A 108212-nucleotide genomic window follows, 5' to 3' on the forward strand; every position below is an offset into this window, starting at 1 on the left:
GTTATTATTTCAGTACAAGACATAAGTATCTATTTTAAAAAATTCAGAGTTTGCAAAGCTAGTAAGGAGTGGCATGAACATATCTATTCTGACCTCTATATTAACACCAGCTGTAGAATTTCAGTCAGTAGTTTCTGCATCATGTATAGTAATTTATGGTTGAATTAGAGCACAGCACTTAGGAAAGAGTTGCAGGAAGAGGATGTATCCTGCCCTTTTATGTTCTCAATCCAAAACAGGCAGTGAGGCAGGTTGTTGCAAAGCTGCAGTCTCAGGAGCTCAAAATGTGCAAGAGAGAAGCATGGACACAGACTGGAGAGAGAACTGGCTCAGCCTTATTCTTAAGAAATCAAATCTTAATTTAAGAATGCCATAAAACAGTGAATTATTATCTAAATTATCCTTGTTAAAATTTACTCCAATAGTTTGAAGGGCTTTCTGTTTATGTAGAATATGTTAAATCACCGCCTCATCTTTTTTTAAAAACTAAACTAAGAACTACTTACATGTGTCCATTAGGATATATTCTTCATGTTATGTTTATTTTGGAAGTATATTATATATACATTATATGTATTATTATAATATTTATTATTATACATATATATTATATACACACACATACATACATATATATATATATATATATATACATACATACATATATAATTTTATATATATATATACACATTGCGTGTGCCATATCTACTGTTGCCCAGCTAAGCATCCACCAGCTGCTCACTCATTCACTTGTCCTGAAGTGGGACAGGGGAGAGAATTGGGAAAGCAAAATCTAGAGGACAACCATGGTTCAAAATAAAGAAGGTTTAATAAATGAAAGAAAAAAAATCACAAAACAAGTGATGCAAAGGCAATCACCTTCCATCAGCAGATCCATGCTCAGCCAGCTTCTGAGGAACCTTGAATTACTACTCAGTTTTACTGCTACACATGACACTTAATGTCATGCTTAGCAGTAAAAATACCCCTCTGGTCTATTGGGGTCAGCTGTTCCAGCTGTGCCTCTGATGCCTTAAATTTTAGTTTAGATATTTTCCAGATCAGTACTGCTTTAGTGTGTAATTCTAAAACTCCATAGCCTGTCAGCTACTGTCTTACGATTTTATTCAGACAAAACAACTTCTCTCTAGCCCTAACTTCAAGGGCACCCTGTTTTTCTAGGCCCCCAAAAATGTAAAACCCAAGGATAGCAGTGAGGAGAGAGGGGGATGAACAGGAGAATGGGGCTTTGCTACCTGAAGCTGCAATTGGACAATTGGCTTCTGATATGCAGATGGACCAAGCCTGTATCTGTCTGAAAAGCAAGTCTTACTCATCCATCTTGGGTGTAGTCTCTGCGAGACTCTTGCATTGCCCAAGGTGTACTCTGTGAACACCTTGCAATAAATACCTGCCTTACTCTTTTAACTCTATCTACCTTCTGCTCTAGGTAGCCTTCTTCAGGCATCACCTCTTCCCAACCTCTCACCCACTCCCAGCCAGCTCACTGGTGGAGGGGACAGTGAGAAACACCGAAAGCCTTTGAAGCCTAAGAGGCTCAGCAGCCTCTTAAAAATCAATGAGTTATTTACACTGTTTTGGTCACCAATCTAAACCACAGCACTACATGAGCTGCTATGAAGAAAATTAACTCTTTCTCTTATTGAAGAACAGGCCGCTGGGGTTTGATTTCTTTGGTTCACAGGGAACAGATATCCTGATCCATGTATCTGTGGAGTAAGGCTACAAGTTGAAGTACCTATAACAATAATGCAAATTAAATTGCAATGGATGATACTGAAGATGAAGAAGAACCTGCCTCTAAATTTTGACAATTATATTTCTTCTGCAACAGAGAATAAAAAATAATGAAATGTCACTAATATTGGAGGAAGAGTATAGATCAAGAAGGCATCTATTCCATTACACCTCAGTAAAGGGAAAAACATATTAATCACTTTCTGATTGCAACTACATTTTAAGATGGTTTTAAGAGAATTTCTGATCCTTTGTCTCCTTTTCTTTTTTTTTGGGATGCACACCATTTTTACCTACAAGTCCTGTCTCTATCTTCAAATTCCCTAAGTATATGGCCCATCAAGGTACTAGTCTGTGCTAGGTTATGTGATAAAAATCTCATCTGTACAGGCACAAAGGTGCACAAATGAGCAATAGTAAGCTGGGGTAACCAAACTAAAGCCCTGCATAGCAACCTCCAGCCCCATCACAGAAGAGATGTCAGCTCCAGGGATGAAGACCATCACAACCAGTCAAGGGAAGCAGATGTCCAGATCACCTTTTGGATTGAGGGAGATCACTTCCTAGGGACATGGCGTATGCTGTTGGGATGCAAAGGAAGAGTGGTTTGGGATTTCTCAGGACATGCTGTGGGATGGTCAGGGTAGGAACCAGCTTGTGAGTAGGCAGAGTGGCCCAGGAGCCAAGGGGTATCTAAGGATAAGACCATGGGAAAAGCTAGAAGCACCACAAGAGTCCTATCCAACTGCTGGACAGATCTTGTAGGCTGGCTGAGAGTGTGGGCATACATGAGAGACCTGGAGAAAAGAGGATCCAGGGGCAATTTACTGGCATGTCCAAGCCCAGCTACTGGAGATCCATGTTACATACATATCTGTAATTTTCCCACAAGCAAGCCTTCATCTGATCAGACAGAGAACAGGATGAAGTCACAAATGCCATTTGTATTTATGTGTGTCCACCTGCGTTGATCTGTGTGGTAGGACAGATATGTTTATTTATCCACATGTACTGTACACACATTTGGGCACCTGCCTACTGGGAATACATTCCAGCCTCATCACTGGTCAGAGCTGGGCTCCTGAAGTCGTGTCTCTTTGGGAACCTCAGATCTGGCAACCTTTATGAACCTCTACTGACATTTTCACATGTGTTTTACAAATATTGAAGACTTCTGGACTAACTTTGACTTAAAGATACTCCACACACAGAAGCATACCAGCAACTATTGTTTTGTTCATGTGGAAAGGCTCCTTTTCATTTATCCCTTTACTAATGCATGCCCTTCTGCCATAACTATGTATTTTACTTTGAAAAGGCATCTGCCAACTTACTCTCTAAGAACAGAAGAATTTGTTTCTTGATGTTGGTAAAGCTCATTCAAGTTCAGAGGTATCTTCTGCCAAACAGGTAAGAAATTCCGATGTCACTGCTGGTGTCTGTCTCTTTGCAGCACAGTGGTGGCACTGCATGTGGAAGGAAAGCTGTTGAAATCAGCTGTGTACTGCATGCACAGATCCCACCTATTTTATTATTCATATTAACTTCAGTTCATTTTAATTTTATGTGAGAGTTTTGATTCAGGTATAAAGCAATTTTTTTATTATATAGTATGTTTTATTGTTTTTCTTCTACCTTACACCCTGAAAGGTCCCAGAGGCCTCCATTTCTACCATTTGACTATTTGCAGTGTTTCAAAGTAACCATGGGGTGCCTGTCCTTTTTAGCATCTAATTACACTTTGTAAGGGCTTGATTACCAAAATGCATTAAACAATAATTAGATAAGGATAATTTACATCCAAACAATAAAGTTGAAAAGAACAATATAACTGGTAATTGGCCTTGACCAAGGTAAATAATGTCCTCTTTTTTTATTTACATTTGGTTTTCCCCATAAACTGCCTACTGGGTTATACAGAAGTAAGAGGCTAGCAAAAATCTGAATCCCCATCCATCAGTATTAATCTCACACTTTACTGAGGCCCCATCCATTTATCTTTCCGACACAAATTAGAAATTCAAGAGTTTTAACAAATGAGCCTGCAAATGTAAACTTATTAGGCCATATATTTTTACTACACACTGTGCAGTGCCCTCCACAAAGCTGTCCCTTCAGAGAGTGTTTTCCTATTTTGTGTTATTGATGGCAGCTAACTAATCACATTTTTAATGTTGTCTTTGGGGAGGGCTGTTTGAGTGAATGTGCAAACTAAACTACCCAGAATAAATCTACCTTATTAAATGCTTGAAATTATGTGTCTTTTACGATAAAGAAACTCTCGAGCATTGTTACATTTGCTAACCTTCTTTTTTGTAGAAATCAAAAGACTGGGATTAATTAAAATAATACATCAAAACAGGAGTTTGTACAGAATGTGTCTGCATGTGAGAAAGGCCAAGAAAAATTGGTTAATTGGTCTCTTCATCCCTTCTCTCTTTCTCTCCATTGAAATATATTTTAAAATTGCTTTTAAACTAACCTTTGTTAGCTAAATGTTGTCATTATTTATGCTTTTGGAGAATTTACTAGTGAACAAATCAAAATGCAAACCTTGAGACACAGTCTTTCTGCAGTTGTCACAAGAGTTTTTCAAAGCTCCTGCATAGCAAGGAGACTCCCTGAACAAAGCATTTCAGATGTTACTAAATCTGCTTATTTTACTAATATTTTACTGATTATTTTACTGAATTTCTGGAGGTTTCTGTTAAGTGATACATTTAGTAATCTATCTGGTTTTCTAAGGCATACTTGTTTGTGTGCCTTTAAATTTGTATAATTTTAGAGAAGACTGGGAGAGGAAGGGACTGATCTGAATGGCATAGATTTTTCTAGAAGATAATGTTTAAAATCCTCTAATACACACAGATAAATATCCTTGACCAATAGCATTCAAGCTGTTTTATCTCATCATTCTTAACATTTAACAAAAAGATATAATTACTTTGAGAGCCTTTACTACTTTGCTAAAAGACTGGTTAAATAATTTTAACCAATGATCAGTAGAAATGCTAATTGCTTTTTCATTACTCTCTTCCAGCAGCAAATACAAGTCTGCTTGATATCTGGATTCTCAACTTTAAAAATAAGGCCTATTGTCTGATTCAAAGATTTGAGCAATGAAGCTGGTTTGGTTTGTTGAGGACCTCTAGAACTGCTAAGTGTAGTACATTTCATTACTGACTCCTACAGAAAAGGCAGAGAACATTTTATAACTTTTCAGGTAGATAGGAAATGAAACTGAGAGCCAATAGTGATAGTTTTAGAAAGCAAGGCAGAGAATTTAATTCAGTTTGCTTTACATATACAACAGTCCAGTGCCTACTTCTGCCCTACTCACCATTTAAATTCAGATTTCATTTGTAACAGACATTTTATAGAAGGGGTTCCATAAAAATTAAAATTATGCACCACAGTTCTTGATATCAATCCAAAGAGAAAAGATCTTCAACACAAGACAAGAGAAGCCTCGTGAAAGCTATACAGATCTAGCCTTAGTTATCTCTATTTTTGTTAAAATACTCCTCTTGGTGCAATGGACCAGCTGGAAATTATTTTTCTTTTCTTAATGTTAGACCTCAGATTCTACAGTACTTGGCAATTAATAAATTATCTGGATTCCTTATATCAACTTTGTTTTTACATTAGTATTTGGTTTTGCAGTTCATGTTGTAAGAAATTTGCTTATTGGATGAGGTGATATTTTTAGCAAATTCCTTGAAATTTTGTATGATTTTTTTTGTGTTATTAATATGTACTAACAAAGAACCCTGTAGATAACACTACAGTAGGAAAATTATCCAGCAGAATTTCAGAGCAATGAATATTCTGCCATTTCAATACAATATATATCCTATAAATAGCACTCTAATGGATATGAAATTACAAATACTGTTATGTTGTCGAAACCCTATGGCTTGTGCTATAGAGGAGGTCAGGCAAGATGATCATAATGGTCCCATTTGGCCTTACGATCTATGAATTTCCAAGAGTTATAGGTCTAGTTTAAGTGCACCCTCAGCATGAGTTGCCTTATTATTTAGCAGAAAGGGGGAAAAAGTAACCTTGTTCATGCTTATTCTGTAATGCAGTAGGTCAACACACATTTTACCCATAGGGTAAATAAGTTTACTTTTTTATATAAAAATAACAGCCAATTTAATATATGTCTTTCCTTGTATGTGCCCCAGACCAGAGAGATGGGTAACCTGCTAATCATGTCTGTCTGTGCTTATTCTTTTGCATTTAGCTATGGTCAAGAGCTGAGCTCAGGGGAAGATCATCCTTGTATAATAAAATATCTAGGGAAAGATGGACCAGTTGTCTCTCTTACATGCTGATAAAGTTACCTGCAATCTAAAGCAAAACAAAAAGCAAGTTAATGGAAGTTTGTTTATTCTAACATCCAACCTAAGAGACTGAGGCAAGGAGAAACCTTTATTTACCCAAGCAGACCTGGGAAAATGAGAAAATCCCCATGAATTACACAAAGGTACTTAGAAAAGCAGGGAAGACTGTTTTTAATCAAGTATCAATAGATATCTAGCAGAAGGATAAATGAAAAGTGCACATTTTATTACAGCTGAGGGAATATGGCAAAACATCTTTCACTAGTACTTGTTCAAAATTTTAAACACATTTATTTCCCTCACTCTTTCACATTTCTCTCACTTGCCTAGCAAAGCATTTTATGGATAAGGATATTGATGGATATAGAACTTAAAGAAAATCTGTAAATTAGTTTCTGAAATGATAAATCGGACATCTATACCAAGAACCAAGTTCGAAGACCTGCATATTCTCATTTACTTAGGAGACAGATTAACGTAATGAAGGAAGTTCAGAACCTAATTTCCCTTTTCAGAAACTGCCTTTAAGCCCTACTGTCATAGGTATTTTGACTATAAAACTCACCCTTAGAGGTGATATTTTGTTTTCTGGCTGTTTCATTTGCTCCCTTCCATTCTCTGTTTCTCACACTACTTCAGAATAAATATAATAATACACATAACTAAGTTCAGAGAAAGGCGGAGAAGGTAAAACAAGGGATGAGGATTATTTTTTTTAATGAACAAAAAATTCCAGGATTTAGCAATAAAATTTCTATGCCTCAAGAAGTTCCATCAGAAACAAAGCAAGACATTATTTTGTGTTATTTTCTGGTTAAAAACTGAGAAAGGAATCTTATCCCTATGCATAGTTTTTTATTCTTAATTCAGTTCTACCAGGTTTAACATATCTATGGGATTTTCAGATCAAGTCATTGCATGGTAAGATGAGATAACAGTTTAGCAATAAACATTAGCCCCACTGCTGAGGAATAGGGGAACATAATTTTTAATTCTTCTCTTTATATGAAGAAAATTTACTTTAAAAACACAACCTATTCCCTTGAGTAGATAAATTTTCTTCTGCCTCTTTGGTCGCAAAGATATCTCAGGATATTTCAGCTATTGGGATATATTTTGTAAATGGGAGGAAGCTGGGAGGGAATATTAGGCTCACTCTGGAATATCTTATTGAAGGTTACTCAGAGTAAAAGATGCAACAACATTCTGGAAATTTGCCAGCAATATTTTTGTTCTGGACCACGAGCTGCTACTTCACTGATTTTCAGAATCAAACCTGTTGGCAGCATAGCTGTAATTTTTCGAGTACAGAATGAAATTTTTTGTTAATTAACTTACATTAATTTCTTGAATTTTTGCTTTTCTCAGTTAGATGCTGTGGGTTTGATATGCTAATGAATAGCCTCTTCCAAACATCTGTATTCCTCTTTTCCAAACATTTTATTTTGCAAATATGATTTATGTATTTAGTGTAACTCATTGGCAAACTTGAGAAAGAGGGCAGGAAAGGAGGTCAACTGTAAAAAGCTGTTAAGGAGGAAGGGGATAAAGTAGAATGATGTGGAAGAAGGATGAGAAAAGGAAACTGATAGTATTCTAGTGATCACAAGCCAAATGTAGGAGCACAGAGTACAGCTCAAGTAATTTCTGCTGGTACATTTTTAATTACAATAGAATTCAGTCTCAAAAATGAGGAGAAGGACAGTGTTCTCCAACATACTGATTTGTGAATGCTACAATCTGATATTGCTGCAGTTAAATATACTGAGCTTTGTCAAAGGTCTTTAAGAGTTCAGACCATTTAGCCTTGTGAAATGAAGGTTGCAACAATGTGACAGCTTTTGACAAACATATCAAGGAAGTAAACATCAGGAAGGGAGAAAAGCCATTTAAAACAAACGACACCTAACTACAGATAACCTGGATGAAAGTCAGTTTAGGTACAAACTTACCAGAGAAACAGTTGGGAATATCTTACAGTTTTAAGATATATCCTTGATCAGTTATAGATTACATTCTATCCTTTCACAGTCACAATAAAATGGTAAATTAAAAAGGATTTTAAGCAAAATAATTTCAATTTTATTTTCTTCCAACAGTATTTCAGCCATTGATGCTGATAAATACTTTTTTTCAATTGAAAACAATTATTTTGATATTTTAGAACTTCTAGAAAAATACAGATTTTTGTTATACATCTAAATACCAGTTTTTCTTACTAAGTTGTTTTTAGAGGCCTTCAATGGTCCTGATAGATTTATATTCTCTATGCCCATGTTATCATCTACGTTCCTAAATGATGACAGTTATGGGCATTCAGAGTATAACCAGCCAATGACAGTACCAAAGGGATGGATGATTTGGTTTTGTAGATGATTCTGGTTTTTTAATAGATAATTGTTTGGCTCTCCCCTAGCAAAAAAGCAACATGATATTCAACTGTTTAAATTGGTGATCTCTTGGTATAAATCATAAGAAGCGTTTACAGCTAAGTAAAGAGAAAGTATTCTGAATTAGAAATACAACAGCAGTTGTAAGTACATTTGGAAAGCAAAGTCAAACCCCAGAATTTTGAAAAATCACAATAATTTGAACAATACTTCATCCATGATCTTTCAATGGCAGTTCAAAAATGGGTCTTAATTTCAAATGAATACAGAACCTCTGTAATAAGCTGCCATAAAGAACCCAGAAATAAGATTGTGGGATTTTTTACTATTTCAATTTCAGGATAAAATATTGCTTTCATTTTGAAATAATATATCTCCCTCCTCTATACAATCAAAAGCAGAGACATTTTCCAGGTTTACAGAAGGACAAGATAAAAATGACAAAATGCAAAGGCATATACCAGTAATAGACTGCAAAATCAATTTAAGAAGTGCAACTGCAGTTGTCTTTCCCAGGTTTTTAATTATGTGTTTGTTTGCCATGGTGGCCTAATTTAGTCAAGTAGATGAGCCAACATTAAAAGCTGGTAGGAGAGGTAAGTAATCCCCAGGGTGGGCTGCTTGTGTAGAGAGTTTAAAAGCTACATGTACAGAAGCAGAAGCCAAGGCAAATTTGAGAAGGGGGTCCACATGATAAACAGTGAAAAGCCAGCAAATCAAATTTTTCACAATTAGTTGAACAACAACTGTGACAGGTTCAGCGCTTAGCATTTTCATTTGTGTGCTCAAATTTGGTTATCCGTCCTCTTTTATGCAAATGTGATGTGACAGGAGAAGCTGGGAGCACTCAAGCAGGCCGATCACTCACAACAGGAGCTGGGTCTGTACAGCTGAGAGGTCTGGATTAAATGGACTGAGCGCTGATGGATAAATGACATAACCCAGGCTGAAAGCCTCATGAAGTGATTTAGAACTTCCACAAGATGATGACCAGAATATAAATTGCATTTTATTCTCAAATGTAAAAATAAAGGAGATAAGAACATCAGCTTCTGCTAGTAAATAACCGTACTTATAATCTAGCTAAATCCAACATGTTTGTTGCCTATTACAATAAGGAACTTGGGAAAACTCTAATAGGTATCTCTAATAATTGCTTATACACCAACCTTGTAACTCTACAACTCACGGTGATGTTTTTGTGCTTGCATGGGAGACTTGGAAAGCTGATTAGGCAATTAAATAATTCAGTCTACTTTGACAGATGGGGGCATGGCTGATGAAATACGTGCTTAGACACAGAAAATATTTTTACAATGTACTTGCAAGTAATTTGGCAGCAGAAATTATCGGGTCAGTGAATTCCATCCTACTGCAGAAAGTATAATACTTAAGGTGATGTATTGTGCCAAGAGCATACTTACACATGAAGGGCTAAAGGAAGAATTATCTGTGTAGAGCTCCCCCTCTGCCAGTATATAGGAAACTGAAATTCTAGAGGAAAGCGTGCCAGAAAAGTATTGCAGCTTGGCCCTTTGACTACACCACTGCATTATTATTAGGTAAATTTTCAAGACTGTTGGTAATACTCAGAGATTGTTCAAGAGACCTTCAAACTTTACTAATGACAGGAAAGTTTGAATAAATCACCTACATGAATTTCAGCTTGAAGATTACTATTAATTTTCTTTAATAAGGTTTTTTCTAATTTTGTATCTCACAAGACCACCATTTTATACCTTTCATTAAATCCAGTAGTTATGGTCTACAAAATTTAAATTGTTAATTGCATTTGTCCATTAGCTAAAGTACTAGAATTTTTATTTTTTTAGTACCCATTCCCTGTTTCAGTTAGTGACATTTATCTCTGGAGAAGATGAATTCCTTGAAGAATATTGTGGACAATTGTCAATGCTTTTGAAAAGAACAGATTTTCCTTAAGGCTCCTTCATCTACCAGTGGAAACAAATCATATTACCTACTGTTAGACTAAGCTTGGCAACTCAATCACACATCTGAATCTTGAAACATTTAGTGAAACAAACAGGTCCAACATACATCATAGGCACCAGAACCCTGTTGTGGGTGCCACAGCTATGTTGCTAGGCCATAGCCTCTCAGAGGCCCAGATCAGCTATGCCAAGTCAGACCTTTTCTAGCCGAGAACATGGACATGGTTGTCCTATTTTGAAACCTAATAGTGTGTGTGAGACTTGTTCCATGCCAGTTGGCCTCAGTGTCAGAGAATGGTCCCAGCCATGTTTAATTTACTAGTATTTATGTAGACCAGGAGGCTGAGTACCAGCATTCCGACAGGGAACAAGACACTGAAATAACCTATGTCTCTAGTGAGTTCTACTAAAAGCAAAAGCCATGAAAACATACTGAAATGTGATAGTGATGGATATGCAGGAACTAAACCACAGCATTATTCCATGACATAAAATTATTTGGAAGCCCCCACAGTCTACCACCTTGCAAGATCTTTAGGCAAGCTACTATAGGCAGAAGTTGGTGTTGCAAGTATGTTCATGGGCTTTTCTCACCAATTATGTGGTTGTCGGGGTGGAAGAAAAATTCAGAAAGTCCCACATCAATCTAAAATACCATTTAAAATTCATGCAGAGGATTCCTAACACATTGTTCCCACAACCACTAACCAATACTAAATAGAGTGGTTAGAGAAGACCATTCTTTGTCCAGACATTTGGAGGAAAACAAAATGCTGAGTTCTTCAAAAGCCAATGTGTTACTTTTGCAAGTAACAGATATACAGTATTTGGGGATATTTTCGAGATTTGAATGTGGATCCATGGAGATAAAAGTAGATAATTACTTTTCACTGTGATTTTGGACTCCGATTATGACTGAAAATTACAGTCTACCTTTCCTTTCACATAAATATTTTAATTTTGAATGGTTTTGATTATCTGATTTTAGAAAGCAGACATCAAAGCACACACAACCTCTCTCAGCTAAGGCAGTACTAGGGATGGCTCCTAACAGTTTTAAGGTCCAGAACAGTTACAAAGCGGTTCAGAGAAAGATGGTCATGACAAGACCATTTGTTCTTTGTGCAACTGGAGAGATATCTGAAAGTAGTTAGGTACTGAAATTCTTTGCACTGCAAAAGTGTCCACTTCGAAGGCTGAATTGACAAGTTTCTGTTAAAGTAACCACAAGAGCTTAGACCAGTACTTTTCATCTTACTCTGCAGCCAGGATAATGAAAGAGGATTCCCTTGTTCCATGACAATAACTCAACATTGTACCATTTGTTCACTCAGCCAACAAGTTAAACAGCTTAACAAACAAGAAAGTTCCATTAACTGACTTGTTGAAGTTATCCTACCTAACTTGGATGAACAGGTTTGAACACACAAACACCCATTGACTGGATAAGCAGTCTTTCAAAAGAGTAACTGACTGTTGACACAACCTACTCCACAGAGAGTCATAACAAGGAACACTGAATTCTGCAAACACTCTGCCATGCAGAAATAATCACTAAAGGGAGGCTTCTCTTTACTTCTAGGTATCTTGGATGATAGTCTAAAGTGCCAAATGAAAGCTTCTTTGAAAGTACTAGTCAGAATCAGTATTTCCTGGCCCTATTGTCCAGATTTAGCAGTATTTCCCAAATCTTTTACAGCATGGCTTGTCTGCAACAAACTAGGCTACCCACAGGTGCGGCAGAGAGAGGGTAGATTGCAGGAAAGGAAACCTGAAGATAAAAAATTCTTTGGCCAAGAACTTGAAACCTCAGCTTCCATCTGCCTCACTGTAGGAATTTACAAAATTAGAGAGTTTTAAGAAAGCTGCAAAATACAGGCCCCAAAGACTGCAGAACTGTAATTAGAGCTAAGCAGCAGTCATGAGATAGGTCAGCAGAAAAATTATTTAAACTGTAGAAAAGCAAGGACAAATAGAACAATGATCTGTGTATTAACACTTGTCTAGAATAGCTCTCTAAGCTACAGAAAAGTTTATCTAGCAAGATATTAGGAAGGTTAAAGCTCACTAGTGGAGCTCTGTGCATTGTGTTTTAAGGCTTACAAGTAGGTATTGTATTCTAAATAAGCAAGCATTGTTTTAACCAAAGGTACGTGTGCTCATGGTGATTGGATAGAACTACTGTCAATATGCTTTTGCTTTGTGTGATTGGTTAAGAAGCTTATAAAATAAGTTGTAACTTGAAGTTCTTTGTCTGCTGCCTAGAATGTGAGCTGCTGGCATCTTCCCATTGTCATAATCATGTAATGACACTGATGCTGAAAAATAAAACAGCTCAAGGCACGTTCCACAGCAGTCTCGTCCTGTTTGTGGTCTGTAAATAGCCCCCCCGCCAGCGATAAGCACCTCCGTCTAGAATTTTAATATTGGTAGTTTATTTCATTAACACCCAACAAATTTAAACAAAGCCAGCCTTTCTACCATCTAACCTAATTTCAAGTCCTACAGTGCATGGTACAGGCCTACACTTAGTTTTCTTCTCACCTTCTGGGTTCCCTAAGGTACCTAAATACTGTCAGAATTGCTTTTGTTCCCTGCCAATGGTTTAGCTTTTCTACACAGATCCATTCAAGAAAATGATCTCCTCCTGCTCCAACCTAGCCTCAAGGCTGCTTCACCCAGCTGGCAAAGCTGAGTTCTAGGAAGTGCAAGTGCAAGCACATTGGTTCTGCTGCACCATGGTGAGTAGAGGAGGAAACCCTGCTGCTGCTGGATTAGCACTGCACTAACATAGGGCCACACAGCCTTTTACACAAAGCTACCATACTCACAATAACCTAAATGAAGGTCCTAAAAATCAGACAAAAATCAAGGTTTCTCACAATCTTTTGGAGGTGATCGTTGACTGATCGGAGACTGCCTTCCCCACATCAGAACCACTGAAGGATGTGCCAAAAGGAGTCAGCAAAATCCCAGTTTGTAAGGCTATGGAGAACACAAATGGGCCCAGAGAGTCAGCTCACATGCAGGGCTATGCAGCTTTCAATTCAGTGGATCACAGCTGATGCACAGCATGTTCTGTGCTTGTCCTGAGTCCTGTGCAAAGTTCAAGGCTTCTGTTCTCAACTGCTCTTCTGATCTTCTGTGGAAGCACTTCAGCTTCCACATTCTGCTCACTAAAGTTTTTATTAAATGTTTTGTTCTGGCTCCTGTAAATCAGGGGAAGAGAAGAGACAAACCAAGAGTTGAAGCCAAACACAGGTAACCAAGAAGAGCACAGTGGTGTGGGTTTTTTCAGTGAATGTAGCATGGCTTGAAACAGAATCATGGGATGAAGAGGTCTACTGATATCACCTCCTCACTCCTGTCGCAGCATCCCCCACCAGTAATATCTTTTCAGTCATCAGACAGACTAGGAAGGTAATTCATTTGTACTATCCCATTTTAAATTACTACATTATCACTTAAGTAACCTGCTGTGTCAAGCACAGAGCACGGGCAGGAGTGATCAGCCATGGTCCTCTCTGATCCTGGTGCAGAACAAGGCTATTTATGAGAACATTTTTCACAACTTAGTCCGGGCCATCAAAGAGTTAATACTGCTTTATATAGAAAATTAATTCTTGAAAAACAGAAATTATTTCACAGAAAGATTCAAATGCTAAAAACTAGCTCAGTATTTGTTAATTCAGGGTGACTCCAGAGAGTAATTCATAAGCTTCTAAATTAATATTTTTAAGGAGGTCATAAAATGTGAACTTTAGTAACTGCTACAGCCAATCAAGGTGCCATCAATCTTGCCTTAGACTACTAACACACTAGTAATTACCTACTCAAATTACTTTAAAAGTTTAACAAAAGCTTATCTACAGACAGTATTGTAGCATGATATACTGCCATTTTAAAAATGGTAGTGTACTGAATTCTCCTGGTTAATCTTTATAGTTCAGATTCAAATTTCTGTAACTTACTCTCTATTTATTCTGTGTTTTTCTGGTAAACTGACTTCAAAAAATTCAATATATGGTAGATTTCCAGAGAAAAGCCACTAAAGAGCAAAGACCTCAGTCTTTGCTCAAAGACTCAAAGACCCAAAGACCTCAGTCCTTTTTAGTAGAGAAAGGATTACAGAAAACAAGGATGGAAAAGAAATAGTACTTACTTTAAATTCACTTGAAAGGATGTTTGGACACAGCTCAACACAGAAACTGAAGAAATAAATATATTTTAAATTATTTTAATATTCTAGTTATTAGAACATAAATTTAGTGAAGACATGCAGACATGCAAATAATATTGTGAGAATTCACCAGTACAAAACTGCATGTACAAAGAGAACTAACCTATTGAAACTTAACAAGGTCTAATATGACTTACACTCCTTAATTTTCCATTATGTATTGACAGGAAAAAGTGCTCTATATAATTCTGTTGTACTGCCAACATCCTTACATTACTTCTAATAGAAAACTTATTTTGTAATTCGGGTCAGGCACCAAGTCTGCTGACCAGCACTTTGCTTATTCCACCATATAGGCTACAGCTATTGCTTTTTGCTCTTTAATCTCACATTTTCAGTAACAGAATACTCTCACAGATAAATCTGGCTACATCACATTAATACATCTAAATACACAATACACAGGGAATTGCTTCTGGGAACAAAGAATTCCAAATCCTAAACAATAAAAGTTTTCTAAAGTAAATTATTATCACAGAGAAAGCAGAGAGAAAAATATAATTAAAAACTGTATTAAAAATACTCTTTGATTTCCTATTTAATGGGTAGAAAGATCACACAGGGGATGTATGATTTTAAACATTACCCAATATCTCTCTCAGAGCAGCAGTGGATAAATGTTTATAATCTATGAGATCAGAAAGCAAAGAAATATTCATGATAAATAAAACCAAGTAATTTTTACAACCAGAATTCCTCTTCTCTCAATCACTTCTGGTAAGTAAGGTTTCCTTCTTTAGTTGAATTCAAAGACACTGACTCCTTGGAAGTCTTGCAGCATTTTGTGATGTTTATCCACAGGTGCTGATACAGCGGCCCCTTTCAAGAGAAAGGGAGAGAATATAATAATCTCCACATAGCTGATTTTGTGAGTTAGGAGTGTAACAAAATCTGTGGTGCCTCAGCACTTTTTGACATTGCACTAATGACTGAAAGAGAATAGAAAACAACACAGAATGAGTTACATACATGTCCTGCATGGTGTTGGCCTATATATGATTTGTGTGCATGGGCATTGCACTCTGAGCTCCAAGTGCTCCACTGCACACTCAGTGTTCCAATGCATGGGCTACCAGCAGCCTCCTGGTGCACCCAGGCAAGACTGCAGGAGACAGTGAATGGGTGCAGAATGATCAGCAAGTATTCCACATCACAGCTGAAAAATTGTTTTGGGTAATTACAGTGCACCAGTTGGAGGAGCTACAGTAGTAATTATTTGATGTATTTCAGATGAGTCTACCATAAAGCAAGTATAACTGGCTACAGTGGTGGAGTTTATTCAAACTATGTTAGGCTGGTGATTTCTTTTGTAGTTTGTATGAAAACTCAATGTTTGCCATTTCTGTCCACCTCCACTTTCCAGCAATAAGTTTTAGCTTTCCCTATGCCAGAGCACAAACACATGCTTAAAAGATTAATTCTTACAAAAATCTTTGACAAACAGGATGAAGCTACCCAAAGTTTTCTATAAGTTCAAATGCAGTCTATCAAACCTAATTCAACTCCCAGAGCAGAAAAGGCAACAGATACATGCCTTTTGCAACACAGAAACATTCTTCTGTTTTATTCAGATTTAAACACCCGGAGTCATGTTTTATCATTGGTACCTAAATCCAGAGAGATACTTTGTTTCAGTTCACACGCACAGGATTTCTGCTGACATAGATGAGATGTATACAGGTTTTTGCAAGAAATGCAAATATTAGCATGAGAACTGAAACAGGAAAAATATCACTGAAGTGTTAAAATGGGAGCAACTTCCCAGCTTTTGTTTCACTTGTGTAGCCATAGTGCCCTCTAGCAGCCGAAAGAGAAAATACAAGGCTTTACCTCGAGAAAAAAACCCAAAAAAACCAAAAACCACACACACGAAATCAAAAGTGAATTTGTTTTTTTGGGGTTTTTATATTTTTCTTTTTTTTTTTTTTTTTTTTTTTCAAGCAGAAAAAGGACAGTTTGCAAATGAGAGGAAGAACTTTGCTTCATGTAAAAACAAGGTACTTTAATGGAAAGGACACATCTTGGCTTCTATGTAGCAGAGCTCTGCAGAACGGGGAAGCTCTATAAAAATGAGGGGTTTTACCCTAAAGGCATTTCTGTGCCTCAGGAGATCTCAGCTACACTATACAAGCACTAGCAACATGCACCTGACTTTAGCAAAAGGATACAGATTCTTACCTGCATAGATCAACACACATTTCTGCGAAGTCCTTTTTTCTCTTTGGCTCAAATATCTTTATTACACAAAATTTTGTGCAAGACAAAGAACAAATTATGACCTTTAAAAGCTAAAAAACTTGTCATTTCCCTAGAGAGCAAATTATTGGGTCATAGAGCTGGGACATATCCTGTCTGGCTGCAGACTAACACAAAAACATTTTTGAGAAGCTAGTGTTTCTGTTCTTTTTAAACTAGGTTTAAGAAACAGAAGCCATTCTTCAGCAACTAGGAAAAGAACATCTGCACTGTTGAAGTTTTCAGGCCTGTAAACAACATTTCCGATTTCCAGTAATCTTCTGAGCTTGTCAGGAAATTACTTTCTCCTGGGAAAGAAAGTGCTTTTCTCCCTTTTCTTTGCAGATAAAGAGTGTACATTAGATGATATCAGAAGATCTTTTTAAAGAAAATTTTTACCCATCAAATTACTACCAAAAAATTTATGTACATCTGCAAGACAGAAAAAATAAAATAGTGTAAAAGAGTAAAAAGGCTATTCTACCCTCTCTGTTTGCAAGAGGTCAAAATGAAACAAATAGGTCTACTGCAGATGTTTTTCAGAAAAATGAATTTTGAAGAGTATATGTCTCAAACTTTTTTCTTTTATTTGCTGATAAGAAAATATTAAAATCCAGTTCATCAACTAGACCAGACAGATTTGCTAAATATGGTATTCCACTCTTTGGCAGAGAAAGGTGAGAAACTGAATTAATCTGTTCTGCTAACAAAGCAAGAAGAATATTGGAATTCAAGAATTAAAACTATAATATCAAAATTACTACACTATACCACAGGGTCAGATGAGATGATTTTCAAAGACATCAACTGGTCTCAGGATTACAAGCTTACTGCAAGAAGAAGAAAAAAACATTAATCTTCACTCAAGCCAAGAACAAAGAACAACCATTAAGTTTTAGCATTAACACATATAGAAGGATTTTAAAAATAATTATCTATTAGGAAAAATAGATTGTATGGGTAGTATAGGTGGTATGTTCTTGAAATCGTTCTCATTAGATTTCCCACTAGATCTCAACAGAATTCAAATAAAGATTGAAATCACCGAAGTCTATTTTTGTTGTATTTTTGATGTCCTCAGAGTAAAAACATGGTTCAGAATAAAACATGCAGAGGCATATTTAAATAAAAAAAACTTAAAAGACTGCAGTATTTAGAAACCTATGCAACAAGCACACTAGTGCATTTAAAAAGGTCTACATTGACCTCTTTACAGAGTCCACAAAAACTAAAGGTTCATCTGCCCCAAGGATAAGTTTACAGATATATTTGCTCATTATAGAAAGATGAAGCTTTCTTCTTTTATCTTGATCAAGAACGTTTACTTTGTCTGACTTAACAGGTTCATTTGAAAGTAATCAAGTGCTGTAACACCAATACAGTAAGATACAGCTCCAGTCAGACCACTGTGATGAATAATAAAATTTTTTTCAAATATCACTTGTTTTCCCAGAAACCCCTCAAATTTCTGTTATTTGTTCCAGTTGCTCTAAATTTTTTCATTGTAACTTACTGTCTTAGTTGTAATAAATATAAGTAATACAGGATTAAATCTGACTATATCTTCATTAGTTGCAACATAAAATAAAAAGCAAATTTGAATTAGTCAACGAGGTGTTTCATTGAAGGTCTCTACCCATTTATATTACTCCGTGTGTTTGTACAACTGTAGTGCATGACTGGTCTTAAGAGAAGGAAAAATATGAACAGTTCTGGCCATAAATATTATTTCAAAGATTTATTCTTGTTAATCTACTGTTCTGTAGAGATTGTAATATAGTCTGAATTACTGATTGTCTTTACTTCAAATGCTTTGTAGTTCAACCAAATCCAGTTTTAAACAATATTGCCATTGAACTGCACGTCAGCTCACATCTTACCTAAGTCCTTTAGCATCCAAGTGGAAAATCATATACTTCTTAAATGTTATCTTTTATTCCATGGAAATTTTGAAAAGCTGTATTGAGGAAAACCAAGCCAGCAGGATGTTTGGTTTGTTGACTGAAACAAGGATGCTGCTCCAGGTGACAAAAGATTTCACTATAAGCTATGTTAATAAGGATCTGACTGAACTGAAGTGACAAGCATTGGCTAAGGTAGCAGCAAAAAGATGGAGGGAAGAGCAGGGCTAGTCAAGGAAGACAGAGCAAGCCAACAAGAAATCAAATTAAGAAAATAATTTGACAGTGATAGAAAACTGTATAGAATTCAGACTGTAACTGGGACACTGTATTCTTATACTGAATGTCACACAGCCACAGATTGGTTTTGACTGGGGTTGGTTTTAAAATGAGAATAAGCCAAGCCATTCTGATCCAGGTGCTTTTCAACCACTCAGAATGTCACAAGGTAACAGCAGGGAACAAAATACACAGCAGTAGAAAGTTTCCAGAAGGAAGGCAATAAAAAGAATTTTAAAAGGTTTCCTCCTTTGCAGGGTGTAAAGTTTCAGTGAAATGAATCTTGGATGGATGCATTACCAGGCTGAATTCAAAACAAGCAGGCAAACTTGGAACCCAAGTTTTCAAATTATAAGATACAGCAACTTCAGGTGATTTGTAAGAAGCACCTGTGTAGTAAATACACTTATAGTTGGTGGTAGCTTGTGTTGAGTGACTGCAGTGAAAAGGCAGGTCTGAAAAACAAAGCATGCATCACAAACACTTTATGGAGCATGGACAGTGTTTCACTGTGCTGTACCTGTTCTGTAAGACAACACACAAAAAAATCTCCACATTGTGGATTGTCAATTTGGCCCCCTCCAAATGTACTAAATTAAATAAATAAGTAGGAAAGCTTGCACTTAATTCAGTGAATTAGAACAGCTCATTCAGAGCACTGGATAAAAACTTCCTTAAAATATTTTATTTTGCCCGAAATTCACTGTAAAAGGAAATCAATATTCCAAATACAATTCCTTACGGCAAAATTTAGAACTTAGTGTAACAAGCACGGCAGTCAATTGTGACATTTCAATGTGAAACTAGGACTGTACAAAAATTTAAGTGCATGTTTTTTGCAACAAGGTATGCATACACATCAGGACAGAGGGGAAAATCAAACAAAAAGCTCAAAAAAAAAAAAAAAAAAACCAACAAAAAACCACAGGATCCAGTTCTTGAAATCCCTTCAAATAACTGAAAAGCACAAACAAAAATTCTACAGCTGGAACTCTTGTCTCTAGAATGCTACTACATCTACTTTCCTCCATTCTACTTTGGAATTGAAAAAAAAAAAAAAAAAAGAAGGACATGACTAATACCCATTCTACCCCTCTTTCCAGCAAAAGACAAAAACATGGACTAAAGAAAACACCCTATTAACTGAAGTACTACCACAAAATCACAGAATATTCCAAGTTGGAAGGGACTCACAAGGATCATCGAGTCCAACACTGAAGTGAATGGTGGTACAGGCTCATATCCATCTATCTGATAAGTAAGACAGTGGTATTATGATGCACTCGTTAATGAATTAATGAGGGGAAAAGATTAAATCAAAACAACACCCCACCAACTCCCTTCAGAAAAAAAACAAAACCCAAGAATTTAATACTTAACATGGGTTTCCTTTTGAAACCAGTCCAGTAAAATGCCACTAAGTAGAAATAAGACCAAGTCTTCCTGAGAAGTCCTTTACTTGCAAAAGAGTAGGCAGTTCCCCTTCCTAAGAAGCAACTTCAGACCTCATATACCAGAAAGACCAGCTAGAAAGAGCCAATGAAGACTTTCTGTAGAGTACACTAACATTTCACCTATTTTTGAATGGTGAATATGTGCTATAGTGTGAACACAGGGTTTTCCATGTGCTTCATTTGAAATGAAAAAAAAGTAATCATAAAAACACAAGAATATAAAAAATGCGTAAGTTGTGTACCCAAATGTTTAGACTATTACCTACTAAGTATTAAGATTCTCCTCACATATTTTTCTAAATTGTATTTCAGTACTGCATGTAATTTTTGTGGCATCAAACTTTCTTCTAGAGTTGCCCAGTGCAAGATATATAAAAAAAATTCCTTATTGTTGAGGGTACTATTCTATTTAAGATTTGACTTGCATCACTTCAACTTCAGAACATCCAAAAGTTTTTATGAAGAGTACACCATGGGTTAATGTAGATAAAACACGATTGAGATTGGTTTCATATATTCACTATTATTTTAGTGTAAGTGATAGTGATTCAAGCTCCTTTTGTGAACATGGGGGTGGGGGTTGCCATCTGGAATGGTCTTTTCTCTTTTTTTTCTTTTTTTTTTTTTTTTCATCATGAAGGACCATTGCCTTAGCTTTTTTGGTTATTGCTTTTTTTTTTTCTTTTTCTTTTTTTTTTTTAAGACCATTCCATTTCTTTATTTTTTTAACATCTTAAAGTCATAAGGACTTATATGCAAAGCAGTCATACACTTTATCATTAAAACCCATAGGTAAAATACGTACACAAATCCAACAAAAGGCTAGTACATAGTAAAGCCTAAGCATACTACTATGCAATATTATGAATACATAACTTTAGAGACTTCAGTTTAGTACTGTTATCTATTCATTTCTGAAAACATTCACAAAGATTTTAAATGCAAATTTTCATTCCGTATCTGGAATAGAACAAAAATTATCTATGTTATAACAACTTCTGGTCATTTGTGTTTGACCAATTCAGTAAATTACAAAGAACCCAAAGAATTCTGTAACTTTCTGTAGAACTATGTAATAAAAACATTGCATATGTTCCTAGTATGATGTCTTTAGCAATCATTTACAGAAATGTAACTCAAACATCAATCTCTCAAAATGTATAACCGACCAGCTGCTTTTTAATCTATATCTGAATCCAACTTCATCACAAAACCCCTTTTAATACAAAGATGCAGAAGTACATTAGGTAATACTAATGCAACACAGGCGCAGCTCTAGCATTGTCGTTGATCAGTTGAATCATCTTCTCCATGAACGAGATTCATTCTCCTCTTCCTCTTCATCATCATCTTGAAGCAATGAGTCATCCACCAAAGATTCTTCCTGAAACTTCAAGAGAAAAATGTGATAACCATTATATCAAAAAATGTTAAAAATCAAAAGGCAAAATATGAACCTCTGGCACTTGCACTTTAATAGAGAAGAAAATTTGGTTGTGAATAGGTAAACATTAATGCTTTCAATAAAGTACACTGATATATATGTCTTATGTAGATATATTACTAAATGGCAAATGAAACCTTTTTCAATAGACTTCAAGATGACCATGACATCCGCACCTCATCCTTAAACAGCTCTTCTGATTCTTCAGCATATCATTCATGTCCAAGCTGCTATATGAAACTTAATATGCTATAGTGAAAACTAATGTTTTTTTGCATGTTCACAGTATCTACATCTATTTTCATCCAAGCGCTTAAATGCACATGTTCCACAATATCAAAAAGGCTGAATCTGGGATTTTTTGATTTTGACAGCTTAATCAAGATTGAAATCAATATAAAAATTTAAACTAGGCAGGGAGACAGGTATTTAGAGAAATTCAGACTCACTGTATTAGTATATTCTCAATTCTGTTCTGTAAGATAGTAACTTGACAGACTTCAAAGCCTTTGAATGTAAGTTGATTTAATTTCTATATACATATAGACATAGAGGTGTATATAAACTATCCTATCTTGGAAATTTTTTGACCATCACCCCTAACACAGCAAACTCTGCTATGCTAAAGAAAGGAATAAAACACAAGGATGTCTTTCCCTAGCAAATCTGCCCAGCTGTTAGACAGCTGCTGTGTTTTTATTTATTCTTTGTGTCTAAGGAATGGTAGTTTTTTTGCTACAGTATTTCCAAATTTAGCAAGAGGTGTGAAGGTTGATTTGAATAATTATGAAGTCTTCTGAGAGAGAAACTACTATCTTCATTAGTCTTGCATATGGAAAGAACAGTTTCAAAAGGAGCTCTGTTAACTCCTTACCTGTCTATCAATGTATGCCTGCATAGTCTGACCCTGACTAAAACACAGAAGCTTTCTGAGGACTTAGATTCTTTCCCGGTATTCCCCGATGTTCAGTGAGCTAAAATACAACACTGCAACAGTCAAAGAGGAGTAGTCCTGGGCAGTGCACAGCGCAGAACTCTACAGAGCACAAGAATGAGTGTAGTACAGATGATCAAAAAGCCAGGCTTCCACAGAGAGGAACAACTACAGGGAGATATAGTAACTGAGGGGAACTATGACAGTGTCCCTGCATGTTAAGTATCATGAAGTGAAGAGAGAACATGTAGGTGGCAGATCCAATAGAACAATATTTATTCAGGGCAGACATAGTTGAACACTAGCATTTCTTAATACAGGACATTACAGATGATACTCAGATTCTAAAGAAACCAGCTAAACTAATACAATAAACACATGTCAAGGCCTTTTAACTACAAGGACATCATATCTCTGACTCAAGAGGTCCCTCAACTGCAAACCCCTGACGATTAAAAGTTTATCTCTACTTACACATTTTATACTCTTCTTAGGAGTCAACTGTTGACTCAGCAGAGTCAACTTTTTTGTTAGGCACCCAGGTGTAGAACATAGGCATCTAGGAATACCAGATGCTTTTATAATTAGCTGCCTAATCACCAGGGATTTTCTAAAGTGCTCAAGTCCGAAAGACTGAAGAAAAACTTTCTCATGCGCTTACAACTGCTGCTATAAAACAAATTAAGTAAGTAGCAAGCAGACAAAACCCATGAAGAGCTAAGGCTTTTCATCCAAGTTCAACTCCTAGGTATTTTCCACAAGAATAATTAGCTAAGGGAGTTAAAAGACAAATCTCTCTGTAGTTCACCTACCAATGAATCTGTACATTCCTTCCTTTACTCTGCTGAAATGTTTGCCTATCCCTGCATGCCCTTCCTTCACTACAAAAAAAGTCTCAGTGAAGTGGCTACTAAAAGATACCTCTCAAAAATGCAGACTCCTTGCATCAACACACTGCTGTTGATCTTCCAAGGCAGTACTTCCCTGAAGGAGATGTGACAAAATACCTACAATGCTCTGAAGATTCCATAATATAGTCTCTTGTTCACTCACAGCTCATGACCATCTGACAACGCTTGAGGTTTGCGTACATGAGGAAAGTAGCACTCAGTAAACTGGAGCGCACAAATGCATCTATCTTCAACTGGCACACAAAAAACAAACTGGCATTTTTGGAGACAGGAAGCCAGCAGACAAAGTGAAAAAAACAGAAAATGAACACCACCAATGTAAGAAAACTAACCAAATTTGGTTGTATCAAAGCAAACCTGTGAAGCTGCTTCTAAGGTAGATCCACCAAAAGGCCACAGGAAAAAGATGCAGACAAAATATTGTCATCAAGTAAGTCAAAGTGCACTTCAACTTTTCTGTGCCAATTATGTGGATACAGTTAACTGACAGTAAATAAATTTGGAAAAAGATTGCTTGACTTTATACCCAGGTGACATTTATTTTTCTGAATTCACAAACATAGGTATTTTGAGTGTAATGAGTTAGACTGCATCAATACATATTGCCCCACTATTCCTACATTAATCAATTAGGATTATTTGGACAAGGCTTTAGTATCTCTTATGGACCATGATGAAAATTAACACTCAGCAAAGGTACTTCAGATCACTTCACTTTCAGTGAAGTCAAAAAATGCCCTGAATTACTCCTTCACCTGTATCCTCTGAGCCATATCCATAAAGTGAAATTAGAGTCTAAAATATGATCCTCTAAGAAATTAGTGCCAAAAGCAGATGGCACAAATCCATGTTTTGGACAAAATCATCAATCTCATGCAAGTTCAAACTTGCACCTTCCATTTTCTAGCTACATCCTCTAAAGTTTTTTGTTATGTAAGAAATTAAATATTTCTGCAAGCACAAGCAAAATATCTAGACTTCCAACACCCTAACCCCAAGAAATATATAGAAATCTATTTTCAGATATCAAAATGTGAGTTAGATTAAAAAATACAAGTATGAATCCACAGATAAATTTTAGTTTTGAAAAAGCTGTATTATTTCATCTTAAAAAAGAAAAATTAAAATAAAAAATAAAGAAAAAGCAAGCTTACTTCTTCTTCATCAGGTTCAGCTTCTTCTGTTTCAACAGCTGACATACTAGCAACAGGCTTGTTCCATGCCAACTTTAGCTCTTGTCCTTTGAAACGAGATCCATGAATTGCAGCCTAAAACAAGTTTAACTATCTTAGTTACACATGACTACAAAAGAAAGTCTAAGTTGGAATATGTTCATACTGAAGTACTGTTACTAGGTTAAATGAAACAACTTGATTCACTGCACATGCAATTCATACATCCTTTGAGGAAAATTATGAAAATACATTCAGAAGAAAATAAGCTTGGAAAACCATAAATCATTTCGTAATGCAGGTAACATACTGAACCAACACCTTCCTGGTTTTTAAGTATTATTTTGCTGGGTTCCTCACCTTTCAAAGAGAGACACAAAACTGTTAATGCATAACTTACTGGAAGAAGTAAGACATCCCTACAAATGATTTAACATATTTTTAAGAACCCAACAACCAAACAACTGAAAAAAGCCCCTCTGTGATTACAATTTAATCTACTGGAAAACGTTCCTGTAAAGCTGTTGTAATTGAAATGTAAAAATTTTTAACTTATGGGATATTCATGTCTTTCTAAGTACCAGCTGCATTAAGTGTCTGCTTTAGAAATAGTATGTTCAAATTAAAGTAACATGAATGAGCATAAATCAGTGTTAGCAACATTCCGAAATAACCGTCATGGTCACAAAAGATTTATAGTACAATCTGAAAGTACAGCATAATGTGAAATGTAGAAACAATTACATGTTCAATGACATCTGAACATGAATTGTGTAATATTAAAGTCCCCAGGTATAAATTTTAAATCTGTACATATAAATTTATGATAAATTTAAAAGATTCTATGCTTATTAAAATGCAGCTCAGGAGCTTTTTGTCCATGGTCTCATCACAATGTCACACAACTAGAATTTTTAAAAGTACTTATAAGTGACATTTAGGTCCAAAAACAACTTGTAATCTTTGGAAGAAATTACTACTACATAAAAATGCAACGTTTTACAACAGGGAATCTTCCTCTTCCTTCTAGGCTAGAACATACATGATCATAAAGTCTAGGTCTATTTTCATTTAAGAAGGTAAAATATTAGGTGCATTTACTTCACAATTTGCCTCAGCAGATGTTTTTAATGATTACCTTCTACAAATTCCCAAATTACCAGCCTTAATGCTTTAGTTGTAAACACAGATACTCCAATGGAAATACACTGAATATGTAAGAAAATCTTAAAGAAAATACAAATTTTCCTAGATTTAATTGAATCTAATCTTCATAAAATCTTCCTTTAAAAATGAAGGTGAAATTAGACACAAAGTCTAATCAAACATGAAGTTGACAGTTAAATGTTTTAATGCTCACTAAAACATGGACATCTCAAACACTGACCATGAATCCTGATCCTGATCCTTGTACTGAATCATACTTCATCTGGGACAAGTAAAGACTTTATTGGGATAGTCCACAAAAACAGATTATTGTTCTAGGTGACCTATTTTTATTTCCAGGGAAGCAGAACTTTCCCTCCACATTTAAGAGTATTTCTTATGTAAACTACAATATCAAAGAATATGAAACTGCAAAAGGAAGTACCCAATACCAGGAAGCACCAGAACTAAAATCCCAAGTTTAATTCAATTCATTTATGAATATACTAATTACAGTAGCTTTTATCTTTGAACAGAACTTTTGTTCACTGTTGAACTGTGTTCCTTCAATACAGCTGTACAATACTAGCTTTCCTCTATCAGTCAGTATCCACCATGTACCATTAATTGTACCTCCTTTTTTATATAAATACTATCTCCATACAGTTAGTGCTCATCATTCCTATAGCTAAGAGTTTCACAAACAAAACTAATTCTGTGTTTTTCTAAAACATCTTTGGCACATGGATATCAAAATATCTAACCATAAATGATACTCTGAGCGTTCAAAGCTATTGTCCCCAGTGGTTAATGTGCATTGTAAATAGCAGTTTTTTCTGTCAATCACCTCACTGGTGTCTCAAGATGAAAAGAGAATAGTCTGGCCAGGTATGAAAACTGTGTTCAGGTAAACTCCACAAGATAAAATTTGTACAAAATATAAACATAAACTGAAATCTTTTCATACAGCAACACTGCAAATATGAATTCACTCTTGCTGTAGTCCCTACTATTTTCAGGATTACTCCATCCCAACAATGACACAAGGATTTTGAAGGAAAAAAAGCTTTTGTAGAACAAATATGTTCATTAATTTGTTCAGGATCACGTAATATACCTATATTATATGCCTATACCATGGACCAAGTAATGCAGGAGTCCTGCTGAGCCAAATGTATAAAGTTCTAATGGTCCAAATGTAATGATAGCAAATTATAATCTAAGTCAACTCTAGATTTTAGTTTCTAAAAGTTACTTCTGCAAACCTATGCTTCTGTAATTCCATAAATTTCTAAAAATACGCTAAAAGGGGGGAAAAAATATCAGATCAAATCCCATTTACAGAACCAGAGGTTTTTAGACAAAGGTAAACCAAACTGATCCCCAAATAAATATATAGGTTGACTCTGCAGGATGTCAGTGAAAATTACAGGTAGACTATGAGGGTACCAAGTCTTCAGGTGAAAAAAACTGGCAATTAAATGAAGATAAACCAAGACATCTAAATATAAATTCCTAAGTGTTTCTCTTAATTTCCCTCTTACATCCTGCACCTTGCTTTCCTATAAACTTAATTTCTTAAGTATTTCAGTGCCATAAGTTCTGATATTTGTGTTTAATTTACACTTTTGTGTCAATAGTTTTAAAATAGTTAACAGCATTACATTTAATCAAATACAGAAGTGTAACATAAACAGAAAGTATCTGAATGCTGCAGTGTACTATCAAGAAAGACTATACTCACAGCTTCAGCTTCTGCTCTTGTTTTAAAAGTAATCACCGCATGGAGAGAAGAGTCATCTATCTGGCAATCTTCAATTTCACCATATTGCTTTTGATAAATAAACAACAACAAAAAAAAGTTTAGTAAAATAGTTCTCCCACCCCTAAAAATGCAGTCCTAAATAAAATGTCATTAAAAAAAACGTAGAAAACTAGAACAGTGTACACTTCAGTCTAAATGCCAGAGTACTAGTCCTAGACAAGAACAGAGTTACTTGTACTTGCACTTCTAAACCATCAAAGTGCTCTCGTCTCTGGATTTCCCAATTCCTATAGGTATGAGGTAAAAATATTATAGAAACAGGCTGCTCTGCTTCGGTATTTCTCTTCCGATTAGAAAGATGGGATCTTGAAATGATTACATTAGTCTATTATGAAATTATTCCACAGAAATATTTCTACAGGAGCTGCAGAAAAAGTTTGAAAACTTTACTGTATTTCAGCATCTTAATAAAATGACTTAGCTATTAATGGTCACAATGGTACTGCTAACTTTGATACTGCCATCACTGTAAGCTGCAAAGACCAACAAAAAAACACATCTGTGCAAGTGGACTGCACTCCTGATGTGCAGAGGACTGTGGTTTCACATCACAAAATCAGCAATACAGCTCAGAGCATTTCCAATGGAATTTTTAGCAAGTTTAAAACATCAAACTAGCAACCTGCAAAACTGAGTAATTAATTTTTTTTCTCAGTTATCCTACTAACACTGAATGGATTTGTCTTTGTTCATGTTACTAAGATTCTTTTTGATTAATATTTTTGCTTGTTAAAGACAGTAAGGTTCCTATACAAAGAGAAACAGGTCCTTGTTTGATTTTTTTTTCAAAGCCTCTTGCATGACTGCCTGACAAGAAATATTAAGTACACTGACTGGAGTAGAATTTAGGGACTAACTGGCTCCTAGACTTCTCCCTTCAGAAAGGACCACTGCAATTGAATGCTGGGGAAAAAACCCCAAACAAATAAAGAGGGTTGCACAGATGGAGATTCACATGATATTCTTAGCATTTATTCCACAAAATAAACAAATTTGCTTTTGTTGTACTCTTTTTTTCAATTGGAGGAGAAGTGGTTTTATAAATTTATGTTGAGTTTTCACTATTACATTTGCAAACAAAAATTTGCTAAAAAATTATGTATGCCAACTTATCATTTTTTAGACTGAAAATAGAAAAAAAGTAGGAAAATATCTGACTTCTTAAGCTCAAGTATATGATCAGACAGAAATGTTTCGATGCCTTTTCAAGATGTACACAATTTTTACTCTGACTCTTAAACTCAGAAATTTGGGCAAAGGTATGGAAAATGTTTGAAGAAAATTTCTGTTAAGCACCTGTTAAGGTACTTCCACAAAGACAGACTGACTTCAGGTACTGAAAGTGTGCCAACAAATCTTTGTTCTCACCACCCCTTCAATTATTTTATCTTTTTGTACCTAAAAAAGTGTAAAAAATTTACATTTGTAAATAAATGTAAATAAATATTATAAGCCATTTGTCTTTGTAAGAAAAAAAAAGCCTTGTAAATGCTATGTGATTAGAGCTATAACTAGTTGAAGCAATCGTGTATTTTTCCTGTTTTACCTTTTCCTACTGCTTCCTCTGCATATTATGCTAAAGATTCATTCCCAGACAATATTTCCAGATGAACTGAATCAGGTGAAAATAAGTGATTCAATGGAAAGACGTTATCCAAAGGAGAAAGAAAAGAGCGCAGTTGTGACATACCGCAAAATGCGGCAGAAGATCTTCCCTGTCGCTCTCGGTGAAGGCGGAGATCTCCAGCGCCCGGGGCCGATGATCCACCACGGCGTGCACAGGAACCCCCCTGCCCCTGCCGCGGCCCCGGATCCCTCTGCCTCTGCTGCGCGCCGCGCCCCGGCCTCTGGCGTGAACCCCTCTGCCGCGCACTGAGGAGAGAATGCCCCGCTTGGCAGCCTGCGGTGTGCACACGGAACATTGACGGGTTAAAATTCACAGTCTGCATGTTTAGACAGAATTAACAAACACATATATACTGACGTTTCCTAAAAACACATCCCTAAGAAAGCCCCAGAAAGAACAGTTTGCAGGTCTGAAAATAACAGAAGGTGAACATTTAAGTAACATTCAAAAGCTAATTATCTAAGGGTCAATTATTACCAGACCAATAATAGGATGGAAATAGGAAACAAGAACCAGGTATCAAAAGAGCCCTTATCTGTGAAGATTAATTCCTCATAGGAAAAAAACAACTGCTGCATAAAATTTCATTATCAAAATTTCTTGTTATGGTGTCTAGCTACTTAATTAGTCTCTTTATTTTATTAATTTGTCTCTGAAGTTTAAGCAAGACCTTTATTCTGACCAGAATTATTGCAGCTTAAGAGCTTTTGGCCACAGGACTGTGAGATGCAAAACAAAGGCTTCTAAAGGGGCATCTACAAGGACAAAGTATTCAATGAACACTTGGCTCTAGGTACTCAAAAATTTCCATTTCCACAGTACCTGTGTACCCCTTCTAAAGAATTAGCATATGCTCTTCAAGAACTATCAAAAGGCTAATGACAGGGACAGCCATTTAAAAAAATAAATTCAAAAAGTTACTTTAAGCTTTGAAAGACCGCTTTCAGGTATCTAATTTCAATGTTTACAGCAAGAAAACACACCTTTTTGAACCCAAATACATCTGCCATAGGAATCAAATGTTAAATGAAATCACCACACTTTTAATAAATCCTACAGTGTTTACAAACTCAAGCAGTGATGGCACTACTTTAATCCATGTCAGTGCTGCCACCCATGAAGAGATGATTTTCTTATGGCTTGATTCATTAAATTATTCAGATAATTTTACAATAGTATCTAGTTTGCTTTTTAGTTTTTTATAAACATAATCCTGAGGCGCTTGGGTTTTCTGAGTTTTGCTCTTTGTTTGGGGTTTTTTAAGCATTTTAAAATGTTTAAGTGAGTAATTCAGGGCATGCTGACTCAACAAACAAGCTGTAAACTACTTGGATTTTCTTTCAGTAAAGTCAGGGTCACCTGGAACAGAAAAACAGGTTATGAGTCAAAGAAACAACACATTAAATATTGTGGGAGTCAAAGCCACGAGCATAATGTGTAAATAAAAGTTTTTAGAAGAATTTTTAAGAATACTTAAAAATCAAACAAACATCAAGGGAAAAAAACCCCATATGCCTCTTGTAATCTGGGCAAGGGATATATTTCATGCTGTTCCCTGAAACATAAGTGTGCATTACTGATGAGCCTGTTTTTCTCCATCTACTTCTGTTGGTATTTGTTAAAGGCTTCAGAAAATTCATTTAAATATTACTGTCCTGAAAGAGCTCTTTTTTACCTAACTCAAACCACAAACAGACTTAGAGATAGAGTAAGATTAGTGCACTCAGCTATGATGTAACTTTATCTTAAACGTGCACCTACTTTTCCTAATTTACATGTCATTCAATTCACTTGTTTTGTGAGATGCAGAATTTATAAACAAGCTTTCAGTACACTTATACAGCATTACTCACATAAGCTTTTGTACCATCTCTATTCAATTGGCTTGACTTATTAGCAAAACTATTTTCACAATTACCAAAGCTGCATAACAACTTAGTTTTAAAGGATTTAATGCAACTTGGCCACACATATGTGCACTGTATTCATGTGCAGTAATACACAAACTTCATTAAGACAAGAGCGTTTTAAGTGACACAGCAGCCCTGCTTAACAGCAAAAAGAAATAAGATTATCAAGTGATTTCAAGTAGATATTGCAAGAAAGTGCAATGTAACTATAAATACCACTCACAGTATTTATAGTGTCTCAAAACTAGACACACATATAAAGAATTTTGTACAGCCATCTCAATTTTTTTTTCAAATTAAATACTTGAAGAAAAAATTGTGTGTTTACACAATGAATACTTCTTCAAACACTTCTGTTAACTTCTGTTAAGTTCTCCTCTTGAAACCAACACTGTAATAATATTATTTTTGGCATCTCGGGCTTTTTGATTAATCTCATTAAAAGGATGCTAACACTTAGGAACAAAAGATTAGGCAGTATTTCTTAACTTGCCTGGGTCAAACACAAAACGACCTTCAAGCAACAATTTAAAAACACTCCACATTCTCAAGAAAGCATTAATACCCACAAATCTATAAAATATCATGTCATCTAAATAGTTACAGAATTTAAACAGATTAGCAATTGCAATTAGAGACAATACTATTTCTCAATTCCACTGCAATAGAGAAAGTGTGTTTTTAAAACATTATTGCTAAATGTCTCCATCTACATTCAACTTAATAGTGCACTCTGGATAAAATAGTTCATGATACAATATGCAAGCTAATAAACATAAAGGAAAATATTTGATTAGAAATTAATTGCTACAAAAGAAACACAAACATACTTCCAGCTGCAGCTCTGTATATTTTCGCCTTAATTCAGTAACTTCCTCCCCAGCTTGCATCTTCTTGTATAAATCCAGTTCAGTATCTAGTAATTCCTTCTGCATCTAAGAAATTGTTATGGTAAATTATTAGTTCCACAGTTCACATTCTGTACTAAGGAAACAATTGTTAAGTCAAAAGCTGTAACTTTGCAGGTATACTGTTCATTACACTGGGTTTCCACCTCCAAAAACAAACAAAGCACAAGCTTAGGAGCCTTCATGGCAAGGTGAAACTTCATCTGAGCTTTGTGATGTCAAACCTTTTAGACTACCAAGCAAAGCCAAAGCTAATGGAATTTTTTCTAAAGACACATACAATAAAAATTCAAGATGTTATGGTGATGAGATGAACTAAAACAAGCCAAGGGAAAAGTACTTCTCACAGGTAAAATCTAAATATGGGCATCCAGATCAAAAGAAAATTGAGCAGTATAATCTTCAATCTTAAAAGATTACCATATTAACAAATTTGCGTGACACAAAGACTCACAGGAAATTACATACCAGTACAGTCTGTTTTGTGTATAAAGCCTGACCAGAAGATATTTGTGCTGCCTAACTATACTATGATCCTTTGATAAGAAGGCAAAATTAGTCTCACTTCAAAGAGAACTTAAAAACTAAACCAGTTTGGGTTTTAAAAACTGCTGATGGGACTATTTATTTTTATTCTTCTGAAACAAACATGTGAATTGATCTATTAAAAAGCTGACCAAAACTTGAGTACCTGAGTTTTAGTTTTCATGCTTTTCAAAGGAGGCCCTCCTCCTGGTGATACACCTTTTAATTCATCCTTTAACTTGGTAATGCTATTAGTCAAAATTTCCAGTGTTTTCATGATTTCTGCCTTGTCTTCTGACTTCATGGCTTTATTCTTCTCCAGCTTTGAAATCAGCATCTGTCCAGTTCAGAAAAAGAAAAGTCTTTTTACTCAGCAACTACTAATACAGACCTGTTTTCCAGTGGTCATTATAACTAATGGAAAAAACAAATACTGCATTTCTTTTGCTTTGACCTACAAATCAACCCATAGAACTTTTAACAGTTTGTATAAATGGAAATCTTTGTCTGAATCTCTGATTCATTTCCAAATGAACATCTGATATTTCCAATTCACTTGGACAGATTTGCTTAACTTAACACTTGAATTATTTCAAAATTTTATTCAACTTAAATGACACTCTGGCTTTTTTTCTCTTCCTAAGCCTAAGTGCAGTCATGCATCATTTTCTACGTCATTCTCTCCTGCTCCTGTCAAACAGAACTTAGGCCTTCCCTTCTCCCAAACATATACATGTCACTCCCAAATTAGGCAATATCAATTAAATTTGACATAAATTGAATGAGCTTGTAGGGTTTTATTTAAGTGAACTAATAGGACAAGTTAAATTAAAACTATAAACTTGAAATAGTTCTAAGAGAATGCTTATTTTATACTTTTTTTTTGTTCATTCTTACAAATTCTGAAATATTTTAAACTGAACTGAGATTTTGTAACTGAATTGGTGACTGTCTTTAATATCAGTATTTTACCTTCTGTGTTTCAATGTGCTTCTCCAAGATTTCTTGCTTCTTTTTCCTCACATCTTGTTGAAGTCGCAGTGCTTCCTAGAAGCATAAAAAGATTACAGAAAGTTTCTAGACTTTGAAGCATTAATGCCAGAATAACATACTATGCCTGACCACTACACAGTAGTAACTTACAATAACAGGGGAAAAAATAGTAACAGGAAATGCAAGGTACTGATATTTCCAACTATGTTTTAGAATATAACACATTACCAAATTAAAGAAAGATCTAATTATCTTTTTTAGTTAGATCTGTGCTGGGAAGACTTTTATTATTGCTCACATATAAAGTAACACCTTACACAACTCCACTGAAAGCTGAAAGGCAACATATTACACTACCTCAAGAGGTACAGCATGCAAGTTTTAAATGCGTGAGCACAATTATTTTGAAAGCAATTGTAAATCAAGCCCATCAATTAAAACACAGTCTCCAGAACTTTTACAAGTAAAAAAAACCCTATTTTCTTTCCCTAAACTTGAAGTGTCACCCAAAGAAAAGCACCTCTTGTGTATGAGCACTCTAACTGGGAATGAACAGTACAGCTACTCCATCTGCCAACCACAGAACCTTGAGCAGGCAATGGACAAATCAAAATGAACTGAAACTCATCAGTAAGTGACAACACTGCACTCCAAATGAGAAGCAGGATGAGATGCCACCCCTGCTGTGCTCAGAGACTACTAATGGTGCTTGTAAGAAAGCTGTTGCTTCTTGTTCTCAGATACAGAAGCCTTAGATGGTAGAAAACCCTTAAGAGCTCTGACATCAACATATTTCATGGAGTAGTAGAGGAGAGGCAGAAGATGATCAACTGGGATCAATTGCAAGTGGAATATCTTATACAAATATTGTAAATCCACAGCAGGCATAGAAAAAGAAATAGCAGTCAAATTTCTGTATGTCTTCCCAAATACTGACAAATTCTGCTGCATGAAATGTTAGTTTTTCAATACAGTGTGCAATCATTTTTCTGAAGGGAAAGGTAAGGTAAGATAATGGGATGAATGTGAAAAAAGCTAGGGAGACAGGAGGAAAAGAAGGGAGTCAGTCCCACAAAATAATGTTTTTCCACAAGTATTGCTATATTGTAATAGAAATCTCTGAAGGCAGGAAGGAGCACAAGATCACATGAAAAAGGAGCCAATCACTTAGGCACAACTTCATTGTCTTCTCTCAAAAAACCCTCTACAACTGTTATGATGAGTCAACAATTTTATTACAAGTTTTTTGCCATTTTACAGGCATTTAGCATCTTAACTTGAAAGGTAAAGGCCCTAATTCTAAAAACATGTGTTAGGGGACAAACATTAAATGAAATCTCAAAATCAGAACTGCTTTCTATAAATTCTGGACCAGTGGCAAAATTGTGCAGCTACAAACTGCTAGTTCAAATGACATTAGACATAAATTACAGAAATTTAGTGGTACTTGACCAAAATCTTTAACAATTATACTGATTTCAACACTTACATTTGGATGTAACCTTAGTACTGTAATGCGTAATTTGTGGTTAAAAAACAGTAAGGCAAACAATGTCCTGTATTCAGTTTCTCCAAATGATAAGAATAAACCTGAAGAAGGAGCTTTGCTGTGCTCTCCTGAAAATTATAAGCAAGCTAAACTATAACTAAGTGACTTATTAAGTCCAAATACATTTTTATTGCATTTCTCTTCTAACATATGCAAAAAAGAGAAAGCCTAGCACTATGTAAAAATAAAAGTGGGTGCAGAAGAACTATAGCTTAGAAACAACAAAATGCAGTCATAAATTCTCAGTTCTCTTGAAGAAACCATTTTGGTCACACGTACAAAATGCACTGAGAATAGAGGCCAGTTCCAGAATAGTTTAAGAGAGAAGAACAGTGACTAAACTATACTCCCTTTCACTCACAACAGACAATTCATACCTCAACGTGTAGATTCTGATTCCAGGAAAAAGTGTTTCACATTTTGAATTTCTACAGTTTTAAACCTGCTTACACTGCCTGAACATACACTGAAAAATAACAAAACAATGCTGAATTTTCTTGTAATAAGTGGGGGGGAAAAAAACATTATAGTGAATTCAATCTTGCGACAAGTTTCATCTACGTTCTTGTGATGAATATACATAGTGCTCTATCTCTAGGCCACAAGTTCCCAACCTAGGTCCATTTTAGAAAGAAGCATATTTAATTTACCTGTTTTTTCTTCTGTGCTTCATTAGAGTCTAGCACGGAAGTGGAAACAACAGGCAAAGATTTCTGTGCTGCCTTCAAAGCAGCAGGGTTGTACACAGTTTTTGTCAAGCCAGTAGAAGTAGATAAAACCTATAGGAGGAAATCATTTTATTTTTTTGCCAGTGAATTTCAATCTTTTAAAAAACCCGCATGAGTGCTTAAAAATATATAAGCGTATTTTCTTTTGTCTCCTTTAATGATATGGAATCTAAAAATTTGGTGTAGCTATTATATTTGGAGTTGTTGAAGTTAAACAATTTCTGAAGAGGCAGCACTACATCAGGTATGTAAGCTATCAACACCAGCTTATAAATCCTCTCCACTGAGATTTCGTATGCACTTCCAAGTTTCAAATACATAAATATTTATGTATTTGAGCATAACTAAGGAAACAGAAGATTGAGATTTTTGCAAGAGTAACTGTTGTTTTTGTGTTTTGAAGTCTAAAATACAGTATTTCATGGCTGCATGAACTTTCCAAGAAAAGTTCAACATAATTTTAGAGACTAAGGTCCAACATAGAGACAACAGTTTCTTTTCATATACAGTTGGTGCAAAGTAGAGCTTGCACAATCAGCAAGCAGTAACTCAAGAACAAGGAAGTCTTCAACATTATACAGCACAGGAAGAGATTCCTATGTCTCTCTGTTCTCTTTCCTACATTTGTAATGAGGTATGAAATTTCTTCATGACTTACTGAGAACACTGAGAACTGCTTTATTATCTCCCTAAAACATACTATGCACTTCTCCACAATATCTGAAGATTTGAACTGCTTTCTGAGCCTGTTCCTTAAAGAGTTTTTTTGGCATGCTACTATTGAAAAATACACAGCTAAGTCGCTGAGATAATGTAGGTATGATCTTGTCCACCTTGTTAGAAAATAGAAAAATTTCTGTAATCAGTATGGTTTCCAAGAGTTTAAAAATACTTTCTATCTATGTGGAAAATTAAAAGATGCATGCAGATTCTATTAGTCACCATGCACTCATAAAATAGCAAAATACCCACCAACAGGAAGGGGAGAAAAAAAGAGACAGACAAGAAACAGAAAGGAAGAAAAGACCAAGAGCTCAGAAGAATTCACAACAGGAACAGTTCATATAAACCCTCTGCACTTCAGTGTGATATTATATTATTTCTTCCCATAGTAAAGTGTTTTCAAGAGTACACAGTGCATAGAAAACAGCAGCAAAAAGAAACCAACACATGTTATGAGTTACTATAGAAGGTGGTACAAAATGCTCTAAGCAGGCCATTACAAAGATAAAGGATTTTTTTTATAAATCTATTAAAGAACATTTAAGTATGCATATCTGAATCATACAGTTTCTATTACAAAGCAGCTTTAGGACAGGCTACAAGACAAACAAACAGAGGATCAAGCAAAGACAAAAATATTGACAATGTAACATTCCTCTCGGCCTGAACTGTCTTCAGGGTAGAGTGCACCACATCTCCTCGTCTCTTATGTAGGAGATGTAAGGAGAGAAGCTACAGCACCAACACAGACAAGTCAAAAGCAACACTAAGGTCTTCTAAATTGCTTAATACTATTCAAGAGAAGCAATAGTGTGAATAGCGTGCATCTCTTCACAAGTCCACAAATTATAAGTCCCTATACAGATCCTACAAAGTCTCACAATGACTGTTTCAGCACCTTTTCTTCCTGCTCTTTGGGAAGAACAGCCACCTCTCTTCTCATTGCACAGTTCTTGTCAAACTGTGCTCTCCATCAGGAGAGCATCTACATCCATCATCTACAGCATGACATCTCTATTTTTTGACAGATGTCAATCATTTTACTTCTAATAGTTATAAAATACAATGCCTGCAAACTGAGCAAGGTATTTCTTTGTAAAGAGGCAGTAGTAGGTAAAAATAAGTCAAATCAGGTTCTAGAATCCTACTAAAAATGTCAAAGAAAACTGCTGTTTCACAACACATCCAGTGAACAGCCACTCAGCAAAATCACATCTGTACTATAAGACAACAGAACAGAAAAACATTCTAGCATAAAATTTACTCTTTGTAGAAAAGTGTTTCAGGATAACTCAATTCTTACACAATGAGGAAAAGTATTTCCATTCAAGCTGCAAGATGAAGCAGATTTCCTATTTCTAAAGTAAGCATGTACTATGTATGTAAAATGCAGATCAGGAATACTCAGCAAGGTATTTATCTGCAACTAATTTAGAGTACCAAGAGTGGAACTAATCAAAATAACAACAAAATACAGGCAAGAAGCCTTGATCCATGCACTTAGGGGGACTGCTCGACTTGAAATGAATCAAAGACACATTCTCTAATATGACAACTAATATTATCAACTTCAAGTATTGTTGCCTTTCTATGTTAAGTATCACTCTATGTAAGTGAATTTTACCTGTTAGATGCCACTTAATCCATCAACTGCCATACTGAAAAGGGGTGGGAGGGGATGTGTGTGGGGAAATATAGTGGATGCTTCATTTATTTCAGGTCAAGCTAACTCCCAATAGAAATGATAGATACCTACACAGAGGAATCCTGTTACGAGGCAAAACTTTCTATGTTTCTGCGACAAGTTTTCTCAAATCAATGTTAAGAACATTGGGGAAGCCTATCCCCTGAAGTGCTAAATAGATCTGGAATCACGCATTACAAACTTTGCTACTATAGGAAACACATCAACCACTTTGTATTCTGAAAATTGGAAACACTGGCCAAAATACACAGCTCATAACCACAATTCAGATGCACCTTTCCCCCCTTACCTTTGTTCTTTCTATACTGATTAATTTCCACCTTTATCTTTTCACAAGTACTGCAAATTGTAACACCAAATAAAACGGTAAATGTTTACGGCATCATCTTTTAAAGGTCACAGAACACCAGAAACATTTTATAGAAGTGTGTTCTACAGAGTCATATGTAATGTCAAAAATTTATTTATTTTTTAATTTTTTTGTATATTTCTAAACAAGTCAGGATTATGAAACATATCCAATTCTTTGTATGACGGAATAAAAGGAACCTGATAGATTAAACAAAATCCACAAAATAGCGGCTTCTGCCCTTCTTATAATCATTTAGCCATCTGCTGAGTTTTGACTCATTATACTTCCTAATACTAATCCTTCACAAATTGTTTTATTCATAGTTATGAAACAATATTGACACAAGGGGTTTGATAAAAAAAATAATTCTACTGAAAATAAATATGAGAGAATAGGAAACATTTTCTTACCTTTTCAGTTGTTGGAGTAACTGGCTTTGACACAAAACCGAGTCTATCCTTCACAGATAATTTAGTCACATTCTAAGAAAACAAAGCATAATTATAGTTCAAATGTACACTACAAGCACTAGCAATTTAGAAAAATATTTAATAAAATCATAGACTTTTAAGCAACAATAGAGGAAAAATATTCAAATAATTAATAAAATTCATTTTAGATATTTGATTTTTCAGTTAATATACATCTACAATTGATAAGACAAATACAAAGCCAAATTTGGAATCAAAGACTATCCTACATATTTTTTGCATGAAGTTCCAGACATGCTAGCTGGCAGAGGATTATCTGCACAGGCCCTTTTAAATACACTACAGCTCTTGTGTTCTATAATCTGCTATTTGCAGATTACACCTGTATCAAATGCAGAAAGTTGCTTGAATTTGAATTACAAATGTGTTCTGATTTGTGCTGGTCTTCCTTTCCAGAGGTAAAACCAAAGCAGCGGCATAATGCTAATAAGGAAATGTTGCAAATATAATAAAACATTCAAGACTATTTCTAATGGGAGTAACACACCAGATTCTGTCATTATTCACACTGGTACTGTGGTTACATTCTTCCTTTTATTAGGGGAGAGGAACAAATTCTAAAAATTCTTCTAGATACAGAGCTTCATTCTCTAATGGTTTTAGGTCTTTAACAGATAAAATACATATATAAAGAAAAAAATTAGCTTTTAGTTCTTTGGATAGAGATTCACTTTATTTTGAAATCTGACACCAGCAATATAACACAACAATCCTGAAACAGTCTGAAAGTCTTTCAGTTTTTCTTTTTAAACTATATAAAAAGCAACAATACTAAAAAATTAAGTACCAGGCTCAGGTAAAAAAGCCAAATATCATTGCACTGAGGAAAACTTTAACAGGAAAACACCACTAACAATGTAAGCAAAAGCACTTTGAAGTAGATGTGTACTTGCACCACAGAAGTAACTGGTACATTCCTACACTACAGAACCTATTTCAGAAAGAACATGCAACTGAATTCCTCCCTAGGATACAAACCTGAGCGACTTCTGCGTTGGCACCCTGTGCTTCTGCAGGTTCGATATTGCTGGCAGGCACCGGGCCGAGCCGCTCCTTCACCGACTGCTTCACTACAGGCAAAGTGGGCTGCTGCACCAAGGGCTGGATCACCTGCAACACCACCCAGCCCCCAAAAGGCACAGCACAAGATTAACAACAGAAGGCTGCTACACGTGTCATTCAGTCAGTACACAATGAAATTACAATGGAATTTATGTTTACACTTCTTCCCTTCTACCATTCACCTGATGGGATAAACAAGCCCTTCATGAAATTTATTATTTTATACTGAATATCTGTGTAGCGTGAGTGGCAATAACATTCATTCTACACTTACTACTTACAGAAGTTACCAAACAACTGATTTACTTCTATTAATTACATTTACTCAGCCTAACTTAAATTCTACCTGCTAGAACAAAATAAAACACAATAAAGAGGTCTTCTGATACCTCTCACAACTCTTGCACCATCAACTCTTTAGTTATGAAAAAACAGAATACAAACTTGTATCACAAAGATTCTCACTTTTTACAGTGATAGGTCACATTTTTAATCTCCTCTGTTTAACTTGGACAAAATAGAAAAAAAAATATATAGAAACATGCAGTCATGGGACTGAAGAATAAGAAAAGAGAGCAGATAATCTGTGAATCTACAATGGATATACCCTGACAGCTAACACCTTTCCTTTTTTTTTCTTCGACAAAAACATTCAACGGTTAAGACCAAAAAATATGCTTCCAAGTAAGCTTATTGTCATATTTATAGCTCTCAGAAGGTCACCTAATCCATTTCTCTCCACTGCAGGGTAAAGTCAGTTATGCCATTACTGACAGTATCTATCTATCTCGTTCTTACAAATTTCAGATGAAACAGGTCCTGTCACCTCTCTAGGCAGAAGTGCTTCAGTATGCTTTGGCATTAGAAAATGTTTTTTTAATATTTAACCTAAATCTCTTTGTGCTGCCTTTTAGGCCTACAACTTCCTGTTTTATCTGCCTCAGATTTGGAAAGCGTATTATTTTCTGCTTCTTGGCAGAAGCCTTTTATTTGATGATTTATTATAGTTGACTCCCACCATCTTTACCTAAGTACTTCCACCTCTCTGGAAATTCTACAGCAAAGAATTTCCAAAGTAATTCTGCTGATAAAATAGCAATGGTTAAGCAATTGTGCTGGACCAGATACTACAGAAGGGACAATTTAAAAGTCAACTGACTTTACACTTGGTGTCTGATAGACAAAACCTGGTTGGAAGTCATTACAATTACAGGTGAAATTAATTAACCCATAATTAATGTAACAGAAATCTTGACCAAAATATAAGTACTTATAGTATATGAAGAAGTAAAAAGTTTCCATACTACTCAGAGATATGATACCAAATATTAATTTCAACAAAAGAGAAGTAAATATTCATGCTCCTGAAATACTTACAAACAAAAACCACCTGTTTACTGACTCAACAATTTGTTAAAAGTTATACCTTGGAGTAGAAGAACATAGAAGCATTGTACTTAAAACTTTATTTTCCTGTTAAAAGTTTTTCTTGTTACTGTGTGCCTTCTGTTGCTGATAACAGACTTCAAAATGCAGTCTGCTGACATGTGCTAAATGGCTGTTCTGGGTGAGGCAGGAACATCTAATACTGTCCCCAGGACTAAGGGGAATTCATTCTCAAACCAGCAAAGTTAACTTGCTAAAGGTGGTGTGATTGGAAGCTGTTAGTTAACACTACTGAAAATTATGGGACTACTACAAATAAGACCTACATAGATCGAATGCTTGTTTGGGAATATAGAATTAATCCTCCAATAATACTCTGAATAGCATAATCAGCAAATAAGCTGATAGCATAGTCCAAGCTATCCTTTGAGTAAGAGGGAATGTCTATAGGAATGCAAATGACGTACTCCACTGCCCTCTTCTGGCTGAGATGAAAATCAAACTTAGAAAATAAATACCCTTTTTGAGCAGCACTACTTTAGACAAAGTATTAAAGATACTGATAAAATCTAAAGACAATAACTGGGAAGACAGTGAGATAGATGTCATTAAAACCGAATTTTTGAAGATAAAAATCAGGGCATTTCTTACAAAGAAGGAGAGAAAGAAAACTGTTAAAATGCTGTACAGCAGGATTGCCAGGGAAAATCAGGTCACTGATTCTAAATGATGATGACACACACCACCAAGAGGAAGTAGGAATTCTCAACTCAGAGCAGCAACTGAAAGAATCCCCTAACTAAAGTCATTCACATATCAAATCAGCATATATAATTGACTATTTCTTCTACAGAGCCTGTCTTGTATTTTTGAAGTGCAGAATGTGCTGCTCCACACTGATGGCAAATCCAATAGAGCAGGATACACAGACATTTTGAAGGACTTGTTAAACCAGCTGCTAACTGAGAAGACTCAACTCAATAACCCAGAGAGCCATGGCAAACCCAAGGTTCCTCTTCTGCTTGACTACAGCTACTGCTGTACTGCTGACAAGTCTGATTTGGCCTGACACAGCTTACAAATCTACCCTTCACAACAGTAATTGCTGTTTTATTGTTTTTAATGTTGCCAATGCTGCTACGAACACGACAACTTCCAAATGTGTCTCTGCAATTCAATAAAAAAATGTAGATCAGAGTATTTCAGTTGTAAGGGATCTGCAACAATCATGTAGTCCAACTGTCTGGTCAGGGTTGACCAAAAGTTGAGGGTTGACCAGGAGTTAAAGCACATTGTTAACAGTATTGTCCAAATACCTCTTAAAAACAGTGACAGGCTTGGGGCCATCAGTCACCCCTCTAGAAAACTGGTTTCATTGTCTGACCACTCTCTCAGCAAAGAAATGCTTCATGCCCACTCTGGACCTCTTGTGATACACCTCCAATCCATTCCCAGACATTCTATCCCTGGATATCATAGAGATCAGCAACTACCTCCCTACTTAAAAACATCCCTGATCCCTTCCTAGAAAATCAGTCTCTGTAATGCAGTTCTTTTCCACTGTTGTTTGCAAGTCCTTAGAGCTACATGTGTATACACAGAGACACCTATATGTAAACCAAATTGTTCTGTTACTTTGTACAACAATACGCATGCTCAACAGGAAGGGAAAGGGAAAGACCAGAATCTAATGGAAAGAAATGGAGATCATCTTTCATGAAAAGAAATATAACTCTGCTGCCTTTCGTATGCTCACCAAAAAAAATCAAAAAGCCTATATTAATTAAAGCAGAATAGACGTTATTAATCAGAGAGCTTCATCAAATCTTGCTTGACATGATAACAGAGTGGAATACATGGAAAGTCACAGAAGAGCTTTCCTTAAATACCTTCAGTCTCATCTTGCTAATCAGCTGCTGAACGTTGTATATCAGGTCAAAGAATTTACAACTGAAGAGTGACTTTGGAAATTAATTACATGAAGTAGTCATTATTTCAAAAGGACTTAGTTTACTTGATATAAACAGTTTCTTAAAAGTGTTTTGAAGATTCTTTTTTACATAATATGCTAAAACAGACTTAGATCCTCTACCTTCTGTGCAGTAGTCTGGATTTGCGGTGCGCTGCCTTCTCGATGCCAATAAACTTTAATGAAACGATTATTTAATACTGCTTCTGTACTTGATATAGCTTTCTTTGCTTCCTCATGGGTGGCAAACTGAATAAGGGCACCTTCTGGATCACCCTGATATGCAACCTAAGATTTAAAACAGAAGAACAAAACTTACCATACAGAGGATTCTCATTTGTGTCTAAATTATCATTAAATCATTAGCTTTTAGGCTTAGAAGCTCACAATTTACACCCAAATCCCACTATGTGTCATTAGATACTTCCCATTCATGAGTCCATTTGAAAGGCCTGGTGTCAAAATCAACCTCGAGTTTATGCTAACAAACTTAAGGAATAGTTTAAAAAACCTCAAACTAACAAAGTAAAGCAAAACCCCCAGTCAACCAGTAACAGTATTTATGTTTGCAAATATGAGCAGTTGTTTGAAAGACAAAAGGAAACATCAGCAAAATAAATAAAATTACTACGAAAAATGCAGGGGTCAGATAGTAAATGTCATATCTAATATTAGAGCTAGACAGCAAAGTTCATTTTGATTTCCCTCCTTTGAGCATTAACACATCATTTTAGCTTCCAAAGCCAAGATTATACTCTGCAAGAAGAGCACAGCTTGCAATCTCCATATACATATCTGTCTCTCCATACACACCCATGTTTTACTTGCCTTAATGAATAATATTGCTTGCTAACACACCATATTCTTAGGTAAACTACAGAAAAGCTTAAGAAATAATTAATAGCAATTAAGATAGAGTTAAAATCCCTCCAGTGTTCAGACAGGCACAGAGTGTTTATTCTGTACTGTATCAGTACGTACAAAAATATTGCTGCACTTCTTCATTCCAGCCCTCAGTACAAACAGAAAAGGGTTTAGAAAAATGCATAGTAGCACCTGAAACTTGTTGATAATGAAGCACAGTGAAAGGTCACACTGAGTAGCTCAGAGACTGGGTATGCAATACTGACATTACAGCAGCCTGCAATATGTAACATCAGCCTAAGTCAGGCCCTAGTTCTTTCAATGCTTTCCTCTCTCTTCAGTTGCTTATTGGGTGACTCCAATAAATCACAAAGTGATTTTAAGGGACAAACCGTCATTACCATGGAAAGCAATTATGTCACAGGGACTGCCTTCTGGATGAGAAATGCAGGTTTTCTGTATTTACAATTTATCTCTGAATATACAGAGTGTTTATGAGAGCATATCCAAACTTGATAAAATGTGTGAGAAAAACCCATGTGTAATCGATTTTCACTGTTTTAAACAATGTCTCTTAAAAGTCTCATCTCTGAGGAATACATTTGTTCAAAATCTAAAAGATGACTAGAACATTTCATTTCTGCTTCTTTAATGGCAGTATCATTAAAAACAATGAGATCCTGTTTAAGAAACCAGTTAGGAAAATAATTAGGAGTTTCAGGGAACCAGGAAAAAAAATGGCATTCTTCTTTCAGCAAGTACCACTACCTTTACATCAAAACATACTGCTTTCTCTTTGTTGACTCTTACCTGCAAGTTGACTAAGTTTCCAAACTTACTGAAGTGCTCATTAAGTTTGCTGATGTTGTTAAGTTCTGGCGGAACTTTTCTCAATTCAAGTTTTGTATTTTCATTTCCAAACTGCACTTTCTTCTGGAAACCTGGACTATTTGTTCTGTTAAAATTTTGCCTGCAACAAATAAAAAATCAAGCCAGAAATCCATAGCAAACTAGCAAACACAATGTTAAATTGTATATGCTTACACAGAAGTATGTGTGTATGAGACACAAAGATCTGCAGACTTAAAAAATAATGCAATTTTAGAAGAGTGAAGGAGAGTACAGGACACACACCCATACAACTGCTATCTTCCCCACTGATAATCTCAGCATACCTCAGCACATAAATCTGTGAAATAATTCGTATTTATTTGCTCATGTCAGTGTAATTGCTGACTTTTACATTGCTTCTTTCCAAAAACTGCTTCTTAGCTAGTCCATGAAACTTCCCCACTACTGTTTCAAATTTTCAAAATTACTTCAAGGCTTTCCTCACTCCCAGCAATCTCTTAAAACCCCTTCCAACCTTGCACCTTCTGTTTTTTTCTCAGTAACATACCTGGCAACTCAAATCAAAATAGCAGTGATAAAATTCACATTTCACAACTAAAATCAGTCATCTAACAACCATCACAGTGCAGCTTCCCTGTTTCTTTTATCGTGCCAACTTTTGAGGAACAGATCTTAGTATCATCCAAAGAAACTTCATCTATCCGTATACTACCTTTGATAGGAGACAGTCAAATAAATACAGCTCACACTTTAGTATGACTTACTTTAGTACCATCGGTGTACTCAGTTTCATATAATATAAATATAAATTGCTTGTATATATATATAATATACATATATATATATATGTTTCAGATTACAGTAAAGCAGTGAATGAAATTCCAGCTCTAAAGCCAACACTGTGTTAACAGTCACTCACTTGTCAAACCAAGTCTTCTTTGTAGGAACTCCACCATCCCCTGCACCAATTGTTCTTTTCCTGGATTCAGCATCTACCACTATTCTCATACTACTTTTATTAGGAGGTTTTTCTGTAAATAGATGAGAAGATTTTACTTTTTTATAATTTATTTTCTGTGCATTTGATTGTAAAAAAATATTCTGCTCAGACTGAATTTGCACTGAAAAGCACAATTGTTTATTTTGAAATTACTATGATTATTGTTCTGACTGAATCAAACCTTGGTCACAGACTTCTTAACTATCAACAGATGTTGTGACAGATCAAAGTAGCTAATAGCACTCATTTTGTCACAGTAACATCACACATACAGAAAAACAAAAGAGGTGTGACAGAAGGCATCTGCCTCGAGATGACTGTGCTCTGATTCACAATGATTCACAATGTCCCATGCAATACTCTGAGGCTCACAACACTCCAGCTAACACCTCCATTCTACTATTAGATGGCACACACAAAAATGGTCATGATAGGAAATGCACATTACTCCAGGGCAATAGCACCTAGGAGCAAGATTTATGGATGGACTGGGAAAGGAGTCACTTTTGCTGAAGAACAGGAATCACACTGGGGGACTCCTCACTGAAAATACACCAACAGAAACATAGTAAGATTAAATAGAAATACATACAAATGCAAATAAAAACCACATTAAAAATGGTTTTATCCCTTTTCCATTGTTATTTTGTGCGCTGCTGCTTCTTCTCAGGATCACAGGAACTGTGAGGTTAAGATTATTCGTGCATAAAACTGCTGCTACCAGATAAAAATGACTCCCTCCTCTATAAGCAAAAAATCATCCTGAGATTCTACTACAGAAACATTAACATTTTTTCTGTTCAAAGGATACACAAAGTGACCAGTTACTACAGCTAGAGGTAAACTGCAATACTCTAGCAAGAGATTTCATTCTACCTGTAAAAATGCACACACAAAGCAATTACAGACATAGTTCCCTATTTAACTAAACATCTCTTAATTCCAGAAGATTTTAGGAAAATGCTGTATTTTGAAGTATTCTCTGCAAAGTTCCTCAACCTGCATTAATGTAAAAAAATCAGCTAAACTAAGTATAGCTTTGAGAGCATACCTCTGGGTGGTAGATCCATATCACCTGATGTGAGTCCTATCAAATTTGGTCTTTGGGCATGTACTCTATGTCTATACATAGGTCTTGAAGTATTTGTTATACTTGGAGCTTCTGGATTATAGCCATCTGTGTCATACGTTTCTGGTAACAAAGAAATTGTCTAATTAAAATAAATTGCAGTTAAAACCCTTAAGCTTTCAGATATAATATTTAATTTAATTATAATATAAAGTTACAATAAAAGAGTTGTATAACCACTATCATAAAAAACCATCATGCAAAGTCTTCTGCTTTAACACAATGAAAATATTACTCTCCAGTCAAAATTCACACTTTATATGCAAATTTTACTTTACGTCTTGAATTAAGTCTGAAAAGAAGAATGTTAATTTACTGTCACAATCTATACGATACAAACTTATTCTCCCAAACTATGGCATTATAATCTCTATAAAGTACAGTATAATATGAATCAATGTTATTCTATTTAGCAAACCTTGTGGGCAAAGCCTCAGTACTACACCTGCTGTAAAAAGAGAGGGTGGAGCAGGAGGCGGCTGGTGATGAATACCCGTGGTAACAACGGTAGGAACTGAGCTGGTGGCTGAGTTTGGGGGGGCATCCATGCCAGCAGGCTGCAGTGGTGGAAGGGGAGGGGGTGGTCCTGTCAGAAACAAAGGAAAACGCTGCATTCATGTATTATCCACCACACTTTCATTACACTCCCCTTGTAAGGAAACTGATCTGAAATGCTTTTAAGGTTATTTAAGAAAAAAGAGGCTGAGAGGGCACATCTGTAGACTTGATGCTGTACCACAAATTCACATGAAACCACCCCCAACAGCAAATGACTCACAACTTGGATTAGACAGAAAAGCATTTGAATCATTTAACATTTCTCCAAACACTTTCTTTCTACAAGTAAAATTTAATTGCTAGACCAGTATTCATCTTCACCAAATGAAGCATTTTAAAATGCTCAATAAAAGCTGATCAAAGAAACAAATTCTATTTTTGAAGTAAAAAAGGTTTTTTTAATATTACAAAAATATGCCATGATGACAATAACTAACTTGATTGAAATTATTTTTCCAAATACCCAAGAAGAAACCTTCAACTCTAAAGGAACTCTTATTAAAATTGAGGGAGCTTTTTTGTTTGGTTGGTTTGACTTTTTTTAAAACAGGTAATGTGAATCTTTCAAAGCTGAGCAGTTAAGCCTGATGTTCAGTTTAATCATTGACAAGAGTAGGTTTTGGGAAAAGTTATAAAGTGATATATCTGAACTTGTGAACCAGATCTGAAAATAGCATGTAAGGCAGAACTGCCCAAACCAGAGGAAGTCACATTCTATATTAACTGAAATAAATACATTCATTCATATCTTTCTTAAATATATTATCAACAGGAAATTAAAACAGTTTAAGAAACTTCTAAGCAAGATCAAATATCAATTACTCCTGAATAATTTTATGAAGTGGGGCACACCCAAGTTAGGAAAAAAAAGAGAGAAAGGAATAATCACACAAAACTAACATAACAGCTTTTAAACCACACAAGGCAACTGAGCACTAAACTTTAACTACTTTATAAATGACAGCCAGGCTCATAAATTTTCATGTAATTCTTAGTGCTTCACCTGAAGTACTTCCCAGTGAAACAGTAAACAAAGCTGAGACATTTTCTTAGTTACTTTACAAGTTTAGTTTTAACATTTATCTTAAATGGTATTTTCAGGTATAAATTTGATGTGGTCATGAATTATCCTTACTTCTATTACTGTGAATGAAACAGTAAGGATCAGTTGTTTCCAGGATTTTCATTTCTTTGACAGTAGTCAATTTTGGACAACTTCTCCTATAATACTCAAGGAACTGAATTTTGCCATGTCAGGCTTTTGCTTAAATACAATGAAAATATTATTCCATATTAAAGGGTAGTCACATTTAGCATGCAGCATTTTACAATCACCAACTCTGCAACAATTATCATCAGACAGAATAATTTTGAGGTAAGCTATCCCATAGTAGAGCACAGTTCAACTTTACATAATACAGCTGGGATTCTTCAAAACAGCTTTTTGTATTGCATACAATTCAAGTAAGATCCAGGCTTTCTTAAAAAAAACCCTGGGTTTAATCTTTTGTAATTACCTGTTACAGGTGGAAGGCTAGGTGGTAAGGGGCCTGGTGGTGGTACTGGAGGTCTAAGGTTAACAGGAGGAGGACTGAGAATTGGTGGAGGGGGAGGAAGTCCAGGAGGAGGTGGTCCTTCGACAACAGGGGGTTGTGCTGGAAAAGGCAGAATGCCAGGAAGATTCACATCTTCTACCACTACTGGATCGCTTCCGTGATCAAAAGGGCACATGTCTCCTCTCATGCAGAAACCCTTCTCTGAAACATCAAAAAGAACTGATGTTAGTATTCAGCTGTAGCTCAATTCAGGGTAGATACAAGATATTCAATGTGTAATGCGGCAGTTTGTAAATTAAGAGCTCCACATACCAGCAGAAGCTTAAATTAGAAAATGAAGTTGTTTAACTTTATTCTAAACACTCAGCACACACAGACATTGCAGAAACTTGCTAGGACAAAAGCGTTTAATTTGTTGTTAAAGAACTAATTCTGCACAGTATTGCAAAAAATGGTGAAAGCAAAGAATGAACTCTAGATGTCATCACATTAACAAAATCAATTTGTTTCTAAGCAAAAAGTGCACTGAGGACTGAGAAACCCCAATTAAAAGTTAGAAGTTAACATTATGAAATTCCAACATGAGCAAATTCTCTCACTTTTTTCCTCTTTTGCAATTATTTCAGGATACATTATAAACATTTGCCATAGTTTAATGTGGTTACATAAGAGCCAAATTTGTTATTTACAAATAACATATGCATTTGTAAATATTAAATATATATAAATAAAAATGAATACACATTCACTTTTTTTTTACATACAAGTCAAACATAGAAGGAGGTCAGAGGAGGGCCACAAAAACTACCAAAAGCCCGAAGCACCTCTCTTATGAGGAAGGGCTGAGAGTTGGAGCTGTTCAGACTGGAGAAAAGAAGGCTCAGAGCAGTGAATTTAAGTACTCACTGCAGCCTTTATACTTCAAACTTTCTGGTGGGACATGAAGTGATAGGAGAGGGGTCACAGTTTTAAACTAAAAAATGGTGGAGTCAAAGCAAATACAAGAAAAAGAAATTATTATAATGAGAGGGTGGTTAAACAGTGGAAGAGGTTGCCCAGAAAAGCGGCGGATGCCCCATCCCTGGAAACACTCAAGGTGATACTGGAGTGGGCTCTGAGCAACAAGATCTCGTTGAAGATGACCTTGCCTACTGTAGGGATGCCAGACTAGATGACCTTAATAGGGACTTTCTAGCCCAGATTCTTCTATTATCTGTTTAGCAACAGTGTCCACAGAAACAACACCAAAATACCAGTCAGTGCAATACAGGGAAAAGGCTGAAACACCTTCTGGTAAATAGGAAGAAAGAGGAGTGCTCACTTCCTCAAAACATGATGTGGGGAAGCAGTATGTATTACCTCATCTTCAAGAACAGTTATAGAGCACATTAAATTGAAATGTTGAACAAAACCAGAATTTCAGCAGAGGGTAAAGTTTAAAATTTGAAAGTGCAGATAGGAAGAACAGTATGATGGAAACATGTAGCCACTGAAGAGAGAAAACTTGAAAACAAAATGACACATTCACAATTCCACTTGCACCATATTGCTGTGATGTACACTGGCAAAGCTATTCTTTGTCAGTTTAACTCTGCCAACACTTGAAAGCTCAGTTTCCCAGTTTTTTTTACTTAAAAAAAATTCTAATCAGAGTTCTGAATGTAAACTGGTCTAGAACTTAAACTCCTCATTGTGGTATGCAATAAAAGAACAACAAAATCCATCAGAAGGAACTTACAGGAAGATTTCAACTCTCCTGAGTTCACAGGTTGACGGGTTGAGTTTAGTTAAGGCACTGCCAGCTGCAGCAGCCTCTTGTGTGTATTTTGGCACAAGACATTTAAAATGAAAGCTTAAGACAGAGATAAGTGAAAACCTAGCCAGTTTTAAGAAACACCTCCACAGAATGAAATGAGCCTGGGAAGTTTCAGCTCTAGACCTTTCTAGTTAAAAATTGTCTGTTAGTTAGGATAGAATGAAATAGGATGAGACCAGTAAGGTGCCAACCATTGTCAAAACCAGCACACACAGTATTTGGTTGGAACATGACCTAAGACAGAAAACCTGGGTAAAAATGGATTTTTTAATATGCTCTTTTAAATTTATACAAAATAGTCTTAGCAAGGAAAAAAATAGACAAACACTAAAAGAGCAAGCTGTCTGAAGTCAGTAAGAAGTGGTAACATGGTAAAATTTGCAATCAAGAAGTGTGCAATAGAAAAACCGAACTATACTAGAGAAGATAAGAAAAAGAAGGTGAATTACCTCAATCTTTTCAGAAAGGGGACAATCATGGCTGCAAGAGGCAATTAAAAAATTAAAATGTACTTACCATCATAATCTCTACAGCGTTTCTTTGGCAGTGGAGGTCTTCCATAGGAGTTGTGGTCCAGCTGCTCTTCATGGAACTCCGACCAACTTTCAGTAGTGTTATTTCCATGATGAGCAGGAGCAATAACAGTAATAGTACTGCTCAGTGTAGGGACAGGGTAGTGGCCAGATGAAATATTTGTCACAGAAGAAACTGGAGTATAATTGTTCTCTAATGGATCTGTTCTATCCATGTCATATTTTGGCTTTCCTAAATCCCTTTCTGTAAAAAAAAAAAAAAAATAAAAATTTTACTCGATAATTCCTTATCCACCTTTTCACCAGAAGCAGCCACTACTCTCTAAGTATCTTTACTCCACATCAACTTAATACATATACACAATAATTGAAATGTTTTACAGGTTGCCCAAAGTGCCTGTTGAGTCTCCACCCTTGGAGTTATTTATAACTTAGCGGGTCCTAAGCGATCTGCTCCAGTTTATTTGTTTGGATAAAGGGTGTTAGACTACATCACCTTCAGAGGTCTCCACTAACCTCAGCTATTCCACGATTCTACATTCCAAAGGTTTAATCAGAAAAATAATAATCTCTGAAGTACATAGTCAGTCCCTGGGCAATTTTAATAACAGATACATCCACAGTAGAGCAGATATCCTATTTAACTTCAGGCAGAGTACATGCTCTTTAGTGATGCATGTAAGAACTTCAGATGTAAAGTTTTTTTGAATAAAAGGAAGGAATGGCAAGAAAAGGGTAACCACAGCTTGAAAATACTATAAAAGTTACAAATCTTTAATGTTTCAAGACAATGTTATTGCTGTGTCTTCATTTTGCTGATCTTCATTTTCTGTTGCACTCAAATGCATGTATTTATTGCATGCAAAGCTTTGTCTTAAAAGGTGAAATAATAATGCTTGACAGGTGTGGAACACTCCTGGGCAGATACAGCAAGTAAAATAACCTTTCATTCTGAATACATAAAAACTATTCTCTTCATTTTCTAGTATTACCACCAAATAAAAAGTAAGTACCCCATTTAAGACAGACTAATTATGTCATGACATGAGTTAATAGACTTAAGTAACTCCACATTAAAGGAACATTATGAAATATCTTAAAGATGGCTCATCAGTGTGGGTAAAACAAGCTTTTCATGTTCTAAGAAACAAAGCTTTCACTATAAAATATTGTCCATAAGGTACTGTCATTTCAGTTTGTGTAAATAATCTTTAAATTAAGATTTAATCATGCTGTCATCTTTTAGTTAAACTGCTGCATGTCATTTAATTTGCTTGTTAATAAGTTGTCTGGAAAATATCTGCTCTCATATTTTCCAGAAATCTGCATTTCTAGTTTTAAGGCTGAGTTACCAAGGTCTGTTTTACCAAAAAAAAAAAAAAAAAAAAAAAAAACCACCAAGGAGAGTGCTACCACACTGTTTTTTACCCGTACATTGTCAAAGACAGGACAATGATATAAAATTACTCTAACTTTTCAATTACTTTAGTCTTTTCCAATTTACTATTCCAAACTATTGAGGGAAAAAACACTCCTTTCAGCTGAAAAAGTAGTCCCCTTTTCAAAGAAGTTTAATTCTACAAACCACTGTACTGAAGTCTTAAGTCCTATGGATATGTGCACAAATGCAAGTATTTATTGTAACGATTTCAGCCTTTCACCTATGACACTACAGAGGGGACAAGATCAAAAGAACTGAGCTGTACGGTTCTGTTTGACAAGTCATTTACTGCCAAACAAGCAATTTCTCTGCCAGTTCCACCTTTATAAATCAATAATAATTTCTCTATCGCCCTAAACCAGATTCTGAGTTTCCTAAAACTTAATGAAATGGAAATAACTTGTATTTTTCTGCCTCTCGTGCAACAATGCCTAAAAGTGGCCAGCACAGCCACCTCAATACAAAGATATCAAAGAACAGAGGGTAAGGGAGGCAAACAAGCACTGAGAACACAATCACAAAAGCCTCATTTCCACAGAAAACAAAGCTAAATACGAATAAAGGAACAAGAACAACAGAGAAAATTCTAGCACATTTTGAACACAGTTTTCAAGTTTAGTTTCTAAATTTTGTAGAAAACATTCACCGTATTTTAGAGACCAACTGTTGGTACCTCTGCTTCGCGTTCTGCTCCGGCTTCTGCTCCGGTCTCGATCGCGGTCCCGCAACCTCTCTTTGCTCCAACTCCTACTTCGACTCCTGCTGTAGCTGCGACTCCTCCCTCTCCGCCTGTTGTATCGATCCCTGTAGGAATCTCTTCTGGGAGGATTTCGGTCATAATCCCTCTTCCGAGAACGTTCCTCTTTTTTCCTTTCATCACGGCTTCTAAACATGAAATATTAGAGGGTAATTAAAAGACTTATGAAGCCATAATTTCAAATCTTAACTACTTAAAAACTTCAAGAAATGTCAATGGAAAACTAGAGAAGAGCTACAAATGGTATGGAACTCATGGCTACTCCTTTCTTCTCAGAAGGATTTTAAAATTAATTTTGCTTATTTGTTTCATTTTTACCATACCTAAGACTTTAAAACATATAAAAATTTCTGTTTCTGCCCAGTACTGCATATTCCCCAAGTTGGAAGCACCAAGACTTATTGAAGGGAACGCTTCTAAATCAAAATTCAAACTCAATATCAAGCAGAACAAACACTGCAATATAAACCAGAAATCTAACACCAGAATTACTCCTAAAACTCCAAGGATAATAGCTGTGCACAACTCGAGACACAGGTTACACTGACACACACTCGCCACTTAACTACATAAGCGTAAAAGCAATAGAAGCCTTCTTTTCAGGTTTATTAGATGACAATACAGAAACAAAGTATTTAATTCAGTAAAAATCTGATTACTGATATAATGCAAGGGGTTAAACAAAATTTTTTACCTGGTGTCTCTGTAGCGAGAACTTGACTGAGGAGGGCTGTGATTTAATCTTCTAGAGAACTTTTTCTCTCGCTCTTCCTCTTTAACAATCTGCATTCAAAGCATATATATTAGGTCAAAATATGAGTACACTAAAATGCAGACTTCTGCATAATCAAATAAAAACCAAAACCTCTGAACAGAGAGCAATCAGCAGTAACACTGAAATTAAATATTTTACTATCTAACATAATAAGAGAATCTTCGTAACATGTTTATTTCTATTTCTAGGAATATCCAAATCCCTGTTTGAGATAATATAAAATAATCTTTATAGTGCTGCACTGAAAATACAGCTGCTTTTACTGTAGGTAGGCAAAAAACCATATTAAGGCTTTGGGAAGATTTGAGAAAGCATGGATATTCAACAACCAACACCAAAGTCTTTCTTTCATCAGCAGCTTATCTAGTTCAGTTCACACTTAAAACACTTTCACAGAGGCAAACTTGGGCTGCTATTGAAAAGCAAAAACTTACTCTTCTGGCTCAATGAACAACATGAACACATGTGACAAAAGGATATTATCTGCATCAAGCAGCTGAAGGAATGAGAATTGCAATTTAACATGGCAGCCTGAATTTATGGAGAATAAAGTGCAGCACAACTACAACAGCAATTTTGACCAGAGAACTAATGCAGGTTATACTGCAGCTCCTACACCACTAAATAATCTCATTTACCTTTGCGTCAGCAAAACCACGTTGGTTTACATTTGAAACACCCACTTGTGTTAGAAAAATTGTGCAGCAGTGCTCAATGAACCAAGAACAAATCTTCTGACTTATTTTAATGCTGTCATGTAATTATTAATAATATGATTAATAAACATAAATTATTACTGATATGAACTATAATAAATTGCTAAAAACTATTACTAATAACACTATGAAGTTGAACACATAAGCAAATGACATGAATGAGGAAAAATATGTACATGTAAATAAATTAAAATCAATGCCCACCTCCTCCTTTTTTGTCTCCTTTTCTTGGTGCTGAAAAAATTCTACTTTCAGGCTTCCTGATGATGGCTGTTCTGGTGGAGGTAGGTAGCTTTTTGTATTCACAGCATCAAACAGTTTTTCCACAAATATCTGAGTTTCTAAAAGTAAGGAGTGTACAAATATCCATTATCCAAAACCATGGTTAACATTTGCTTTAAAAATTAATAAATAAATAAACCCAAAAAACCCAGACAAGCAATCAAAACCTACATTCAGCAAAAAAAAAACCCAAAGAGTATTTTCTTTAAATATTGTGTCCCTAATTTATATTTTAAAAGGACATTTACAGAATCAAAAACCATGTCAATAATGAAAAATGTTTCACAAAAGTTTCCAATTCTTCAATTATTTAATGTCTCTTAATAAAGCATCTGGAAAAATATTTCTGGCATATATATATATATAGAGAGAGAGAGAGGTTCAGTACTTGCCCAGGAAGTTGTGGATGCCCCAACCCTGGAAGTATTCAAGACCAGGTGAGACCATGCCCTGATAAACCTGGTCTAGTGTGAGATGTCCCTGCCCAGGACAGGGGGCTGGAACTACAGGATCTTTATGGTCCCCTTCAATCCAAACCATTCTATGATTCTGGGCCTCTGTGAGTACTAACAAAACATATACCTAACATATGCATGCTAACCTATACACCTGGGCTTTTTAAAATTACTTTATGAAAATTGAATTACATTCTACCAAGTAACAAAGCTAACAAAGAGATCAAAGCCCAACTCTGTGGTAAACAATTGCTTCAATAAATTGAACAAGACAGAATTTTCACTCAATCTTAATTGTCATGACAAAGCCCATACCTTTCTGAAGAAATACATCCAGCTGATCAACACACAATGCCTTCAGTTCCTTTTCGCTTTTGTCCTTCTTTACCAAAGCCAGAACATATTTAGCTAGGGCAGATGGATCTGCATCACATCTGCAAATAGATTAGTTAGAAAAAAAAGGAGCAAATTAATTACAGAAATTAATGTCTGAAACTGGCATGACCAATACATACATAGAGCAAAATAATTTCCTGCCAAAGCAATTGAAAAATACTCGGGTGTATTTTTCAAAACAGAGTCCAGATAGATAACAGTTCTAAGTATCACTTTTCCTTTCAAGAAAACAATTGCCTAGAATATTTCCTACCAATACTGCACAGAGAACATCAGAGCTAAGTAGAACAAACTGTTTCATAAGAAACAGCTTCAACTGCCTAACTGTTCTGTATTAAAAACAAAGACAATGCATACTTCCCTAACTCCCCAAAGATGGAGTCAATAATTCTGAATGCAACACTGAGTAACTGTTATCTGGGAAAAGTCAGTCTATCCAATTACAAATTAATACAGTGATACAGCAGAAGTGATCTATGCTACAAAAAAAACTCACACCCCTGAGTACTCTATTAAATACACTTTTGAACGTTCTTATTACTACTTATATATGAACACCACGAAAACTGAAACTGATTTTTTCAGTTTCAAAAGCCTAAATTCATATATTGTAACAGACACTTCTATAAGAGGTACACTGAAAATGGAGAGAAATTTAGGGGATCATTATCCATTTGGCATCTGAATTCAGAATTCAACGTACAATTAAATACAGAGCACCTCGATGTGGAAGTTGATGGTCTTACGCATATCTACAAAGAACTTGAATGAAGAAAGCCATGTATCCACATTCAGCAGAACATTATTTAATATAAATGGCAGATTTTTTACAATGTTTCACAAACAGCAATCGACAATGAACTTTGTGGTGGTGGTGGTGTAAAGCCTGCCAAAGCAAGTGAGACTACTGCACACAACCATTCATGTTTCAAAAAGAGTAACTAATGAAATAGTGAGACATTGGTCTTAAACAACTTAATCTCCTTATTTAGCATATACCAAAGAAGACTTCAGGCCCCACAAAACAATGCAAGATTGAACGGATGCATACCGGTCATGTGACACAGACAACTTATTTGGGTGGTCATCAAAGTTTGTACTAATGTTTTAAAAAATAATAATAAGAAAAAAACTTGCACTGATGCATCCTGACTGTACATGCTTTCTAGCAAAAATAACCAATAAGAAAAATTAGGAGGGAGGGAGTTGCAGGGAGGTGCACTGAATTCAGGGAGTTGCACTGAATATGAACATCACACAAATCCTGCTCTAGCATAGAGGTCCAACAGTCATCTAAAGGAAAAAGAAGTTTGAAATCCCTTCCACAATGAGTAAAATATAAATATTGGAGCTTAATTACTAATCTAAATGTTGAACATTGAAATGACATTATTTTGGACACTGGGCAAAAGAACCCAAATCCCTAAGCAAACATATCACACAACCTAATTTCTCTCGCCAGAGAAACTTATCTCCTGCACAGCAAGCAACATCCCCCATGCAAACAGATCTGCTAAGCAAAGGAAGCCAATCTGTCAGCATTACTTATGGACAGCCTGGGCCCAGCACAGAGAGCCCTGAAGTTAAAGGTCAGAGCTCCAAATGTAACCCAGCATCCTTTAGAAAGGAGGCAATACTAGAATTTCATGCTGAAAAAGCAACTTGGGCTGCTAGTGGATGTACCTCTGTATTCCATGTCAGTCTGCATTATTTACAGACACAGGAAATGGGAGTTCATAATCATTGCAAAAGAACCCATGGACACTAAATGAACAAAATATATACTGATAATCAAAAAACAGACTGCACACTGACTAGAAATTCTTCAGAAATTTTTCAAATCTAGTTTGCCCCATTCAGATCTGACAATTCTTTATCCAGAAGAAAATACAGTCTGAGCACCAAGTCAATGCACAACCTACACAACCTCCTCCTAGTAGGACTCTAACACTGCAAGCACCTGAGCACATCAGCCAAGCAAATTATCTGAAAGCCCAGTGTCAAACAGTATTCATCACAGTCTGTAATGATGGTTCTCTCTAAGCCTGCAGCAGGCACTAAGATCAGCATTTCATAACATCAATCCTTGAATTTGAAAAGTCATTAACTTTTATTACTGTTTCTTCACACAACTTCAATGGCGCTTCAGATTTTCAATACTTTCCCAGTTTCAAGCTGAATTGTGCCATGGAAAATTAATGTGCTGTTTTCATCATGATAGGTGGGGAGGGGAGCAGACAATTTTCACATTATTATCCTCAGTTTTTCTTTTTGAATTTCAATTTCCATAAATTTGGTTCTCATTCAAAAATATGAACAGTCAGCTGTCGTTCAAAATCCTCTACAACTTACTTAAATGACACACGCACTCAAAATTTAGTGGGGGGCAAAAACCCAAGTCAGTCTACAAGGTAAAAATCTACAGCTCTGAACTACTACAATGCATTTTAATTCTCCAGCTCCTACAGCACTGACTATACAACAACCTCATATTCAGTTTAAAGCAATTCCCCTTTCATGAGCAGGATAAAAACCAGAAAATCTTCTCTGGAAAGCCACCTAGACCATAACAAAATACACAAACCATAAATTATCCCCAAAAAAACAAACCCAAAAGCCCACAAAACCACACAAAACCAACAAACAAAACCCCAAAACCCAAACAAACAGATGATGTTTAAAAATAATGAACAGTTAACGCTTTCATCCTCCCTGCAATGATGACTTTGGAAATCTTAGCAATCCTGCCCACCCCAGGACTTGAAGTCATCCACCCAACTCCAAGATATGCTTACGAAAATATTCTCAATGAAAACGTACTTTTAATTTGCAAAACACAGGATCACTTTCTGCTATGCACTCATGCACACGTTTCAACATTTGTCACCCTGTACAGCCACATATCAACAAAACAAAATTATTGCACTGAATTCTACTATTATTATCATTCAGTGTGTACAGAGGAATTTCTACTACAATGAGAATTTACATGCTTTCAATTTTGGCTACTTAACAAATACCATTTTTTAAAAATACTAACAGGCAAATTATTTCAAATTGACACTAATTAAGCAATAATGAATACAGTGAGTTTTGTGGCAGAGTGAGATAAAGATGCTTTTACAAACCAGCAATAGTATTTTCTGTGCTTTCTTTTGATTTCTTAAAATGAAACTGCAAATGATCTCTACACAGATAGAGGCTGACTTGAAACACAAGTCTCTTCTATATCTATTCTTCAAAGCTTAAAAAAACTCCACAATTAATCTGTTTTCCCCACACTAATGTGAAGACTGTTTCTCTCTATAGTATCTTAAATAAATCTGTCAAGTCTATAATATGGTCTTTTACGGCTTTTCAAACTTTTGCAATGCCTATTTTTAAGATGATGTTAAAATTCAATTGCTAGCAACCTCAAGTGGTGGAAGAGAGGACTAACTGGTCTCACAAAGCAAAAAAAAAAAATTAAGTTTACAAAACTGTGAATAAAGGAAGTCTGCCTGAAAATTTTTTATAGCTATCAAGATTTCTAGACATAACCTTTAATAATTTTGTTTGGGGAGAACTTTTTTAAAAAGTAATTCCTTTCCATTTTTTCACTCAAACTTAATTCTGAAATGTTCTGTATAAATTCTCCATCCACTGGTTTAGTCAAAATCCGCTGGTTTGGATTATGGGGTCTTGAGTTTTTCTGACAAACAAGATCTTATGTTCTCTAGTTTAACAGTATTTTCTTAGAGAATAGCGGTCTTTGTGTGTGAATAATACGCAATATGCCTGCTCTGTCTCTGTTGTGCATACATGGATTTTTCACTGATTTTTCAGCTAGCTTTGTCAGTTTTTCTAAACCTCTTTGTCTTGCATTTTATGCTCTTATAATCGACTTTGTTTTGTTAACAAGTAATGTGAGAATAAAGAAAACAGTAAAGGCATCCATGCTGATGGCAGCAAATACACAGTGTAGCACAAGGATTTGTCATACAATATATGTATCATGCTATATTCTTGCAGACTGAAAGATAACAGAGAAAGATCCTTAACTGGTATCTCAGAAAAATGAGAATACCACCAACACATTTCAAATACTAAGTTGCTCTAAAAATGAACAAAAAGTTTGTAATTTGATTCTACTGCTCATTGAATAATATACATTTTCAGTCATTAAATGCAGGTTTGAATTTAATAAACTTGAATATAGTGTGGTACATCAGTCCTCACCATAAACACAATTTGTACATTACAAGTGTGACAGAACTTTATACATAACTTCATTCTTATGATAACTCATGGCTACTAGAAAAATGGTCACATTCATTGAAGCGTGCAGAAAAACATTTCTCAACTCTGATTTCCCTATCTTCATCCCCTCAACATACTGCAGCCATGTGCTGCAAGCACTAATACACATCTGTAATCACAAATTTCTCCTCCTGTTTTCACTTGTGTTTTCTTTAACAAACAAACAAGCACCAGCTGGCACAAGTAATCCGAATTCATTTCCACTGCAGCAAGCACATCCCAGTGTGTGCTACCACTAAACACCACAGCATGTTTTGTTACACCTAGTGAGTATATACATGCATGTATATTTCTGAGTATATATCATATACTCAGAAATATACATCTATCATTGTTCCTAGCTATGTTAAATGTTTTTACCTCTAGTAATACTTTTTTGCAGTCTGTGCTCTCTAAGTCAGAAAATACACAGTGCCTACTCCTCTCTCTTAAACAAGGGAGACTGCTCATGTAATCCTGCTTTAATAAACACAGTACTGAATATGCAGGTATAGATGGAAGAATTCTCTTGTGAGATCTCTACATGTTCTTCAGAGAATTATATGGATACCTCCAATTATTAGCAAAAGATAGAAGCTTCAAAAAGGAAAGCAATTCCCAATCAAATATTCTGCTCAATCACAGAAGGAACAGTTCAGTAAAGCTCACAGGAAAGTTCAAAAACTCATGTTTCTGACCTCATGTTGTTTTGTGCTCATTATTTGAAATTACTATTTCAAATAAAGATAAACCAGAAAAGATTAAACTGTCAGGGTAAATTTAAGTCCTATTTTTTTTGTTGCAAATAATATTTGAAAAAGGAAAAGTAATTTGGCTGAGTGACCTCTCAGTACAGTATTTACTTCTTATTTGAATACTCTGCAATTCATTAAACACTTTTTAACTTGTTTCCAATACTCACATTTTTTTAAATATAAAATATGTTCTGAGAACCCGCTGTGACTTTTGAATCACCAGGCAACTACAGACTTTAGCATTAGGTGAGAAATGGAGCATATGAGGAATAGATATAAAAGGTGTTAGCAAGAACAAGTTAGTCGTGTAGCTGTACGTTCAAAAGCCCTTATTAACACATACCTTACGCTGTATGCACACACTACTGTTTTAAGATGTAAAGGAACTACAAAAGGGGATTTTTTTCTTCAGTTTTAAAATTAAATGTACAAACCAAAAAGATGCTACAAATCCTGAAACTAGTTCCCTGACAAATTTAAACTACCACAACACAGTGAAACCTCAGAAACACGTCTGTAGTCCTCCAGGCAACAAACGGTGCTGCTGTAGAGGAAATGACATGTAGGTGCATGCTATTTGCCATGCTCTGATCCTGTGTTAATAACCTAAATTTCAGAGTGGAGTTTTGTTACCTGAAGACCAACTGCTAAAATACTGCTCAGTTCTTTAACCAAGACATTAACCAAGGTGGACATGGCTGTGTTTGAAGGAAGAGAGAAATGCCTTCTACTTGCAGGGCCGAGTGGGTGCAGAAAGGTGTACATGGCCTACTGGGCAGCACAGCCAGCTTAATTCAGGCAGTTGCGCTACTCTGTTGCTACTAAAAAAAAAAAAAATCTATAAAGAGCTATGGTGTAAAGTAATACGGTGCAAACTTGCTTCAGTAAGTAAAATGAATGACAAACTCATTCAGCAAGATCCAACTTTTATCCTGAGACACTATTGTGGCTGAGGAGGACTACTCTTATGATCCTCCCTTTAACTACCTCTCTAACAGTACTTAAAGCAATAGAAACACATCGAGGAATGCTGCAGCCTCCAGAGCTGCTATTCAAGCTAATGATGCCATTAAATCAGTTCGAAATTATTCTGATACCCAGATCTGACATGTTCATACAGCTGCAAGCAGTAATTGGCAGCCTAGAATACCACCCCTAGATTCAAGACAGCTCTCATGAGGCAGAACAGCTGTCAGCTTGCTGGCTCTCCAACACCCATTCAGTGCAGAAAGCAAAACTCATCAGTGTCTCTGTGACTCGCAATGCAGTCAAAGGGGTTTCACTTCACTGCAAGAACAAAAAAGGTTTGCTGTAACAGGAGTAATTTTCTCCTTTTTATTTTCTGCTTTCAACTATACCTAATAGTACCAATCTTTTAATACTAATATAATATTTTTACTCAGAAGCTTAGCAGTATCAGCACTCTAAGCTAGGTACCTCGATTTCTCAAACACAGTAGCTCTCTGTGAGTCAGGTGAAAAAACTATCAGGTTTCATAGCAGATGTAGAAAAATAACTAGTGTTAAAAACTACATACCACTGATGTGCATTTGTGCTTTATTTGTCTTAGTTACAAATAGCTTCACATGAGGTGTTAACAAAATGAGTGAAACGAAGAGAAATGCTTATTGCCTCTGAACTTCTTAGGAAGTTTCATGGAAAATCAGAGAAATCTCATGGTGGCCCAATAAGTGTTAAAGGTAGGATGATGTGCCACATGAAATAAATGACAAGGTTTTTCATTTAACTTATTTCTATGCTTCCAATGTCCTGGCTTATTAGCATAGTCCTTACAACACTGTTAAAACTTTTTTATTTGCTACCTTTTCTCAGTAACCTGTGAAGCCAAAACAAAGGGCTGAAAAACTTGACAAACAAAGAAGAGTGGGAGCATAACACCAGAGGACACAGATCACTGGCCAAAAAATATTCCAATAATAAATATACTCAAAATATTCTTTAAACAATTTTCATTTTATTCCATCTGATGAAAGTCATTACAACACCTCATTCACTTACAGAATTCACCAATGAAAAATATCTTTCCATTTAAATGAGGTATGCCTAAACAGTGTACAATGTTGTTGTAGGCATTTCATCTTTTTTTCAAGTTTGATTTAGCACAGGAACAAACCTTTACAAAAATGTAAATACAGTGAAGTGGAAAAAAATTAGGTATGAGAGCCTTAATCAAATTGAAAGTAAAATTCAGCAGCCACAAATATTTCAATTTAATTTATTTTACACAAAGTAATTAAAACCAAGGAAACTTTCCAGTGTAGAGAATTAGGGCAAGGGGGAGAATATTACAATGTCTCAAAAACAAAATTGTGAGTGTAGCATTAGTACAAAAAGCTACTTTTTTCACAAGTAGAGATTCAAACAAATTCAAGAAAAAAAATTAAAGAAATCCCTACTTGGAACTTTGCCAAGCCAGATCCTAATATTCCAGCAAGGACTCCATACAGTTTATAGAGTATCTGGAACGGACTTGCAGGAAAGAAACTCATCACAATTGACAGGCTCAGTGAGTGCCTTGTTAGTACAGAAATCAGAAGTGACAGGCAGACGGTTATATTCCAAGTTTAACATTTTCCAACACTTGATAGAAACCACGCCACAAACAAGAAAGTGTGTAACACCAGAAACTTAGCTCATTGCTGTCTGCAAGCAACGAGGATGACTGGTAACAAATGCCTTCTTTACAGAGCTGACTGGAGCTGAATATACAAGATAATTCTAGTCAAACACACAGTAGCCACAGCACAAAAAGCCTCTTGCCAGTTTATTTGTACTGGTACTACATTTACACGGCTGTATCTGCAATGATTCTGTGCGTATATTTAGCAATTCTGCACCAAGAGTTACTTCCAAAATGACAAAAGCAGCCTTTTCTTGAAGAGGTGTAGAAAGCTCCTACAGACCCATTACCCCTAAACCGAGCTGGTCTTGCAAAGGCTCCAGCATGGCAGCATTTGCAATTTCTGCCTCACTGCAACAAGACAAAACTCACATAAGGCCTTTTTGTATGGATGATCACCAAGACTTTGCCAAAGGCATTAGAGTAGTCCAAAACAAGCAAACAAACCCAACAACCTACACTAACAAAATTCCAAATCTTAAATCCTCCACCATCTCTCCCCTTCAAACATTCTTGTCTATAAACACTGTTTCCCAGAGACTTCCCAGAGACATGAAAGCAATCCAACAACCAAATCTTGTCCAGTCTATAGAATTACATAACGCACTTGTTTCTTTATATTAACAAGTCAGCATTTTTAGAACTGTTTAAAGATGAAATGAGACAATTTTTGTGGCTATTGCGATATTTTAATTCCGAAACATTATGTTTTAGAAGTATGTGCATTATGGCCTTTGGAACAAGTTATACATGCTGATTAAAAAAGGCTAGCTCCTTGCAAAAGGCAACTTGCAAAGTGCAGCATGTTCTAACTATTCAGCTCTAGGTAACTAGCACACAAATATAGATCTAGACATGTTTGTATAAAATTTATTTATGGTTCTTCTTAAATGCACTTCTCCCCTTGAAAGGACCAAGACACCACCTCCATAATGACCTAATACAGCGGTGTCCTTCTTAGTGCAGTCAGGAGGTTCAGCCATGGATCTTGCAGCTGAAGGTTTCTGAAAGAGCCACTACACAACATTTGGCACTTTTGTTTCATTAACAGGAAAAGACAAACCAAAAATCATTTCTGGGCTGCAGCAACACCTTCAGAGGATCAGCAGTTAGCACCTCACTGCACTAGTGGTGCAACAGTTACTTCTTTAGAAGTAGCTGCACACTGAAATTTTCATGCAGCCAGAAGCCACGGTTGCAGTCACACACTTCAGATAGCTGACACCAAAAGCACCTCCAGGAGTACCTGACTCCAGGAAAGGGCAATACATCTCCACCAATTCTATTATCTATTCAACAATGCACTTACACAGGACACGGCAGAAAACTGAATGACAGTCACTGCTGGTTTGTTTCCTCCCAAAGCTAAAAATGCAGAGAACTCATCATCCTCCAGACAAGCATCTCCCTAGCTCTCCACAGTTTTCCAAAACAACAACCACATTTGATCTGCTCACACACCACATTTAACCTAAAAGATACACGCTGGTCCTCTAAGTGGGAAAAAGCAGAAAATTGCACAGATCATGAAAGGTGAAAATCTCAATTTTACCCTTGTAACTGGTGACTATTGCTAACAGAGCTCATGGTTTAATATTCAAACAAAGAAACATGGACCAACCTGCGTCTGTTCTAAGCCTCTTAACCAGCACATTCTAAAATACTGGCATCAAACTGCTGATTGCCCTTAACAAAATATTCATACAAGAAAGTACCCAGAAACTAATAGTGAGCATTATGCAGCAGAGGACTAGGGAAGTCTATTACCCCAGAACACAACATATTGCATTATACCAACTCAAGATAAAAAGTAATTCACCTACCCCAAACTACAGCTTTACAAGATGATGCCCTTCCCCCCCCCCAAAATAAAAATCTTAAACGTCAAACCTTTTATAAGAAAGACACTCAGTGTAATTTGTTGCAAGCCTAATTCAAAGACCACTGAAAGCAAACTCAGTTCATCTATTTCAGTGTGGTCTTGATTAGACCATATGGAATAAAAGAGAACCACTACCTCCTCCCCACCACCTCAAAAAAAAGCCACAAACAAAAGAACAACCCAAGTGAAGTTCTCCTAAAAATGTCCCAGCATCTTACAACTTTTTCAAGTTATTACAGCATAAGCCCTACAAAGTGTATCTGTACATACAAATAACTAATGGCTCTGGAAGCAATAAAGAAAATTTTGCTCCCCCATCTGAGCTCGTCAAGAGAAAAAGCTACGGGGGGCAAACACCTCAGCACAAAAGCTAACACCAGACTGAATTCAGGAGTTCTACTTCATTTAACTCAAATCAAACTCCAGCAAATTTAATTCAGACATGTTAAAATAGTGGTCCAGAATGACCACTGGACCAAAAGTGGTCCAGAAAGACAAAAAAAAAGTGCGTGCTTTAATCTGTAGGCACCATACTTCCCGAAGATACACCTTTAAAACTAAGTTCACGCTTCAGTTCCACTAAAATACCACTCAGAGAAGGAAGATGTATTTACAGAAGAGCCCCACTTACTCACACGAATGTTATCCTTAGAGGGCACGCACGTATTCACAAACAAGCAAATTATTCTCTGGGGCTCCTACTCCCAAGTCCTCTACTGATGCAAGTTTTATTTGGGGGAAGGGAAACCAGAGATGGTCAAATACTCCAAATAACCAAGAATGATGTGCGACGAGCCTGCAGGGACGAGCCCAGGACCCCGCTGGACGTCCCAGCGGCACCTGAGCCCTCCGGGAGCAGGTCCCGCACAGGGCGGCGGGCCGTGCTCATCCCCGCTCACCTCCGGGGCCGAGCGGGGCACGCCGAGCTGCACACGCACACACGGCGGCTCCCGCTCTCCCCGGGCTACAAAGGGAAGAGGAACGCGGTCGCTAGGGGGGGAAGCTGCATCCTCTGGAGGGAGACGGTCCTACCTCCCGGCCGAGGACGGCGACGGGAGAGCGGGAGAGCGCAAGAACGAGAGCGCGGTCCCTCACACACCGGGAGGCGGCCGGGAAGAAGGGTGCTGAGAGGGCATCTCCCGGGGTGCCCTCCCGGGACTCGCCGGCACCGCGTTTCCCGCCCCTGCGGATCCCCATCTTCTACACGGGGAAGGTTTATTTCGAGGGGGCGAGAGGGCAAAGAAGGGTCGCGGTTACTCACATGGGCTCCAAGGTTTTGCTGAGCCAGGATTTCAGCGCCTCGAAGTTTTCTATGATCATTTTAACCACCATTCAGAGCGGCCCGGGCCCCCCGCCTCCCCGCCAGCAGCAACAGCAGCAGCAGCAGCCCCGGCGGCGGGGTCCGCGCCGCCCGCCGGCCGGCCGGCACCCCGGCTCCCGCCGCGCCTCCCGCACTCTCCGCCGCCTCCCGGTTGGGCAGAAGCCGCCCGGCAGGGGCCGGAGGCCCAGCGACACGGAGGGGGCGGAACCAGCCGAGCAGCGGCTGCTTTCTGCGGGCCCCGCTCTCGCCGCTCCTCTGCCGGGGAGCGAGTCCCGGGCGCAGCGCGGGTCCCCCCCGCCGGAGGGCGGCGCGGCCGAGTGTGGCGGCGGAGCGGGACGGGCGGTGCGCAGCGGGACGGGCGGCCCCCCCGCCGCCCTGAGCCGCAGCGCCCGACACAGCGAGCGCCCGAGCGAGCGGGTAAGATGGCGGCGCCCCGCTGTCGCGAGAGCCCAGAGTCTCGCGAGGCCGGGCGGCGCGCGGGGGCTGCCGGGAGGCGGGGCCGGGCGGGGAGGCCGCGCTGCGGGGGCGAGTGGGGGATTCTGAGGGGCCGGGGACCCTTCAGAGCCCACGGCGTGAGGGTGCCGTGGCTGGGCGGAACAGTGCTCTAGGGACAAAAGAAATACCATGGTGTATTCCCGACTGGTGTTTGAAATGTGCATGTACTTGTTTTGTTTCTTGGAAACACTGATAGTCTTACCTAATATGATCACAGAACGGGTGAGACTGGAAGGGACCACATTGGGTCACCTGGCCCAGGCTCCCTGCGCTGGCAGGGTCATCCTAGAGCACATTGAATAGGCTTGCTTCCAGATGGTTCTTGAATAACTCCTTTGAGGAACACAACCTCTTTGGACAGTCTGTTCTTGTGCAGGGTCACCTGCACAGTCAAGAAGTTCTTCCTCAGATTCAGGTGGAACTTCTGTGCGGCAGTTTTTGACCATTGCCTCTTGTCTTATTGCCCAGCGCCACTGAACAGAGCCTGGCTCCATGCTGTTGGCACCCTCCCTTCAGATAATTATTGATGAGATCCCCTCTCAGTTGTCTCCTCTTGAGATTGAACAGGCCCAGCTCCCTCAGCCTTTCCTTGGAAGAGAAATGCCCCAGCTCCTTAATCCACAGCATGTGGATCGGTCCAGGAGCTCCATGTCTGTCCTGTACTGGGGAGCCCAGAACTGGACACAGCACTGCGGAGGGGCAGAATCATCTCCCACAGCCTACTGGCAATGCTGTTCCTGAGGCACCCCAGGATACCATTGGCCTTCCTGGCCACCAGGGCACACTGCTGGCTCATGGACAGCTCGTAGTCCATCAGGAACCCCAAGTCTTCCTCAGCAGAGCTCTTTCCAGCAGGTCACCCTCAATCTGTACTGGTGCTTGGGGTTAGTCCTTGTAATAAGCCACAAGGTGGACACAATTGCTGATCTGGGGTGCAGCAGAGAGCAGCCCCCCAATCTCCCGGGCAGCCAGGAGTTGCTGCAATAGGGAACCACACCCTGGACGAGCAGGAAGGGAGGCACAGCCTTTACTCCCTCGGCTCCCCACATGCAAATTCCCATAAATGTTTGGAACTGACAGGAAAAGGAAAAACATCCAATTTTTTTTAACTTTTTTTTTTTTAAAGAAGATGTAGGGCCATAATAAAAGTGTTTGAAAACACGGGACTTGGCAGCAAAGTTCTGTGTCTTCCTGACATGGGGGGGTCCCTGCTCCTCAGGGTGCACCTGGCGAGAGCCCAGCCCCTGCTGCTGCTCAGACCCCCATGGACCGCAGTGGTGGGAGACTGTAAGACGGCTCCCTGCACACCTTGCCCACCAGTGTGACACCTTCCCCTGGAAAGTTATGTATTTGCTGCTTTGTCTGGTACCCAGGGTTAACCGAGCACTGAAAGAAAACGTTCCCTCTTGATGCCCCTCAGTCAGATTGATCTGTGTCCCACCTGAGCGCCCGAGCCAGGCGTTCTGCACAGGCAGCGCACAAAGGCGAGTGTTTCACAGAAATCATTCACTCTGCCTTCTTGGGGTGACTCCTGAGCTGCCTGCCTGGCGTTCTCAGAGGGAGAGGAACTTCAGGTCATTCACTGTCACCGAGACAGCTAAATGAGACCTGGAGGAGGCTAAGGCTGCCTGCACACTATTATTTGTGACTTGATTATGATTTTTGAAAGTTTGTTGAAGACTGGAGAGTGTTGCAAGCCAACCAAATAAGCTGCCAGCTTAGTAGGTACTTTGGTGAGGATTTCCCAATTACAAGATACACTTCAGTTTCCCTGCATAGCGGAGAATGAACAGCACATCCTGTCAGTAGACAGAAAATCACCAGAGCCTGAAATTTTCTGGAGACTGTTCTATAAACATGTAAAAAGTCCTCGATTCACAGTCACCAACTTGTACGTTTACTCCCCGTGAACATGTAAAAAGGGTCAATAACCTTGGGATTCTGATGGGTCTCTGAAGGGACAGGCACATAGAGATTAGACATTGTGATAAGAATCTTAATTTGTTTCTGGATCTGTCCCCTCAATTCTTTGGAAAAGCCAGTGTCTAGTGAAAATAATTTAGACTGCACTCAGACAAGCACTGCAACTACCTTTGATCCTTCGATATACCACAGCCAGCAAAAAACACAGACTCTAAGGCTTCCCCACATAAATGTATGGATATAATCACAGTAGCAACTTTTCTGATATTTAAATTTTCTAAACTGCTTTTTCAGCCCTTCGGGAGCACAATGCTGTTAGTAAGTGAAATTAGTGATCACAAAAAGGTTTTCACAAATACATTTTATGCACTGGGTAAGGCTTGTCTGTATGTGGTAGTTTCTGAACATTTCTGTGTTTATAGAAATGTGCTGTTGTCACGCTTCTGTAGTAATATTCAGAGTAACTGTAATAAATAAATAAATAAATAAATAAATGCTGAATTCCCTGTTCTAGAGTTTGCAGACTTAAAATCCCAAAAGCCTTAGAAATACTTACAGCCCACCTCTTCAGAAGTGACTGCAATGTTTTGTAGCATCTTTTGGGCAATGTTCATTTCATTTCACAGCTGGAATTACAAGAATACAAAATAAAATTATTTAATAGATCTGAGGAAATAATTTTCTCTGAAATATAAAGTGTCTATATATAGATATGTATAAGGTGGCTACTATTTAAGATAGAAATACATTTAGGTTCGTAATAGTTTTTAAAACACACAGAAAAGGAATCGTTTTTACTTGACTCAAACTTCATTCACATGTGAAATCAGTACTTTAACTAAAACCAAAATCATAAAGATCATGTTTCATTTAAGGCAATATAAGAATCTGGACAAAGGGTCAAAGTAATAATTAACTTCTACAGTGTCATAATTCTGTAAGACAAATAAGTTTTTATTTCTCCTGCAGCTGTTCAATATAAAATTCACAAACTGTTAAAGGGAAAAAAGAACATAACCTAAATTTCATCCCTAGCTGTACAAAAAAGCCCTGAAGGGGGTAAGAAGGAAAAGAGAACGAGCTGAACAAGTATCCTTAGATTTCAACAATTTAATGCTTTCATTTAAGAAATCAGTTACAGCTGATACATGATAGTGACATCATGTGGGTACCAAACATTTATTAGGAACTAAATAACTACCTAATGATTTCAAATCTTTGAAAATTGACATATACTGTGGATTAATATAAATGTTACATTTTAACATCAATAAACCCAAAATATAAATAAACTGTTATGAAAATAAAGTAATACAAGCCTAATTCTCTTAATTCATGCATCACAGACTCCTAACAGCCCTTTTGGCTTATGAAAACTTTGTTAAGTTCTTCAGAGTAGTATAGATGCTTTCATGTGTAATAACTCCCAAAGTTCATAGGTTTGGTGTGCACTTAGATTGAAGTAATCTTATCTATCTAACTCGATGTAGTGACCTTTGATGTCTAGAAACAATGGGTTGTATTTATTCACATTTTTATTGGATTCCCTGCTAACATGAGAGCTGAATGAGGCCAGTGAAGTTGAGAGATCGATCCTTCCTGACATTTCTTGAGATTTTTTTTTCACTGACTCCTCTCCAAAGCCATTGAACTTTTACCCATAAGCATTCTTTGTCAATGTGTAAAGCTGCAGTTTTTAAGTGTTAAAGATTTTTATTTGAAAGGTGAAATTTTCGTAACTTTCCATAGATGTCTTTTTAACCCAGATTTGTCCCTCTTTTTTTAAATACAAAAAGCAGCTGTAGAAGAGAATAACTTTCAGGCACATCATCCAACTTTTTGCCAAACCTATACTACCTTCATTAGTCCCTGTTTCTGCCATACAGGGAAAAGAAAAAGGTTAATTCTTCTTTTTCATTTGTTTGTCTATGGTTTGGTTGTTTTGGTTTGGGTTTTTTCTTTATTGAGTTTAATTTTCTTTTGAAGACAAGCCAGATTGGTCTATGTTACTAAAAAAATTATTGAATTTATGCTTCTAACACTTCACCTTTTTATTTAGGAAAATGCAATTGCATTTGCAATTGTATTTAAACATTCATCTCTGACTGGAGGTTTTCTTCTAGTGTTAAATGTGATTCTGGTTTTGTGTAGTGAGTATAACACACCAGACTTGGGGTTCCTAGTGTCTGTTTTCTCCCAGGAAAAGTATTTCTGTGAGAAAACAGGGGCTCCTGTTTTCTCCCAGAAAAAGCATTTCAGTATTATAGATCTCAGGTGTATCAGACCTGTTATCAAGGGTTCCTTGTCCCTGAAATTTAACACAAGCCCTAGCATCAACACACAGGCTAAAAAGCAGGGCTGCTGAAACTGGCCAGCATCAAGATGGGTCAATGAGCTAAACCATTTTGTATGTAGCTCAGATTTTTAGTTTGTACTGTCATTTAGTTTTGGGGCTTGCCATTGGTTGCTATCTAGACAAATATCTGTACAAGCACTGCCTTTACTCTCTGTAAAAGGATCAAATGATATTTCTCCTGATGCTCCTTGTCTATGGTAAGTTTCATTTCTGGAGGTGTCAATATGAGTTTTGAGAATCATTTCTCAGAATTCATCCAGACCTGAAGACTGACCCTTCCATCCTTCACAAACAGAAAATGTTTATCAGTTCTTGAGCATCTGAAAGCTGAGGCACTTTTGCCTTTCTCCATGAATACACCTACTAATGCTTCCACAGGTATAACAAAGCAGGTCAGCTTTGTAATACTTACACTTGATTGTGGTCCAAAAAGAATAATGTTCATAGGAATGTTTAGTCCTTTGCTTTTTTACTATTGACTCCTGAATAGTGAGTTTAACCAAATAGAACCATTGCTACTTAAAAAGCAGGGTCTGTAGAAGCTCACAGAGCAGATGATCTGTAAGATGTAAACGTCTTCCTCTAACCTTGAAACCAAAACTTTAATTATGAAATAAGCTCTGGACATTAGACAACTTTCTTGTTCATAGTCTTTCTATACAACAGTCCTAAACTTTGGGATTATATATCTCTCTGGCTTTCTCTTGGTGCAGGAAGCACATAGGTGACATCGCTGGAGAAAAGGGATCCACACAGCCCTGCTGAGCAGGGGAGGACTCCAGAGGTGCCTTCCAAACTAAACCACCCTACAATTCTAGGAAAGGATTTGTGCAGAGCGTCCCAAAGCCACAAGTATTTGAAGTATTCACAGCTGGTGCATGTAGCATTTAGCTTGGGATTGCAAGTCATTGAATAAGTATTGCTTTTTTGAAATGACCTAACAGTTGTTTGACAGGTTTTCTTGAAAGCCAAGGTTGCAACAGAAGTCTGTCAGAAGTCAAACCTACAAATTTTGTGGGTTTAGTTATTGTTTAAATACAGAGACCAGAAGTGAGATATTTAGTTGATATTCAGCAGCATACATCACACTTCTGAAGTCACACTATTCTAAGTGTGTATTGTATAACTCTAAATGGCTTTGTGTTTGAAAAGTAGGAAGTGTTGATTTTGTAAGTCAAGATGCTGGTGTTTTAGAACCTCATCAACTTGTATTAATGCCAGGATAGCTTGTTGTGAACTTGCTTGTTAATTTGTACCAGCACAGAGGCAGGATTGCTCCACTTTGCCAATGGCAGCAAAAGTAACCTTAGCTCCTGCTTGTGCCTATGGGGAAGGATGACTGAAAAAAGGGCCGGGGTGTAATTAATACATCTTTCCTTTTCTTCCCAAGTTGCAGAGTAGCAGGAAAGGAAATACATAGCTCATAACTCTGCCCCTATGACACCAACCAGCAGAACAACTTCTTCCAGAAATCTTAATGGAGTCTCAATCTACTGTGTCATTCTGGCTTGCACGAGCAAATGATTACGGGGCAGAGCCACACCTGAATTGATGCCTGCATGTGGAATAAGAGGCTGCCCACATTCCCCAATTCCCTTGGGCAAAATGCTGTGAAGGAGGGGTTGAGGCTGGAGCCAACTGTGACGCTGCTGATTGTGCTGTGGTCTCAGCTGTCATGTCATGGAGAGCATATGCTGTGGTTGGGATTTACTGCTAGGGAAGAGAGGCTGCTTCCCTAGTAATTAACCTGGTCCTTTCCAGATGTTATTTTCTAAGTCCTGTCTGCAGTGTGTCTTAGACACCATCTAATGTTCTGCCCCAGTTTTGGGTCACACTACACAGTATGTGGACAGTTCTTTCCTGGAGTGGCAGATTTTTGCTTAGTGCTGTCTAGTGTATTTTTCTTCCCAAATCTCATGAGGGAAAAAAAAAATTAAAAAAGTATCCTTTCCATTTCAAATGTTAATAATACCAAAAATGTAGGAGGAAGAAAGCAGGATCTTTATTTTGCCCTTCCTGCTGCCCAGCTCACCTTTCTATTAAATTGAACAAGAGGAGCGTTATCATCTTATTGCAAAGTTCCATACCTTCTTGGTGATTTCTCATGGGCATCTCTTCATAGCTTCTTCACAGCCCAGCAAACAAACTCCAACTCTCTTCTTACCCATCTACCTCACTCTTTTGTGGCACATCTTATTGGACACAGCTGTGGCCTGTTAAGGGCAGGCCTGTTCCTAATCTTTGGTGATTAGTGCAGCTGCAACTCCTCAGGTCTGCACTATTCTCTCACATTCTATCCGTCCATAGAGAAGAGGAAAGTTGTTTTTTCTAGTTTTTGTTTAGGGTATACCACACTAGAGAGAAGGCATTCCTGAGTCACAGTATGAACCTTATTGTCTCTGAGATGGCTCAGCTATCTAAGAGCATAATAATATTGTAATGAATGAAAAAGAAATCTCAAGTGCCAGAATGTACTTTATCCATTTATTGTGTAACCACTAATTTATTTTTAATTATAAATGAATATATTTTCTTAGTTAAGACTGAAATAACCAGCCATTATTAAAGACTGCTGAGAAGACACATGACTAATCCGGCAAGGATGGCTTCATCCTACAGATGAAAGAGCTCTGTGTTGAATGTAGTAGAACCACTCCAAAGAATTTTAAAGGATACCTTCTGTCATATTTGAGGTAGAAGTTGTATTGTTCACAACACCTGTTCTTCTTCATAGTAGACTATACATAAAAATCTATGGTGATGCAATAAAGTGTTGGTCCTATGAGTTTTTCCTATAGAAATAAATTGCACCTGAGAGGATGAAGTTGTCTTCTTTTTATTTCTGGTACTGTTTGGTTTTGGGGAGCTACTGGGTTTACAATTACACATTAAAAAGGATCTAATTTTAGCATTAAAAAGGTTATTTAAATCTTCTTTGTGAACAACTTATTAGATAAATTATTTTATTATTAGATATTATTATTTATTAGATATTATTTTAAATATTTCAGATTGCTCACCGTGAAGGTCAGGATATCTGTAACTAACTATTCTTAAAAATTACCTGCAGTATTACAAACTGAGAAAACTGCTGTTGTCCCTTGTGCAAGGCATTTTTATATTTTTTAATTGTCAGATATTGGGCAAAATTTTCAAGAAGCTTGGAAATATTTAAAAATAATTTTAGTTTCCATTTGAAGCAACTTCTATTTTTCTCATTGAGGAAGCTGAAACAGTGCAGTGCTTCACATTTTTGTTCTTTCTGTTGTGCACAGGCTTCAGCCCTGATATTATCCTGGTTAGCATTTGCCCAGGTCAATGTTGCTGCAGAGCCAGGAGAGGGAGCACTGACATTGCCGCTTCTTGGTAATGCTTTAGAGGTAATTTGGATTATTTCCAGAGGAAAATCACTAAACTTAAGAGGAGGCATTGTGGAATCCTTTTTTTATACTCTTTTTCCTCCCAAGTGTTTGAATAATATTTCATTAGGGGAAATGAAAAACCCTGCAATTTTTATGAATGGCTGGTATAGTATTTTAACATTGTAGAAACTTTAAGGGGTATTTTTGCATTTTACTCTGTAGACACTGAGGAAGGTGAAGTTTACCAGAATCCAAATATAGGAGAAAAACTTGATTCACTGCAGTCCAACATTAGAAAGTGTCTTTCAGTGTGTTTTCATAGTTTTAGCCTAACTTCAGATTATATGTTAACTCAGTAATTTTCAGGTATTAAAAAAATTATTTTAAAGACACAAAGGGTACATAAATTCTTTCTAACTTTTTAATAGCAATTCTTAGAATTTCCCATTTCTCACTTCTGTTATAATTTTCTCAATTTCTCAGTTATATTTTCTCATACCACTTAGATATTCCTGACTTTAGAAACAATACCATCCAAAAGTGCCTTGTTTCACCCTGATAATAATTTCTACTACCTAATCAATTGATATAGGAGACTTGCACTGCTTTCCTGTAGCAGAACTTGGGTGAAGCTTTTGTAAGAATTCCCTAAATAAAATAAAAATGTATAATCTGTGAGATGGCTTTGTAGTACTGAAAAAATATTTGCTCATGTCTTTGGTTTGAGATCTGTGTCCAAAGAGCATTGACAGCATTACAAGGATGACATCTTGCAAGTCAGGCAATGCCCAAGTGAAGGCTGCCAGTTGTCCTGATGGCCAGCTCTGGCATTCAGGGCCACAAACTCTCTATCCCAGCTGCTCAGGGAGCAGGAGGCTGGCTTCTCCCTCAGAGATACCAGGCAACATGTCAGGTCACTTCGTAGCTCTGTGTGTCTCCCCATGGCTGCTTAAATACTCAACAGATAAGACCTTATCACCTCTTATCTGTGTGTAGAGGACTCATAGGAGAAGTGATGATAGGTGTAGTAACACAAATTATAATCATCTGGCCACACTGATCACGAAATGGTGGAGTTTGAAATTTGCAGTGTAATGAGAGAAAAGGTCAGTGAAGTCACTACCCTGGACTAGAAGAGAGTAAGCCTTTAGTTGCTGAGGGAGCCAGTTTACAGTGCCCTGCCTTTTGAGCATGCAGGGCTTTCTGTGAGAGCAGGTTGATTTTGAAGAACTGCCTTCTGCAAGCCCAGGAGCAGGTAATGCCATGGAATTGTAAGTCAAGCAAGTGCAACATGGAACCATTTTAGCTGAACTGGGAACTTCTTTTGCTACTTGGGTGGAAGAAGAAATTATATGTTCTCTGGAAGCAAGGTCAGGCTTTGCAGGAGGATCATAGAGCTGTAGTTCTCATGGATAGGGAGAAAACACTAAAGGCTAAGAGTTGAAATTGGTCAGTGATGTGTCAAGACAATAAAAATGGCTTTTTAAATAGCAAGAAGAGGTTTAAGGAAAATACTGAACCAAAACTGATGAAGCTGGTCACCTGACAAACGGTGATGAAGAAAAGGCAGAGGCACTGAATGCTTTTTTTGAGTCAGTCTTTAGTATTACGGATAAACCTTGGGGTGCTGAGTCGCTGAGTCACAGGGTTGCAGGAACAGTGGTGCTCCATTTGTGGACACCAGAATTTTAAGGGACCAGCTGCATCAGCAGAGTGTTCACAATTCCATGGGACCTGATGGGATTCATCCCAGAATTCTCAAGGTGCAAGTGGATGTTATGGCAGGACCTCTCTTGAGCATCCAGCAAACGTCTTGGATGTCTGGGGGGGTCCCTACTGACCGGAAATTGGCCAGTGTTATTCCCATCCACAAAAAGAGCAAGGGAAGATAGAGGCATTTTATTCTACCCTCAGTTTCTGTAAAAAACACTGTAGAAGATTATACTGGGTACTACTGAAAGGCATTTAAAGAATAATGTAATCATCAATCACAATCTACATGGGCTCACAAGGAGAAATTCCTATTCAGCTATAATTTGAAATTGTTCTATGACAAGGTCATCCACCTCATGGATGAAGAGAATGCAGTGGATGTAGAGTTCTGCATTTTAGTAAGGCTTTGGATACCATCCTACAGCATCCTTCTGGACAAGTTGTGCAATTTTGGGAGGAGCAGTACATGGGGCGCTGGGTGAAGAGCTCCCTCAATGACAAGGCTCAAAGTATTGTAGTGAATAGGTGTAGCAATTGGTGTAGCAATTGTAGTGAATAGGTGTAGCAATACAAAGTAAATGAAGGTTTCCCATTCTTAACAACTTTTCCAGAGTACGTTTACATTTTCTTCTGCAGCCTCTGAGGAAAGTAAAGCTTATCAAAATGGATGAAGCTTATCAAAATTGACGAATCACAGTGAATGAGGGGATGACAGTTATGTTAAATAACATAAATAACATAAATAACATAAAAAGAACACAGAATTTTCTCAGAAGCTAATAAGAGTGGACTACTTTCTAGAATAATCAATAAGTATACAAGGATTTTCTACCTGCTGTTTATGCAGAGTTCTGAAGGATTTTCAGATATATTTTTATATAAAAGATGCAGCACTTCTGATACAAGAAAACTAGTTTTGTATGGAGTTTTTTGTTGATTTTGTTCAGGGTTTTTTTCCCTTTAGGGAAGGCGGAAGATGACAATCACTATACAGTCCCATAAAACACTCCGATCTGGTCCACAATGGTTTGTTTCCTGCATCCAACTTCTGATTCTTAGCTTAATTCCTTTTTTTTTCTTACCTTTTCCCATATTGCAACATCGATTCATCGTGTGTATCTCCCGATTGTGTCGTGTGGTGTGACAGAAAAACACCCCTTCCAGAAGCTCTCCTCTTTTCCCGCTAGAGGGAGGGCTCTCCCAAAATACTCACGGGACACCGTTCCACTGAGACTCTTCTACTCCAAACAAACGTTTTCAGGAATGTTTACGTCTAATGGTAAGGGCTACCCTGCAATGAAATGATATGTAATGGAATGTAAAGAAATGAAATTTCTGTCAGGTTTTTTGGGGAAAAAAAAGAACTGGGTAATGGTATTTGCTCTTTTTTTTTTTTTCCTTTTTTTTTTCTTTTTTTTTCTGTTATGTAGGTATGGATTTTCTGGGGTTTAATTTAAAGAAAATAAACAACAACAATCCTATGCACATTCTGAGGAGTAATGCTGACAGAATTTTAGCTATATAATTATTGGAAATGTAAGAATAAACAGAATTTCTACAAAAGTATTTGTGTCTTCATTATCAGCCATATTAATATGTGCACAAAATTCTTGGCTCAATAAACCTTGACTGTGTTACAAATCTGACGCCAAGCACTTGTACCAGCACTCAGTAAATATGTTGTTCAACTAAAAATAGAAATTACTGTCACCAGCAAAGGGTATCCACGAGGGAATGATATATACTATAAATATACTAAGATACATGTGGATTAGTTTAATCTAATGAAGTGTATGTAAACAAACTAACGGAGCACTTCCTTTGAATGGAGGAAGTAGGATGAAAAAAAAAGGAAGTTCAAGGGAAACTGCTAGATAAACTCAATATTATGCCTTCATTGCAAACAAAAAAGCAACAAAAGGTTTCTTGCAGATTGTGCAACTGTTACATTAGGAACTTGTTCATTACTGTCCTTATATAAGGCAATCAATTTTAGGAAGAATTTGAACAGTAATGGGATTTCTTCTATATTTATCTTACATCTATAAATGTCATCCTGTGGTTTCAAGTGTTTAAATTTTCCACCTGAGATACTTGAAAAGGGACAGATATTCAGAGGGTGATTGCTTAGTTTTCTAAATGTGGCTTTATTATCTAAACTGGGCATATTTATAATTCAGGTGAGGTTCCCATTCAAAATAATTGATGGCATTTTAAAATTCAGGCCGCGGAGTTAGAGATATGAGAACATTTTAAAAGAATAATTTATTTGTTTTCTATATTCTTTTTATGTTTCCATGTTGATCTGTAATCAGGAAATCATGGTTAGAAATCACTTTGATATTCATGGTGAGGAATACATTCAGTGCCGGTAGGTCGGGCTGCAGCTGCAGTTCGAGGTGCAGGCTGAGCTCTGGGCGTTGCAGCCCCATCCAAGAGGCTGTGAGCTGCTGACCCTTTGCAGAACAGAGGGTGCAGGGGCCACAGGCCCGGCCAGGTGACCAGGAACTCGGGGACACTCAGCTGGAAGACCCCAGACTGTACATGCACCAATTGTGAGGGTATGAAAGCCCAGGAGTCCTTTGGTCAGGGTCTGTCCTCAGAGGCACCAGCTTGGCCTGCTATTCTGTGATTGCACCATGATTAAATTATTTTAGGCATCCAGATGTCTGAGGTTCTGCTGTGGAAATAAATCCAAGGGTTGAGCCAGTATGGAAACCTGGTCTGACTGTGTGAGAGTGGGCTGTGTAGGGTGTCAAGACAGCTCTTGACAGCTCTCTGAAGCTGCCCACTGTGAAGGGACCTCTGTCCCAGCAGTGACAGTCTCAGGTGGTGGGAGTGTGACTGCCAGGGTGACTCCTAGATGGTCACACAGGGAAGTTTCCTCAAAGCTCAAAGAGTTTTGGCAAAACTCACACATAAAATTCTAGCAGAAGTTTTAAAAATATTGATAATAATGCAGTCACAGGTTACAACGGGACTTCTACAGAAATAATTCCTTTGAATTTATTTGCAATGAAACATAGACATAGACACACAGAAAGGGATATCTTTCAGCTCCAGAATCTGACTCCTGTCAACTTTTATTTCAATCTTGTTGGTTTAAAAAACAGTGCTCCTCACTATTCAAGAGGTTGTTGAAAGCCTGTGGGTAGATACCATGTCAAATTAGGAGAAAGTAAGAGGAAGACCCAGCTCTGCTGACTGAGGAGGTCTCAGCTAAGCCATGCGAGGAAAATACCAGCTGGCTTTGAAGTCCAGCCAGATTTAAGTGGTTTAAATTAATTCATGTAAGACCCTATTAAAGTCAATTCTTATATGGAGTCAATGGGCAGTTTCAGCTAAATGCATGAAATTACTTTATAAGTGATAATCTCATTTTTCTTTGGCAAAAGTTATGAAGTTAATAAATTATACCTTAAGTGGAGTATAGTTAATCTGCCCACACATACACACATAGAAAAACTATTCTAATAAGTGAAATTAAAGAAGTAACAGCATTAAAAAAAAAGCTGCAGACATTTTCTATTGATTTTCTCAAGGTTATAGCCCAAGATTATTTGGGCTAAAGATAGACCAACATCTATGTGGCCAAAATAATCCAATATATATTGGATTATTGTTCTACTACAGCATAATGAACAGGAAGAAAAGACAAAGGACTTTCTTATAGTTAGACAATAAAAAAGCTGTTGGCCAGATATACTCTCTATACTTGGCCTTTTTGCACTGTAATTATGGCATCTTCTACACTTAGAGGTAGAGGTCCTATTTCTTTGTTATTTATTGATCCTCAAATTCATGTTTGTGCTTGTGCAAATACATAGAAAGTAGCTGTGTTCATGCTTAAACATTATCCAAAACATTACTACTGATACCTTGAGGCATACACAAAGCAGTGAAGTTCAAGGCCCTCATGGGGGAAGAGAGACAGAGTGTTATAAGGAGAAAGCTGGATGAGGAAGAAGGGTTATTTGCTTCATAACATTGCAAGCACTTCCACGAATATCAGTAGAACAACCTATAATTAAATTATCCATCTGCATCTCCTGGTGCTCAATACACAGCTGTGTGTGCTGCCTGCTTTACGGCTAGGCTCTGTCAGGAAGCAGCAGCCCTGGGATACTCTGCAAGGCCAGTGGGGCTGGCAGCAGGGAGGGATGGAGGGGCTGGCAGGACAGCAATTCCCATCACCCAGACAAGGGAAAAGGGGAGAGGTGGTGATGGGAACCAGGTCAGCCAGCAATCTAGGCAACTAGACATGTCCCTGGGGGTGAGGCAGGGGTCTGGGAAGTCAGGGGAAGTGTTGGGGATTGTATCTGTGACAAAATATTAAGGTCAGCTACCACCCAGTGATCTCCAGGCAAGCCTATAGTGGTGAGGAAAATCCAAGGTCATGGTTCTGGTATAATGGATAAGTGGATCAGAAAAGGATTCTTGCAACCATTCAAAATAATGATACATGGTTGAGTTTTTGCTTTAGTCAGCATTTCATCTTGAGTATTGAAACACTGTTGTTGCCCGTAATGTGGCAAAATACTACATTGCTGTTTTTCAATTTGACTGTTCCTATTTTTCGAAATACCTACAAAACAGCTGATTTTAAAACAGCTGATGCTGGTAAGTCAGAATGTCAATGCTTAGCAAAAGATTGTAGTAGAAAAGTTTAAAAGCTGAACAGAAAATAGCAATATTAGCCCTATTTTCCAAGTGAGAAGGAGCATTCACCCAAAATTATACAAGAGGAGCTAAACTTTTGTTTCACAATTTCTGTGCAAGACAAGTCTTCTGTCCATTTGGCTGATGAGTGGTCCAGGTTCCCTGGTTGTGACTATCAGTTGTGTATTCCTAGCTGAAGGTGGCCATGACACAGAACTGGAGTCAGTACTAGGGGATTTCTTTTCTCTGACTATACTGAGTGAACCATTTTCACTGCTTGAGCAGTGTGTGACCATGACAATAATGTTTGCATTATCAAACCCGGGAATATTTTCATACTTCTCAGGGAAGATGCACATACAGCTACAAGGCACAGGCAGATTGTGGCATCAATTTCTTATTCATTTGTGAGGTGAAAGAAAGAGGTACTGAGGCTAGATAAAAATCAGAGACCCACAGTGCTTCCATGTCTGTTCTGTTGCATTCAAGACTGCACATCATGGCCCTAGCAGCTCAGACAGACCAGACATAGACAGAGACTTAACATGGCTCTTTAGATCTTATCCTAAGCAAAAACACTTCTTGATTTGAGATTTTTCCTGCCACCATTTACTCCTCAAGTCCCTAGTTTTAACCTGTGTTTAGCCCCTTCCTGCTCCACACACTGATTGGTGGGCTACACAGAAAATTTATGATGCTTCATCCCCAGAAGAGTTCAAAGCCAGGCTTGATGGGGCTTTGAGTAACATGATCAGTGAAAGGCGTTCCTGCCCACAGCAGGGGCAGTTGATCCAGATGGTCTTTAAAGATCCCTTCCACTCAAAACATTCTATGGTTTTGAAAATACTGCATTCAGTTTTGGACTTCCTGGTACAGGAAATTGAAGTGAGTTCAGCGGAAAACCATCAGAGTGTTTGGGGCCTGTGAAAAGATGCTACGGACAAGAGCTTGTTCAGCCTGAAGAAATTATGGATTTGGGGGCGTCTAGTAGAAGCCCTCACCTAACAGTGCCAGGGGAGAGGTGAGCATGGAGTTGAAGCCTTGTTCTTCCCAGTGGTGCATGGTGAGAAGAGATGACAAGCACAAAGTGAGACAGACTGGGCATAAGAAGAATTCTTTCCACATGAGGACAGTCAGGCAGGGAAGCAGGCTGTCCAGCGAGGCTTTGCCATCTCTGGCCTTGAAGGTGGTCAAGACTTGACTGGCCACCCACTGAGCAACCTGGTCTGGCTTCAGTGAGCAGGAGGTTGGTCTGGAGACTTATTAAAGTCCTTTACAGCATGAACTAACCCTGTGCCTCTGTTAGTCACCTTGGTCTCCCTTTATAATTAACAACATGTCTAGGAAATTATTGCTTGGACCTATTTATTATGGTATTTATTTTAACTGAGAGGAATGGTGCTATACAACTGTTTCTTCACCATGAAAACAGCTCAGACAGCTAACTCAGATCTAATTATCAAGATGTTAAGTGTCCAAAACTAGGTCAGCTGGATCCCATCTGGGTGTTTGTGCTCCCTGAAGGGCCCAATTAGATTCCAGAGAGGGAAGGAAGGAGTTATTTCTGTACAGCCTTAGAGCATGAAACACTTCCTCCAAGAGAAAGATATCTGAAATCTGGAATGCATTCCTCAAATCCTTATATTTTGATACCAAACTAATAAATGTGTAGAGCATCTCTGGCCCCTTACACCTTGCACAAGGCCATGCTCTCTGTCCCTCTCTTCCATGGATGCATGGCTTCTTCCTGAACCAGCCACAGGGCCAGTTCTGTTCCTCAGGAGATGCTATGGCTGCTGCTAAAACTAGCTTCTGTTGGCACCAGAAAAACTACAAATAGCTGATTTAGCTGCTTCTGCCGGGACTTTGATTTATGGCAAAGGGACACAATCTGATTTTTAAATTGAATTATTTAAAAATATCTTTCTTCATGTAATTTGTCAATAGGCTAGAGAAATAACATTCATGCTACCACAGCATCTTGTTCTTTTTACCAGTCCTTTTAACTCAGCATGAACTCCTTAATATATTTTGTAGCTTAATATATAGACATAAAAAACTGTGACGTTTATTTATGTTGCTAATAAGGTGTTGGCAAACAAACAATACAATTTAGTACATCAGTAAATTATCATAGGGATAATACTGTTGATTTTTTCCCTGAAAACTCTATTTAGGTTATTTGTATGAAAAAGGTTAGTAGTTTTCCATCCATTTCAATGTATGGATCTACTACACAGGAGAAAAATATCCCAAAGGTTAAGCTTCCTAGAAGTGCCCTTGCCATTCTTGCCTGTTTTTATTACAAAGAGTCCATAATTCCATGGAGTGTCAATGCCACTTTGATTTCTAGGCTTCTCAAAATCATGCCTTTAGCTTAATAATACTCATGGTTTTTCATGCCTTCTTAGTGTTCAGTGCTTTATGATCTTTGTTTTCACATGTATTCATTTTACCAAGGCACTTTGTGTTGCTCTTCTTCTATCACTTAGCATGTTATTACCATTTTCTTTTGTGATCCGAGCAACATCATCTCTGCTCGTAATAATTCAAAGCAAGAATGTGATCCTGCATTTGAAAATTTACATCTTCCTAACACAACTCCTCCTTCTACCTGGTATATTTTGTCTTCAAGCATTAGCACCCTGAGGCACATGTGTGACTGAACCTTGGGAATGTGTACTTCCTTTTGAACTTTGTTTGCATTGCTAATTCACAACAGGGTGCAAGCCAGGATTCCTGAGCACAGAAATAAGGACTGGCTACCGTTCTCTTATTTTGGCATCTCACTCACAGACATGTATGTTTTCTCCTGTAATTATTGCAAACTGTAGACTTCAGACATATTGATAGATTTATTTTGTACTAGTCTATTACAGAAAACTCTTAACTTAATCCTTTTTATTGTTGTCACTTGACAACATTAATGCTGTTGCAAGGTCTTCATTGGAACATCTGCTGTACACAGGAATCTTTCTTTGCTAACATGCTTCAGTTATTTGCCTGAAGGCCACTGCAGAAGAGTCACATTTTCTCTTTAGGAACTGGAGTTTACCGAGTTTAGGAACTCAGTAAAATTAATTACCATCATGTCACCAGAATTTTTCTTTCAAATATTGGCTCCTGAACCTAAGTGGTCTAGGACAGATCTTACTAGCCTAGGTTTACTTTTTTCAGGCTGGTGTTGTTATCATTATCTATTTAGATTAAAAGACTTCTCTTTCTCCTTCGTATTTTTCTTGCAGCTGCGATAGGTAAAATTACTGAATGTATTTCCAATAGATATTTGCAGAAAAAAGAGTCAAGACTTACATGTCAGCCTTCTGTTGTCTTTATTCATGATTTTTACTGAACTCAGTCCAATTATTTAGTTTGAGCAGTCTCTAGATATGGAATTCTGCAGTTTATCTTTCCATTAAATTGAACCAGCCAGTACTTTTTTGTTAATATATGCCAAACAACCTCCTACTTTAATGGCAGAAATTAAAATAAATTCTATTAAAATGTGCTTTCATACAAGCTTTCTATGTTTTTCATTGAAGGCCTGATTGTTAAAACTGATATCCATATCTATTTATTAAAGAAGGTATTGCTCAAATATGCAAGCAACTATGCCTATGCCTCACACATAAAAAATATGCTGTGATAAAATAGAAAGTGACCTTTGATTAAGGCATTCTCACTTGAATGCCTGTGACTATTTCAGAGAGAAAAGATGTTTAGAAACACAGATTTCAGACTTGCTAAAGACTTGATAAACAGTAAGCTGGAGTAATTACCTAGATTTTTTTGTGTATCCATGAAGAATGAAAACCCCATACTAGATTCTTGCTCATTTCATTTTTGAGAAAAACAAATGCTAGTGACTGGGTTTGCCACTTAATATTCCATTTTGTGTTCTGATGAGTCTAAATAAAAAAAATATTATGGTTATATGAGAATATGTAACCATTTTACGCCCTATTTGTAATAATGCCTTTCTATTTTGCTAGGTGTTATTATTTTTGTAATTATGTTACTGCTGTCAGTAACAGTAATATGCATTTTGAGTATTACATAATATTTCAAATGGAATTTGGAGTCTCAAAATCCATGTACAGTCCTTTGCACAGCCTGAACATGAAGATGAAAAAATGAGAATCAGGATTTCTGTAGTTCTCATTTAATGAAGTATCTTCTAAAGTCTGATTGTTCGCAGTATAACCTATAAGGAAGTTTTCAAGATTATAAATGTAAATTATAAAACATATTCAAATTAGATCTTTATATGCTTTGGGAAAAATAATCTCTGGTTCAGTTCTTCTTATTTCACTGGTGTAATGAAAGGATGAATTTTACCCTGCATGTCATTTCAGAGAAAAGGAGAGGAAAGGAGAGGAAAGAAAAGAAAAGAAAAGAAAAGAAAAGAAAAGAAAAGAAAAGAAAAGAAAAGAAAAGAAAAGAAAAGAAAAGAAAAGAAAAGAAAAGAAAAGAAAAGAAAAGACCAAAAACCTCTCTGAAGAATGGAGAAAAATACAGTAAATATTTTCCAGTTCCTTTTCCATCTGTGTTTGTACAGCTGATGTATTGAGGCCGCTCAATTGGAGATGTGAGCACAATAGGCAGCCACTCTAATAATTGTACCAGATGCTTAAAAGCTTCTCCTCAAAGTTCTGTTAAGAATTTTTTTTCCTTTCTCTGAAAGATCCTAAGGCTTTCTCAATAGGAAGCAGTGCCTTTTTGCTTACTTATGGAGGAAATTGAAGCCTTAATCTTAGCTTTTGTTACTATTTAGCTGCTCTCTTTTACAGTAGATCCCAAAAACATTGGTTCAACACCTCATGTGTAGATAATTCTCTCCTCAAATCATACCAGAAGTAAACATTTTAGACAAAATACATTGTTTTTAATAGCAAACCAGGAGGAATAGCAGCTCCTTTTATGATTCCTTGTAGTTTTCACTAAAACAGAAGATCAGAAATCTCCTTAATTAAATTTTGATTTAAAATTATTTAATTCAGTTTGAATCAACTTTCAGATTATAGAAGTCAGCTATCACATAATTAGAGTTATGTAAGGTAGACCACTGTTCTCTTTCTCAGGCTTTCTAGATATTGAATAGAAGGAATCTCAAAGCAATCTGAGGTCTGAAAGAATATTGTTTTCTTAAAACGTGTCATTAGACTCTGATACAACTCTTTAATGCCCACTGGATAATGGAATTTTCCTGTCTCTAAGTTTCCCCTCATGTAATCCTGATGGCAGCTCCTTTCTGATTAGTCCATCTGTCCTTCCATGGCACAGCCCCATCAGTACATCTCACACCACTCACTCCTCCTGGGCAGTGCCTGGAGATATTTGAGGAGCTAAGGATATATTTCTGCTTAACAGTGAAACACAGCAATTCACAAAAGTAACTTTGCAAGAGTTGTCTTGTCTTTGAAAAGTTCATTACGTTTTGCCTTTCAAACCAAATGACTACTTTTTTTTTTTTGCTGAAGCTTAAACAAGCATGAAGAGATGCAAATAGTTGTCTAATCTTTCTTCCTTTTAGAATAGCTTTGGCCTTACCACGAACATTTAAAACTTTTTACTTTTAAACCAGCATCACAATCTGTTTTTCCTTTTCTTTATTGATTTATTACCCTGTGAAATGTCCAAGTTTCAACTATTGTGTGACAGAGATCAGGCAAAAAATCACAAACTCATGGAAAATAAGGTGGGGATTGACTCCCAAGAACTACATATACCATTTTTTTACCAATGTGTTTTTTACCATTGTTATTTACTTCTAGCAGAGGTAATCACACTGGTGCCAGCGGAATACTCAGAGTGAGATACTTTTTAATACAGGCAAGAGGATCATAGTCTGCTTGCTTAAAAAATACAATGCAAGGAATGAGACTGAATCCACAAAGGATTGCACAATCAAAGTCTGCTTTTCACAGGTTAATATTTTAATATCCTGTCTGAGGAAGTGAGGTGCTGAAAAGCTGGAAAGAACATCCTAGTCTAGTGGGAAAGATATTGTGGAAAGGATGTGGTGGGAAGGTCTTTTCTCACTGATGTTATTATAAATGCACCAAGTGGATTAGGCTAATCTTTAGCAAACAGGAACAGTGAAATAGTACAAAACCCAGCCAAATGAGAGGCTCTGTTTTCAGAAATCCTGAGCACTGAGGAGTGCTTACTAGCCATGACTGTGCTAGCAATTTCAAAATACTGGAGAGAATCCTCAGGCACTTTAATTTAATGCTTTGTATCATTAAACTGCAACTATGATCCCTAGGAGAAGTGTGGGCTTTGCCCAGCTATCTGACATTTCCTAGGCATGGTATGGGGAACAGCATGGGTAAGGGACCTTTCCCAACAGGCAATTTAGGTCAGGACGCCCTGCTCAGGACAGCCTCTCACATAGCTATGGGAGTGAGGGCTGCTCCATGCCAATTGCCTTCAGTGCCAGCAAAGAGTCCTTGGTACATTTGATTTCTTAATATAGCCCAGCAAGCTGATGTGGAAATTTCCAGGTGCCTGATAATTTAGAAAGTTCGATTGCTTGAGTTGAATGTATGGATTTGGGGCCTAATTATAGACTGTTTTAAAAACTACATTGGCCTGAATAACTGGATGAGTACAGGGCAAAGAGTTCTTCCTTAATGCAGGAGGGAACTTGATGGCTAGGAGACATGTCAGATGCCACTTGCCAGCTGGATCACTCCTCCTGAGCACTGTATTGGCTTTCCCCTCCTCTGGCTGCTCAGTAATTGTCCAGAAATGCTCCCTCCATTGCCCATTTGTTATAATTTAGGCACACAGAAAGACTTAGGTTACTGTCAGCAAATTGTTGTGAATAAAACAACAATGCAAATTACTTGACTTGATTTGCTTATCTTCCTTTACTGTCTTTGTTACAGCAATGCACCTTCCAACAAGTCATGCCTAAAAACTAATTGACAAACTAACAAATTTCAGGCTGGAAATATATCAAATGTATCCTCATGTTAAATGCTCAAAGTTGGAAGAAAAAGACACTGCACAGACACTTCACTCTTTGAAGTGCACAGCTTCTTTTGGCTTCAATGAACCATGAAAATATCACAGGGATAACTTACAACTCAGTATTTTGATGTTCATCAGTCCTCAGATTGCTTTACTAAGAAGAACAGTGGCATCAGTATTGTACAGCAATGTGTTACATGCTTCAACTTTCTTTTTTTTTCTGTTGATATGATTGTCTCAATTCATTAATTTTTTTAAAGAACAGAATTTTCAGTGGCCGTTGTGAGGTGATGATTCTTTAATAACTCAAAGCAGAAAATTTTTCAGGGAAAGTGAAAAAATCAGCTTATTTTCTATGAAAATGACATTTGAGTGTATTCTTCTTTTTGAACCTATTTATGCTTTCAAGGTCTTCTTGAAGAAGGGATTGAAAATTTAAAGGAAAATTATGTTCTATAAATTTACAAAAAAAATGAAATTCACTGACCTAAATATAAACTGGTACTTCATTTTATAATATATTGTGTGGAGGGATAGAATAGTGAGAAAATAGGATAGAATGTGAGAAAATAAAGATAGTGCAGAAGGCAATCTCACACCTGAGGAGTTGCAGCTGCACTAATCACCAAAGATCAGGAACAGCCCTGCTCTTAACAGGCCACAGCTGTGTCCAATGAAGATGAGTGCTACACTCTTTTAGTACTCTACTACTAAAAGAGTGGGTTAGGTGTTGTGAGGAGAGTGTTGCAGTTTGTTGGCTGTGTTGTGAAGATGGAGGAGTCAGTGCTGTAAGGAGCTGTGTATGAGCAATCACCTGGAAGGTATGGGAGCTTTGCAATACAATGACAACAATATTGAATTGTCTTTCTCACTCAAATGTTCTATCTGTAAAAATAACAACAAACAAAGCTTTGTTAAAAATCTTGTATGTGAGAAAGTATTTCACAATTAGTTTTTGGTATCGAAGTTATCTGAAGAATAATTATAAGCATTCTGTTTTTCTCCCCAGGCCATCATTTACTCTGTCCCCAAATTATTCTTAGTTAATGCTTGTAGTAATTTCAATTGCTTTAACTTACTAATAGTTATGTTTACAGGCTGGTGGCTAATGTAATTTGTCAGGTTACAATAAGTTTCTATTTGTTACTGGTGTTGATCTCAAATTATTTTGTCCAGTCCGATAACTCTTTTTTTCCCCCCCACAATCTATCTTATTTCATAACCAAATTATTAGCATATCTAAAAAGATGGTGGAACTCTTCTGTAGTTGTGATATTCTGAAAGTTTTATCTTGTTATTAAAAAAAAAAAAATTCAGTACTCATTTTAAAGAAGCCACTGTATAACCTGGAGTACTCCTAAACTGATATACTGCAGAGACTTCCTTCTTTATCTATATAGTACATTTTTCACCTTCCAGCACCTAATTTTATTGTTCAAGTATTTTAAGATTACTAATTTTTCATCACAACCCAAGGCTATTTTATGAAATGTCACAATATGCCTTCCCCCTTGCAACTGATTTTATAAAATCAATAAATTTAACAGTATTTTCATGTTCTTCTTGAGTAGCTGACAAATATGAAACATTTGATCCCTTAGGAGTAGCCTTATTTTAAGTCTCCTATTGATGTTGCCTTCTCATTGCCTTTGATTTTGGGACTGTGTAGTGAAGATGGTATTAATGATAGAGATGCTAAGATAGTCTTTCGAATTAATCTAATCATACTTTCTCCAAAGTTTTTTGTCTAACCGTTCTTCTGCTCCACTGAGATATCTTCTGACTTCTAAACTTAGCTTGTTAAGTCCTTTTGTTTTGCATTTTATAGTTAATCAAGAGATCTACCAGCATGTCATTTTGCTGTTTCCAAGCAGTCTGATTTCCTCTTGTTAATTTAAAAAAAATATTTCTGCTATATTATTTTCCAGAAAAAGCTGTTTGCTTATGAGATAATTAAGCAGCTTAAGCAAGCATTCTCTCAATTTTTCTGTAACTGAGTTCTTTAAAATAAAAAGATATCCATTTTCATTCTCCATCAGATGTTTTCCACTTCAGTGATGGTGTCTGCCATATTTCCCTCTGCCCCATTTCATCCCCTTCAGAGCTACATAGCCAGTGATTCTACCACCAGCTCTTCACTGGTTTGGAAGTCTGAAAGGGAGAAGGAAGCAGTCTACATGAGTAGGGTGAAGCATATGGATGGAAATGAACTGCTGATTATCTTTTTGAAAAAAAAAATAATTTAGGGGTATCAAATAAAGGTTGTGAGGGTCAAATTTAAAAAACAGGAAACAAAAAATCCAGACAGAAAACTAAATACTTCACACAATATAGAAGTTTTTGCCATGCCACACTGGAATATTAAAATGTCACAAGAGTTCAAAAAGCAATGAACAAACGTGTTGAAGGAAATTCTGTGGGGACTGTTAGGTACAAAGAAAGTGCATACACTTGGCAAGCTACAGGCTGGGCAATTATTCTGTGATGTGTCACTATGTGCTTGTCTTGTTCTTACTCCCCTCTCTGAGCACCTGGCAGATTTTGGGAGCCAGATCGAGGTAGTCAGCTTCCCTTATTAGTAGTCTAACAAAAAAGTGAAGTTGCCACCAGCTAACATCGTAATATTTCAAAGCATCTTATCAACTCATCATTTTGAATATGTAAAGCATATCCATAACTTCTACTAACTGATATAGGGAAAAAAAAGTCATTGAGTAATGCAAGCTACAGATATCCCTCAAGCTTTAAATGCTTGGGAGGTAGAGGCTATTAGGCCACTGTAATTACTGTCCATAGCTTTTACTTCTCATCAATACTTAATTGCAACCCAGTCAGATGCCAGGAAGGAATATTATAGAACCAAATGCAAGATTATTGTACAGCAAGTGCAAGGTGTTGCACCTGGATCAGGGCAACCTCTGGCAACAACACAGGCTGGGGATGAACAGATGGAGAGCAGCCCTGCCCAGAAGGGCTTGGGGGTGCTGGTGGGTGAGGGGCTGGACATGACCCAGCCATGGGCACTCACAGCCCAGAGAGCCAAATGTGTTCTGGGCTGCATCCAGAGCAGTGTGGGCAGCAGGGACAGGGAGGAGACTCTGCCCCTCTGCTCTGCTCTGGTGAGAGCCCACCTGCAGGGCTGCATCAGCTCTGGGTGCCAGCACAGGGAGGACATGGACCTGTTGGAGAGAGTCCAGAGGAGGGCCAGCAGCATGATCCTATCTCCCACGAGGAAAGGCTGAGACAACTGGGATTTCTCAGCCTGGAGAAAAGCCTCCACAGGTACCTTATGGCAGCCTTACAGTGCCTAAAGGGGGCCTCAAAGAAGGCTGGAGAGGGTCTTCTTACAAGGACAGGCAGTGAATGGCTTCAAAATGAAAGAGGAAAGGTTTAGGTTAGGTGTTTGGAAGCAATATTTTACTGTGAGGGTAGAGAGGCACTGGAACATGTGCAGAGAAGCTGTGGGCACCCCATCTGTGGAAGGGTTCCAGGCCAGGTTAGATGGAGCTCTGAGCAATTTGGTCTAGTGGAGGTGTCCCTGCCCAGGCCAAGTGGGTTGGAGCTATGTTATCTTTAAGGTCGCTTCAACCAAAACCATTCTATGTTTCTATGATACTATATTATTGAAAAAAAAAAAAAATTCCAGGAAAAACCCTATTTTCCAGCAGAGCCAGATAATGGCTAGAAAAGACACTCTGACATCTCAAGTACTGGCTGTTCTCAGTATTCTTATCCATTGCTTTGCTTTCTCTAGAATTTACTGTTTGTTTCATTGGTAAAATATGTGTGGAAATTGTGTAAAGATTTTCATGACAGTCCATCTAAGAATAGAAATTAGGCAAGACCTGTGGGAAAAAGACTAATTTAATAGATAACTGCTAGATCAGGGAAAAAGGCAGGCATAACTAGTTATTTTTTAAGGATATTCTTTCTATCTACACGCCATTCCTCCTTTAATAGCTGCATAATTTAAAATCCCCATTATTTTCCTGGGCATTTTTCTTATAATAATAGCACATTTTTAATGGATATAGTTGCAGATCTATACAAGATTTTACTCATCTGCTGTGCCTTTATCGTCATCATGTTTCTGTTTCACTTACTAATGATTTGTTTCTGTGAAAATTTAAACCAGTCTGTCTGTTTTTAAACTTTGAGAAGTTTAAAAAAAATTATTTCAGAAAGATAATGTTATCAATTTTTAAGAAATGAATTGCTATTGTGAATATATTAATTTCATAAGAGGCTGCTGTGTGGGTTTACTGAGCAGAGTGGGCAGAAGGAACACATAATCAGACAGAAAAAATACAAAAGGTTGGTTCAGTTGCTATTTCAAAGGCCATCTGAGGTAGATGACTTCAGACACCTCTAAAAGCTGAAGTATCTCCAAGGTTTGGCCAGTACTATTAGGATGTCTTGATTATCCCAGGGAATTTCAGATGGGTCTCACATAGAGCCTCAAATGATGGGAAAATGGTGGTAGGGGGAGTAGCTTGTTTGTTTCTTTGTTTGTTTGTCTGTTTTTAATCTAGCATTTTTAGTTGATTTGGTAACTTGTGTAGCACAACTAAGCAAAGGGAGACAATGAAAGGAAGTAATTGCAGTCATCCAGCCTTACTTTCCCAGGAACTGGGGCAAATCTAATCACTGCCACAAGTTATTTCACGGCTATGCTTTTTTAAAATCCAGTAGTCTGTGTTCTGTTCCATGGGAAATCAACTCTGTTCCAGAAAATAATATTTAAAAAAAGTTTTGGAGCAATACAGCAGATTGATAACATGTGAGTTTATTGCTTTGGGATTTATGAATAATGTTTTTAAAGCTATTTCCTTATTTTGAGCATATGAAAGCAGTTAAGGACATGCAAAGTATCTCGCCCTCACATTCAAAGATGTTTAGTTTAACCTTGCTTAATTTAAACATAGGAAGTTCTACTATTGCAGTACTGTTAGTGCAAAAGGCAGTATTATTTTATTCTAGACTTATTCTAAAATAAATTGTAATGACTCACTGAATCAATTATTCTTACTTTGCTGAAGTGACAACATGGGCTTTTTTTCTGTACTAATATACAGGAAAATATAAAATTGTGTTTGTTCCTTAGCTTTGGACACAATGGCATTTTTAAAAAAATCAAATACCAATGTGTACTTTGGCACAACATTGTCAGCGTTTGTGTCTCCCTCTGACAAAGTGCAATGCAAGACCTTTCATCCAGCCTCTGTACAGACAAGGACACTGCTTCAGGGGAATGCCAGACAATGAAGTAGCTCTCTGAGGTAGCCAGTGAAAACATAGTTTCCCTTACATTTAGCTGCTAGAATAACTTTGTTTTCATCACTTTTCCTTTATAAGTAGCTATTTTTGCTCTTGTTCAGGTGAATGAGTGTTTCTGCAGGAAATCTGCTTTTGTTCCACAGAAATTTACAGGAAGGAAGTGGTCCTTTAGGACGAGTTCATTCCTGTGCATTTATGAGTTTTCTATAGCAAGGTTTACAGCAACAGCAATTTCACTACATTTACCTGCAATTCAGAAATAGCCTTAAACTCTCATTGTTGTCAACTGCATGTGTTTATTTCTCTTTAAATCATGATAGACATTTAAGATCCTCCTGTGACCTTAGTAAACTAACTCTGTGTTTTCCTAAAACACCAAACAACTTAAATTTATGTGGTTTTGTATCCATTGCCACGCTCTTGAGGGGATAACTGGTGCTGAGGGGCTGCACATTAGATGCTGCTTCTATTTTGCTCTCATAATGGGAAATCGGTCAGTTTGTACTATTGTCAAATGTGTTACCATGAAAGAAAATTAGAAAAGAAACCTTGGACTTTGGAGTAAAAAGAGGAGGAAATTGTCACAGATTTTTGCATCTACTATAGATTTTGGATCATATAGAAGCTACTCAGAAGTCACAAGCAGTCATTACACTCATTCTTGCATGCTTCATTTTGTGCAAACAGTGAGTTGTTTAAGATCTGCAGCTTTTCCTGGTTATCATGGGCATAAATAAATATGTCACAGTCTGGAGGCAGGTACTCCAAACCTTGAACTCTGTATGATATTCAATACAAAGTCAACATACTGTTATTTATTTTTCTGAAGAACTAAATTGGAGCACTTGGCTATGAATATTGCAGCTGTGATGTATATAGTGCAGTATTTAAGATATATTCCAGTTAGCAATATCCACGGGGATTGTGTTTGTGTCCTAAGTATTGGCAAATTTCTGTACAGAAAATACAAAGAATGAAAGAAACCTAATCACCACACAGTGGTTTGGTTTTTTCCTTACTCATGCTGTTGGGAAATAAGCCAGTCACTAACTGCTGGGGCCATCCATGGGCTGACTCATTGCCATTTTTGTCTTAGTCATTTGTTTCTGTACAGACAGTATTTTTTTTTTCCTGATAGAAGTATTTAATCTAAATTTTTCAAATTTATGAGCTCTTGTAGCCAGGCTGTGAGATGATGATCACATAAGCCAATTCTAATGGGGTTTACAAATAGAAGCACTAAATGTAATTATGTGCTTTTAGTGGCAACAGTACTACTAGTGAAATGAATTAGCAACTTGATCTATTTGATATATTAATTTGCCAGCCAGATTTGGACAAAATAGCCTCTTTATCTTGAAAAATAGAGGATACTGGCACTGATTTCCTGAACTGCACCATGATTATTCTCTCTGTCATACGAATCACTATACTTTTAAGTAACATATGTGAGGTATAATGTTTAGAAACAGCGGAGTAACAAGTTACAGCAAAGATCCATACTGCTTTGTCATTTGTTAAATCTGAACTTTGCACCCTGGTGATAAGCAGTCTTCTCAGAACTAGAAGAGGTTAATTACATGACAGATCCCTAAACTCCCATGAAAAAAATATTTCCTATTTAAGCCATACCTTTCTTTCCCTGGATGAAAAAAAAAAAAAAAAGAAGAAGCCTGAAAAGCTGTATTTTTTCCCCTCTTAGCTCTGGTCTTATGGACATCTGGTTCAGATGGAATTAAGGGTCTTCTAGTTCATTCAGACATCTGGTACTAAAAATATTCATGACTTGGTATGATTCCAATTTTTTTTTGTGTCCATTGGCTTCTTTTGCTAAAAGATATATGAGGAGTTTATATGAGAGGAACTTTCCTCCTTGTGAGTGCTTGCTCAGAGTTATGACTGTAAAACTGCTGAAGAAGGAAGAAAATTGAGATTGTAAAAAAGCATTATAACTAGACTGAGTGAGACAAAAAAACTCCACCACAAACATTTAGACCATCATTTTCTCCATGACACCAATCCATAATTATGCATTTGACTGTGATTTCACATAGAGTTCCTCGGTGTTTCATTAATCCTTGTCTAAAGCTACCAGAGAAGCCCTTCTTATAGCCAACTGAGAGAACAGAATTAGTCTTTTACAGTTGAGACAGATTCTTCATCCTGGGAGATATCCAAAATCTGACTGGGTAAGGTCTGAGCAACCTGACCTTACTTGGCCTGCTTTGTGCAGAATTGGCCTAGCTGAGCTTTGCATGTCCCACGTAAGCCACATGATTCTGTGACTCTGATTGTTGTATTTAGCCTTCATGAATTGACAGCTAGCACCTGGCATCTCTTCAGCTGTAAATGAGTGTGTCAAAACATACACTCAGTATCCTTTTGACAGCAAACAGGCTATAGCTAGATGCCTGTGTATGTGCTTGACACCGCGCCTCCCATTACAGTCTGTGGACACCAAATCAATAGAGTTGGTAGTTACATCAAGTTTTAAGAATCTAGGCCCACAATATAGGTCCTCCACAAAATTAATACTGATTTTTTGCATTTAAATTACAGCTTAGGTCATCAATTTGGTGCAATACAACTTTGCAGTTTATGTGGGTCATTTACATTTTATGCAGAATTGGGAATTTACTGCTAGTCTAATTCATGTCTTGATAGTCTAATCAAAGAATTTTTATTAGCCTGAACATAATGATACTATCAATTTTAATTCCAATTATCCAAAGGCTCATCCCTATAATCATAGGGTGAAAATACTTAAACTTTATAGCAGTTGTCTCCTTCTCTGGTATTATGCTCACCCTTCCAGTGTTACTCTGGTGACATAGCGATCCTGTCCTGAAGTTGATGGCTTCTCTCTGGGGGGGTCTGGGTGTGTCATGGCAAGACATCCATGGAAGAGATGTGATGTGGAGAGTTTCTTCTCTTTACCGAAAATATGATGTTGGTATTGATGGTTTTCTCCTCCTCACTCTTGGATCATAATTATGTACTTAACATGATTTACTTGGTTCTTAGTCATTGGTTCACAGTTCCCTATTACAGCAAAATCTACTATGTACAACGTGTTTTAACATATATCAGATACCTGTTTTTTCCTCTTTTTTGTCACCCCTAAATCATTTTACCCATCTGCCAAGTTAGCATTCCTTTGGTAGCCAGTAACTGTCTGCTCCCAAGTTGCTTACAACCAGAGGCTTCTGTTATCAACCTGTGTCTCCACTGTTAAGGCTGCAGTTATCATCCATTGCCTGTACATCTCTACCCTGTATTTTTATTGTAGCATCATCATAGATCACTGGAGAAAGACAAATTACATGCTGCATTTACATGGATGTTTATAAAAATATATATTGTAATAAGCCTTATACCATTCAGCTGTACAAAGATAAGCAAAGGTTGAAACAAATCACGTAACTGTCAGCTGGTTATCAGACAAGAGCTGTTACAGCTAAACCAACTAACCTCAACCTTCAGGCAGGTCAAGGCAAGTCCACATGAATCCTGATATGTCTTAAAATTGTGTTGACAACTTAAAACGCACAGAGCCTGCTACTCATACTGGTACTGTATGTGCTGGGCTGTAAGACTGAAGGATCTGGACAGATAACTCAACTCACTCTGAGCAAATACCTCCATTTGAGGCACCCAGTCCTGCCTATAATGTTCTGAAAAAGATTTGAATCCTGGTGATGAATGCTCAGAGTTATGACTGTATCTCTTGATCTTCAAGGGGAGTGAATTATTAACATTTACTTTACCTAGTTCTGATAGTGCTCAGATAAACTAATGTTTCTAAAAGTCATCCTGAAAGGCACATGCTTGGCAAAACTGTTTTGATATGCAAATACCATGGTCTTATCTCAGACACTTTATGTCAGCAAGAGCTCATACATCAGAACTGGTATATTCCACATTTGGAACCAAGTTTTCTATCAAGTCTGATGTCCCAAAGAGCCAAACAAACGCCACACTTCCTGCATGACTGGGACATCTGTCACGGAGTGAAAGTAGTGGAAACCAGCATGTCCTGCCAAGTGGACATTTGTGTGCTGAGGTAAACATTCTGTGTTACTTGTTAACACCCGAGTTGAAGTCCTGTTCCAGTAGCATTTCTTGAGTTCTAACTACAGGCACTATGTGTAGATTTATATTTACTGGGATTCTGGCACAATTCCAGTTGGAAATGCCAGAAAAAGATGCTGTAAAACTCTATGGGTCCCATTCAGCTCTAAAGCCCTGGCTTTGTTTCAATTGAAACACGGTATGCTAAATATCAAAGGCTAGGGAATTTGGTATAATGCATGCCTGAGGATGTCCCTCAAAAGGAGTTGGGATACGGTCAAGGGAAACTGGACCAAGGAAAGCAGTCTTAGATCTCTAAGTATTGGGAGCAAAGGATAATTTCTTAATTCTAGTCAAACTCTCTCAAAGTATCAGCCAGCATCTTAGACAATATGGTTTCTCCCATTTGTTGGTTTCAAAGTTTCCAAAGATTTTTGCAAATGATTTTCCACCTTTTTCTCCTTCTCTGGTGCCTATTCTTCTTTCTGAGACTCAATATTTGAATCTTGCCTGCAGATTTTACAGAGGTTTCCATTTCCAGTTCCCATCATCTTAATAGCAGTATTGTTAGTACATGACCCAGCACTTCTGGAAGACCTCACTGGAGAGCTTTCCAAATCACATGGAAATAACCTCACTTAATTGTTACTCAGTGTACTTATGCACTTATGGCTGGAACATGCCATGGTCCTGATCTCTAGTTACTCATTCTCTTTTCTGAGATATGTACCTGGGTTTTGGTCTGTTTTTCAAATTTCTGCTTTGGCCACATTGCAGAACTAGCATGGTGGTTGATTCCCACAAGGTTCTCATCTCCAAGAGAATATGGCTGGCATGTGGACACATTTCCAGAAGCACAGGAGACTTATCTCCTGTTCCAATTCTTGAACATGCTTTCCCTCTTTCATCTTTCCTCCCTTATTTTGTGGTGAAAAAAATAGCCCCTAAACATCCTTTTCCTCAACTTTCCAGGTAGAAAGGGCCAATCAAATGAGATCTCAAAATACAATAAAATAAAGTACAATAAAATAAAATAAAACAGCTCCAACATTGAAGTAAAGTACCTTCTGCTATTTTTTTTAAAAACATACCCCTATTAAAGATACATTCTGCATGCCCTGTGGGTCACCTGTCACTTCCCTCATCTCAGGCACTTCTTTTTTATATCTGAATTAGTTTAGGAGATCTTTGCTCATCCATGCAGGATTTCTGCTGCCTTTGTTTGATCTCTTACTTGTTGGAGTGAAGCTTGCTTAAGCTTGAAGGAGGTGATATTGGATTTTAAACCAGCTCTCCTGGAACATCCTTCTATCTAGGGTCAAGGGTCAGATCCTATGGGATTATTCCAAGAAGTTCTATGAAGAAGTTGGAGTCTGAGCTCCCAAAATGTAGTCTTGTAGTCCTGACTTTTTCCCTTCTCCCTCCTCTCAGGATATTCTTCCCCCTGTATCCTTCAGAATCCTGTTACTCCAGTGATGATATGCCACTGCAAGTAACACTGCTCCAACTTTCATATCCCTGACCAATTGTTCCTTGTTTATAACTATAAAGTTAAGAAAAGTACCTTTCATTGTTGGCTCCTTGAGGAGGCTGAGAGAGTTGGGCACAGAGAAGAAAGGCTGAAGGGAATTCCACCCGTGTGTAAAAATACCTGCAGGGAGGGAATGAAGGAAAGGTGGCCACACATTTTCCAGCAGTGCCCAGTGACAAGACCAGGAGTGTGTATCTTAGAATGAGATTAATTGCATCACGAAAGTGCCTTTTTTCCTCCACTAACTATGAAAAATACCCAGATATCTGGATCCAATGCAGACATCTGTGACAGAAACATCTAAATTTAGGTGAGCTAACTGCTCTGTAGTACAATAAATCAGGGCAGCACAGCTGACAAATATTTCACGATAAGCTTTCCTCCTTTCAATTAGCACATGCGGGATCAGATCCTTACTGAGCTGCTTGGTATAGAGCCCTTCTGCATATTACCAGCAGCATTTAAGGCTTTCAATCATAGCACTGCTTTCTTTGTCTCCAAATTGACAGGAATGCTGAAATATCATGCCTGAAGCTACCTACACATACCACACAATGGAACAAAAGCTAGCTTCAGTGGAAATCTCCACTGAAGATTATTTCTCAACATTTATTTTTCTTTTCTGCCACTGCAGCCCTGGGTCAAATCAGATGTTGATGGAGACTTCCACTCAGATTCACCAAAGGAAGCATTTTTTCCAGAGCTACATACTTCTTAAAACAAGAGTATGCAAAAGACCTGAGAAACTTTTATGTGTTTGCATATTACTAATTCCTGAACAGTGACTGAATAAAATTTAGGCAAGTGTATCTGAAATAGCAGTGTGTATTCTGGCAATGGGGCACAATGTTGTTTGACTGTCAGCATGCTGGAGCAGTGAAAAAGAGCATTTTTCTTCATGTTTAAGAAATTATCTGTTGAGGTAAGTGGTCACATTCACATGCTACCTAAGCTTGTGTGGTAAATAATAGGTAAAATCTATGTACATCAGAAATCCTCTGAAAGTCATTTGAGGAGTCATTTGAACGAAGAAACTGAATGCTTACTCAATAGGAAACTCGAGGCATGGGGCCTTAGCCAGAATTTAGGCTGAGTTAGCACTTGCTGGCTAGGTCTGGTTGATGATCTGGTGGTTAACAACACTTCTGTTTTATTCTGCTCTATTTCTGTTTGTGTTCTGCCTTATGTTCAAAGGAGACTAAGCTGGCATTACAAGGAGCCGCTTTAACAGCTCAACAGCTCTGAAAACACTGTGTGGTTTTTAATGCAGTTGCATTACAAACACAGAATACAAGGGGGATGTTCATAATAAAAGAGGTTTATAATTTATGCCGAACTGTATTTTATGTAGAAGAAAATCAATTTGGGCACAAAGCCTGCTCAAGAGCTGGATTTATGGAGAACACAGACAGTGATGAACAACTAAATGTTATTTAGAAAAACTCACTAACGGTGCTGTGCAGGGCAGTGTTACAGCACATCTGATTTGAATAACCAGCATCATTTGGGTAACTGAAGAGATAATTTTCATCTTATAGCTTTTTCAAATAGATCTTTATATTGTCTTGTAAGCGTCAGGAGAAATACCAACACTTCAGACTTAATGGATCTAGCAGTAAATTATTGTGAATATATATCCAGCTTCCTTCTGTTCCTGTAGGACAGAGAATATGCTTTGCAGTTAATACCTACAGCAACTTTGGCACTACAAGAGCCAGGAGTTACTTGTTACTATTGCTTAGTCTATTTTCTATTTTCTAGTTGTATAAGAAAATGATTTTCAGATAACATCAAGTCCTTAACTGATTGGATTTTGTTTTGTATACAGCCAATTTAATATCAAAGTAGCTTTCAGATAACTGGATTAACAAATATTTGAATATTTTTTTTCCTACAGGATATATGCTAAAACTGTTTTCTACTTAAATTCATGCCATATTGATGTTACAAAAAATGAAAAGTATTGCCAAGATCAGAATAGAAATATCTTGTCCAAATAAGACTTCATAACAGCATTGGATTTCTTCTTGTAGCATGCATCTATATTGACTTCTGATGCACTAAGCCTACAGCTGTCTGTATTTTCTACCATTTCCTCCTTTTTTTTCCCCCAACACATTTCAAGGGTTTGGGGATTGCTTTGTTGTTCATTGGTTTCCAGCTGGAGGTCTTTTCTCACATATTTCCCACATTCCTTCACAGTTTGGTGTGTATTTACATCCTTTATTCTCTATTTCAAATTTACTGTGATCAGTTTTATCAACTCTGACTGACTTCTGCACATTCTGTTCAACCTCACTTGTTAAATGAAAACTTCAAAGCCATAAAGGCATTTTTTGTTTGCTAAACATTGTGTATTTACATAATAGCACATGTTGGCAACTGTCAGCATCAGGTTTTTAACATCAGATCTGTAGCTGAAAACACACTGCAAAGCTAGGCCATATAAATTTTAGAAAATTCTAGTTCTTTCTCAGCTTTTGACAATTGGTGTGTTTAGGTAGTGTCCACCATCAGTGTTCATCACACACAAATATTTAAATTATTATATTCTATTGCAAGGGATTAAAAAATAGTTATAAATTATTTTTTAAGAGAGAATCTAGTTTTAAAGTGAAAAACTTCAAACTGGCACACACTCATGTGTCTATTCCTGTGATTCTCCTGCTTTAAACTGATTTCTCTCATGTACATGTGCCTCTCCAGAAAGGTGGGACTTGCCATGTCCTTTTTTCTCATTGCTAGACCCTCCCCTATCACCTGTGTGAAACACCAGCAGCCTTTGCATTCATTCTTCATTCTCAGTGAGCCATATTATATGGAAATACGACTTTTAAGAAGAATCTGCTCTGAGACACAAGCACACACTGCCTCAGACTTTATTTATGGACCCTGTACCATTTCCTCTAGACTCATAACTTACTGCATGAACTGGCTAAGCAATCATCTTGCAGTGGCAGCTCATTATGCTTTTTTTTCTCCTTGCAAAACCATTGAGCTGTACTGAAGAAGCTGTACTGCTGCTGACGTGAGCATTGGCTCCCTGAACTTGTCTGAAGACTTATAAAAAGATGGTGTTCCTTCACTTCTGTGGTGTCCTGCTTTAACTGTGCAGCAAAGTCAGCAAAGGTAATTAATGTAGGCTGCAAGGGAGACAACAGAGATGTAGGGATTTATCCATGCTACCAGCTTAGACAAAGTACAGCTGTGCAACACACAGCTGTGTGGAGCTTGTCAGAATACAGCTGAGCTAGTTCAGAACTGTCTCTGTGACTTAGCAAGAAATAGCTGCAGCACTAAAGAGATCCATGCAGGCTGCAAAATCTGTCCCAGACCAAGGCAAATATTTGAGATATTTCCCAGCCTGAGCTCTGTGTTGCAGTAATGACTTTTAGACCTGGTTTAGACACACCTGCGTGGTATTTGGACATATCCAAAGGCCAGGTTTGCAGGACTGTACCCATGTATAAACACACTGAACACAGATGATGACAGTGCAATTGAAAATCTACATTGGGCTACAAAATCTTAAAAGTAACCCAGTGTTCCTGCTAGTGATGGCTCTGGCATTGCCTATGTTGCCTAAAAAAAGGAGAAAAAAACATGAAGAAAACCAAGCCAAAGTCCTGCTGTTTCTTTCTAAGAAATTCAGTCCCAGTGGTTTGTTTAAGCCAGCTTCCTGCTTAAAGTAACTATCTAACCCCCTACAGGGATCACAAATTTTGTACAGTTTACATAACCAGGAACATAGAACTAAAACCAAACAGCTTATAAAAGGAGCTTGAAAATACAGAGGAAAACAAATACAGTCAATAAATTCACAGCCTGCTTTAGGATTGGTCCATGAGTAAATTAAGTACATTAATTTAATTAGATTTACATTTGGGAAAAAATATTTATTTCTCACTGACATTATCTGTATTAGACATTTAAAAACACATGCTAAAGGCATAAAAAAAAGTTATAAAACATGAAATTTTATTTGTTTCCCAGGTTTTGGAAAGGTATGTACAGCTTTTATTCTTAAATTTTTAAATTATTTATATGGTACAGCAAGTAAACTACTATAGTAATTGCAATATTTACTTAAAATAGTACAAAATTATGTACTATAAGTGTAATATAAATATTTGTATATAAACAATATAAGTATTTGTTTATGTATCTTTATTAAGATAAAATTGACTTAGCTTTGAAACCTACCTACTCTGTAAGTTCCATAAGAAGCCTTAAAAATTTGAATGAAGAAATGAAGATAAATGCTGAAGAAGAAACTGGTGAATAAATGTAAAGATAAATACTATGCCTTTTTATTTGCTAGCCATTGATTGAATAATGAAGGAAAAACATGATTAAAATTTCTAACAGTCCTTGCCTTTGTGCAGTTCAGACTTGTCTGAATTCAGATGCCATCCTTCAAGACAACTTTTCACAGAACTGGGCTTGCAAGAGCTGTTGTTACCAAGAATCTTTTCTTGGCTCATTTTCATGGTGGAACAAAGTTTAAACTATTGTAAGTTTGTTGACTAACAGCAATTAAGTTTTTTTTTTTTCCTAAAAAAACCTGTCTGAAGCAATACTTCCTTTTAAATGTAAATTTGAAACTATTTTGATTACATGCTATTTAGAGCACTATTTCTGTTTCTTTAAATACAGTTCTTTGACAGAAAAACAATATTTTAAGGATTCAAAATATAGTCCTAACCATTACTGTCATTGCAGGCCTGCTAAAGTTTAAGAAGGTCAAAACAAAAAAGTAAATTTTAAAACTAGCATTCAAGGGTTTTAGTCAATAGGACAGTCCACATAATTTGTTCATCTAAGTAATAAAGTCCTAGCACTTCTGAAAGACACATTTCCTACATTCAATATGTATTCTGTACAAGAGAGTACAGAAGAAATATGGACTCATGGCAGAGAGTCCAGTAAAGAGCCGCAAGCGCGATGAATGGACTGGAACATCATTTCTGTGAAGAAGGTCTTTGAGACGTGGGGCCCTGCAGAAATGCCTCACGAGGGATCCCATCAATTCACACAAATACCTGAAGGGAACTGCTTAGCAGATGGAGCCAGGCTCTTCTCAGCAGTGCTCTGTGTCAAAACCAGCACAATGGGCCCACACAGAAACACTGGAGGCTTCCTCTGAACGTCAGGAGTTTTTGTTACTGTGAGAGTGACTGAGCACTGTCACGAAGACTTGTGGAGACTCCGTTCTCAGGGATATTCAAAAAACACTCTGGTCCTGGGCAGCCTGCTCCAGGTATCCCAGCTCGAGCAGATGGCCTCCAGAGGCCCCTTCCAACCCCAACCATTCCGTGGTTCTGTGATTTTAAGGAACCCTAGTGTTTGCCAATTTCTTTGCATTATAGATTAATATTAGGCCATGGTAAAAACCTCTGGAATCAGGCAATTAAATGAAAATATACAGATAACACTTTTTTGAAAATACACAGATGTGAAAGAAATGCATTATCTGTTTTTATATTTTGATGTTCCAGAAAGAATGAGAATCAAAAGAAGGCATATTTAAAGCCTAAATCGGTCACATGGCCTGCTTTGTTATAAGTCCCATAATGATACTTATACTCCTGAAGTAAATGAAGTTTGGTCTCTGTATATAAGTTAGACCATCCATCCAAAATTTGTCCCTAATTATGAAACTCCCTCTCCATACACAACTCTATTATCTCTACTGAATCTGCTCCTGCCTCTGCTGACTCTTCTCCCAAGCACGATGGAATATTTTCCTATTAAATGCACTTTGGTTCTCACCTATTGTCCTTTCTTCCCTTAAAAGACATAAATTGCACAAGTTCAAAACTGAAGGTTTCATCTTAATAAATGGTTACTCAATTTTATTCCAGCATTTGCAGTGTCAAATTCCAGTTTCTAGGATTGTACGGCAGAACTGAGACACAACACTTAAAAAGCCATGGAGATCAGGTGACAACTTCTTGAGCTGAGATGTCACATGCAGCACTTCAGAAAAAGTTTGCTTTGGAGATAATTGTTGCTAACGGCAGAGAAGATGATAAACTAATTACACCAATGGTCTTATTTCCATGTCCTGTGAAATCTGGAAATATAATTAAGAGGGTTTGGAAACTGAAACACGCTGCAATACTCTGTACAAACTTTCTTAAACTCAAGATGACCTTTACTAATAACTGTTCCTTAAAGGACAGAATAATTAAACGTTTATTATGTATAATGAAGGAATAGGAGAAAATCCTGTTAGGAAAATAATATTAATTCATTTCTTAGCTATAGAATCCTATCCATTTCTAACCGGCTTTGTTTCCTAACTGCTGATGCTTTTGATTTGCAACACAGTTTGTACAAGAAACAAAACAAATGCAACCAACAGAATAGGCCTGCACTTTCCAAACACGTTTTTATTTTCATTTGGATAGCTTTAGTAACTGCTGCAGTAGCCAGGTATGGGCTGCAAGCAAGGTCCCAGGCACACACACAGCGTCTCACACTTCCACCTCCTCCTCCCCTATAATCCTGCCTATCTTCACTCCCACCCCATCTAGAGACAGAGCTCCAACAATGGAGCTCGCTCCACTTCCCCGCCCTCCCACACGCACGCAGTGGCGCTTCACCCCGCTCCGCAGGGATGGCAGCCTGCACAGGGACACTCACCCTGCTGCTCAGGGATGGCAGCCTGCACAGGGACACTCACCCTGCTGCTCAGGTCAGCAGCCTGCACAGGGACACTCACCCTGCTGCTCCGGGATGGCAGCCGGCACAGGGACACTCACCCTGCTGCTCCGGGATGGCAGCCGGCACAGGGACACTCACCCTGCTGCTCAGGTCAGCAGCCTGCACAGGGACACTCACCCTGCTGCTCAGGGATGGCTGCCTGCACAGGGACACTCACCCTGCTGCTCCGGGATGGCAGCCTGCACAGGGACACTCACCCTGCTGCTCAGGTCAGCAGCCTGCACAGGGACACTCACCCTGCTGCTCAGGGATGGCAGCCTGCACAGGGACACTCACCCTGCTGCTCCGGGATGGCAGCCTGCACAGGGACACTCACCCTGCTGCTCCGGGATGGCAGCCGGCACAGGGACACTCACCCTGCTGCTCAGGGATGGCAGCCGGCACAGGGACACTCACCCTGCTGCTCAGGTCAGCAGCCTGCACAGGGACACTCACCCTGCTGCTCAGGGATGGCAGCCTGCACAGGGACACTCACCCTGCTGCTCCGGGATGGCAGCCTGCACAGGGACACTCACCCTGCTGCTCAGGTCAGCAGCCTGCACAGGGACACTCACTCTGCTGCTCCGGGATGGCTGCCTGCACAGGGACACTCACCCTGATGCTCAGGGATGGCAGCCTGCACAGGGACACTCACCCTGATGCTCAGGGATGGCAGCCAGCTGCCGAAAGGTGCTGATGACCTGAGCTGCAGGATGAGCTCTTCGTGCTGGCCATCAGCGCCAGCCAGAAGCCAGCTTTGCGAGAGCATTTGCCTGCTCATCGGCTACAGAGCAGCACTCGCGAACGCTCCTCTCCGCTGCAGCCGAGAGATGAATCTCCGGCTATTTGAAGTTGCTGCATGCCACAGCTGCACATCTGGCAGTTCGGGAACCTAGAAATGAGCCAGCCTCGTCCCATACACCTTTATGGGTGCAGGCGTTTTTAACTGGTTTTACATCCAGGAGGTCATAAACATCTGTATATTTAATTTTAGGAGGAAGAGAGAGGAGGAAAATCACATTTCCTTGCCACAGAACGGTGCTTTGCCTTCACAAGAGCAGCAGGCAAACGGGCTCAGCATTCTTAATCACTTTAGGTAGATGCCAATTCAAAATCGCTGTCCGGGTCCCCAGTATGTCTTCCATGCCATATTGTACTTCTTCTTGCCCCACGGTGATCAATTGCGATAAATACCCAGGCAAGGCCTGGGCTGG

General features: G+C 37.4%; 1 protein-coding gene across 4 annotated transcripts; it reads right to left on the bottom strand.

Annotated features, from left to right (window-relative positions):
- Window positions 1-21148: 21148 nt before the first annotated feature.
- Window positions 21149-68274, bottom strand: RBM26 (RNA binding motif protein 26). 4 transcript variants are annotated; one of them, XM_058824675.1, is made up of 22 exons: window positions 67866-68274; window positions 56968-57086; window positions 56120-56256; window positions 55119-55207; window positions 54341-54552; window positions 52210-52470; window positions 49839-50078; window positions 48257-48349; window positions 47686-47826; window positions 46554-46665; window positions 45593-45752; window positions 44042-44206; window positions 40480-40611; window positions 39421-39492; window positions 36153-36281; window positions 33933-34007; window positions 33127-33297; window positions 32358-32462; window positions 29681-29890; window positions 27910-27996; window positions 25002-25115; window positions 21149-21948 (listed from the first exon to the last, which is right to left on the bottom strand). In XM_058824675.1, the coding sequence occupies exons 1-22, from the start codon at window positions 67934-67936 to the stop codon at window positions 21859-21861; spliced, it is 2985 nt and encodes a 994-aa protein (XP_058680658.1). In that variant the 5' UTR covers window positions 67937-68274; the 3' UTR covers window positions 21149-21858. The 4 variants fall into 4 exon arrangements, with proteins under 4 accessions (XP_058680658.1, XP_058680657.1, XP_058680656.1 ...); XM_058824674.1 differs by having other exon boundaries at window positions 48209-48349; window positions 67866-68273; XM_058824673.1 differs by having other exon boundaries at window positions 48182-48349; window positions 67866-68273.
- Between the last annotated feature and the right edge of the window lie 39938 nt (window positions 68275-108212).

The sequence above is a fragment of the Ammospiza caudacuta genome, chromosome 2 (genome assembly GCF_027887145.1).
Source record: "Ammospiza caudacuta isolate bAmmCau1 chromosome 2, bAmmCau1.pri, whole genome shotgun sequence".
Lineage (NCBI taxonomy): Eukaryota > Metazoa > Chordata > Aves > Passeriformes > Passerellidae > Ammospiza > Ammospiza caudacuta.

Excerpts from the sequence above, each read along its gene's own strand:
- RBM26 (XM_058824673.1), bottom strand. The coding sequence starts at position 67,936 with ATGGTGGTTAAAATGATCATAGAAAACTTCGAGGCGCTGAAATCCTGG. Across the intron at positions 47,827-48,181 it reads ACTGAGGCTTTGCCCACAAG|AAACGTATGACACAGATGGC; the intron begins GTTTGCTAAATA and ends CTTTGTTACCAG. Across the intron at positions 25,116-27,909 it reads CAAGAGCAGAAGCTGAAGCT|GCTGCAATTCATGGATCTCG; the intron begins GTGAGTATAGTC and ends AACTTGTTTTAG.